General features: G+C 37.2%; 16 protein-coding genes and 1 long non-coding RNA gene across 24 annotated transcripts; 7 read left to right on the forward strand and 10 right to left on the reverse strand.

Moving 5' to 3' along the window:
• Positions 1–305: 305 nt before the first annotated feature.
• LOC103445700 (ethylene-responsive transcription factor 8-like) lies at positions 306–1209 on the forward strand. Its single transcript, XM_008384715.4, has one exon. It carries the CDS (start codon positions 415–417, stop codon positions 961–963), a length of 549 nt encoding a protein of 182 aa, XP_008382937.1. The 5' UTR covers positions 306–414; the 3' UTR covers positions 964–1209.
• A 2713-nt stretch (positions 1210–3922) lies between these two features.
• WRKY4 (probable WRKY transcription factor 21) lies at positions 3923–7156 on the reverse strand. Of its 3 annotated transcripts, none has more exons than NM_001294069.1 (4): positions 6662–6970; positions 5518–6316; positions 5267–5392; positions 3923–4404 (listed from the first exon to the last, which is right to left on the reverse strand). In NM_001294069.1, exons 2-4 carry the CDS (start codon positions 6312–6314, stop codon positions 4260–4262), a joined length of 1068 nt encoding a protein of 355 aa, NP_001280998.1. In that variant the 5' UTR covers positions 6315–6316; positions 6662–6970; the 3' UTR covers positions 3923–4259. The 3 variants fall into 3 exon arrangements, with proteins under 3 accessions (NP_001280998.1, XP_008382939.1, XP_017190216.1); XM_008384717.4 differs by having other exon boundaries at positions 3936–4404; positions 5518–6340; positions 6662–7156; XM_017334727.3 differs by having other exon boundaries at positions 3936–4404; positions 5518–6538; positions 6662–7020.
• Positions 7157–13655: 6499 nt separating this feature from the next.
• LOC103445703 (signal recognition particle 9 kDa protein) lies at positions 13656–15849 on the reverse strand. The gene is made up of 4 exons (XM_008384719.4): positions 15691–15849; positions 15338–15406; positions 14216–14309; positions 13656–13951 (listed from the first exon to the last, which is right to left on the reverse strand). The coding sequence occupies exons 1-4, from the start codon at positions 15760–15762 to the stop codon at positions 13875–13877; spliced, it is 312 nt and encodes a 103-aa protein (XP_008382941.1). The 5' UTR covers positions 15763–15849; the 3' UTR covers positions 13656–13874.
• A 924-nt stretch (positions 15850–16773) lies between these two features.
• LOC103445704 (GABA transporter 1-like) lies at positions 16774–19184 on the forward strand. Its single transcript, XM_008384721.4, has 7 exons — positions 16774–17079; positions 17159–17281; positions 17381–17475; positions 17764–17950; positions 18047–18177; positions 18301–18516; positions 18723–19184. The coding sequence occupies exons 1-7, from the start codon at positions 16866–16868 to the stop codon at positions 19128–19130; spliced, it is 1374 nt and encodes a 457-aa protein (XP_008382943.1). The 5' UTR covers positions 16774–16865; the 3' UTR covers positions 19131–19184.
• A 3737-nt stretch (positions 19185–22921) lies between these two features.
• LOC103445706 (E3 ubiquitin protein ligase DRIP2-like) lies at positions 22922–26983 on the reverse strand. Its single transcript, XM_008384727.4, has 8 exons — positions 26744–26983; positions 26382–26621; positions 25495–25594; positions 24688–25015; positions 24119–24561; positions 23953–24003; positions 23669–23741; positions 22922–23464 (listed from the first exon to the last, which is right to left on the reverse strand). The coding sequence occupies exons 2-8, from the start codon at positions 26494–26496 to the stop codon at positions 23291–23293; spliced, it is 1284 nt and encodes a 427-aa protein (XP_008382949.1). The 5' UTR covers positions 26497–26621; positions 26744–26983; the 3' UTR covers positions 22922–23290.
• An 864-nt stretch (positions 26984–27847) lies between these two features.
• On the reverse strand, positions 27848–31047 carry LOC103445707 (magnesium transporter MRS2-I-like). The gene is made up of 11 exons (XM_008384728.4): positions 30471–31047; positions 30325–30354; positions 29862–30015; positions 29518–29639; positions 29290–29364; positions 28809–29039; positions 28682–28726; positions 28562–28606; positions 28404–28433; positions 28199–28318; positions 27848–28107 (listed from the first exon to the last, which is right to left on the reverse strand). The coding sequence occupies exons 1-11, from the start codon at positions 30753–30755 to the stop codon at positions 28021–28023; spliced, it is 1224 nt and encodes a 407-aa protein (XP_008382950.1). The 5' UTR covers positions 30756–31047; the 3' UTR covers positions 27848–28020.
• Positions 31048–39208: 8161 nt separating this feature from the next.
• Positions 39209–43197, forward strand: LOC103445708 (probable galacturonosyltransferase 6). 5 transcript variants are annotated; one of them, XR_011571840.1, is made up of 10 exons: positions 39209–39667; positions 39764–39798; positions 40065–40103; positions 40191–40344; positions 40442–40515; positions 40812–41119; positions 41348–41705; positions 41963–42141; positions 42242–42481; positions 42636–43197. XR_011571840.1 is itself a non-coding variant. In XM_008384730.4 (10 exons), exons 2-10 carry the CDS (start codon positions 39556–39558, stop codon positions 42909–42911), a joined length of 1875 nt encoding a protein of 624 aa, XP_008382952.1. In that variant the 5' UTR covers positions 39209–39355; positions 39467–39555; the 3' UTR covers positions 42912–43197. The 5 variants fall into 5 exon arrangements, 3 of the variants coding, with proteins under 3 accessions (XP_008382952.1, XP_008382951.1, XP_017190784.1); XR_011571841.1 differs by having other exon boundaries at positions 40815–41119; XM_008384730.4 differs by having other exon boundaries at positions 39209–39355; positions 39467–39667; positions 41963–42481.
• Positions 43198–43646: 449 nt separating this feature from the next.
• On the forward strand, positions 43647–44794 carry LOC103445710 (photosystem II reaction center W protein, chloroplastic-like). Its single transcript, XM_008384731.4, has 2 exons — positions 43647–43873; positions 44347–44794. The coding sequence occupies exons 1-2, from the start codon at positions 43777–43779 to the stop codon at positions 44646–44648; spliced, it is 399 nt and encodes a 132-aa protein (XP_008382953.1). The 5' UTR covers positions 43647–43776; the 3' UTR covers positions 44649–44794.
• Positions 44795–61995: 17201 nt separating this feature from the next.
• Positions 61996–66208, forward strand: LOC103456002 (glutathione reductase, chloroplastic-like). Its single transcript, XM_008395622.3, has 11 exons — positions 61996–62605; positions 62735–62960; positions 63068–63346; positions 63446–63622; positions 63871–63924; positions 64068–64216; positions 64368–64431; positions 64507–64677; positions 64925–65062; positions 65283–65367; positions 65908–66208. Exons 1-10 carry the CDS (start codon positions 62223–62225, stop codon positions 65322–65324), a joined length of 1683 nt encoding a protein of 560 aa, XP_008393844.1. The 5' UTR covers positions 61996–62222; the 3' UTR covers positions 65325–65367; positions 65908–66208.
• A 41-nt stretch (positions 66209–66249) lies between these two features.
• On the reverse strand, positions 66250–68931 carry LOC103456003 (U3 small nucleolar RNA-associated protein 18 homolog). The gene is made up of 2 exons (XM_008395624.4): positions 68762–68931; positions 66250–68296 (listed from the first exon to the last, which is right to left on the reverse strand). The coding sequence occupies exon 2, from the start codon at positions 68266–68268 to the stop codon at positions 66577–66579; it is 1692 nt and encodes a 563-aa protein (XP_008393846.3). The 5' UTR covers positions 68269–68296; positions 68762–68931; the 3' UTR covers positions 66250–66576.
• Positions 68932–70234: 1303 nt separating this feature from the next.
• LOC103445711 (phospholipase A1-Igamma2, chloroplastic-like) lies at positions 70235–73426 on the reverse strand. Its single transcript, XM_029109999.2, has 2 exons — positions 71999–73426; positions 70235–70624 (listed from the first exon to the last, which is right to left on the reverse strand). Exons 1-2 carry the CDS (start codon positions 73285–73287, stop codon positions 70378–70380), a joined length of 1536 nt encoding a protein of 511 aa, XP_028965832.1. The 5' UTR covers positions 73288–73426; the 3' UTR covers positions 70235–70377.
• Positions 73427–87676: 14250 nt separating this feature from the next.
• Positions 87677–91706, forward strand: LOC103445719 (F-box/LRR-repeat protein 17-like). Its single transcript, XM_008384741.4, has 11 exons — positions 87677–88541; positions 88865–88966; positions 89185–89329; positions 89445–89629; positions 89761–89865; positions 90337–90434; positions 90521–90732; positions 90810–90876; positions 90990–91075; positions 91193–91291; positions 91389–91706. Exons 1-11 carry the CDS (start codon positions 87745–87747, stop codon positions 91452–91454), a joined length of 1962 nt encoding a protein of 653 aa, XP_008382963.2. The 5' UTR covers positions 87677–87744; the 3' UTR covers positions 91455–91706.
• A 2447-nt stretch (positions 91707–94153) lies between these two features.
• Positions 94154–97666, reverse strand: AUX/IAA7.1 (auxin-induced protein AUX28). Its single transcript, XM_008384740.4, has 5 exons — positions 97177–97666; positions 95733–95974; positions 95375–95510; positions 94711–94772; positions 94154–94601 (listed from the first exon to the last, which is right to left on the reverse strand). Exons 1-5 carry the CDS (start codon positions 97470–97472, stop codon positions 94564–94566), a joined length of 774 nt encoding a protein of 257 aa, XP_008382962.1. The 5' UTR covers positions 97473–97666; the 3' UTR covers positions 94154–94563.
• Positions 97667–100074: 2408 nt separating this feature from the next.
• LOC139188429 (uncharacterized) lies at positions 100075–101297 on the reverse strand. Of its 2 annotated transcripts, none has more exons than XR_011571842.1 (4): positions 101025–101297; positions 100861–100938; positions 100709–100777; positions 100075–100409 (listed from the first exon to the last, which is right to left on the reverse strand). It is a non-coding gene; the product is annotated as an uncharacterized lncRNA (long non-coding RNA). The 2 variants fall into 2 exon arrangements; XR_011571843.1 differs by having other exon boundaries at positions 100075–100442.
• An 8580-nt stretch (positions 101298–109877) lies between these two features.
• On the forward strand, positions 109878–110615 carry LOC103445716 (auxin-induced protein 22D-like). Its single transcript, NM_001301119.1, has 3 exons — positions 109878–110065; positions 110172–110429; positions 110540–110615. The coding sequence occupies exons 1-3, from the start codon at positions 109878–109880 to the stop codon at positions 110613–110615; spliced, it is 522 nt and encodes a 173-aa protein (NP_001288048.1).
• A 414-nt stretch (positions 110616–111029) lies between these two features.
• On the reverse strand, positions 111030–113608 carry LOC103445715 (protein OSB1, mitochondrial-like). The gene is made up of 5 exons (XM_008384738.4): positions 113182–113608; positions 112570–112708; positions 112394–112478; positions 112202–112311; positions 111030–111378 (listed from the first exon to the last, which is right to left on the reverse strand). Exons 1-5 carry the CDS (start codon positions 113529–113531, stop codon positions 111190–111192), a joined length of 873 nt encoding a protein of 290 aa, XP_008382960.1. The 5' UTR covers positions 113532–113608; the 3' UTR covers positions 111030–111189.
• Positions 113609–120273: 6665 nt separating this feature from the next.
• LOC103445714 (transcription factor UNE12-like) lies at positions 120274–124521 on the reverse strand. The gene is made up of 6 exons (XM_008384737.4): positions 123968–124521; positions 123066–123185; positions 122854–122919; positions 121744–121809; positions 121097–121174; positions 120274–121014 (listed from the first exon to the last, which is right to left on the reverse strand). Exons 1-6 carry the CDS (start codon positions 124301–124303, stop codon positions 120784–120786), a joined length of 897 nt encoding a protein of 298 aa, XP_008382959.1. The 5' UTR covers positions 124304–124521; the 3' UTR covers positions 120274–120783.
• Between the last annotated feature and the right edge of the window lie 6895 nt (positions 124522–131416).

Consider the following 131416-nt stretch of genomic DNA (forward strand, 5'->3'; position numbering starts at 1 on the left):
GCAAAAAACCAAACGGCGTGCGTTTTAGCTGTCACATAGAAACTGACAATCATAAATGTAGGTCCACAATCCCAATTAGGAATTAACAAAAAATGTTTGGATCGGTGCATAAATGTCAAATACGCCCCACCCAATACCATCTTTACACGCATGCATTCAATGCGTCAAACCTATTTAAATTAAATTCGTTTCCTTATTAAAATACCAAATAAAAAAAATAATACCTTCCAAAGTTTTTTATTAATTTATAAAATAACATTTAACATTTAATATTTTAAATTCAACCCACGGCGAAAGCTGTCGGCGTAAACGAAGACTGTCTCCTCGCCTATAAATACCCTCCAAAATCTCCAACCCTAAACTCTCACTCTTCGGACTCCGCCTCCATTTTTCTCTCTCCGTACGGTCCACCCAATGTCTACTGTAGACGCGCTCCACCTCCGCGACACCGCACTCTCCCTTGCCGTCGAGCCGCCTTCGCCTCCGCCTGGTATACCTCGACCTCAGCCAAAGCACGGTGCGCCCGCCAAAGCCGGCGCAGGCAAGGATCCGCATTTTAGAGGCGTGCGGAAGCGGCCGTGGGGGCGGTTCGCCGCTGAGATTCGCGATCCCTGGAAGAAGACTCGGAAGTGGCTCGGCACCTTCGACACCGCCGAGGAGGCGGCGCGTGCATACGACGAGGCCGCGCTTAGCCTCCGCGGTCCCAAGGCCAAGACCAACTTCGGAAATCTCGCTCTTGTTCCGCCTCACTCGCTTCTCCTCGGCGGCGGCTCTGAGATGTTCTGGCCTCCGCCGCCGATGTACTTTATGTCTGGAGCTCCGGCGGTGGCGCCGATTAGGTCGGAGTATACAGGGTACAAGCTTGAGAAGGTGGACGCCGTGCGGGGCCAGGAGGAGAAGAAGATGAGGAAGAACAAGAAACCGTTCTTGTTCGATCTGAATCTACCGGCGCCGCTGTTCTGAGCAGCCGCCGATGTGGTTTGAGCGTTTACTTGGGTGCCATTCCATTTTTGCCCTTGGCGGTTACTCTTAATTTCTACCTTACATGTGTACAGTTATTGTAAAAACGGGAATAGTAAGCTAAGGGCGAGATTAAAGGTTAATTAACGATTGTTAATTCTGTTTGCACTCAGCTTTATCTGAGTCAGATATTTGTCGCAATTTGTTGCCCTTTATTTATTTATTTTAGCATGAACAAATTATCATTAATTCGTTTCTTAGCCTAATACTAACAAATTAACAATGCCATAATCGTGTTTATCTCATCTTTTCTTTTCTCTAAATTGAATGGTGATTCTGTAATGATATGGACATGAAATCTCTTTCCCTTTAATATGTATGCAGTTATGATGTAAATCCGTTATGTTTTGGGTTGGACAGTGATTTTCACGTTTTCGTTTTTTTAGCACACTTACGGAGTGTTTGTTGCGTCGGACTATCTCGGACTGGACTAGCTTCAAAGACTAAGCTGGACTGGCTTAGACTAGATTAAGCTGAACTAACTTAGTGAAGCGTTTGGTGCAGTGTTGGACTAAGAAGATGGATAATAACAAATTTTAATATTATATTATTTAATATATAAATTATTAATATTTTACTATGATCTAGGTGACCGGAGATGACGAGGACGAGGACGAGAGAGGATAATCTTAGCTAGTCTCATGATTATTGGGAGGTCTCGCTAAGACCTCTTAGTGAAGGATTTTGTCCATGCTAGTCCCCTTTAATCTCATTAATGTTAGTCCCAGCATGGAACAAACGCAGTATTGGACTAACAGCTAGTCCAGTCCCACTTAATGAGGGCAAACATACGTCCCCTTATTCTCTAATTATTATTTTTTATTCTCTTTGTATATAACTGCTACAAAAAATGTAGTACTACGAACAATATAATCACTTCGAGACCTAGTTATTATAGCTAGCCTATCTGAGCTGTTGGTTTTTCTTATTAAAAAAAAAAAAAAAAAAAACTGTTTATTTGGGACGAGCGCAAAATGACTATTTTCGTGTTCATTTGGGATGAGTGCAAAATGATTATCACCAATATGTGAACCCATATTGATATTGGGCTGGTCCATTCAACATCCTAGACAGCAAAATCTCATTCTAAACAAAGTTATGGGTTGGGCTTACAACTAAAGCCCAAAATGAAACAAAGACCAGGCTGTAGGCCCATCTATGATTGAAGGGGATGCAAACATTTTCTTCTCATTTCTCCCTTAAACTAAAACGATTGAGAAACCCTACACCCACTGGTTGCTTGATTGTCAAGAATCAAGAATATTAATACCAGAAATTAATATTTAATTAACTAATTATGGATTGCGTATGGTATCTTGACTGCCTTTCTCTGGTTGGTTAGGGACTAGTTAATCAGAGATTTAGAAAAAGTTGCAACAACCGTAATCACTAATTAAACATTCTTAATCTTCTTCTTGACATAAAAACACGCCATTGACCTTCAAGAAAACGATTTTCTAATATAACCTTATTTGATTTTGACAAGAAAATAAATTCAAACTTGAGCGCAATAAGATTACTCTACACGGTTGACATACTCAATTTTGAATATATTAAAAGCAGAAGCTGATTGCTCCAGTGTATGACACACACTAGATCAATAACGTGTTGAATGTGCAACAACCAATAATCCAACAAACAAAAATCTAACGATCACAAATGTAGAAATACTTTATACACTAGTGCATGGTAAAAAAAACCTCAAAAGAATGAGGTCACTTATATTTAACTTTCTCTGTAGATTGCATTACCCAACTCTCACAAGCAAAATAGTAGAAGACAACAGGTTTTAGCTTCAGCAACAATCATTTCATTTGTGCCTGTTAGTTGTGCTACATCTTTTTTATTCTGTTTTTCTTTTGGGTGGCGTACTTAGCCATATCACTTCTTTACTGCAAAGGTCCCAAGGATTCACCAACTAAAGAATGAATATTTACTACTACAAAAATTAACTTGGGTAGCACGTACCCACCACGTTTTTCGCACAACACTTTTTACAAAAGCACGAGAATTTTTTTGTATTTTTGATCTTCTTCATGCAGTTGCACGTTGGTCTGGTCTCTCACCGCAACTGCATGTGAGAGCTGTCATGGTAGAATAACACGGCCAAAATATCTTCATCAGGAGATCAAAGAATTGAGCATTGCCAAAGATAAATTCCCAAAAACTGTATGCTTACTATGTAGACAATTATATCTTCACGTCGCGTAATGAATGGTATAAGAGCATGGACACATGGGCTAATGTGAAGAATGCTCTAAGCAAACAGAATATATGCCCGTCTGCATGCAATAATCGTCCCCATTACCAGCGCGAGGCCAAAGAATTTTTCCTTTTTTTAGCTGAAAAAGATGTTTGGAATTGGACCCAAAAATGACATTTTGGTTTTATTCTGGTGAAGGAATAATAACAAGATATCTTATCTTGGTCCCCCTCAGTAGTCACACCCAACTTTTCTTTTTCCTCACACCAATTGAAAGCAATAGTAATTCGGTAAAAAGGATGGATTATCTATGACTTGGCTTCAAATTAAAACTGGCAAAAGTCGTGTTTGTCATGTTCATGTCGTTTTCGTTACATATCGTATCTTAACGGGTTTTTAATAAGTGATCCCATAATAACTCGTTTTGTTAACGGATTGTATTGTTTTATGTCAGGTTAACGGGTTATGCAATAAATTGTTATGTATGATGCCTAGAAATGACAAATGATATCTTATCTGATTCCTACCATGTGAGTCACCTGATAAAAATCTAACTCGTTAAAAGGTTAACCACAAACCTATTATTTTCGTGTTGTGCAGAATTAATGGATCGTGCAATCAATTGTCAGACCTACTTTTAAATCATCCCTTTCATAGTAAACATTTTCATCCAAAAGTATAAACAAAGAAAATAGTAAATGAAAACCAAAAGTACCACATGAAGGGCATTTCATTAATTTCAAAAACCCTAAATTGTTTGAAGCACTGATTGCTAAACAGAACATAAAACATAAAACAGTTCTAATGGGATAATGACCTAATTTTACAGACTTGTTGCACTGATTGCTTCATGCCCGCTTGCCTGAACGCAAAAACGCTCGAAAGAGCCCAACTCCCCAAAGCCGAAATAGCCGCTCCGATTTGTATGTCATGCTTGAACCATCCAAATATATGTACAGGAGCATCTCATGCCGAACACAGAAGGATTTGATAAATTGACTGTTGGGCTTGAGCTCACCGAGGCTCTCCATGAATTTCATGTTGTTGTGGATTGCGATGGTATCCTTGGGTGGTTATGCTCACCTTCGTAGGTAACCATAAGCATGGATGGTTCTTCCAAGCACCTCTCGACATGCTTCCTTGCTGGACAACCTCTCATGCTACTGCATTTATAGTATCCCCTGCACAAGTTAAAGGAGCTTCAATAGTTAATTAAGTTCACGAGAAGTTTAAACTTAAAAAGTCTGTGATCTTCGACAAGCATAGTAGCATATCGAATAAACTCAAAACTGCACATCAACAAGCATTATCAAATATCAAGTACATGTCGTATTCAACTTTGATTCTTTCTGAGATTTGATTTCCGAGAATATAAAAAATACGAAATTGCATAGAAGTATCGAATAAACTTGAAAGTGCATTCTCCCAAGCCTCATCAAATATCAATCACATGTTGTATTCAAACTTAAATTCTGTGAACAATCTTGACCCTAGATTCGATTGTTAAAAATGGATAGAAATTCGAATGCTGAAAAAAGGAACAAGAATCTTAACTACCATCTTTGGCCAAAAAATGAACTATTTTGGCCACCACCTCTTCTGAGCAACAAATAAACCACGAGAATAACTTTAAAGTAGGCATTAGAATGTTTTTGTATTAAAGGACATAATTAAAATACTCGACGAAATCAATAAAAGTAGGGTATTCCACATTTCCAATGTACCCCACTGGATTACATCTCATCAAGCGGCACAATCCAGTGACATGAATTTGCAGAATATAAACAACAGGACAACACACGAGATCTCTAGATTTTTACCAAGATACTGCAATGTGCAATCCTATAGTGGTTCGTCACACTAACTGATTTTTAGTTCACGGAACGCACACCTCTATCATATAAGTAAAAAATTCTTAGAAAAGAGTTAAACACTAAAACTCACTACAAATCAATATTCAACCATGTACATAAAGCACTAGCAAAAGATTTTGCGCATCAAATAAAATCAATTTCTCATTCGAAATGCAGAAACATATTGTACCTAGGGTGAGGGGAACCCTTGATTGGCTTCTGGCCATATTTCCGCCATGAATAATCATCAGGAGGGATATCTGCAAGCTTGTTACTGATAGCAGGCACCTTAATTGACCTTTTAACCCTATGCTTCCTGCCAGCAGAACATAATTAACAAAAAATAGTTAAAAAGCAAGTATAATAGTTGTCCACCATGACAGGACACAGAAGCATTGCAAGCTATTATTGAATCAAGTAGAGCATAAGGAAAAATTCAACCTCTTCTTTGAGCAGTGACATCTACCACTGCTACCACCGCATTTTACACTCCCATCGTCTCCCCTAGCAGAACACTTCCTCTTATGTTGTGAATTCTGATCCGAAGAGAGAGGAGCCCCGATCAAATGAAAGGAATTACCATCGAAGTTAGCCACACTTCCATCTATGCTCAAGGAAGAAATGAAGGATCTTGTAGATGACATTGTAGGTGTGCAGCTAGAGCTATCAAAATTCAGATTTATGCCACTATTGCTCCTACGATACATCATTTCCGTTTGCTGCTTCATCTGGTGCTGCTGAAGTAACATCCTCTGCTGCAGTTGCTGTTGTTGTTGATGTTGCTGGTGCTGCCGTTGTTGCTGAAGCAAGTGATATTGAGCGGGCGGCACTTGTTGGGCAGGGTGAATTGGGGTTTTTCCATTAGTACTCAATTCCAACGATGGATTCCCCAAACACAACGCACTTTTAACATCTAAACTCAAATCTTGAGTTGGGTTTTCAGGGAAGCTAGATTGAAGAAAGTGGGGAGTTTTGGATGGACGGTCCGCAATCGATATAGGATTATCCAAAAGGATTCTTTCAGGAAAAGGGATTTGAAGCTTCTTAAGCTTTCTAACTCTGGCATGACCTAAACCAGTATTGAGAATGGAAACAACTTTCTTAAACCTAGACACAGCCTTTCCAGTTTCCACCGTTAGATTCCTATACTGAACTTGTTCCTGTGGCTGAGACAATAGGCTAAGAACTCTATGGCAGCTCTCAACAGCTGTTTTGTTAGCTTCTTCAACTTCCTCCATATCTACAACAACAACCAACCACTATCCTAAATCCAGAAACGGTAAACAATTTACACAAAACACACCAGAAGTGCCAAAAACTCAGCAACCCAACACAATTTATAGGATGTTCAGCAATCCACAGCAGATAAAACAACTACCCAGGTAACCAAAACCCCAATTATTTTACCCAACAAAGCTATGAACTTTCTAATGAGATTTCAACCAGGAGAACAGAAAACCAACTGGGTTTATGAAATTTGACAGATTAGAGGAAACCCCAGATGGAAATCAAGACATTACAGCATAGAAATTTGGTAAAATTGTGAGTTGGGAGAGTGGAGAAAAAGAGAAGCAAAAGAACAGACCTTGTTGGAGTTGGTGCTGTCAAACCCTAGATTCTCAATTCATGCTTTTGAGATTGAAAGGTGTGAAGGAGAAGACTTTTGCTTTGCTCTTGATAGAATTCACACTGCCGCAAGAATACAAAGCCCCCATCTTTGTTTAATATATAAATTTCCCATTTTTTCTAGAGGGAGAAACCCAAAGAATTCAACTCCATCTTTGTTTAATATATAAATTTCCCATTTTTTCTAGAGGGAGAAACCCAAAGAATTCAACACAGGAGAGAGAGAGAGAGTGAGAGAGTGAGGGAGAGAGAGGAGATTTAAATAAACAGGTAGTGAAAGAAGCAGGGAAACTAAGAAGGAAAGAAAGCTCAGGAAATAAAATGAAACTGCCGTCTGTGTCACAGATTTGAAGGGGCAGGCCCCACTCTGAAGACCTTTGCTATTCTCTTTTCGGAAATGGCCTTCCTCTTCTCCACACAGACGTCCGTCCGCTAAATGTTAAAGTGAGCCCTCGATTTTACGGTTTACACGAAGTTTTCTTTTTATTTTTTCCCCTTCACTTTTTCTTTGTTTTCTTTTAAGATTTGATTTCCTTTTTTTTTCCCTTTTTTTCGTCTTCCTCACCCCACACACCACCCCCCCCCCCAAAAAAAAAATCAATTTTCAAGTTTTTAAAATTGGGTATTTCTTTTCCTCCTTCATGAGAGTGCAAAGACCATTAAGTCCATCTTTACTTTTGTAACCTAAATGAAAAACTTTACGCTCTGACGAGATCTGCTGTGTAACCGGCGGTGTATTTGTCCATTTTTTTATCTCTTTGATTATGTATCGGTTACAAAATTGAGTCTCTCGTGTGCTTGGTGAGTTGTCAAATGGTGGTAGAGTTGGATTTTGCTTGGCCTCTTTGCATGTTGTGCAATCTCTGCTAATTTGGATTGGGCGTGGTAAATGAGGACATAGACGGTTTCGTATCCTCAAACGTCTGCGATTTAGTTCATTCATTGACTGTCTGCATGTCTTTCTTTTTCTGTGTAAAATGACACTTGTTTGAACGTACTCACATGCATAAACACCCGTTAAGTCAATTACATTGGGCAGTGTGCTTGTTTTCTTGCACTCAAGTTTGAATTTTCACACATATGGATTAGTCATTAGAACATAGTACCTATTAAAATATTATTTTGTCAAAATAAGAAAAACTCAATCGCACAATGTTCTAATATATGGTACAGTTTGTTCAGGGGTTATACTCGGTCAATGTCCAAGTTCAACTTGAAGGAGATGCGAGCTTAGTATTGGCTGCTATTAAGGGCCAAGGTGAGGATAGGTCTAATTTTGGACCCATTATTAATGATTTGCGATGTTTCTGTTTGGAGTGGTCGAAGTCAACGGTAAATCATGTGCAATGGGAAGGAAATTCGGCGGCTCATCGGCTTGCTCGGCTAGGGCTTACTTGTACTGAGGAGATTGTGTGGTTCGAGGAACCTCCGGATTTAATTCATGATATTTTGTTGGGAGGAAGGATTGTAAGTTTGATTGTTCATTTGAGGATAGGTCTATTGTTGTGCGGGACACTCTTTTCCTTCGACCGGGTTGAAATCCCCAGCAAGGTTTTTATCGAGGCTCATTTTGCACACTATCCTCAGTTTGTATGAATTTTGTTTTGTTTAATGAATATCGTACCTTTGTTTCAAAAAAAAAAAAATTATTCACCAACGATCGTTGATAAGATCTGAATTCACCACTCACAAAATGAAGATTGAAGTGGCATTAGATTAAATGATTATTGATACTCTACTACTGTTTGACAACTTGAAGTCTTGAACTTTGTCATAACAAAGATTAGATGACAATGATCTTTCGTTGCTTAATCTTCAGTGTTTTGATAGAAAAGAAAATGGGTAAGTTGTTTTTGTCAAATTATATCAATTCTTATAACATTTTACTTACGAAATTGAAATCATGACTTGCTATACTAAAGTGGAGACATGTCATTAGGCTAAATAGTTAAGCGTGGTCATTGTTATATGAGAACTTTTTTGAAATGTAATATGAACTTATGAATCATTTCCACTCTGTCATATCAATTTTTCGAAATCATTAATTTTTCATCTCATCATAAGCCCGTTAAGCTTTTTATCCAAAATAAGTCATGTGGCTTGCACATTACATGTTTTTAAGGTTATTTAGAACATTTCAACTCAATTTTTTTTATCAACATGATTGACCACGTTGAATTCTCAAGGATTACAAATAGCTAAATTCCATGCTAATGAGCTTAATATACTTTTTTAGTAGTTGACTATAAGCTTTTGAAATGAACACAACATGTTTTTTACTAGCCAAAAGTCCTAGGTTCGTACCCTAGAGAACTTGTGAAACAAAAGTTAAAAGTTTGAAACCAATTCATCACCTTACCCAATGCTAACATATGTTCGTATAAAAAAAGAAAATTAACTTGAAAAAAGAGATCAAAAGTCCAAAATGACCCAGAATACAACTTATTTGGATGAAAAACTTAACGAAATTAGAATGATATGACAAATTAATGATTTTCAAAAATTAATATGACAAATCACTTTAAATTTAATGTTAATGGTGGTGATCATGATATTTTTTAGAAGATGCATTACATAGTAAATTGTGATATCTATAAACAAAATATTGTCAATATGGTGGACACCTTAAATCAAGATAGTGATTGAAAAATCAACCTTAAATTGACTTAATTGGTGCAAAACTAACTTTATCATCATTTATTGGATCTAATCTTCTACGGTCTAGTGGTATTCTTCTTTACTTTTACGTGAGATGTCTTAAGTTTTATTCACGCTAAAGACAAATTTAAACCATATTATTATTAGCATATTGTGAAGCTAAGCCTATACTTTCTATTTTAATATTGATAATATCGTTTGTTAAAAAAAAATTAATTAATCTTGATCAGTAATAAAATTAATATTATCAATGAAGGGGAAAAAGAAGGTGACATAAACTTTGAGACTTTGCTTTCAAGTCTTTTACACCCTCTGCTGCGCGGATTATCCCAACTTCTGTTCAAGAGTGGGGCCCAAGGCCCAGTCCAGCACTGGAGAGCATCCAATATAGCCGTTGCCAACGACGCCTAATCATTTTTCAACACGTGTAAAATTATCTCTAAAGTCTGACACACAAACCGATGTGCTGTTCATACGTACTAATATTACCGCATTTTTCATACCGCACTTAACCGATCCGTTGTTTAACAATTAAAATGTGGTACGATACATATGAAAACGTAGTAAGTGTAGCATTACTCTTTCTATTTGGAACCGGGGAGATTCTGTTACTTCGGTGACTGACACGGCATGGGTTCCCACCGGTCCTACCTCCGTTGACTTTACTCCTCTCCTTTGCGTAATCAGCTCACTTTCAATTAAAAATTAATTCACTTAATTATTATGTAATAATTCCTAATTACAGATCTTACATGATCATTATATAGGCCTCGTGAAATTGTCCAACTTTTACATAACCAGTATATAATTTTCAACAACTATATTATGATCCTTAAGGAAAGACTTAACATTATGTTATGATTGTAGTACCAAGGGGACTGAAATTTAGGAGGCTAGAAATGTTTATTTGATCGATGTTTCGCGTGTATTGTTTTTTTTTGTCTTTTCAACATCGGTTGTGTAAAAGAAAAATTATTATGTTAATTAATACTCATAAGATTGACCGTATACCACACAGTACGTTCTTGAGTTCGATTTATGACACTGGTGAGTCGCACGATAGTGGTCAGGGGAGGCTGAAATGCCTTTGTGAGTCTTCTTAGCCCCAAAATTGGCGTGACAAAGCTACTAGCTGGTCCCTTTATAAAAATAAAAAAAGAAGGAAAAATAAAGTGAGATGTTCTTAGTGCATTTTAATTAGTTAAATGGACAGAAGAAAAAGTAAGTAGGAGTAGGACACATACAAGTTTTTTTTCGATGCGAAACAATAGTGTTTTATTGATAATCAAACATTACAATTTTCTAAAGAAACGTCATCCAGATGTTCTTGAAATAAAAATGATTCACGTCCAAAGAACAAAGCCAGCTTGGACAACTTGTAGAGAGTCGCATTCGAGGAGAAGTTGGTTGGCTTGAAGTTGGACGGCTCTACAACTACAAGCACCTTCTCTGGCAGCAAGAAACTCAATCAAAGCTAATACAAGTTAATTGACATCAAGAACTTCACTTTCATTGTGTTTCTAATTGTACTTTAAAACTCTAACCTCAATTAGCAATCGTGTTTTCTTTCTTAATTTGGTCGAAACTTGCAACTGTTTTAATGGATTGGTGTGAAGCAACTTTTGCCTTTTATTTTGGAACGAAAATTTCGAGTATACATAATTGGAATTTTACATTCGAAAATTAAAAGTGGACACAAAACTAGAAGAAAACAGCTATTCCGAACATTTTTGGACTGAAATTGGGGTCACCTGATTGTGATCTGGCCACTTATATGCGTACTACTTAAGGCTCATGAACATTAGTTCAAAAACTGAAGCAATTCCAACACTTTCACCGTGCATGAATTTGGGAAGTCAAAACATTCAGTAACATAAATTTAACACAATCATATAGCACTCAAGCACCTCGAAGAGCAAGTCGTCGCTCACTCAAATGAATGAGTGCAAAACCACTTTGGTGGTTTGGCTTTTGCACCACCTCGTCCTACCCTTCTGATTGTATTTTGTCCACTTGCTTTGTTGGTATCAAAATTCTTCAGTTGTTGGTCCTCGGGTGGTGGACATGGTTGCTGGGTTTGGTTGTTTCTTTCGTTGGCTGAGTGTTTTGGAGAAATTTAATATGTTGTTTGTGGATCTTAGATGTTGCGAAATTAGAGATTTGTTTTGTTTTTTTATTTGGGGCTGCTTTGTATTTGTGTTTTTGTTTTGTGACCTTTGGTTTTTGTTGGTGTTGACAGTGAATCCGTTGACTTGAGCGATGGAATGGCGACATGCACGGTGGTCATGGAGGTGACGACTTGTGTCAATGGACTGAATTTGATTGGGCCATCATGTGTTTTTCTTGGGCTTTTTTTTGTACTTTTGACCTACTTGCAGCTTGTTTTTATGTTTATCTCCTGTAATATTTCTTTTGTCAATGAAATTTATGTTCGTCAACAAAAAAAAAAATTATAATAGGGTGATCATAAGGTTAAATTTTCATGACCAGAAAAGGAGGAAACAGAATAAAAACATAATTATGAGTAATAAAAAGTAGAAAAAAGAAAAGGCGGATTAAAGCATGGTTTTTCCTATACAAAGTGCACGAATTCATACTTTACAACGTCTAACTCGGGAACAATTCAGATCTTGTGGATCAAAAGCTTAACTTTATCCAAAATGTAGAGCCATGAAAACACCAATACTCTACTTTTTCTCCCTTCTATCCTTTATCTGTAGTTTTATTTGCGAGGTGTATAGAGTTGTCCTAAATCGGGAAGTTAACAAACGTTATAAGGCTTACAAGGAGTTAGGTTACTACTCCTACTAACGGGTTCAACGGTAAAACCCCATTCCTTTGTAGAACCTGAGAATGTTGGTTTACGTGCGAAGTTCAAAAGTCACGCGTGCTCCACATCCTCAATATGCATTGCTTACTTGTGTAGGTGAAGAGAAGAATTATTCCGAATTCAAAAGTTAAGGAAGCTTGCATTGCTTCTCTCTCACTCTTCTACAAACTAATGATTTCATTCTTGTTGCTGGATTAAAGAATCAACCCCCTCCAGCTCACGTCTGCATGAGAATCGGGCTCCTTGAAAACCGACGTTCAATCCATGAACTTGTAACGGTACTGGAACACGTCATGCGGTACAATCAATTTACTTATTATAATGTGGTAGACAATGCAAGTGTTTATGCTTCACAGTACAACATTAAGAACCAAATTGCACATATAACATAACTAAATAGATTATACAATACGACGGTATTTCATATTTATGCGTTAAAATAATTTATGAAGAGAATTAACCAAAACACTTTATCCTCCAAGACATTCTGTCCCAGCGTCCATCTGGTCTGTCTCTTTTAACTTTGAAGAATATTTGCTTGCCCAAAGCCCCCAATTGCTTTGGTTTGTTCTCTCTGATTACTAACACACCATCTGTGTTTTGGGGCCAATGAGAGGCGCGGAGAGAGAGAGAGCATGCATGGATTCAGTTTACACCTTTACCTTTTTCTTCATGGCCAAAAAATAAAGTAAAAAGAAGGAAAGACGGCCAAAGAGTGCATTGGGATCTGGTAACGCACTGTACGGGTATCATTAGATTGGCAAAGTGGAAAACACATTATCTTTTGTTTTGATCTACTACGCTGTAGACCTCTTCCTCAATTCTCATGCCTCCTCAAATTCATTTTTCATACAAGCCACCGCACAGAAGGCAGGGAGGGATAATCGAATTTAGGGTCTCGTATGCAATGATAAATGTTCTTAATAACTTTAGTATTTTAATGGCTTGACATGTTATGGGGGGTTTGTAAACCCTGTTGGATCTCATTGGATCAAACGCGAGCGGGTGCGCCCCATTCTACCATCGTGATTATATCAAAGAAAACTTAGTACTTTTTTTTATTTTTTTATTATCAAATGATGGATTTTGTTAGATTAGGCGTTAGATTAGTCATCAACAGGATGCCGTCATGCAAGGGCGCAACGACTTTCCACCACTGTGGTCAAAAGCCACTTGCAAGAAAACTCAATACTTGAACAGGTATCTCTCGACCAAAATAGAACAATTATCCCAAGACAAATCTTACGGGATGTGAGTGACAGATCGATTGGTTGCAATTCGCCAATCGACCAGGTAGTTACATCTCATAACTATTCCACAAAGATGGATCTTAGGTCTATCAGATCGATCTTCACTGCAGTTGAGGGCAGTTAAGAACTTATAATTGGGTCAGTTATTTAACTCTTGAAACATAACTAGGAGTCATTGATACCATTCCACTAGATGTCGGGCAAGACAAAACCAGTTAAAGTCGTCAAGATCCTTTATATATAGAATGAAATCGAAAGCGAAAATCGGGGAAGTAGAGAACCACAATCTTCTGTAACCATTTAGAAAATATCAAGACAATTTTTGTAGTTACACAAAAAATAACTGTTTCAGAGTTGTAGGATATTCATTCCGAGTAGTAATCCATGGTTCCCTGTAAGACAGTCGTAAAAACAACCTAATTACGCCGACACGACTATTGTTTTCTTCCCCGTCCTTTCTTGGTTGGCTGTGCGTCCATCTGGTCTTTCCCAGTAACTTCTGATGGATCCGCTGTTCAAAAGGCAAAAAAGACGAAAGGTGAATTAGTTTTACTCACATCAAGGCCAAACTGGAAACAAATTTAAGAAAGGGAATTTCATTGCATTTGGAACATGTTTTTGAACATCCAGAAAACTCCCTTGTAATTAGTGAAAGGAACCTTCGGTAAAAGGCAGCTACCCCACCGTTTCGTGTTCAAACACATTGGGACCTACAGTTGTACCAAAACCTTTTCGTATTTTTTTTTTTAAATTTAGGCTTGAATAAAGATACTACCTTCAGGACCTCGGGACATCAAAGTGAAGAATATGTTGTTGAGTTTCTCCATCTTCTTAGCGTCTTGTGCCTGGTCTGTTTTGAATTTCAGACACTGCCAATGCAAAAGGATCCATCACATGAGTAAATCAGACAAATGCATGTTATCGGTGATGATGTAAATGATATGCACCCATTTTCTTGAATCTGAAAATTTGAGTTTTAATGACAATATCCCAAGTTTCTAGTAAGCCATAAAAGATAAATTTCAGTCCAAGTTTTCATTGCAGGACATGAAGATTTTATAGTCTGCTCTACCTATTAAGTAACGCATAGTGATTTTTTGTAGTCCAAAAATGCATTAAAGACGACCTTAATCAAGTCAAATTTCAGCCGGGACTTATGCAATTAGGATTTCTCCACCAACAAAATGAAGGTGACAAAAGGTAAGACAGCAGAAAAAGGAAAGATATTGCCATGCACTATCGCGATAAAACGCCCAAGACTTCAAGTAACAACATTCCCAAGTTCAATTTGGGAACAATATGGCATGAAAAGGGTTCCTAGAAGTACTTTTTTAAATTATGTTCAGAAAAGTTGTCCCAGATGAAACCCTATGAATATCACTCTATGTATGACAGAACAGTTTGAGATGGATTAGGTGACATTTGCAGATTTGTGTAATCTACAACAGAGGCGAAGGAAGCTGATCTAGGTATTTCTGCCACAACTGGAAGGCTACCTAAGTTCCCAAAGAAGAAGCCCCAACGCAACCACACTAGTCTAAACAAAAAAACAAGTTTGTGCACCTACAATCTCACAGAAATCTAATTTCTCTAAGGCCTTACAAACAACACCCGGAACACATAAAATAATCTAAGCCTTTACATTGTTCAAAATGGTACAAAACAAGCTACAAAGATGATGTATGAAGAACTCCTTCGAAGACTAAACACCTCGATAAGTTAAGTAGAAGCAGGCATATTAAAACAACCAATGAAAAATCATAATCCAAAGTTCTACGCACAGACTACAGATCTCTAAACGCATAACACCAAATGCTTAGAACTACTTGATGTTCTTAAACACAACAAGTACAATGAGCAAAAGATTGACCACCACATGATATAATCAAATCAGTACCTCTTTATTATCGGTGACTTTGAGAACCAATTTCCCCTCGCAATGCCGGTACTTCATCACGTAACGAGTCTGCATCAACAAACAGATCCATCACAAGTGTTAGAAACACTTAAACATCAGTCTAACAAAACAATTCAGACCACCTAATTCTTGTTCGCAAAACGTAATTAAAACAGCAATAATTGAAATTAGAAGAACATAATCTGGTTTTGCGAAGAAAATTACGACGAGAAAAAACAATTATACTATTGAAGACTAGGGTTATCATGCACTGGAATAACTTCACTCGAATTTCTTGAATTTTCTCGGAAGCCAAACATAAAACAAGAGAAAAAGGAAATCGAGTAACGTACAGATTCGGGATCGGCGCGGAAAAGCTGGACGGATCGCTCGACGAACTCGTCCCAGGAAGTTATGTAAACCATTTCTTCGGGGATTGGGGTTCTGAGATTAACGCGAATTCTATGTGAAGAAGAGGAAGTGCAGCGGAGGAGGCGGGTGTTTGCTTATAGGAAATGGGCCTTTGGGGATTTTTGAAAGTCCGTTAGGGGGGCAATTTGGGCCTGTTGGATTGGTACTGCCCATCCCGCTTTTGAGCCCGTGACTAGGGAAGCAGCCGGGTCGGGCCGGGTATGTCATTGTTGGGTTTATTGCATTTTGAACCCTCCGTGTTTCTAGTGATTAGCAAAATGAGTCACGAAATTTTATTCTCTTATTGTACCTTAAGGGTATTGACGTTGTATCGATTTGTGTCTTCGGTCTGGTTGATTGTATGAAAAATTCATTAAATTGATGAGGTGGTGAGTTTGAGACTCTATTATGAGTTCACGTGTAAGTCACACTTGCACAACATTAACAAGCAAAAAACTTGGTAATTTATTGATGATTAGACGTTTAAAGAAACAAAAGGTGTGAGTTGGTACAATTTTGAATTTCAGGGTTCAATGTGAAAAAATGGGAACCGCGTGATCTATTTTAAAAATCACCTCAAATTTGAAGGGTGTAAAATATAGTTAATCTAATTTATGAAGAATTAGATCACAAATAAATAAAATTTCATAAAATAAACATCAGTAAATAAAAAGAAAATTGAAAAACAAATGCCAATTCAAGCAATGATTAATTGGATATTTATTGATGTCACTTGTACTGAGATGTTTTAAATTTAACTTTTGTAAATGACAAACTCGATCTTACATTATTATATTAACTCATCGTTTGGCTTAACTAAATTTTTTATATTTATATCGATGTATTTAAAGTTGAATTTTAGTCCAGAGTTTTCTTTCAAATGAGTAATGGGTACCCCACAACATTTGTCCTAATGGTAATTTTCAAAGAGATGCAATAATCTAATCCCAAATATTCCATGCGTCCACATCCTACAACCCCAACAAGGAAAAGTCAAAAGCAGCTTATTTAGACATTTAACTAAACTGAAGGTGCCTTTGCAAATCAGCAATCACACACAACAAATCAGAGACCGATGAAGGCAGAAGAGGCCTTCAAACTCTGAAGCCACCCAAAAATGTCACTTCCACTACCGGATCCAACAGCAGAAGCACCAAAAGATGAACAAGTGGAGGTGGATCATGAAGGGCAAGTAGCACAAGAAGAAGAAGAAGCAAAACATGGTCAAGGCACGTGGAGGCACGCCGCTTTCCACGTGGCCACCACGATTGCTACCCCTGCCGCCTATGCTCCCCTGCCTTTCGCTTTGGCCTCTCTCGGCTGGCCTCTTGGTAGTTTACAATATTGTCAGACTGTGAATCTCGACGGTTCGAAAATTCTCAAGTGATTGATTATTGTTGTAACTTGCAGGGGTGAGCAGTTTGGTGGGAGCAACACTAGCCACGTGGTATTCAAGCTTTCTCGTTGCATCTCTGTGGAAATGGGATGGGAAGAAACACGTCACCTATCGCCACCTGGCAAAAAGCATTTTTGGTACCACTTAAGCACTTTTTAATCCCTCAATATCCTAATTTTGTTATGGAAATTACAATTCAATTTCATAATTTATTTGTTTATTTATTTTTGTTGAAGGGTTCTGGGGTTATTGGTCAATTGCATTTTTTCAACAGGTGGCCTCTATAGGCAATAATATAGCCATTCAGATTGCAGCTGGAAGCAGCCTTAAGGTTTGAGATTACTCAACCCAACCCAACCCATCCATTCCCAGTTGTTGTAGTTCTTTCGAGTTGTGTGGCTCGGTCTGAACTGGACTATTTCAATTAATTGAACTACCGTCCTGAGTAAATTGAACTACAGTCGAACATATTGTGTCTTACAAGTCTTCTCCTGATGAGTGATGAGACTCCGTCAGAACGACTCTAACTCAATTTCAGTCCCCTTCAGTCCCAACCACCGGACGAGCCAACCCAAGACTCGAGGGAATTGCATATAACATTGCTTATTCTTTCATGCAGGCTGTATACAAATATTATCACAGTGAAGGTAGCTTAACCCTGCAGCACTTCATCATTTTCTTTGGGGCATTTGAACTCTTGCTTTCTCAGCTGCCAGATATCCACTCACTGAGATGGGTAAATGCCCTGTGCACTTTCAGCACCATTGGCTTTGCTGGCACAACAATTGGTGTCACAATTTATAACGGTAGTAGCCTACTACTGCACAACATAAATATCATCTGTCAAGTTTGGATTTCTTTGGGAATTTGAGTTTAGTAATTTCTTTTTCCTTGCTTGTTAGGGAAAAAGATTGACAGAAAATCAGTCAGTTATAGTTTGGATGGAAGCTCATCTTCTAAGGCCTTCAGAGCCTTTAACGCTCTTGGCGCAATTGCCTTTTCCTTTGGAGATGCAATGCTTCCGGAGATCCAGGTCAATCTGTTGTTCAGTTTCCGTCTATTGTCTATTTAGTGTCGCTCTAGTTCTACGTTTAACTAAAAGTTCGTAATTGGTTATACTATCAATTTGAAAAGTTTGAATTATGTTGTGATACAGAATACAGTGAGAGAACCTGCAAAGAAGAACATGTATAAAGGTGTATCAGCAGCATATGGTGTCATTGTGTTGAGTTACTGGCAGTTGGCCTTCACTGGGTACTGGGCTTTTGGCTCACAAGTGCAACCTTACATCTTGTCTTCTCTAACTGTTCCCCAATGGACCATTGTCATGGCCAATCTTTTTGCTGTCATACAAATTTCAGGATGTTTTCAGGTACCCTTAATATTACGTGTCATATGTTCTAACCTTGCGCTCGGACGAGGAAATTCAAGAGTTAAAAGTTTCTTAACCCGGGTTTTTCTTTGTCCAAATTCCAAGTTTATTTCCTCCTTGTCCGGGCGCAGCGTAAATCCCCAACCCACCATTTTCCACAACTTGGGATTCTCTTCTGATGCAGTTTTTGCATTTCATGTTGTTAGATATATTGCAGGCCAACATATGCCTACTTTGAGGAGGGACTCCTGTCACACAAAACCACCAGCACCAGTCATTTCTGGCTCCGAAAAACCCTAATTCGGCTTGCTTTCACCTCGATTTATATGGTTCTGATCACTCTTGTTGCAGCAGCCATGCCTTTCTTTGGGGACTTTGTGTCAATCTGTGGAGCAATTGGGTTCACACCTTTGGACTTTGTGTTCCCTGCTTTGGCATATTTAAAAGCTAGAAGAAGAAGGCAGACCCAAAACACCAAAATGTACCTTTCTTTGCTGCTTCTCAACTTTGCATTGGTTGCTTGGTTCTCTGTTGTGGCAGTTTTGGGCTGCATTGGTGCTTTCAAGTTTATAGTGGAAGATGTCAAGACTTACCAATTCTTTCATGATATGTAACAAATATTTCATGACATCTATAAGCGCACAAACACAACTCTAAAGTTACGTATACTTACACCATTCGCTCTTTCTTTGGTATAGCTCTGTACATAACATTGAGTTACTCATTTTTTGCTTCTATGAAGGCCATATTGATGACATGTAAATGAAAGGATGTCATTTAAGCAACAAATAAGAATGTTAATAACTTGTGACTGTTCTTTAGCCGAAGGCCCTAAGTCTATTAGAGGTCTTGATTTCAAAACTAATGAATGACGAATTAAACAATAATTTATTATAATTAATCGTTGTGTGATTTAGATCAAATCTTTTGCTACTAGGCCACGAAAGTTTAATGTGCGGCCAAAAAATTCAACAATTAGTAATTTAACCGACAATCTTATTTTGACATACTAAAAAATTTCTCGTATAATATAGATCAATGTAGACTGAAAAATTTCTTATATCCATCCAATCCTTTTTTTGACAAATCACAATTTTTTTCTTTAATGCCAAAAAACTTATAAATCTTCTCATGTCGGTCAAAAAGTTATGCAGACCAGTTGTCTGTTTGCGCTTGTCCAGGCCACCTGTTTCACCAATAAAGCCTATATAGTATATAGACCACTCCACAAACGGTTGTAACCAAAGCCGAGGCTCCACCACGTCCACCTAGTCCCAAGATACACCTTCCATCAAATCACGCATTTCTTGTGCACAATGACCTCACAACTTTTTTACGGAATTGGATAAAAAGGAACTGCACTCAAGAATCAAATGATCCGAATTATTCAAATTTGATTCAATGATTATAATTATTATAATTTTAGAGGATTTTCTGTTTGTATCAATTTGATCAAATTTTAATGATTCGAATCATTTGATGAGTAGGTTCAGTTCCTTTAAGTCCGGAAAGAATCCGGTTCATTTTTTCATCACACGTGAATTCGACACGAAGAACCTATTAACAAGTTGGATAATTATCGAAATATCTATTAAAAATCAATATGATAATTTCTTGCGTAATCTATTTATTTAACACAATCACTTGAAATAACGAATATAACACAAAATCGGCATAAACACGGATTTGGCAGGCCCACCTTCCCCAAAGCACAAACTATCAGACCACCACAACAGTCTCACACAGAGAATTACAGAAACCTCCCTCCCACTGTTCCGATCACCATTTTCTCACTCCTAGGGTTTCAGTTCAGCTCAGATAGCTCCATCTTCAACCTCCAGTGCTCCACAAAGCTCAATTCTTCCAGCTCCAAATGTCTTTAGATTCGCCACCGCACTACGGCACACATCCTTCCACTACCGCCTCGCCCGAACCCTTCTCACGCGCCAGAACCACGACCCAGTCCTTCTTCGCAACGCGCCGCCCATGGCTCGAGCTCGTCTATCCCCTCTCCAGCTTCACGCGCCCCTACACCTTCGGCGAAGCCACCGTCCGAATCAAGCGCAACCTCGGCCACTTCAGCGTAAACTACACGATGCTCGTCCTCTTTGTCCTCTTCCTCAGCCTCCTCTGGCACCCAGTCTCCCTCATTGTCTTCCTCCTCGTCTTCATCGCCTGGTTCTTCCTCTACTTCTTCCGCGACGAACCGCTCGTAATTTTCCACCGAATCGTCGACGACCGCGTCATTTTGGGGATTCTCGCCGTCGTCACCGTCGTGGCTCTGGTTTTCACGCACGTGTGGCTGAACGTGCTGGTGTCGATTCTGATTGGGGTCGCGATTGTTGGGTTGCACGCGGCGTTTAGGGGAACGGAGGATTTGTATGCCGACGAGCAGGAAGCTGCCGAAGGTGGGTTGCTCTCGGTTGTGGGCAGTCCCCCGCGGACTCGGTACAGCGGCATTTAGCCAATTAGAAGATGCTGGGTGCCATTGGATCCTTGCTGGGTAGAAGAAAGTTTCTCCCTTTAGATCTGCTTTTAGGTAACATTTCATTCAATCTTGAGCTGAATTCTTCGCTTTTAGCTTTCGAATTCGGCTGCTTATTTTTGTTGGATTTCATTTTTGTAAATGTAGTGTGAATTGATGACCCTATAGAGGTTTTCTTTTATACTTTACTTAAGCACGTATCAGAATCTGATTCCTCTGGTTTCTGCCAATATATAGTCTGGATTTCAAGTGTGGTTGTTGAATGAATGGAAACATTGTTATCTTGTTGAGTTATTGGAGTAAGGCCGTTAATCTTTTCGAGATTATAAGTTTGCTTACTGTTTATGTGCATGTTATGTGCTGGATTCCGTTTGCGTATGTATGTGCCAAGCAGTGTTCTTTGTGGCATATTACTTGTAAGTTTCGATCTTGTAGGTTTCTTGCATTTGAATGTGTTGCCGCCATTTGCATTTGAGTGTTGATAGCTCGATGAGTTTTTGGTAAGTTTCTTCCATTGCCATCGGCTTTTGCCATTGGCGCATTTGACTGTCGCTTGCTCAACATTTTCATTCATCACAGTCTAACTTTGTACCATCTCAAGTTCTGAAAGCTATTTTAGCTGAACCACATAAGCCACAGTTGAGAGGTTTTGATATGATTGTTCTCACTCCTCAGTTTAATGGCAATGTCTACCCAATATATGTTGCTACTCAATTTACCTTGTGTTAATAGATACTTGAGACTGCCATAGGACCTGTGTGATGGATGTTGAAGGCCGGACGGGGAGCTAAGCATCTTCTTCCGGTATGAACCGGCATACCATCCTTGGCAACTCTCTGGATTTGGGATGATACAGATGCAATGCCTTAATTTGGCCCACGCGACGATAAAAGTTTTCGAATTGGTTATTCGAGAAGGGAAAGGGGAGAATTATAGCCTCCATGATGTATGCAAAGCCAATGTCTTTTAATACATTATTGTGGAATTGTTTTTGTAAGATAAGATTATTGTTTTGTCTTCCCTTTTACGCACGAGAGATTCTTACATGTAACTGGGTGTGAGTGAGATGGAGAGACGCGGACAAGTCCCGGTTATACTAATATTTTTTCTTCTCTTTATTAGTAAAATGGGTAGAGCAAGAGTTTACTTTTACATAAGATAACTCTATTCTATGACAAAAACAATTGAATTATTAATGTATCAAATGTGAAAACTCTTATCATATGGAAATTCTGCGGTAGTTAAAAATGTGAAATTATATCATTCGCCAGTGTACAGAATGCACTCGGGAATGGAGGGTCAAGATCCACCATGTTTTCTATTTAGTAAAGAAGTAAAAAAATTAACGGTTTAAAATTCTGCTGCATATGTTACTTGGTACCACGGTTTAATGTTATTTCTCTTACTTGTAAGTGAAGGTTTTAGATTTGATTATCTTCAAAGGTGATTCAATCCAAATTATTATAATAATTATAATCATTGAATCAAAATCTAATGCTTATGTTGTTCGATCAGTAGGATTGACATTGCCTCGCAGAGGATCAAATTCCATATAAAACAATGTGGATGTATGTTGCTTTATAGTTGTTTGGCTGCCGTCTCGGGAGTTGGGACTCAGGACCCAGTTATGATCAAGGCAGAAAAAGGTTGCAGCCTTTACAGCATGAATAGAGAAAGCCTAAAAATAGTACAAACCAGGTGTTCAGAGCTAAGCTGGAAAGTCACGTGCCCACGTGACGGTGCCATGTAAGCAAAGTAACCGAAAACCTAAAGTAATGAATTTTTAGTTCGGAGACCAAATTTAAACTTGAGTTAAAATTCGGGAACGGATTCTCTAGTTTACTCAAAAATAACCAACGAAGTCTAGTGACTTTTCTTCCAAACGAAAAAAATGCTGTTTCTTGATGACAAAAGAAAAAAAACGAGGAAAAAAAAATTAGTATATTGGTACTTTGCATTGTGTTACAGACAAGCAAACTGCGCCCTGAGACTTTTTCTGCATTACATAACGCGAACCAAAAATTTGAACAAGAAGAAAATTGGATCAGGTATAATACATACATTGCAATGGCCATTCGCCAAGAACAACATGCCACACCAGCGTACGGGGAAGATTTGCGAGCGTTTCTTCAGTAGTCCATTCATCCCCCTTAACCCTGCTGTGGGCAGCTGCAGTTGACAACGTGGTGATTGCAAGTTTGCAACACACACTCTTAAGATACATGCCGGATCAGAAACTGCCTCTTGATCATCTCACAAATTCTAAGGGAAACAAAGATGATTCAACTGTTAGGAGTTTGAGACCTTTCGGGAATAAGCCAGCACCATCACAAAATCTTTCGCAGAGGACCCGATGGGTGCTGTAATTCGTTCTGAAGGTGATGCCGTTTGCAGCCACAGATCAACTAAATTATACATCTCTAATGTGGGAACCACTGGTTGCCCCATACATTTGATCTCAACCTAAAAGAAATGTTAACTGAATCGTTACCAATGGAAGCAAGCAATATAGAGTGAAAAATTTAATATATTTCGAATATTTTTAAGAAAATCACATAATTTGGGTGCTTGAGATGTATTAAGTAGCAGCTGCTATGAACTCTAGAGCATTTAAGGAATGATATTCCAGTAGTCTTTTCAAACTAAACCAAAAATGGATTCACTTACATCGGCTTCGCTAGTGAGATCTAGTTTCCTCATTAGGTATTTGTGGATGAACGAGACTGGCACACTTCCATCTCTGTGACAGAGGAACCAAAAATGAGACAAACGAGACTAGTCAAAGAATTCTCCCCATAAGAGAATCATTCTCGCTTCTTTAAAATCTCATCAAAATCTTAAGAAAACAAGAGTTTATAAATGTATAGATAGCACTGCAGAATTGAAAACTTCAGCATGTTATGATGAGTGACGCATTCAGATATGCATTAAAGCCATAGAGAAGAACTCACTTTATTCTTAAGTAACTCGTCGGAATTTGAGGCAAGGGTTCATCTCCTTCCCTGAAACCGTTAATGTAAAGATTCAGTATATAAACAGAAGAACAACTTGTCAAGCAAATTTTTTTAAATAATCCAAATAGAGAGAGAATCTTTCAAAGCTAAAGTTGTTTCTCACTGATCTTCAGAAGCTACGAGTGAGAACCAGATTGGACCAGCCCTTCTTTCATGTTTGCCAATGGCTGCATCCAGAACAGCTTGGGGTGAAATGCTTGATTCTCCAAAGGATTCCCTCTTTCGTCGAATCCTACGCAGCTTTTTAGGTTTTACTGTTTCTGGAGAGGCAGGATAATTACTATTCTTTTCCCCCTCTACTTTCGATTTGTGTTTGTTTTCCTTATTTTTGGACTTGCGAACCTGAGGTTCACTGGCAATTACATGCCCCGGTTCTACTTTATTTTCAGACCCTTGGGAGTTGGATTTGAAAGACTTGGTCCTATTCGCAACTTCAACCAAACAATTTAATGGTTTCCAGAGATCCAATTTCCCTTCCCATGGTTCACCGCCGTTCTCAGTTTCTTTATTGGATACAGGTTGGCTAGGCTCAGCAGAAAAAGAACTCTGGGGCACCAAATTTGAGAGCAATAAATGCATTAGTATAAATATCAAGAAATAGAACCTCGTTGGCAGTTTTAATGAATGTATATAAGGTAAGCTAGATAAGACAGAATGCGGCCATCACTTTACCTGCTTGTTATTTTGACCAGACTTATTTGAGACCTCAGGTGAGCTGCTGCTCTCAGGGTGATCTTCCGCGGAACCTTCCTCTTTCATAATAGGCCTCTCAACCAAAAAACTGGATGCCTGTAAAGCCTTTCTCGCAACAGCTTTTGTTCTCCTTCCCGTCATGGTAGCTTGTGTTGAAACTCTGGGAGTGCTGACCACCAACGACGAGAGAGATCTCTCCTTTCTCCTTGCTGGTAATGTAACTGAAGGCATAACTTCAGGTGCACTAACCTTTCTTCTTTTAAAAGGGAAAATCTTAGCCCTTACATCTTGCAAGCTGTGATCTGGCCTGATAACCAAGGTAAACTAAAAACATCAATATATTATGATTAAATGAATGCATAATGGATGTGCATGCTTGCTCAATAAGTACAATTTACGGTTGCATGACAAGGGCACAAGGACTGAAGAATTACAAAACATCTGCAACTAAATCAAGAACGTTGAGCAGTTGCAAATGCGACTGCGTGCACACAAACAGAAGATCCTAAATAATTACGAGGAATATCATGTGTAGTACCATCCTCCTATTTGGTCATCATCCCACAATAAATCACTTATCAAATGACAGTTATTTGCCAATAAATGAATACGGGGAGGTTGTATGTTGATGGCATAAACCACAGCATTCTGATTAAAAATGCAAACTGAATGGTTCTGGTCGAAAAAGATGAAGGAAAACTAACTTCTCCAAAAATTGCATTAAATATTATAATCCGTATAAGTAGTTATTTTGCTTAATACGATGGTAAGTGAAGAAATAGGAACCTTAATTTCTCCAGTGGAACACAACCCAGGTCTATGTTGCATATTGGACAGACTTCTAGTTCCTCGTCTGAAATCTTATTATATATGCACTTCCTGCAAACTGGAGAAGTTCAAACACTAAATCAATCATAATTATTCTCTACACTGTAGACTGAAGAAACTTACGATAAAATGAAAAGGAGGGTGGAGGAGCACTCCGGGAGAAAAACATCACACCGAAATTAATTTGATAAGCAACAGAAAACCCAGCATGAAGTACACTAAATCCTTAATCAATGGAAAGAAAAGACAGCTAATGAGCTAAAATTAATTTGAACACAATTGCTTGTTTGTAATTCTACCTGCAAGAACACATGACACTAACTCTATACATTTATTACACAGTCTTAGGATTCCATTCTATGAACTTGTACTAATGCAATGCGGTTATGCAACTTAGGCCACTGCAAGCAGAGACCTTCCAAGAGAGACGTCGGAATTATACCCCTTTTAGTCAATCAAGCATTCGAAGTTATCAACAAGCATGTCAATTTGACCTTTGTCAACGAAAGAAGATTCTGCTTGTTCATCAAATGGGTGGCCAATCCAACAGGCAAAGCTCCCCTCAGATCTCCGAGTCGTATAACGAAAACAGAAAGAGAGAACGAGGAAGGAAACAGTGTCTTGGAAAGCATGGAATCCCAAAAACCCACATCCCAAAACCAGCAAAACACTCAAAACCAAGCCAAACCCCGATACCAAAAAATGCAAAATACCAACAACCCATATCACCAAAAACACCAAAACGCCATAAAAATCACAGCTTCATACTTCAAATTTCCAGAATCAATTTTTGGAAGAAACAGGAAAAACGAAGAGTCTGTCACCAGGGAGGAAAGAGAACTCACACGTGTGAAGGCATTCAGATATGGTGGTGGCGTCTCTGAAGAGCTTATCGCAGAGAGGACAAGTCATGCATGCTGCAATCGTCTCCCTCCTCACTCTCACCACTGGATTCGCCATCTCCGACCCAACAAAACCTCCGACTCCTCCCAATCTATAAATTCCAAAATTCCGAACTCTCCCACGTATTCAAACACTGCATGTTGCCGCACGCACAAAATTTACGTCCATTTCTGTAAATCCACCTGCATTAGACCCAAAAATCACGAAAATCAGGACATCAACGGGACAAAAGAGCAGGCGAAAAAGATGAGGAAAATCCAGCAAAATCCAAGGGAGAAGAAAGCAAGAAATAGATTGTTAATACCTCCGCTTGAAGCTGCGAGGAAGATTGAGCTTGCTTGGTTGGTGGGAAAGTGAGATTTGCGAGATGGGGTTCGATCGATTTCTGAGGATTCGACGTGGGTTTTGATGGATTCGAACAGAAGGTCAAGGATTACTGATCTGAATCGGAGGCTCGCCCTTCGTCATAAAAGAGCATGAAGTTTCTTTCCCTTTTTTTGTTTTTTATTTTTATCTGCTTTGATTTAATTTTATTTTCTTATTCGGAAAGCAATAAAAAAAATTGAATTTAAAGACCGGGTTCAATTTCCAGATGGGGGGGCCAGGCTAATGTACGCCGGTGGGTGCGTACTGGGTTAAAGTGCGCCCGACGGCGAATCTTGCAGAAGTGTGTGAGTCTTATTTTGTGTCCACATGTGCACCATGGCAGGCGCCCGCATTTAACTCATTTTCGTCTTTTTATTTATTTTTGTTTATTTGGATTTTAATTTATGAAATAAAAATATAAAATAAAATAACAAAGATTTTCACGTACGGAACGAACTGATTCAAAGTTACTTCAAACTCAGACTTTGTTCCCACGTTCCAACTTCCAATCGCATTTTTCACCCCTTAACTCTTACTTTTTACTTTTTACCGCGTAGTGAAATTAATGCGCAAAGGTATAAAAGCAATTCTCTCAATCCGTACGTGGAATATATAACAAGTCAAAAAGAAATGCCAGGTGGAATCTCTTGGGCTCTTTAGAAAGCCATTAAAATTATACTGTAGGACCATTTCTACGGTAGCCATACAACTCTTTGTTACTATTTCTCTAAGAGATCGTGTTATCCACGCATCTATTTCTAAGTACACAGTTCAACGAGTACTTATTCAAATGGGAATGAAATGCCACCTGTATAGGCAGCACAACATTAGTTGAAGAACATGTAAAACATGTTAGTCACGTGCGGCATGCTCCTCCTACTCCTAGTATTGAACATGAAAAAGATATTTATATATAAGCAATACTGAACGAGAGAGAATTGAACAAATGACTCGGAGTACAAAACTAAACTATGCTTTTAACCAGTCCAGTTACAAGGCTCTTACAATCTCATACATGTTATCGACATTTTGACAATCTGAATGATGCCAACAGAATCACAACATTAAATTTTATTCAGTCTTTTGAATTGATAACTACAAGTAATTAAACCCTTGAACCAATGTTGCCTATATTTGTACATAACAATACATGATAATTGTTGCAAAGCTCTACTATGTAGACATCTTTCCCCAACAGACCAAACGGTATGAGTATCAAGATCCAACGAGACCTTTGTGCTGAGCATACGACATTATCAACAAGAAAAGGGAGGCGCAAACCATCCCCGTGACGATGATCACCTAAGTTAGGTTAAGGAAATGGAGTGAGAAAAGAAAATGAATCCAGAAAGTGAAGAAAAATTATGTGGAGTGTGGGGGTATTTGTACGTACCCATTTGAATACGTATTCATGACCATCGTTCCAAGTATACGGGATGTTCATGCCAAAAATTGCGGCCACCAAAGAACACATAGACAAACAAACAGTTCCAGAACTTAGGAACAGCTCTAGCTGTCACCGGAAACTCATGTTAACTATCAAAATATGTACTTATAGAACATCGGCATAGTATCTGTTTCAGTCCAAAAGACATTACCTGAATTAGCTGATTCCGATGATTGTCAAGCTGCAATGAAAGAGGCATTAATAGATCACACATGGTAGTTCTGTGCATTTAGTTAAAGAAACTACACAGCATGGGTGAAGATCAAAATCAGTGTGTCAGGGTTTCAATATCATGTTACCAACCATTACCTGGATATTAATGTAATCCTCTGTGTCATCGATGTATTCGCGCAGCTGGTAAAGAGATAAGGAATCACATATTATATAGGTAGAAAGCTAGGATGCTGCAATACTAGTAGTAGCACATACCGTTGTCAATTTATTCAATGTACCATCAATTTGCATAAAGTAAGCCTGCAAAAGATAATAGGATTCAACTCAGACTCCAGATTTGGTTTGGCCGTACGACAGTACAAGACTTATGCTGAATTATAACCTCGAGCAACATTTCAAGTTCCTCGACATCATTCTCCTCTTCAACCGTTGTTGCTGCACTCGCCCTGCTTGTTCTGGATACCTTTGACCCTATAGTTATAGTAGGTGAGGCGAGAGACCAATTTGGAGCACCAGAGTCGCTGATAGGTGAAGTCCCGACCATCTTTCTTGATAAGTAAAGGTCTGCCATGTCATCATCGTCATCAAGAAGTTGTTCGAGTTCATCTCTTACCTAGAATGCAGTATTCCATAAAAGAAATAAGTTCATATTTGTGAGCGGAAATTAAAAAATATATATAATTGCCAATTTTAGCAACTTCTTCAACCTTTATGGCAACAAAAACAATACAACATTGTTAAGGGAATTGATTGCAGAACTAAATCAAGAAATAAATCCCCTGCATCGCTGAGCATAATAGGTATGTAGTTAAGTTATCAGCATATGAGCCCTGTTTTCAGCATAATATCGTTAACCAGTATACCTTTTGAACCCTATTCGTCAACCTGGTCATTGCACTCTTCAACTTACGCACACGATCCAAATTACGACTGCTAATCTGCAAATATTTCCAAGTGTTCGGACAAAGAAGAACAATCTAAACATGTTTTCCTTCTATCATGGAATACGAAATAATGTAACTCAGAGGCTTTTGACACTACGGTTATGCATTGGGGATTTAGAAAAAATGAAATTCAAAAAAATCCTTTACCTTTGAGGTCAGCTCATCTAAAGCCGGATAAGCAGCAGCCTCAAGTTGTCTAGTCTGCGCATCAAGAAAACTACAAATACCTTCTAGTGCAACTTCTAAAGCTCGGAATTCGAATGGGAATTCTAAATCATGACATGAACATAACAACCAGGACATTGAGTCAAAGAACAGATAGACAACAAGCACAAAAACTTTGGTACCAAAATTGAATTATGCTAAAGCAACTAGGAACACAAAACTGAACTTAAACTTCCTGAGTAATATTATCAATCTTAAGCCTGCGTAACAGAACCCCGATAAGGGCGAAGTTCTGAAGAGCATCAATCACATTCACTGAATCATACCATTTTCGTCATCGATTTCGCCATCTTTTTGTACCCCAGAAGCATCTTCTTCTTCTCCTTGGCCATTGAAATTGGCGCTTGATGGAGGCAAGCGTCTTTGAAGTTCCTCAACAATAGGTAGTACATTATCATCAAGTGGGTCTCTAAGCAATACCTACACCAAAAACAAACCTTAATCATTTGCCTAAAATATATTTTATTTCATTAACCAACCCACTTTACTAATTCTGATTATTTTTATCAAGCAATATTCTGATCTAATGTAAACTATATTGCACGGAGGAGAACTTGAATTTCGACGTAGAACGGGACTTCACTACTCGAGCTAACTTGGTCACGCTCAGTTCTGCTAAATTGTGATTAGTTGCAAGTTTAGTGCTTCTTATATTATAACAAACAGTAGTTAGAGTAGAGACAAAAGCCAAAGGCAAAGCAAACGGTACTAAAACACTAATCAAATTACCTCATCCGCTGTGATTATTGCTTTGATGTGCTGGAACCCAAATTTCAAAAAGGCATACAAAACAAGCACAGTGTTTAGTACAAGAAACAAAAAAAGCCAAAAGCAGAATCAGAACGAAAAGCACTTATGGAAATCTCACAACCGACCTCCAAATTAAGAACAATGACTTTCTCTCTGCCCAAGATTGTAGACGGATACGATAACAATGGATCGAGAAGCCGAAGATCTCGAGCGTGAATCTGAACTCGGCGGATAATGGCGTGCTTGTCCAAATCCAAAACAGTTCCCTGCCCGTCGTGGTCCAGCGAAATCCAGCTTCTCAAAGATGTAGTCTTCTTCTTGGCAGCGGCAGAGGCTTGAGCTTGCGTCTGAGCAGTCTCCGCCGCCGCCGGGACCAGCAGCCCATCTCGGGCCATTTCCAGAGCGCACATATCTACGATTGGGAAAAGCTGCTTATTGGAAAAGCAGATTAATCAATGTGGGGAAGTGGGAAAGTTTTCAAGTTTTTGTGAATCAATCAACTGGGTTTGTCGGTGAATTGGGAAATTTGGAGGACTCATGGATTTTGGGGGATTTGGGATTGGGGAGGTGGGTTTTGGAGGAAAAGGGGTTTGGAGGTAAAACAATGGTGAAAACTTGGAGCTCTAGAATTTGGTGGGGATATTTGCATGGCTTGGTGGCTGCAAGTGGAAGTGTAAGAGTGCAAGTTAAATTTTGAGAGGGGAGAAAAGTATGTCGGAATCAATTTTTACAAGCATTTAATGGCGCGTGGGCTCACAATCCCTCTCATCAACTATTTACAAAAAAAAAAAAAAAAAAAAAAAAAAAAAAAACTATTTGCCGGAAAGCTGGTTTTTAATAAAAGGATGTACTTCCACTAAATTTTTTGATATTTGAGTGACTAATTTCAGACTAAGCATTTGTTTAAAATGTCCGCGCTTGTAAATGGGTATGAAATTCATATAACGGATATCTCGTTAGAGTGCATGGGAACACTGAATTGTCAAATTGTCAAAGTCGAATAATCAACCTTGCATGTACGACTCCCTTAATCGTATTGGGATGACGTTAATTACGTTTTGACTTTGGTTTATATGAAAGTGGGAAAAGTTAAATGATATGCCGACGTTATGGAATAGTTAACTTTTAAATGATAATCGAAAAATATATGTTATTCAGCAAAAAAAAAAATATTACTATTAGACCAAGTACTTGTTGTTTATTTAGTTTGCCATTTTCATTTCATGAAATAAGTATTTGAAATATTTCTTACATCCTCGTATCGTGTCATGTTATTAATAATGGTTTTCATATAAAGAGTTGTTAAAGAAGCTCTAAAAATCATTGTAAACTTCAAACACATAGAAATATAAATGAGAAAATGAGTGTAGCATGGCTTGCTCGGAGTGTTTTGGCAACACCGTTATGTGTTGAAATCTTGAATGCCATTCCAAATATTTCAGATTAGTTGGAAAAGAATCATTGATCCTCGTTATCCTTGAATAAGAAGGATAATAACATTCATAACAAACTCATTACGCGAAATAAACACGATTAAGAACGAGAATAACATCCATAACAAACTCATTATGCAAATAGCATTTTACAACAGTGGCGGAAAGCAATCATACATATTCAAATGCTGGTTCGACCTCCACTAACTCCCCTCCCCTAACAACTAACTGTCTAACCTAGTAACGTTGTCACTCAACTAAAAACTCATATAATTTATAAATTATCATTTTTTTTTTGTCAAAATAGTAGAATTTATTAGATTCTAATAGGCATGGTTATATCTTCCGCTAAAATATTAAAGAGAAACTCTGGGCCAATAACATCCTACATGAAAGCGCTATCGAAAGAAATGGCATGTGAAGCAACCGCGTGAGCATCCATATTATTACTCCGCTAACAAACAGAAACTTCACCTCTCGTAGTTGAGATGCTAAGAGCCTAATGATATCATAAATAGAACTATCTAGAGAAGCATCAATGACCTCCTCTCCATTAATCATCTTCACCAAAGCTTGAGCGTCGGTATGATTTTCATTTGAAGCAAGTTAATACGGTTGGTAAGATATTAAGGAGGGGGAATCAAGGAGGGAGTGGTTGGAGTGGAGTGTACCACAAGGAATTAGTTAGACAAGGAACAACTTGGTCTTTTTGTCAAAAACCAAGATGCTTGAAATACAATTGTTAATGTCTTAATGACATACACGTTAAGGATTAAGAAATGCGTAAAATGGTTGTCCTCTCACAGTTACGATATGATCTTACACTTGCATGTGACTTGCTCTATGTTTTTAGCGCGTCGAATGAAATAAATTATTTTCTTGATTTTAACTGTAAGATTTCATTGATGAATAGATATGGGTACACATATTTTAGTGATCTTAATCCACTAACAAAAGATTGAACCTTAGTAGAATAATTAGAGAGACGGACTAAATGCCTACTTTCAACAATATTGATATTGTCTTCAACTTGATAATTATTACATGCACAATCCGTCGGGTGTGGAGTTTTATAACAAAACGTTTTGGTATTAGTTGAAGTGAGGTTATAATATTTAAACTCTTCTTTTCTTAGAGATATGATCGATATGGGATATTTCATCACCATCTCCCAAACAAGCATATACCCAAATATAATCAGGCAACGTAATCGACTAACAATTTCTTTTTCTTTTTTTTTTTTTTTTTTTTGGTTTTTCAAACCTTCAATAACAATTAGGAAAATATACCAACTTATAAAAAATGAATCACAATTCTCTATTTTCTTTCAAATTTCAATCCCTCTATTTCATTGGAAGTGAAAATCAAATCTCACAATATCTAGAAGATTGCGATTTCAAGTAGTCAAATAGAAACTATGAAATTAATGTGTTTTTCAATAATTTATTATTTAAATATTGGATTTTTTATAAACAATTTTATATGTGATTTTTTAAGTCTTGAATCATTTAAGGCATATTATAAAAATAAATTACCAAAGAAAACAACATATATGAATGTGCAACATTTTAGATTGCCTAAGAACTCAATGGTCATGTCACCTTTGTGTAAACCCTTCACAATTAATGAGAACTCATCTACTCTGTGGACGTAGCCAATCTGGGTGAACCACGTACATCTTGTGTTTGCTTCCTTGTCTCTATCCATTTGCATACTTATCCACACTAGTGACCGGAGCAATCTAGCGAATGTCACAAACTTGACACTTTCTGTTGTACCAAAGTCCTCACTGATTTTGTGCATCAACATTTGGCATCGTCTGTGGGAACCGACACGAAAAGCTATGTCGGTTCTCTTTCATTTTTTCACCTCCGCCGTGAATCTGCAGAAACCCAGAACCTCCCTTCTTGGGCTGTTTCAAAAAAAAAAAACCTTCGCATATTTCTCTCTCTCTATGTTGCTTGTTTAATCTTCTCACTCTAACACTACAGTAATTTCCCTTAGAAAACTTTGAGGCTTTTTCCACTCCCAAACCAAAGTCCCCCAAACTGAAAAACAGAGTGAGAGTAGTGAGTGAGCTTTGAAAAGAAACGGCAACAATGGCGACCTCTGCAACTGCAACAATTTCGTTATGCTCTTCATTCGCAACCCATTGCAAAATCTCGCAAAACCTTCAAACTCTGGCAACCCATTTCAACTATCTGTCTCTCTCCTGAGTGACCTCGCTCCCAAAAAAAAAAACACACAACAAAGCTGTCAGAAAAATGGAGGCAAAGACGGAGAAGCAGAGCACGAAGAGGAAAAAGCAAAAGCACGGAAGCTTCTGAACATGGCTGGCGGCGTCAGTTTTATTCAAGCTCGTCCTCATCTACTTCCCCAAGAATCTCAACCTCTCCTCCCTCCCCGAAGTCTCCACTCCTCTCACCAGCCTCCGCTGCCTGGCTGAAGGTTACTGGTTGAAGCAATCGTCAATGTCTCCATATGCAGGATCTATGTACCATGGATCTCCTTTGTTACTCTTATTTCTCGGGCCACTCACCGTCAAACGAATTGCTAGGTTTCTTATGCAACTTCTGTCTGAGGAAGTTTTACAGCTCATGGGAAGCCATCAAAACGCACGTAAGAGAGAGAGGGAAGCTGCCAAAAGGTATCACTCTCACAAAATGATGATGTCAGCCCTGATCGAGCCAGCTATTTACGAGTCTGTACGTACCTTGTAAACGGGGCCAAAGCCTCCGTGCCCGAGTTTGTTGAGGTCGGAGAAGAAACTGGTGGTGATTTGCAGCGCGTGGAGGTCGAAGAAGAGATCGAAAGACTCGATTTCGTCCTCGGCGTTGTCGGCTCCAGCTGCGGCGGACCGTCCGCCGGCTTTCAGCTTATCCAAGCAGGCCCAAAAATCGGAGAAGATGCAGCACCCCATGATAACATAAAATCGGCGGCCCAGCAAGTTACTGTCGGTTGGCAGTGGGTAATCAGATTCAGCCGCTGCTTTCACTCGACCATACAATGCAACACCGAGTTTGGCGACGACCGTGCAATCCGTATAAATGATATGATGACTCAAAAGCCGATAATTTGCGTGTTAACCGGGGGTCCAATGTTGAAGTTTCTTAGGTAAGTATGCATGTGGAGGCCAGCGAGGAGAATCATTTGAACGGGATGGAGAATCATGGGGGAACACATGGGGGGACAACGTAAAAGAAAAAGAAAAAGAAAAGGGAGACCACCAGTAAAGCTACAGGAAAAGAAACAAAAGCAGAAAAGAGAAAGTAAAAGCAAAAGAAAGCAGAAAAGGAAAAGCCGAAAAGAAGATGCTTCACTATTCCACTATTCCATTATCCCACGGGATAACGTGATTAAAGATAAGAAGATGCCCACCAAGGTTCCCCGTCTCCACTTTCTGTTGGACCAGAAGATGCCCATCAACATGCTGAAAATATGTAATTTATTTTTCTTATCTTTCGGATAAATCTGTATAACCCCACCAGAGGGTAATCACAAAAAAAAAAAAAAAAAAAAAAAAAAAAAAAAACCAAAGTCAAGCCTAAAATAATGGGCTGGAATGTTATGTGGAGGGCCAAGACCCATATACCCAAAAGAGCCAAGCCATATGGCTCCAAAATTATTCGGCAACATGCCGCTATTATCACAAACCAGGTGATCAAAAGTACGCCCAGTACTCCAAAATTATTCGGCAACCTGCCGCTATTATCACTAACCAGGTGATCAAAAGTACACCCAGTACTCCAAAATTATTCGACAACCTGCCGCTATTATCACCAACAAGGTGATCAAAGTTACGCCCAGTACTCCAAAATTATTCGGCAGCCTGCCGCTATTATCACCCACTAGGTGTTCAAAAGTACGTCCAGTACTCTAAAATTATACATGAGCATCACTCATGTCATTCATACATAAAACATTCATAAGCATCACTCATGACAATCATACATAAACATTCATGGCCATCATTCATGAGCATCACTCATGTTAAACATTCATGAGCATCACTCATGTTAAACATTCATGAGCATCACTCATGTCAACATCCATGAGCATCACTCATGTCAATCCACATAAACATTCATGAGCATCACTCATGTCAATCTAGCTTCAAAAGCTTCATTTACAAAGCTCTAGCTTCGAAAGCTTCATTTACAGAGTTCTAGCTTCGAAAGCTTTATTTACAGATCTCCAGCTTCAAAAGCTTCATTTACAAAAGCTCCAGCTTCAAATACCGCCTCCGAACAACCGCCACTTCGGCCCATACATGGATTTAATTTGAAGTCTCCAGTCAACAGACTCTATTGACCGAAGACTTGGGAGACTACATTATGTACCATATATTGGGCCTCATGAAAAATACTTGGGGGACTTAGCCCATTATTTATGTACTGAGGAGCGATCCCTTATTCTATAAAAGGGACTCTTTCACTTTCATTAGAGAGCATCCATTATTTATGTATTGAGGAGCGAGCCCTTATTCTATAAAAGGAACTTCCTCACCTTCATTAGAGAGCATCGCCGCCAACTGAGCAACCGCCTCGCCGCGAGCATTACTCCGAACCCATCACTTATGTATTGAGGAGCAAGCCCTTATTCTATAAAATGGACTCCCTCACCATCATTAGAGAGCATCGCCGCCAGCTGAGCAACCGCCTCGCCGCGAGCATCAACTCTAGCCCATCATTTATGTATTGAAGAGCGACCATTTATTCTATAAAAGGGACTCCCTCACCTTTAACGCTATAAGCCGAGCTAACCAAGGCAACATAAGCCACAAGCAAAGCAGCCTCGCAACATGTGCTACTTCGAGTTGAGCATCATTTCAGATTGGGCACCGCCTCATATCGAGTATCAGTTCTATACGACATCTAGTTACTTCGGGCCACACATGGACTGAATTTCAAGTCTCCAGCCAAAAGACTTTCTTGACTGAAGACTTGGGGGACTACTGTTTGTACCATACTTAGGGCCTCCGTATTTAGATCTCGTATAAATACTTGGGGGACTCAAATGTAATTATGTAATAAAGGAAGGGGCAAATATGTAATAAGTGAGGAGCCCTTATTCTATAAAATGACTCCTCACTCTCCTCATTAGGAGATGCCAATTCTTAGGCCATAGGAAAGAGCTCTCTCACCCTCAGAAGCTCTCTCTCCCTCACAATCCTCTCAGAGAAATACAATATCAATGTGGACGTAGCCCAAACATTGGGGTGAACCACGATACATCTTGTGTTATTTACTTTCTTGCAGATTCACGGTCGGATTTACGTTGTTTCAAGACCCCTCCGGTTTTGTGCATCAACAATTATATTTGTCCTATATGATATACTACAGTGTGCATGTCATATGTACATATATATATATATACACACACACACACATATAATGTATTAAATTATTTGTCACATGTTTTTATTTATTTTTATAAAATATTCTGTATTAAATTATTTGTCACAGAATCCAATTTCTTGTCTACCTTCACATGCAATTACCATCACTATCAGGTATGAATGTAGTTGGTGACTCAAGATCAGGAAATGAAAAAAAAAACAAAAAAAAAATTCATTAGACAGTAATACCATTTTTAAATAAAAAATTTGAGTGGGAAGCTCACATACATTTTTAATAAAACTCCCTTCTACCAACTGCGATGAGATTTACTTTGTAAACTACTTTAATTTACCAGAAAAAAAATTAAAATTTAAGTGCAAGAAGGGCAACGTTTATCTCTTACCCAACTAGCCTAATTGAAATCCACAACGGAATTAATGAAATTACTATAAAATTACATCGAAATTAAGACCCATTTTGACCAACAAAATTCAAAAGGGTCAAAGGTTAGTTTCACTATAATTTCCACCCTTAAACACGGATCAGTCTCTTTATTATTGCTTAAGTTTTAGGGAACATTTAAATGTTAGATGTTAGCTTTTGACTTGAAATTGTTTAGACTATTGGGAGCTTGGAAAGCTAGGTTGGAGTTGGATCACCTACAACAATACATAGGACGACAAAGACAAACTAGTCCACACGATGGTTGATTTTTTTATTTTTTATTTTTTTAAAGTCAACTGTTGACGAACCACGGTCATTTACCTTTTTAGAGTCTAGAATCAGGTAATTGGAATTGTACCATATCCGTGGCCACAATCAAGCAACTTCAAAGTTTACAAAATATCAAACTATGACCTTCTATTTTTTCTTTTAATGAGTTATTATTCGCACTTTTTTATTGGATCATTTATCTTGATGATTGATGAATAAGTTTTCATCATTTCAACATGTTGACCTCTTAAAGTTATTTAATGCATTCCATGTGTTCATGAATTAGGTAGTGTTGTGAATAAATTTAATATGTAAATCTCATTATGCTACCGTAACTTCATTCTAAGTGATAAGAAGTTATAGACTCAATTCACATGGACAAGCCTGGGAAAAAGTCATGAGTTCAAATTTCCTTTCCAATAAAACTAGAATAAACAAATGTGCCAAACGAAGAAAAAATATTTATGGAAGTAGTAAATTGCACTAAACAAGGCTAGTTTTAAAACCGTTTTTGTGAAAATGTTTTCAGAACTAATTTTTAATAAACATACGAGTAAATGCTTTTAGAATCTAAAAATATTTTATCTAACAACGCTTCCAGTCATTTTAAAATCAGTTTCAAACAAACCTACTTTTTGAGTTCATACCCTCCCTCATTTTGTATAAATGATCCTATCATTTTTAAAGTTTTTGCTAAATCTCACAATGACTAGCAATAATGTGGTTTAAATGAGAACCGAACCTAAGACCTATCACTTATAAGTGAAGAGAAATACCAGTAGACCGTAGTACTAAATGACTTATCATTTTTAAAGTTAAAAAAAAAAACAAAAATAATTTTGCAAAAATCACAGTTTTGAAAAATATCTTTGAAAATATCTAATGCAACTTTTGATAAAAAAAAAAAAAAACACAATCATGACGGTCATTTTCAAAAATCAATTTAAGCCTTTCTATTTTAGTTTTAAATATTTTTTTTTATTTCAGTTACAAGAATTTAAGCTATATTTACTAACATAATCAACGCCGAGAAAACATATAAACCCAATTTTTCAACAAACAAATGATTAACCAAATTTCATAACGATTGTCAGCAGCACTCCTCGTTGTTATCACCAAGTACCTGCAACAGAATTTAACGTGCCACCATGTAACTCTTACAAGTGTCCCATAGTCCGACTGCGACCAAATAGTCAGACTAATCAACGATAAGTAGCTAGCGTCCGCATCATCCACCGTGGACCCGACCGCACCGTCACCGTATTCGTCGACATCCAACCGCCCCAATCCCGCGTAACAATAACAAGCAACCAATCAGAAAAGAAAAGAAAAAAAAAAATATATATATATATATATATCCGATTTTCCTTTTTTTTTATAACAAAATCTAATAAATATTATGCATTCCAAAAAAGGAGGAAAAAAGAAAAACTACCTCCCTCGCTGAACAAGAAGATGGCCGAACAAGCTATTTCATAAACACGCACACTCTCTCTCCTCTCTTTCTCTCTCTAAGATCGCAAAGTACGAAAAGGGACTGATTCAAAACCCTAGAGTTTGTCAATCTCTTCTTTTCTCGCTTCTTCGTACTGTTTTTATTTTTTTTTAATTCCGGGTGTTTTCTTGTAATTGAAGCATCGGATTCAATTGCTTTTGGTTGTGATCTGAGAAAAAGCTGTGAAATGTGCTGTTGTTGGAGTGGAAAGAAACCCTAACCGCCATTGATGAAGCTGTTTCGTCGATGCCAGAGGATCCTCATCCTCGCTCTGCTCTGCGTCTCTGTTTTCGCGCCCATCGTCTTCGTCTCCCAGAGACTAAAAAATGTCATGCCTACTGGTAAATATGAAATTCTGACGTAGCGGCACATTCGCAAATATTTGTTTGGTTGTTCAGATATGGAGACTGACTGATTCGTGAACTGTGGGTTTGCAGGGCGGGAGGAGTTCATAGAGGATTTGTCGAATATTGTATGAATCCTTCTTCTCAAATCTCGGTTTTTGTTTTTGTAATTTTGTTATGTTGCGTTTGGTTGCTGAGAAAGTGAGAGAAATTGAACTTTTGAATGTTAAGGGTCTATGTTGTTTGATGCCTGAAGGTTTAGTCAAACTTTGAAAAATTGTTTCTTTATGGCTGTTCAAGATTAAAGATTGTAAACGTATACGTTTCTGAAGTTCAAGATTAAAGATTGTTAACCAATTGGAGATTGAAGGTGGGTTTTGTTTTGTTGGTGCAGAAATACCGGACTGATAGTGTGAAGCTTAGCGTCGAGCAGGTATTGAAGGATTAGTTGATCCGAAATGGATTCAATGTGAATTTTATCAGTTGTGGTTTTGATTTTGGATATGCTTTTGTGATTTAGGAATCGAGTGAAAGCTTGAAAGAGCCGAGAAAAGTTTTATACGAAGATGCAGATTTGCTTTCCACAGTTAATTATACTCGTAAAGAGATTAATGTTGATAAGGAATCCGGAAATGTTAGGGACGCTACTGATATGTTGGAAAGAACTGGAGACGGTTAGTGTATTTTGACTGGTATTTGTATTCGTTTCTTTCTAAAATGCTTTCTTAATCTCACATTGTTTACTGTGCATCTGCCTAATACAAATATCAGGAATCAAATATGGGAGCAACAAAGGAGATAAGCAACTTCAGCTGAGAGAAATATTAACCATGTCTGGGGAAAAGGTATGTTTTACGCCTGTATAATACGACCACCAGATTAAGTTTGCTTTATAATCTGGTATAAGTTTGCTGTTGCAAGTCGAACATCGGAGTATGTAGTTTTTTGGTCAAGTTTGTGCATTTCAGGAATTAATAAGAAGCCCAAAGTTTGTGCCTTTTATATAATGGTGATATTGTACGCAATTTCAGAATGTGTTGTGAAAAATCAGGGTGGCAACCGTACATAGTTTTTGTCTGAATTGAAAAGTATGTTTTACCTTCTGTATTCTGTATATTGATTTATATGGTTTTGGTCACAGAAGCAATTGAACAAACAGGATCAGAATGTACACTCTCAGTCAGGGGAAGTAATAGATGAGAGAATAAGACAGATGAAAGACGTAAAACCTAATCGTGCAGTTCAACACGATCAGAATGCACATTTAAATTTAAAGAAAGTTACAGAGAAGATAAATGAGATGAAAGATCAAGTGATTAGAGCTAAAGCATACTTGAGTTTTGCACCACCAGGCAGTAAGTCAAGTTTAGTGAAGGAGTTGAAACTGCGAATTAAAGAGGTAGAACGAGCAATTGGTGGAGCCACCAAGGATTCAGATTTATCAAGGAGGTAAAACGATTCATGTCTTTTATTTTCCCCTTGTCTATTAGTTTCCAAACATGTTAAACACGCTACATAAAGAAAAGTCAATAAGATGTTGAAAACAAAAAAATAATCTGAAAATGGGATCCATTGTTCTTATAAAAGGAAGTAATAAGTTATGTCAATAGACGTCTTAGGCTGAGGAACACCATCTTGAGCTCTCATTAATTTTCTCTAAAACCGAGTAAATTGCAGTGCCTTGCAGAGAATGAGAAACATGGAGTCTTCACTATCTAAAGCCAGCCATACATACCCAGATTGCTCTTCCATGTCCACAAAGCTCCGTGCTATGACTCAAAATGCTGAAGAGCAAGTTCAGTCGCAGAAGAAGCAAGTCTCTTTTCTGTTCAACCTCGCTGCAAGCACAGCCCCGAAAGGTCTACATTGTCTTTCTATGCAGCTGACTGCAGAATACTTTGCTCTGGATTCCAAGGAGAGGCAGTTTCCTAACCAGAAAAAGTTGCATGATTCAAAGCTCTATCATTATGCTGTTTTCTCCAACAATGTTCTGGCATGTACAGTGGTTGTGAACTCCACTGTTTCCACTGCCTTGGTAATTTTACTTGGCCTTTTCAGTATTCTGTGTTAAACTTCAAATTGATTTCCGAATCCCCATGATTTTTCTTTTGGCTAAAGTGGAGAATCAAAAGATCCACTTAGCTTAAGCAAAAACCATGACAGTTAATCCCGCCCTTAATTTTCACGTTCTCTTTTAATGTTGCACACGAACAAACGGACACACTATATTATTAGTATGGCATGAAAGCTTGTTGACATGGTTTTTTTTCCCTTTGGTGTAATGATGTGCAGAAACCAGAGAAGATTGTTTTCCATGTGGTGACTGATGCACTCAATTTTCCAGCAATCTCAATGTGGTTCTTATTAAATCCTCCTGGAAAAGCCACAATCCAAGTCCAGAGCATAGATAGTTTCAAATGGTTGTCGACCAAGTACAATACAAGATTTAGGCAAAACTCCAGTGACCCTAGGTATACTTCCGAACTCAACCACCTCCGTTTCTATCTGCCATATATCTTCCCGGCATTGAAAAAGATTGTGCTGTTTGACCATGATGTGGTGGTGCAAAAGGATCTAAGTAGATTATGGAGTGTTGATATGAAGGGAAAAGTAAATGGAGCAGTTGAAAATTGTCAGGAGAGTGAAACTTCCTTCCTTCGGATGGATACATACATCAACTTCTCAGATCCATTTGTGGCAAAGAAGTTTGATGCCAATGCATGCACGTGGGCATTTGGGATGAATTTGTTTGACCTTCAAGAGTGGAGGAGAAAAGATCTGACTAAACTCTACCACAAATACTTGAAAATGGTACCATCTGAACTTCTACTTTACGATTCTTAACTTATTTCCTTTTCGGGTTTTAACATTTGGCATGATACATACACCTCCGCTTGTAGATATTTGAATATGCTGTTATGCAATCATAACCTAATGCTTTGATTTACTCCGTTTTTGGTTGCAGGGTTATAGAAGGCCATTGTGGGTGGCTGGGAGTTTGCCCTTAGGTTGGGTCACCTTCTATAACCAGACGGTAGCTTTGGACAGGCGGTGGCACATCCTTGGGCTGGGTTACGACTCAGATGTGGTTCATGCTGACATTGATCGAGCGGCAGTAATACACTATGATGGAATCATGAAGCCATGGTTAGACATCGCGATTGCGAGGTACAAGGATTATTGGAGAAAATATGTCAACTATGACGACTCTCATCTGCAACAGTGCAACATTCATGCGTAGAGTAGAGGAAAGGCACATGTACCACATGATTAGTTGCTTGTTGCTCGTGGACGATGGAACTGCAATGATTCACAGAATTCTTTCTTTAACGATTCTTCAATGTAAAATTCGGCTCAATTTTTTCCCAAATTTTTCGGGGCATAATCTTTCTAGGATCCGAGTCAAAAGATATAGAAATCATTGGAATTAATAAGTTTCCTTGTGAGATTTTGTATTGCTGGTCCGTATTTCGTGTACATAACTTGTTACGATCCATTAGCTACACAATTCAAACCATCTTTCAACATTGACAGACTCACTTTGTTATTTGCTTCTGTACAAGGTATAAAACCCTCTTATCTGAACTTTGTCTATTGTTCCAAGATACATTTATGCCAGAAACCAAGTTAAGCTACCTGAGTAACTTACATAATACAAATACATCGTAATTGTGGTGTTCCATATCAATGATTCATTGTCATGCGTAAACTTTTTTACATCGTATCATGTCATTGGCACGAAAATACCTAACTGCATTGTACTCGTGCCATGAAAGTCATTCGTCGTTCTCGAACTTTTGAAGTACAAAGCTGGATGATATGATTCGATTTTACAATTATTCCTTAAGCAAGGGGCATTTGGACTTCAGAGGGATTGTGTGACACGTGGAGAAAAATGGTTGGTTGGTTGTAGATAGGGGATATCTAATGAGGGGCTACCAAATGCCAATCTATCCATCTTGTGTGATGCACGGGGCAGACGTTGGCTCAATCATATTAATCTGTGAATTGCTCACAACCCCTGTAAACTGCAACTTGTTGTCATAGACTCGGTTCCACTGCAGATTGCCCCTAAGCTTCTTTGAGTTTTCCAAAACTAAACAGAAATGGCAACCATTACTGCTAGCACTGCAGCCTCGTCTGTCGTTAGGGCAAGCCTTGTGCACAAGCCATCTGCTGGGGCTCCATCCTCAACTGTTTTGGGTATGACTCTTGCTTTCTTCACTTCTTGATGATGAGAGAAACTTATTTACACCTCGGATATACGTCTTTGGAGGTATCCCAACTCTAGCGTACTATCGTACATTTAAATTTTCTTACATGAAAACGGTTTAATTCTCGTCTTAGGGAAGTTCTTCTCTTTAATTGCCATTTTATGAGATTTGGTGGCTTTTGATTTTACGTCTTTCTTCTTTCTTCTAGTTGGTCTTTAATATGATTCCAGCTTAATTATGATTGTTATGTGAGAAACTTATTTACAACATAGATGTTATTTTGGTGGTATTTCAAGTCAATCTCGTAGTGTTATATGACTTAACTTTTGCATATACAATTGTGAGTAGCATGAGTTACTAGCACGGTGATATTCCCGTCTTATAAGACGCAAACTGTCGTGAGTTACATCGGATACCGTCACAGTAGCATCTTGCTAATTGGTCTTTTTAATATGATTCCAGCTTTGCCGTCACTTGCGAGAAAGGGAAGAGTGAGCTGCTCTATGGAAGGAAAGAAGGAGAGCAACTCAAACATGGCCAAGGGTGGATCTTTGGCGGCAGCAGCTATGGCGGCGACCATGTCAAGCCCCGCTATGGCTTTGGTGGACGACAGATTGAGCACCGAGGGAACAGGGCTTCCGTTCGGATTGAGCAACAACCTTCTTGGTTGGATCCTCTTTGGGGTGTTTGGTCTCATCTGGGCACTCTACTTTATCTATACTTCCTCCCTTGAAGAGGATGAAGAGTCGGGACTGTCCCTCTAAGCCAAACACCAGTGTTCCTCAAATGATGGAGGAATGTAAAGATTTCTAGTTCATGTTTTGTAGTGAAAGCTTCCCATTTATGGATCAAACCCTTGTACTTGTGTTATCAACTATTTTTAAGTCATCATACGAGTCTCTTCCTTATATATCAATGCTTGATTAATTGATTTTTTTTTAATTCGTGATAAACTGGACTCAAGTTTCATACAATTCTTATTTTATTTTTTATTAAATTGTCGATTTACCCCCTGAATTTTCACTTAACTTTCGATTTCCTCCCTGAACTTTTCTATTGGAAAATTAAGGACTCAAACTAATTTTTTTAGCCGATTTGCCCCCTACCGTTAGTTTTTCATATATTCCATCCATATTTCTGTTGAAAGAGACCATGTGCACAACATGTGAGGGTAGTTAAGTCATTTCACTATTAAAAATGATTAAAAAATTGAAAATAAATAAAAAAACAAAACTTTCCCTTTATTTTTTCCCGCCAATTCCTATCCTCAATTTTATTTTTCCCCATGATAAATGACATATGGTGTTATTGTCTTCATAAGTAGCTAAGTTAGTCTTTTTCTTGAAGCATGTACTACCATTTTTATTTTCTCTAACAAATTAATAATTTGACAAATGCTCATGGTGTTATTATCTCTAAAGCAATGCATTAATATAAGAAACATGCTCATAATACTCATAAAAAATGCTCAAGATGATTACAATCTTTCATAATGTCATAATAATCCCAATACAATTCCACAAAATGATCCTTAAGAAGTTGGAAAACGTAAGAGATTTTACCATCCATAAGGTATATAACCCATAGAATCTTGATTACAAAATATGGGCATTCCAACTGATCAAACACAAGCAAAATAAGGTTTTAGTTATCAAAACAAGAGCACAAACATTCTGCTCGAAACGCACATGCCACGTGGAGATCAACTACACTTTCCATGACCTTCCTCGTTTGGTTTGTATCTTGTACCTAAATCTATTTTCATTTCTGATGGTTGAGTAAGGTTGAGGGTGTTATGTTTTCCAACTTCTTAAGGATCATTTTGTGGAATTGTATTGGGATTATTATGACATTATGAAAAATATGTAATTATCTTGAGCATTTTTTTTTTAGTATTATGAACATGTTTCTTATATTAATGCGCACTGTTTTGGAGACAATAACACCATGAGCATTTGTCAAATTATTAATTTGTTAGAGAAAATAAAAATGGTAGTACATGCTTCAAGAAAAAGACTAACTTAGCTACTTATGAAGACAATAACATCACATTTCTCATGCATAGGAATGAAGGGGAAAAATAAAATTGAGGATAGGAATTAGCGGGAAAAAATAGAGGGAAAATTTTGTTTTATTTATTTATTTTCAGTTTTTAAATCATTTTTAATAGTGAAATGACTTAACTACCCTCACATGTTGTGCACATATTCTCACTTAACATAAATATGGATGGAATATATGAAAAACTAACGGTAGGGGGCAAATCGGCTAAAAAAATTAGTTTGAGTCCTTAATTTTCCAATAGAAAAGTTCACTGGGGAAAACGAAAACTAGATGAACGTTCAGGGGGTAAATCGACAGTTTACTCTTTATTTTTATTTTTTAATTTGGAATGCAAAATGATCAGATTTATTGATAGTGATCTATTTGAAAGTGCTTTTCAAATAACGAAAAGTAATTTCAGACAACTATAAGTGCTAACGTTAGTATGTTACAGTTCAATCTATTTAGGGTGCGTTTGTTGCACCGGACTGTCTCGGACTGGACTAGCTTCAGGGACTAAGCTGGACTGGCTTAGACTAGACTAAACTGGACTAACTTAGTGAAGCGTTTGGTGCAGTGTCGGACTAAGAAGCAGGATAATGAAAACAGTACTGTCACCAGTTTGATGTTTGCTCAGACTAGGACTACATTATTGTTCTATTTTAATTACTTTTTTATTAAAGATATTATTAAAATTAATAATATTTGATGAGAGTGAGACTCAATAAAAATATAGATCATGTAAAAGAGACCTTAATCGGGCATCAAAATTTGATACAACAGCTACTTTAACACCTGCTTTCCTCAGAGCTTCAACCACCTTCTCAGCATCAGGATCACAGAGATGCCAAGCCTATGAGAAAACAAAGAAAAATATTATAACCCACTTCACACCTCTATATTGCTATACAGAAAATGGTACTTAAATATCACCCAACCTTGTCAGTCGTATAGTAGTTATAAAGTTCTTCAAAGCACCGAGAATCGGAACAGCCAGTGGAAGAACTGACTATATATTGCCAGAAGGGTCTCCCATCATTTACATATCTACAATGAAAAAAGAGAAAATGCTCACCTTAAAGATAAAAGAGAAAATCAGAGAATTCACTCCAAACATGGCATAATACTGCTAAACTTCTGCATTAACTAATTGAGATTAAGGGGGACACTGAAAAGAAACAGAAAGAAAGGATTCACTTCTACTTGACCAATCCCATTGAAAACACGATGGCTAGACGGGAGAAAATTCTACGCTAGACTTTAGGGGACTGTCAATATATTTCCAAAATACAAGGAACCACAAGACCATTCCTACGTCTTCACATTTCCTTATCCAGTAGCCCTCCGCTCCCCCATCACCACACTCGGGAGATTTATCTACTACAACTAGTAGTCGATCCCATGATCTATTAGGTAGAAAATGCAAAAGGTTCAAGGTAGAACGAGAATCGTTCGATAACTTCCTCACTCCCTCCCACTGAAGCACAAATTTAATTGAAAGTCTGAAACAGTTCAATCTTTGCCATGTTCAACGGTCAAGCCAGAACGAGACGGGTGATGAAATCACAAAAACTTATGTATTCATATGGGCAGTAAGAATGGAAACTTTGAGCCATCATAAGGGATTAGATCACAGTAATCCTTTTCACTGTTCCAGTCCATGTAAATGGTTATAACCTGGATCTCAAAGCCCTTGCGCAATTTCCCAACATCATCTGGCAGACTTACTACAAATTCTATCAACAATCAAGAGCGAACCCTAAATCAAACATTTGTGTCAAGCCATGGATTATATGAGATCCCAAACAAAAAGCTAAGAGCATCTACTGCACCAAAATCTGATAAATACTTTAATCCACCCCCCCCCAACACACACAAAAAGTAGAAATTCTCACTTCGGATTACAAAGTAATTGAACAGCAGAAACTGACAAATATGTGAAAGAAAGAAATTTCGCATCAAAATTGACAGAACATTGAAAGAAAGCAAGGATTTTTAGCAAAAAATTGAATTAATTCGAGATGGGTTGAAAGAATTACAGTGAATTTTGTGACAGAGACGAAGCAGAAGAGCGACGGCGGCCAAGGCGTTCGTTTAGGGCAGGCGGGGAGCAAAGAAAATTGAGAGGGTAACCTTGAGTAGAAGTTAGGCTGGACTGGGGAAAGAGAGCTTGTTCTTTGCCGTCGATCGAGCAAGGCGAGGAGTCGAGTGAGATGACGCGAGAGAGAGGTAGTCTTAGCAGTCCGCTCAGATTTGGGGGTCTCGCTAGGACCACCTAACGAAGGAGTTAGTGAAAGCGAGTCCCACTTAATACCATTAAACTTAGTCCTGGTAGCCAACAAACAGAGGATTACACTAAAAATTAGTCCAGTCCAGTCCAGTCCAGGTTAGTGAAGCCAAACAAACGTGCCCTTATGGGTTAAAAAAATGCGTTAAGTGCTTTTCAGTGAAGCATTTGCATTTTTACAAAAATTATTAATGTGCTTATAATAAAAGTGCTTTTAAATATAAGTGCTTTTAAATATAAGTGCTTTTTATCTCATGAATATGGGTGATGAGTGATCACCTTCACGTTATTTGTTTCATCCTTCTTTTTGTTTTGACTGCATACTTATATTTATGATGGTTGTGGTCACATTTATATCATGGTCATATGAAATAAAGAATAGGATGACCCGAAGACATATATATATTTAGTTTCTTTAAAAGAACCAAAAATAAATGAAGTTATGTGCTTATAATTTTATTGTAATAATCCACAAATACTTCGTTGCAATTGCAATAAATTAGGGTATTGGAAGAAACTAATATTGCCATCAGTATACCATAACATATTCCGTATGCGAGGGCACTTGAAGGTTTCAGGCGAGACAATGTTGCAATCTCATCGTCTTCATTTTCGTTCTTTTCCATTGTTCCCTATATATGTTCCAATGGAGCTCTTAAAACATGTTGAATATAGCTACAATGCTTGACCAAGCTATTGGTATATATAAAAATTAAGAAGAAAAAAAAAGGCATTGTCATTACGCGGAGTGAGTTCGGTTTTAAACGGTTCAGTTTTTTGTCAAATAAAAAACCAAATCGAAGTCATTGTTCGGTTCAGTTTAGTTCAGTTTCTCTTTCAATTTTTCTGATTTAGTTTAACTTCAACCTGATTTTATCGATTCCATTCAGTTCGGTTTGCTTCACAAATCAAGTATTGGAGTCTTCTGAGTTGTTAACCTATTGATGAACAAAAAGGCAACAAACTTCAGTTTGTTGGAAAATATTAGTATTTAGGTATTATTTTGTTTGAGTTTTCTTATAAGTTTAATTTGGGCCTAGCATGTTAGCATTAGGGTTAGAGTTAGTTTATTATAAATAGAGTGCTTTGTTATTCATTAGAGTAAAAATCATTCACAATGTAGTGTCTTAGGGTTTTGTAGTCATTCCGGCATTCTCGTTTGTTTAATAATATTCCTATTATTTTGTTAGTCTTGTTCGTTGCGCACTCTAATATTCAACTAGGTATCAAAGCATGTTTGATCCTTCGAGATTTAATCTGCCCTTGATTCGTATCAGTTTGTTTGTCCGTCTTGTTTGTTGTTTAGGTTGTCATTGGTTTAGTTGAAAAAAAAAATATTCAGTTGGAAGTCTGAAGTCGGAGTATTCAGTTGGAAGTCTAAAGTCGGAGTCGCGCCGAGCCACCAGCCGCTGTCCCTGCTGTTGCCCACCGTTGTGTTTGTTCCTGTTCCCTCTGCAAAGATGAACCCACCAACCCGTATTGCACCTGCATCAGATCTGCCACACCTGTTCAGTTATACCATACTCGCATCGCATCGTCTTGACGCTGTACCACTGCAAACTGCAACCTAGATCCATCCCCCCATCGCACACCCGTCTGCCCGCTGCTCACGCCCATATCAGACCTGCTACGCACCACCACCATCCTCACGATCTGCGTCTCTTGCTGCTACAACCAAACTACAACCGCTGCTGCCTATTTCTTCTGTTGCTGCTAATTTTTCTTGCTGCCAAGTTGCATCTGCTGTGCCTTGTTGATCTGATTATTGGTATGGTGTTTTTTGTTCGATTAGTTAGGGACCATGAAGTAAACGAAGAGAAAATAAGGAGCAAGGAAAGGACAGGGAAAAAAAGGCAAAAAGAGAAAGGAAAGAAAAAAAAAATTTGTTTGCTGTTGCTTTAGGCCCACACGGGCAAAGGGAAAAAATGGTTAAGTTTGTTTTTAGGTACACACATGGTGTTGGCTTGTTTAGAATTGTTTTGTGACTGTTATTCGAGTACTTGGAATTGTGACTACTCAAGTGATAGTATTTGTATTTGTTTGTTCGTTGCTACAATTGAGATATGGAAATCTCGTCCGTTTAGTGATGGGTTATTTCCATACTCTCAACTCTAGCCAGTTTGCCAGTCAAGTCAAGTCAAGAATCAAGTCAAGTCAAGTTTGCATGCCTGCCAGTCCGCCTAACGGAGTCATTCCGCATCTGCTTGTTTGCAAACCCATGTCGTATACCGTCATGAGTTTGACGGGGGTGTTGGAAAATATTAGTATTTAGGTATTATTTTGTTTGAGTTTTCTTATAAGTTTAGTTTGGGCCTAACCTATTAGCATTAGGGTTAGGGTTAATTTATTATAAAGAGAGTGCTTTGTTATTCATTAGAAAACAAGCTAGTCACAAGTCTCTTAGGGTTTTGTAGTCATTCCGGCGTTCTCGTTTGTTTAATAATATTCCTATTATTTTGTTAGTCTTGTTCGTTGCACACTCTGATATTCAACTCAGTTAAGACATGAAAAAACTCTGCAAACCATAATATCAAAGACGCAATAAATGACAGTTTCGAAAAAGGAAATATAACTAATCGTGATCGTGAATTTAGTAGTAGAATGATAATTAGGGTTTTGCCATATATGAAAGATACCATGAAATAATTAAACAGAGAACAAACCTCTAAATCTTTGAAGTCTAAGAACACAAAAATCTCAGTTTCGTACTTACACTAAACATGGACCTTGCTATTGAATCAATTCAGACACCTACTTATTTATACTTCGGATATACGTCTTTGGCGGTATCCTAATTTTAGCGTATTGTCCTATATTTAAATTTTCTTACATACCAGTGCATAAGGGAATTGTTATTGACATCCAAACTTATTATAATTAGAAAGAATAATATACTTATGAGGAGTGTAGAATGAGATTTTTTGGAGTGTTTATAACAATTCTCTTGCATAAAGGGTTTAATTGTCGTCTTAGGGAAGTTCTTGTCTTTAATTGCCATCTTATGAGATTTGGTGGCTTTTGATTTTACATGTTTTTCTTTTTTCTTCTAATTGGTCTTTAATATAATTCCAGCTTAATTATGATTGTTTTGAGAAAAACTTATTTACAATGGAGATGTTATTTTGGTGGTCATTCCAGTCAATCTCATAGTGTTATATGATTTAACTTTCCCACGTACCATCGTAAGTAGCACGAGATACCATCACAGTGACATCTCCATCTTATTAGACTTATCCTTTCTAGCGAACTGTCTTGTACATTGGATACTGTCCCAGCGGCATCATTGGCTTATGAGACTATTAGGCTTTTGATTTTACATTTCCTCTTTTTCCAAAAATGTGATTCCGCCTTTGCCGTCACTTGCAAGAAAGGGAAGAGTGAGCTGCTCTATGGAAGGAAAAAAGGAGAGCAACTCAAACATGGCCAAGGGTGCATCTTTGGCGTGGCAGCCATGGCGGTGTTGCTTTGGTGGACGAGAGATTGAGCACAGAGGGGATAGGGCATTCGTTCGGATTGAGCAACAAACTTCTTGGTTGGATCCCCTTTGGGGTGTTTGGTCTCCTCTGGACATTCTACTTTATCTATACTTCCTCCCTTGAAGAGGATGAAGAGTCGGGACTGTCCCTCTAAAGCCAAACACCAGTGTTCCTCAAATGATGGAGGAATGTAAAGATTTCTAGTTCATTTTCTGTAGTAAAAGCTTCCCATTTATGGATCAAACCTTTGTACTTGTGGTATCAACTATTGTTTTAAGTCATCATCTGAGTCTCTTCCTTAAACATATATGCTTGATTACTTGATGTTTTTATTAAATCATGATAAACTGAACTCAAGTTTTCATACTTCTTTTCTTTTTATTTTTTTTAATTTGGAATGCAATATGATTAGATTTATCGATGACGTACTTGAAAGTATTTTTAAAATAACTAAAAGTGGTGATGTTACAATATTTGTGAGTTAAAAAAAGCATATTAAGTGCTTTTCAATGAAGCATTTACATTTTTATTAAAATTATTATTGTGCTTCTAATAAAAGTACTGTTAAATATAAGTGTATTTTAAAACAGAAAGGGATACTCTCTGGATCCCTTCATCCTAATCCACAAAATCAGGAGATCCGGACCATTGAAATTTGATTCAACGGCTGAAGTTATTACAACCTTTAAAGTTGACCTCTGTTGTAGCCGTTAGATCAAATTTCAATGACACGGATTCCTTGATTTTGTGGATTAGGAGGAAGGGATCCGAAGAGGATCCCTTTCCTTTTAAAAGAAATATTTTTGGCTTTTTAGCTAAAATTGTTCATGAGATTGACATAACTCCTCACTTTGGTCTCTGAGATTTAAAAACCGATATAAGTGGTCTCTGAATTTGTCAACCGTCAAATCATTTTGGTCATTTCGTAAAAATCTCGTTAAATAAGACCAAAATGACAAAAATACCCTCAAAATTTATATATTTGTTTTGACATGTTATTTATTAAATTAAGAATATTTTTTTATCTTTTTTTGTCCTTATTTAATAGAGATTTTGTATGGAATGACCAAAATGATTGATTGCGTACAAATTCAGGTATCATTTCTATTGATTTCAAATCTCAAGTACCAAAATGAAGAGTTATGTCAATCTTAAAAACCATTTTCAAACCGGTTTGCATCCTTTTATTTATTATGTAGCAAGAGATGATAAACCTACCAGATTACAACTAAAAACGGAATTGAGTGTGAAGAATATTCTATGCATTTTTATTTGATTAACATATTAAATAATTTAAAAAAAAAGTGTATTGCAGGTGCATATCTGTTAATCTTTTGGCTTTTGCGGTCAATGAAGGTATAGTAGCATGAATTTGGGAATGAGTCATCACCTTCACATTATTTGTTTCATCGATCTATTTTGCGTGACTTGCTCTACTAAACTAATGTAAAATAATTAAGGATATTCGTTTTGAATACGTGATTATTTGTATGATGGTTGTGGTCACGTTTCCATGATGGTCATATAAAAGAAAGAATAGGATGATCCTCCTGAGACATATATTTAGTTTCTTTCAAATAACCAAAAATAAAGCAGAAGTTATGTGTTTATGATTTTATCGTAATAATCCACAAATATTTCGTTGCACTTACAACAAATTAGGGTATTGGAGGAAAGTAATATGGCCATCAGCACTTGAAGGTTTCAGGCAAGGCAATGTTGTGATCTCATCGTCGTCTTCTTCGTCCTCTTCAAATTTTTCTTGTATACATTCCAACGAAGCTCTTAAATCTGTTCCAATGTAGCTACAATGCTTGATCAAGCTATTGATGAAAAAAAAAAAAGACATTGTGATTGCGCTATTGCATCATGCCACATCGTCACCAAACTTACCAAAATGTAGTACGTGTTTGGCCTTCTTCAAAGATGTGAAGCCAAGACTCGACAAACGAGGCCTGGCAATTCCTGACACGACCCGATAACCCGACACGACACGACACGAAATTAACAGGTGTTCGGGTCGACACGATAACGAATCGGGTTGTTATCGGGTAACCCGATAAGCACCTGTTAAGATAACGGGTTGATTCAGGTATACACGTGGGTAACACGATACACGATAAGCAGAATATTAATTTTATAATTTTATAACCCTAAAAAAATATTGTAATAATTATATATATATTAATTTAACAATTTTATACCCCTAAAAACTATAATAAATATATATATATATATATTAAATTAACTATAATTATTATAATTATTATATATACTATAATAATTATACCCCAAAATATTAACTATCTATAATAATTATATATATATAGATTAAATTTTGAATTATAAAAACTATAATAATTATGAATTAATATGTATGCATCCATTGATTTGAATTTTGATTCCATAATTGATCCATTCCATTCCCTGCTGCAGTGCCGCCCTTTTTGAAGAAAAAGGGAGGGAAAATGAAAATGATAAGAAAAGTTGAAAATGAAACAAAAAAGAGAGGGAATTAGGGAAAGATGGATGGATAGGGTGGAGGGAAAAGTGAAAATTATATGAAAAGTTGAAAAGGAAACAAAAAAGAGAGGGAAAAATGAAAATTAATAGAAATGCAATGGTGAGAATATTTTTTTTTTTAAGTTATTAACTTTTTATCGCACATGATATATCCCACTATTTTTATAATGACATGTGATGTACTACTATGTGTACCGGTCAATTATACATACAAAATAAATAGATTTAAATCTACTTAATATATATATACACATACACCATTGAACTTGATGGGATACGAATTCTTCGAAACAAATTTCAACGATCACAACCGTCAAACTTGTTTGTATATGCTTCGAGATCACATCACCAAAAAATCACAAAAAACAAACATTCAGAGATCAAGTAACGGGACAAAACTTTTCGACGGTTATAAACGAAAAATCATGATTTAACGGTTATTTTAACTCCGATTTTGATGATTTTTTACATCTACACTCCTTGACCCTATATGAATACAAAGAATGAATTCGATCTTCAATTTAAAATATTTACATAAGTGGATAACACAAAATCTTATGTTATACTTAATGAAAGTATAAATAAACTCTAAGTGTTAGTCAATCTATTATTTTGATGGGATACGAATTCTCCGAAACTAATTTCAACGATCTCAACCGTTAAACTTGTTTGTATATGCTTCGAGATCACATAAGCAAAAAATCACAAAAAACAAACATTCAGAGATCAAGTAACGGGACAAACTTTTCGACGGTTATAAACAAAAAATCACGATTTAACGGTTATTTTAACTCCGATTTTGATGATTTTTTACAGCTACAGTCCTTGACCATATATGAATACAAAGAATAAATTCGATCTTCAATTTAAAATATTTACACTAGTGGATGTGGATATCACAAAATCTTATGTTATATACTTAACAAAAGTATGAATCAACTATAATAATTATATATATTAATTTAACAATTTTATACCCCTAAAAACTATAGTAATTATATATATTAAATTAAATTTTAAAAATTGATGACCATTTGGATCGGCTGAGATTTAATCTTTTGAGAAAGACTTACAACCTTGAAAACAAAAACTCTTTCATTTTGCATATCATTGCACATTTAATATTTGTAATAGATTAGTAGTGTATGTATTATTTTTTTATTAGGCTCTTATTTTTTTAGTGTAGTTATAGTACTTAAATGACAAATGTTTTAATGTTTTGAAGTAATATTTATGTGGCAATATGTGGTATGTGCAAATTTAAAAAATATATATATTTTTCTTAACGGGTCATAACGGGTCAGGTCACTTTACCCGTTGGGTAAAGTGACACGACCTGTTAAGGACCCGTTAAGATAACAGGTGTGACACGACACGACCCGTTAAGATAACATGTGTTACACGAAAACGACACGAACACGACAAACACGACCCGTTTGCCAGGTTACATACATGATATGATGTACATTCAGTTGTTGGACAAGTACTTTTTAGCATAAATTATTTTATTAATGTCATATAATTAACTAATGATATTTGCTTGAATGCATAATTATATATGATGTTGTGTTCACACATTTATATTATGGTCATGTGAAAGAATGATTCGGATGACCCTTGGACATATATATGTGTGGCTGCTGCCCTTTAGCCACTGTTAAAAGGGTGTCAAAACAGAATTCGGATTCTCGCCGGATCCTCTTTGTGATGATCCCAGAAATCTATTAATCGTGTCCGTTCATGATAAAATTAAACACAAGCAGTACTTTACAAAAACTGATCACACGATATATAATAAACAGACACGATTCATGGATCCGAAGAGGATCCTGTTAGGTCAAAACAGAATAAGAATTAGGTATCCCAAATAGAAACTGTAGAACAAATTCAGCTGGGTCCCAACCAATATTCTATAATTCATTTGGGCACAATTAGTAATTAAATAAGACTGGAAAGTTAGTATAACTCTAATTATTGCTAGAACGTAGAAAGGTTACATCTATTTATTTATCACAATAAAATTGAAGAAAAAAATTAAGTTTATAAATACGTATCATTATTTAGGACACAGAAAGGTCACATGTATTTTGGATGAACAAGATTTTATTTCGTAGTGAGTGTCCAATATGCTAACTTGCTTTGCTTATGTGGCCCACTAAATTGAAGACACTTGGTATTCTAAGAATTCTTTTTAAAACACAACTAAAAACCTCCTTGCTTCCTCCCTGCAACTTTTTGACCTTTTTCCTTTATCTTCCTTCGCCTACACCAATCACCATAGTTGTAAATAATAAAAAAAATTGAATTCCCTCCAAGATGAACAAAATCGGACCCATATGGGACGGGAGCCGCCGTCTTCAATGTCTTTTGCACCTTCGCAACCGTCTTCACCCACCACCACCGCCAGCAGCCACCGTCCTTCATCCGTCTTCCAAAAGATGATTAACTATTGGCTCGTTTGAATGTGTTTTTAAAATGACTGAAAGCGTTTTTAGAGAAAATGTTTTTTGGTTCCAAAAACACTTAAAGTATTTTCTGTAAGAAGCACCAGTTATGTGCTTCTTCCACAAGGCATTTTAAGTGTTTTTCCAGAATTTACTTTCATTTTTACTAAGGATTGGTTCCAAAAATATTTTCACCAAAAGTGCTTTCAGTCATTTTAAAAGCACATCCAAACGAGCTCATTATCTTGTGAAAATATATGGTTTGATTGTTGAGTGATCAAATTCATGGCACATGTAAAAATTGTTTTTTGTTGATGCACTAGTTTGGTCAAATTTTCAAATGAAGGTGATAGTTTGGTCGGATTTGCAGAGGAAGAACGATGACGGAGGTGAGAGGTTGGAGGAATGAGAGCGGGATTGACGGAGCCGCTGGCATAGGGAAGGGAAGAAGAACATAGGCATTTGGTTATCAAGATAGCAATGATTTAGGTGTGAGTTTTAAAGACAAGTGTTGCATAATTATTGAGCCACCTAATAAGTTGTTAATACCCAAGTATTATTCTAATAAATCATGAGCTGGTAGTCCAGTAGTAAATGGTGGATTACAAGGCTTCCTTAAAACTAAAAATTGGGAGGTCTCGGGTTCGAAACCTGCTGCTAGTCTGGAAGCCAGACTTGTGGCCAGAGGGAGGCTGAAAATTGGGAGGTCTTGGGTTTGAAACCTGCTACTAGTGTAGAAGCCAGACTTGTAATCGTGACTTGCCACCAATTGTTCCTTTAAAAAAAAAGTATTATCCTAATAAAAATACACATTCGGGCACGCTTCGTTACAAGAATAATAATAATATATATATAATAAAAAAATATAAATTAAAAAAAAAAACTACATGAGGCATACTTTAGGGTGTGCAATTCTCATGGTTAGCACCTTTTAGGAAAATGGTGCCTCTTGAAGCAAAGGGCACGCTAAAACCAAACGTGTAGAAAAAAGAGTGCCCTATGCCAAGAATTCTAGTAGTGATATATTTGGTTATATATATATATATATATGTATGTATGTATATAGAGGATTAGGATACACTTTCATGACACATGTTTTTGTGGGTCTTTTTTCGTAATGTATTTCAACGATCTAACTATTTATCTTTTATGTCTTAATTCAAAAATCATGTCTACCATAAATACACAAATCTGAAATCATATGATCGTTGTATTAAATTTAGTGTTTCTTTATAGAACCGTATACGTCTATTTTCATCAAGTGAATATCTTGTGCTTTTGGATTTGTCTAATTTTTTTTGTAAGGATGATGTATAAATGATGTACTAAAAAATAGATTGTTAAATCGTTGAAATACATTACGACGTGAGCCCTACAAAGAAACACTAAATTTAATCCAATACCTCTATGGTTTAGGATTTAAGTGATTTTGGGTAGACATGATATTTAAGGTAGGATATAAAAGACATACGATTAAATCGTTGAAATATGCAGAACTGAAAATGTACCCACCTAGATAGCTCATGCAACTCAAAGTGATGTCAACAACAGCAGATAGATAGATGCATCGGTTGTGACTTTACATCCTAGGACAGTGGAAGGCACTCTCAATAACATGAGAGATTTTTCAATGTAACCGGTACACGAGATGGTACATCATATGTCACTAAATAAATGATGGGATGTGTGTGTTAAAAATTTAATAACTTAAAAAATAAAATTTCTTACCACTTACATAAAAACACGTGGTGTACTATCTGTGTTCCGGTCACAATGAAAATATTCCCCAATAACATGATCAAACAATCTTCATGAGTGCAAGAAATTTTTAATTGTGACGGGAACACAAGTGGTACACCACGTGTTTTAATAGGAATGATGAAAATTTTTATTTTTTAAGTTATTAACTTTTTAGCACACATATCTCATCATTTGTATAGTTACACGTTGTAACGACCCATTTCCAATTTTACAGTTTTTTTTATTTATAATTTTAATAAGTGAATGTACGAAAATGCCCTTTAAGGCAAATGCGTTGATTTTGTTTGACCGCCTTCTCGTGTCATGTAAAATCTATTTTCTTGACGTATCTTCATAGTATTCGTCGTTACGAACGCGTGGGCGCAATCAGAACGTAATTTGGAGTTATAACAAATGAGATATTAACGTTTAAAGTCATGGATATTTTGGTAATTTTAACCTTCTTTAGAAGGCTCCAGAAAATCTAAAGCCATGTGAAATGCCATGTGTGTGGCTGGGATGAATGGAAAAGAAAATGGAAGGAAGATATGGACGGCTAGGATGAGAAGGAGAGAAGAGAAATGAGAGAAAGGAAGGAGGGAACCGGCCAATCAGGAGGAAAAGAAAGAAGGGGAAATGAGGGAGAAAGGAAAGAGAGAATCGGACCCTCCCCTTAACCCGTGACTTGACCCGTTTCTGGGAGATTTTTCAACAGTAAATCGTCCATTTTTCCGGCAAATTTCATCAAACCACCATTTGGAAAACCCTTCATGACCTCTCCCTTCCTATTACACCCCTAAAATCAAGGGATTTGGCCTTGAAATTTGGAGAACCCGCACGGTGGGGTGTGGCAGTTTTGGGTTCGAATCACCAAAATTTAAAGCTAATCCCGTCAACCACCACCACTAATAGACTCCCCTCAACCCCAGGAACAAATCCCAAGCAATGGTTGAGGCGTCATAGCTTGTTTGGAGTCGAATCAAGAACACCCATTTCAAGTGTTTCCGGAGGATCGAGGTGGATTTCAGGTGTTTCCTGGCCAAATTGGAATTGGCCACAGGTATGAAAATTGTTCCCCTTACTAAGATCTACTTGTTTATAAAATTTGGTAATTTTTGGAAATAGTAAATTTTTCCCGCGAGTCGAGGAGGCCAACTGCCAATTGCCACCTGCGGCAGCGCGTGGGCCGAGACATCTCATGACCTTCCTAGGCTAAATTTTAATACCCTAATTCCATTTGTGAAGTCCAATTGACGAATTTCTGTCATTTGAACCTAGTTCCATTAAGGTTTGCCACTTGATTAGAATAGTAATCGACGATCCGACCGTTGGATCATCACCAAACTTTAATATATAATAGTACGTAATATTTGAGAACCATAGGAATTTACAGATCAGGAATCCGACATACAGGTCTTTCCGAATTGGATTTGTAAGTTCATAAAATAAAACGTCGGCCGCCACTTGGTTTTGGCAATTGGAAGAGATCCAACCGTTGGATCGTAATGAAACTCTAGTATGATGTTTTAGAAGCATAATGTGGATATTTGGAAGTTACGGATCGAAAATCCAGGTATGGATCTTCCAAATCTAGTTACGTAGGGTTGTAGACCCTACCGTTAATCTTTGACTGATGGTTGACTTTTGGTCAATGGTCTCAAATCATTCTAGAACATCATTGGGGATGTGTTTTATGTAAGTTATGTGTTCTAAGGATTCCGAGATGTGGTTTGATAATTGTTTTAGGCGCCGATCGTTCGTGATACCTCAATGTTTGTGCTAGGGAGTTGTAGCGTGGACTCCAGGTGAGTGGATCTTCTTCCTTTTTATAGTATATATATATATATATGCTTTACGGCTTCCAGAAACATTTTTATATGATTTATGCTTTAAATGCCATGTCGAAAATGAGTTTCATATGTCGAAAATGAGTTTCATTTTAAGTATTGCATTATTATAAATCATGAATTATATCGTTTGATGTTGCGGAGGCTCAGGTAAGCTTCAGGTGAGTATATTGTGATGGTATTGGTTTCATGGCATATTGTTATGCATAAAATCATTTAGAGCTCATCATTGTTGCACCCCGGTGTTAGTGCTCCCGCCCGAGGCCAGGGCACAGTTCTTCATGTGATGTTCACATTCCGCATCGCACGCTCACCTTGGATCCAAGTTTGTGCTAGCCCTGTTGTACAGGCCACAATAGGTGGTTCCGACTCATAAGTGACCCGTAATTATTCGCACAGTCTTCACGTGATCGTAGCACTTGAGCGTACATATTTACACCCAGCCTTGTTGTACAGACCACAACAGGTGGTTCCGACTCGTGTGCTAGCGTATATTGATGAGTTATAGGTCTAGTCGTACATGTCACATTAGGTGACTCCGACTGGCATATTATTTTATATTGATTTCACTTGGCTTACATCTTTTAGTGCAGAAACGTTATGACATGGCATACTTAGTTTTTATTGTCTTTGTGCATTGTTTTACGTAAATACGTAATATTATTTTCTGGAAATTATACGGGTTTTACAGCGAGGGGTTATAACGTTTTCAAAAGGTTTTTATTAAAACTTTATTTTTAGGCCCGCTCACCCTTGTTTTTCGCCCCTCCAGGTTTTAGCTGCTGAAAAGTTCGTATGGACGAGGATTCTTGGCGAATCTCAGTATAGGTGGCTACCTCTGAGGGTATCATCATTACCCACACTACTGTACTTTACTTATGCTATGACATTGCATGTGAAATGAGTTCATTCCCGCTCACAACGCACTCTTGTCTTTAGGCACTTTTAGGTTTAAATTTATTCATATTTTCCACACCACTATATTTTATGGCTTCGTCACCTTCCAGGTGTCGGCCAGCACAGCTTGATTCGGAGTCCTAGTAGACATTCTGGGTCGGAGTGTGTCACACGTGGTGTACAACCCCATGTACCGGTCACATTAAAAAATCTCTCCATGAGTGCATAGATCCTAAATCGGGCATCTAACGTGTCTCCAATTTGGATGGACAATTAGTTAGTTTATTAAAACGCTAAAGCAACGTTCAGTATCCTTCCAAGAAAGGTTAATAATTTTGCAAAGCAACAGCCGGACCGCTGACAATTGAAAGAAGCCATGCGATGCAAGAGAGTGAACAGGGCACGAGTTCGGGTGGGGGAACTTTAGCAAATGCAAAATCGAAAAACCCAAAAAAATTGTAGTAAATGCATACTAGATAATCAAGTCATCTTTGATTCTGACGCATGTGTTGTAAGCTATTAGTCGTAACTTTTAGTGGAATTTAAATTGTTTCGGCCATAAATAAAAAATAAGGCTTCCTATCGGGCTTATCCATTTTTATTTACGCAGAAGTCATACAACTTTGGCTCATGAACTTTGAAGCCCAAAACCACGACTCGAACATCCATCTCACTTTACTTTAATTTGTCTGAGGGCTTGGATTGGTTTCTCTTTGAAATCGTGTTTGCCACGCACGTGACCACTACCCAAGAATATCTCACATCCTTAAGTGCCTATGTACATATCATTCGACACGCTGATGTCACTATCACAATCGTGCGAAGTGCCATAAGATACAGTTGAGGATCATCTACCGAAAATTACAATCGAGTCAAATAATCAATCTACTTGTATTCCAACTCAGCGATATGATTGAAGTTGCTCGTTTTCCGCTCTATAGATGCAAACTTTGGCGTTATATTTTTCAAAGATAAAAAGGAAAAAGGCGAAGCAATTTCATTGCTAAACTGAATTTATCGGTGTATCGACCGAGTTTAGGCTAAAGCTAGCCAAACCAAAAGCTTGAGGCGTGACGTCATCATGATGGCCACCTCTCTCTCCACCCCAAAGCTCACCACCACCATGTCCTCCTCCCCAGCCCTCCACAACCTCTTCTCCAAAAAGCTCCCTTCCCCGCTCTCTCTTCCCAAAACCCTATCCTCTCTCTCCCACCTCCGCCGCACCTCTACCTCTCACCCCCACCACCACCTCCACTCCCGCCGTCGTTTCTCCGTTAGCGCCGTCGATTCCGGAAACGGCGCCGACTCCGCTCGCCACTACGACTTCGACCTCTTCACTATTGGTGCCGGCAGTGGCGGCGTCCGCGCCTCCCGCTTTGCCGCCAATTTCGGAGCTTCAGTCGCTGTCTGCGAGCTCCCCTTCTCCACGATCTCTTCCGATACCGCCGGAGGCGTCGGCGGCACGTACGTCTTTAACTTTTATAGCCCAATTGGGTGTTTGGGAATTGAATTATTCAGCTTTTCCAACAATTATGGAATTCTGGGTTCTCTTGTTTTCTTTTTGCTGAGGTTTGTGTGTTTTGGTTAACAAAGGTGTGTGCTTCGTGGATGTGTACCGAAAAAACTACTAGTTTACGCTTCGAAATTTGCTCATGAGTTTGAAGAGAGTAATGGGTTTGGATGGAGATATGAGATTGAGCCAAAGCATGATTGGAGCACATTGATAGCTAACAAGAATGCTGAGTTAAAGCGGCTCACCGGAATTTACAAGAATGTTCTTAGCAATGCAAATGTCACTTTGATCGAAGGCCGTGGAAAGGTGTGGCAGTGGAAAAACTCTATATCTATTAAGTATGCAAAGCTATAGATATACATATACTTAGGAATGTTGTTCTTAATGTTGTATTTTTGTCACAAATACCACAGATAGTGGACCCACACACGGTTGATGTAGACGGGAAGCTGTATTCTGCGCGACATATATTAGTTTCAGTTGGGGGGCGACCCTTCATTCCTGAAATTCCCGGAAGTGAATATGCAATAGACTCTGATGCTGCCCTTGATTTGCCTACCAAGCCTGAGAAAATAGCAATAGTTGGTGGTGGTTACATCGCTGTGGAGTTTGCTGGCATCTTCAACGGTTTGACGAGTGACGTTCATGTATTTATAAGGCAGAAGAAAGTTTTAAGGGGTTTTGATGAAGAGGTGAGGAACCATGCATATTGCTAGTGTTAGTTTGGTTAACACGTTTTCATGGTAGAAGCCTCTTTCGGAGGTGTAATATGTGTTTTCATATTCATGCAGGTCAGAGATTTTGTTCAAGAGCAGATGGCTCTGCGAGGAATCGAGTTCCATGCAGAGGAGTCCCCTCAGGCTATCGTAAAGGCAGCTGATGGTTCATTGTCCCTGAAGACCAATAAAGGAACAATTGAAGGTTTCTCACACATTATGTTTGCAACAGGACGTAGGCCTAATACAAAGGTTTGAACCGGGAAATTTCTATTTTTGTGATTAGCTTCTCCCTGGTCTTCATGTCCATTGGCACAAGTCAAAGATTATCACCATCAGGGCATAGGTGTGACAGTCCACCAAATGAAAGACGGTTGTCTAGAAATATTTGATTGGGACTTCATGCCTTGATGTGCCACTTTGCAAGTATAATAATGACAGTTCAATGATTAAGATGTATTGTTTATGGGTTAATAATTCGAACTTGTGCTGCAATGCAGAATTTGGGATTGGAGGCAGTAGGTGTGAAACTGTCCAAGAATGGAGCAATGGAGGTAGTGTTCCTGGATATGTTCAAGTTTTTCTTTGTTTCCTGCTTTCTTTTTTAGATACTTTCAAGGTAAAAGTGACCAAAAGCTGGGCGATAGATAGATATAGAGTTATGTTCTGAATTTTTTTAGTTGGTTTTGGTTCTCAGGTTGATAAATTCTCCCGTACAGCAGTTCCTTCAATTTGGGCTGTTGGAGATGTTACAGACAGAGTAAATCTGACTCCCATTGCTTTGATGGAGGGAGGGGCAATAGCAAAAACACTCTTTCTGAATGAGCCAACAATGCCTGATTACAGGTATCCATGCTACCTTGCTAGTCAGTTGATAAGAGTTGGATTATTATTATGCTGATTTATAACTTTGGAAGTACTCCATAAAATCTATGCAAGTAGGGTAAAAATGTGTGAATTGTGTATATTCTAATGATATTTTTTTTGCTTTGAGTAGAGCTGTTCCTTCTGCTGTGTTTTCCCAGCCACCAATTGGTCAAGTTGGTCTTTCCGAAGAACAGGTGCGGAGGTTATATTTGTGTATCTGCAATTGTGGGAAATTGGCTTCTTGTCTTAAACTGCTGTTACTTTTGCAGGCTGTAGAACAGTATGGTGATGTTGACATCTACACATCAAACTTCAGGCCCTTAAAGGCTACTCTTTCGGGACTGCCAGATAGAACCTTCATGAAACTCATGGTCTGTGCAAAGACAAACAAGGTTCTGGGGTTACACATGTGTGGAGAAGATTCACCCGAAATTGTGCAGGTTAATGCATTTTACTTTAATATTTTTTTTTAAATCAGAATTTTAGTCTCTGGAGCTTAGGTGGCAGTAAAAAAGGCGACCCCAAGCCAACAAGGCACGACTCGAACCTGTGACCTACGGTCACAAAGGAGCAACCTTTACGTTGCGCCAAGGCTCGCCCACAAAGGAGCAACTTTTATTTGTTTTCTTTTTAAAATCAGAATTTAGTTTATGGAGCTTAGGTGGCAGTACATGTGTTAAATTACAGGGATTTGCAGTTGCTGTGAAAGCCGGCCTGACAAAGGCAGACTTGGATTCCACAATTGGTATTCACCCGACAGCCGCAGAAGAGTTTGTGACAATGAGGACTCCCACTCGGAAGATACGAAAAGACCCTCCATCTCAGGTTTGTTGTGGACATATAAGGAGTTGCCTTTATTTCCATTTTATGATAAATCTGGTCCTTTAAAATTCCATCATGTATAACGAGCTTTGTGACCTAAGTTGGTTAGAGACTCCCCACCTCTTTTACGGCCCAAGAAGTGCGGAAACTTTTCAATGTTTATTACTCTGAACTTGTAAACCGAGTAGTCTGTAGATCACTTATCATTTTTTTCACATTCCAGGGGAAGATAGACTCCGATGTTAAAGCTGCCAAAGGTGTTTGATCAGGGTTGACCAATCTGCTGCATGAGATAGCTGATTCCAAAGGTGAGAGTTAACAGTAAGATAAATTGTTCTTATGAATGTAGAATATTATGGATTTAGTTCTAAAGTGTTGAGTTGTCGATTTTATATGACCAGGCTCATTGATTTGGTTATAAGGTAATGATGCAAAGACTCTGTAACTTACTGTAGATTAAGAGCTTCTCGGTCTTTCTTCCATACTCCGTATCATAAATGATACGGGTAGCTGACAGTCTAGATTGGAAGACCTGATTCGAGGACTTCAATCTAATGACATTAAAGTTGTATCATTTAATGGTATGGGGTATGGAAGTCGGACCCGAGTTTCTCTTAAAACCTCCCCAAGTTTGAAGGTGAAATTTATAAACTACAATTATCTCGATGAGGTTTTGGGTAATTATACTTGACTTGTCTCAAAAGGAGTCGATAATGTTGATTTCTTTTCTTCTTGGTTAAAGCGTATTCAGTTGCAGAGTTATGGCGATTTAGATCATGATAATCTGAAAAAATAGGTATATGATAAATGCTTTGTATGACTGATTTGTGTATTAAACTACTGCGCAGGTTGTGGCTCCTGAAATTTGTACATGACAATCCTTGTGGAAGAGTTGCTGGTATTGGAGTATTCGGCATGACGGCAGCTGAGTTTCCGGAGAGCACAGATGCAGCATGTTTCCTCTTGAGGCCGGTGACGAACTTGAGCACAAGCACTTCATCAGGAATCTTTTTACTGTAAATTGGTAGCGGGTTTTTGCTAAGTATTGAAATGAATCAAATTGCTGTATGAGCTGTTATCTGGCTCCACTTCAACATATTTTTACTGCAGATCGATGAATAAATGCATGTTTTTGACTTCGAATCAGAATATATGTGCACAGATTTCTGAGTTGTATCGCTACTTCAATATCGCGAAAGATATGTGTTTTATTTGGTTGACAGAGAGGTCCAAAACAACTAAGATGGACATAAATAAATGACTCAAAATTTTCAACATAACAGTTTGGTGAACACATTCGTCGAACAAATATAAAAGGTCAAAAACTGCAGAAACATTTCTGCATCAAGAAAGCCATGAAAGCACCTGTAGACTACCTTTCTAGACTAATTGCCACCCACGACTCCATTGATACAACGGATAACACAATCAGATTGTCGTTGAACAGGCAAATGATTCTTCTGAAACGAAGGAAACAAGATCACGGTGACCAGATACTGGTCTTCTTAGCATTTGTTCTATGCGTGATGGTAGTGATGCAACTTGTACAACAACACTTTTCCAGCAGCATTTCCTACAGCCATGAAACCTCCACCGGGACTGAAATCCAAACAGCGGGGATAATGTATGGACCTTCTCGGTGGAGGCCAGTTGGAGAAAACAGTAAATGATGGAACATGTATCAACTTCAAGCTATCCTTCTTCATGCTAGAACAAATGGCCAGTATTTGAGCATCACCGTTGAACTTGAGAAAGTCCACTTTCGTTGTAAGATTCTCGATGGTCTTGATGGGTTTTCTCTTGCCCCCCAAAAAATCCTCTCTATTGTAAATGTTGACAATCCCGCTGTCTGAACCAGCAGCAAACAATGTTCCAGTTGGAGATGTACAAAGAGATGTTCCATTTATGCAACCTTCATCAACAGCCTTATGGATGCAAGCCCCAGTTCTCAGATCCCAGTGGTAGACCTGTCCATCTCCGCCAGAGCTCAACAGTTGCTTCCCATCATTGGTAAAAGCTAAAGAACGAACAGTTCCATTCATCTTTAGTGTTCGGATCAATTCCTTCGTTTTAGAGGAAACCAACAGGATATAGCCTTCATTGCCCACAAAAGCAATTGTACTAGAGTCAGGGGAAACTTCAAAAAATTCCAAGCTTTTCTCCTCTCTACCAACCAGGGGTCCAATTTTATCTACTTTCGCCTTCACTAAGTCAAAGCTGTAAAAGAAGTTCCTCCTTCCAGCTATAATAACCTGAGACCCATCAGGCAAAAAAGACGCCTTTCGAATGGGACAGTCATCAAGGAAGATGCTTTCTATTTTAGTATTCCGCTTGCCATCAATTTGAAAAAACCTAAGCCTTCGATCCAACCCAGCAGCAAGAAGCAACTGCCCGTTTCTATGGAACTGCACTGAGTTTATCGGACCATTAGAAGGTTCCTCTGCATTTGCATTTAGAAGTGCTGAATATTCAAGAAGTCCAGGCAACAACTTTGAACTGCTCTTCACAACAAGTTCCTCATTCGTTCGAAGGAGATCATCAACAGATTCTACACCCTTGTAGCCACGGGCCACTCCTACCCGATTCTCTTCATCCGACGATTCATCATCAGAATAACTACTCTCCTGCAAGTGCCGATCAAGTTGAGCCCATTCTGTGCCTGGGTTCAGCTTAGCATGCTGAGCCCTCAATCTCGACACGTAATCTGAACCCGAAATCAAACTCTCCTCCTCCTCCTTCCTCAGCTTCCTTAACCTATTAACTTTAGCAATATTTATTTTAGCCTTCTCCTCTTCCTCATCCACCCACACAGGTTTTCTTTCCTGAGTTTCCTCTTCCGATAACTCTCCATCCTCTTCATCAACTGAAAGCACACCACTGGCAGAACGATCCACAAAGAACAAATCCGCTCCATCTCCAACTTCTTCCTCATCCCCCTTTCCAAACTCAAGTGGGGAATTAATGGCTCCAAACAATGAGTCCTCCAGCTGCTCCTTTTCTTTTTGCTCCACTGCCACTTTCTCATCATCTTCCTTACGGGCTTTCTTTCTTTTCTTCGTCCTCACAATATCCAAATCAGTCACTTCTTCATCCCCATTGATTTCGTTTCCTTGCAGAAGCAAAGGCGGCTCGTCAGTAACACCATCATCATCCCTTTTAGTCTTGCTGGCTTTAAAAGCCGACGGAACATTCTGCGATATTAAACTCATCTTTCACAACAACAATGCGTCTCTGCTTCTGCACAATCAGCGAAACTCCGGTCACATTATATACTAGTAGCAACCAAAACAGCTTCCAAACCATCACTGAGTTAATAATAATTCTTCCTTTAAATGACCAAACTGTTCAAAATCTCATCTTGGGCAACTACAAGTAGTTCCGAAACTACGATTACCGAGGGAGCGGAGTTCGAACAGAACTTCGGGTGAAGGTTTACAAAACCCTTTCCCCAAAATTATTTTTTAACATAAAACAGTAAATTCCTGAAGTTGTAAGCAAATAAGCGGGAAAATAAATAAATAAAGTTCAGAAAATCTATGCATATAAACATTCAAATGTACAAATTGCAAAAGGAAATACAAAAACGTTTAAGAAATCAAACAAAACCAAAATAAAATAAAATGAAAAATAGCAACAAAAAAAAAAGGAATTTCAGCCATGAAAAGAACCGAGCATAAACAGCCAAGAGGAAAAACAAATTACCACGATGATGAGGTTTCTTGAACGACGGCGAGCTCCCCCGGCGCAAACGGTAGAGAACGGCGGATACAGAGAACAGAGCTAAAGCTTTCGAGTGAAACGAGAGAGAAAAGGGGGGCGTTCAGGCGTTGTGTTTGGAGTTGGAGGCAAGGGTTATAAGCCAAACGAAGTCGTTTCGCAGTGTGCTTGAATTTCAAAAGAAAAGTAAAAATTAAATAGTGTTAGGTTTCAGCTAGTAGAAATTTGGGCTTTTTAAACTTGTAGCCTCAACTGTAGACCCACCCAACCCAATAACAAAAGTTTTTTTTTTTTTTTTAGATGTGATCGTTAAATTGTCATACAGGATTACCAATTCAGTTGTATCATAATAAGTAAATTTACTTAGGCTTTTTAGTCAAAATGGTTCTTAAAATTGGCATAACTCTGTACTTTGATCTTTGAGATTTTAAATCGATAGCACTGGCCCCTGAGTTTATTCACAATCAATCATTTTTATACCCTCAATTATTATCAAATCATTGCGGGTCACTTGATTAAATTTAGGGTATTTTAGTCATTTTATTATTATTTCACAGAGATTTTGATATTGATGGTGGACAAATTCAAAGTGAGGAGTTATGCCACTTTCAATGACTATTTTGACTAAAATGCTATTTATTTATTGATCTTTTATCCTAAGTCTGTGAGAGCATAATTATTTTTTCTTTTTATAAAAGCAGTAATGGAGTTGGAGAATAGGGGAATCTAAACGAAATCGAGGATGCATGAATAATTGCTCTAAACGACTCTCAGCTCCGTTACGTAGTGTTTTACTTCTTAAGCTAGTTGAAATATTATGTACAACAGAAAAAAGGAAAAAGCTATATTACTATTCCGTAACAATGTTATCAAATAGTACTATTATTATATGGACAAAATATTGCGATGATATCGATATAATGTAAATATTTGTTGCCATAATGGTATTATTCGCACTACATGAATCGAATTAATATTGGCAGAAATACTTGCCTCTAAAATTCACTGATAGGAGCAAATACATTGAAAAATTGCCCCTAATAAAAAGGAGTAGCAGAAAGTAGATTCGCTTCTAAAATAACCATTACAATTGTTATTAAAAGCGAAAAATGTCATATATCCACCCCTATTGTTTATTGTTGCCAGACATCATTACAGGTAGAAACATCCTCCCTTTTATTTCCGCATCTAATATAATGCTCCTAATACTCACTTTTCTTGTAGTGTCGATATCTTTCAAAAAAAAAAAAAAAAAAAAACTAGTAACAAGCCACGGTTATCCATCCCTTCCAATCCCGGAGAGGTTATGGAGAATTTCATCTTACATGTGACCACGGTCAAGCAGAGCTCAGAGTATTGAACACAGGACCTCCCACATTTATTTATTTATTGGGAAGCCACAGTTTACGCCCTTACCACTAGGCCACTTGATGTGGTTCTTTTTTCTATTGGAGCTAGTTGATGAAACGGTATGTACATTGAAATTTCGTGCATTGTCACACAGCACTCTTCGTTTTATTACATTTTTCGCAAACATCAACATTAACAATCCTTCACATAAACCCTACTATATATACCGTTGAAGAAGATTGTAATGCTAATTAGTGATCAGAAGCAAGGCCTAGTTGCTTGAGATGGTGGTGTATGTCTTCGGGGTGATGATCGTCGAGTTTCGGCCGTTCGGCCTGGATCCACCGGCCGTCCTTGCACCTCACCATGCCCTTGTTATGATCTTGCCTCCAGTAAGGTGGAACCAAGTAATGGTCTTTCAAAAAATCCGAGGCTTTGTTCACCAGTGCTGGGTCTCTTCCACTGGCTAGCACAAATCTGTGGCCTTTTCCATGGTACCTGCATGAAATATTTTGAAATCAAACACAAGTTTATTTTAGGAAAAATTAGTATCTGGTCCCTAGTTTTTAGGGTTTATTGACTAAGACCTTATTAGTTCTCAAATTTTAATTCAAGTCCCTAGCATTAATGTGATAATGAATTTACATGTTTATTATATAATTTTTTAATATAAAAATTATTAATTAATTTAGGTTTTAATACTCACACCTCTATTAAACTTCTAATTAATTTTCAATTCAAACATTTCCAAAATAATAAAAAATTAAATTAAATTAAGTTTGTACCTATTAGTTTTTTTTTATATATAAAAAGATTCTCAATTTTTTAATCTTAAATGTACCCATTCATAAAAATTTTCAATTTTTTTAATCTTAAATGTACCCATTCTCAAATATATCAATTTGTTATATGTAAAATGTACCCTTTTTTTAATATAAAATCCATTCAAAATTTTTAATCCATGTTTAAACTTATATGGGTACATTCTTTTTCGTTGATTTGAGAATGTATCCATGTTTTGGTACAATAACTTTTTTTGTTAATTTTGGTTAATGTACCCATACATATATGTATATACACACACACACACACAATATAATAGAGAGTATAATTTATATTTTATTATTTTTAATCCTATAAATTATGGGTTTTATTTAAAATCTCATTAATATAAACAATTACAAATTTCAATTTTTAATTTTTAATTAAAAAAATATAGTAACTTACATTATTACATTAATGTCAGGGACCTCAATCAAAAACTAAAAACTAACAAAGTTTCAATCATAGAATATTGATAGCCAGGAACCGCATCCAAAGTGTCCCTTTATTTTATTTTATTTTTCAAAGACTTGTTAATTAATTACTATTTATGGCATTCACTAAACATGCATATATAAAGTGTGTTAGCTGGAAATCTTTCTTTCCTGCTCAAACCATATAATATTTAAACTAGTTGATAAAATATTTACTTACAAGTATAATTATATAGATATATGGAGCACATGACCTTATTAATTTATTTGAAACTTACATCCAACCAAATTATACTCGAAACACGAAAAATATCTCGATACTCATATCTTGTAATTTAATTTTGTAGGGGGTCCTAAAATTGAATAATGCAAAAAGAAACCCTAATTCTACAACTAGTGACGGGTTTTTTTTTTTTTTTTTGTCAATGTTAGAATAAACTCATAGATTAAAAGACAACAACGGTAAGAGGATTTCTGATTTATTTTCCACAATTTCCTGTTTCTAGTTATTTCATTTAAAATTTTAAATCTTGATGCAATGTAAATTAGTAATTTATCGTCCGAGAAATAATGTGTTCATATTTATTGATGGTATTGTTAATTAAGTTTTACTAACCCGTCGAGCAAATGCAAGTGAGCCTCCAAATTATGGGCGCAACCAGGGTCATTCGTCGGCTTCAAAAAGGGCGAGTTTTTGTGATCCAACTCAAGTTGTACTCCGACATGCGAGTAGCTCCACGGCAGGCCCTCCGCTAACTTCATGAGCCTCGGCGCTACGTGTTCGTTAAAGAACAGCCCGGGCGACTTGGGGACCACATCGTGAACGTTCACCACTCTCAACACTTTAACACCCAACGACTCGAGCCGCTCCTTAAACCGCACGTTCCCAACCCGAGGACCCGAATACGACAATACGGATACGGGCACGACCCGCCCGTCCGACATCACGTTCAAACCCGTTTCGGTTATGTCGTACGCGCTCAAAATTGCCAACGCGCTCCCGAGGCTGTGCCCAGTAATCGTGATGCTCAATTCCTCGTCCGAGTATTTCTCCACCAACCGTTTAATCTCCGTCAAAATCTGCTCCCTCGCCGAGAATTGGCAAAATCGGCACGTCGCGTCTTTATCGGTGTAGAGATCCAGAAACCCGGATTCGACTTTTACAGTCTGATCCGGGCACGGGATTCGATTCGCGGAAACCGGCTTTAGAAAGTCCATTAAGTCGACTATCCACTCGAGGCGGGTGACGGTGCCGCGCCACGCAATACTGATGTCTCGGCGGCCCAAACGCGCCGACGTATCGTCGTCCGAAACGGCGACATATCCAATCCAGTTGGCGTTTTTGCTCCAGACCTTGGGCCAGCGGGACTTCTTGAAGAAGTTTGGGAGGTTGATATTGGACGTGGCGAAGAGGTAGCGCGACACGTGGTAGCCGTTCTGGGCCATGCCCAGGGACTCGAAGAAGGCGTGGCGCGTGAAGCGGCAGCTGCCACAGTACTTGGAGAAGGGATCGAAGTCGAAGGCGTCGTAGCAGGCCTGGGCCATCTCGCCATAGCGGATGAGCTCAGATCGGAGGAGGGGGTCCATCGGGTCGAGTAACCCGACCCAGTCATCTTGACCGTGGAGTTCCCGCCAAACATCGGACAAACGACGCTCGTTTTCGTGAGTGGTAGTGTTGGTCTCTCGTTCATTTTGGTCGTCCTCTTCTTTGCTGTGGGCTCTTTCTTTTTCAAGCTCGGTGATGATGGAGGGTAAGGAGTCAGTGGTTTTTGAGTGGAGGACTTTGGCGGCGACGGTGGAGGTTGAAACGGTGAGTTTCGAGGTTCCAAAGGGGTGTGATTTGTAGGCTGATAAGTTGAGTTTTGTGAAGGGAAGAACGGTACAGGATAAAGAAATGGCCGCCATTGGAGACGATGATGAAAGAGGTGATGAGCAACTCAGCGGTGAATGACGCAGAGAGCAATGTTTTGTATGTAAAAGAAAGTGGATGACGCAGAGACCAATGTTAACAGTTAAGTTATAAAAGAAAACAGTAATGTTATTTTTACTATGATTTTATACTATATTTATATATGTGGCATCTGCAGACAACTACATCATTTAAATTCATTAGAATTTAATTTAAATTAAAAATCATTTAATAAACTAATAATTAAAAAAAACTGAAATTAAATAGTGATTTTAGTATACGATGAGTCTTCTCTTTTCTTTCCCGTTTCTTCTTCGACACCAGTTTTTTCACTCTATTTTTTCATGTCTGTCAAATCCACCGCAATCTAAATTAAATCTGATACGGCAAGGTTCATGCGCTGCCCTATTTGGATTATTGGTACGCAACTATGGATGCCTCCACTGTAAGTTTCTTGACATCCATCAATCCGCATATTATTTTCCTTTCAGCCTTTGTTAAACTGGAGTGGATTGTCTACCCTTCTATTTTCATACTCTTCTCATCCCTTCATGTTAAACTAAGATGCTCTTGGAGACACGGGAACTAATCATTACTCAAATCTCAGAAACATGACAAGACAACTCCAGTGAGAAGCAAAAAGCATGACAAAGTAAAATCAAAAGAATAAATAAACCTAGTGGACATGGCTTAGGGCTGGTTTGGTATTACTGTGCTTTGAAAAAAAGCTGCTATGAGAATAAGCGGCTGTGTTGTGAGAATAAGCGGCTGTGAAATAAATCAGCAGAGTGTTTGGTAAACTTTTTTGTAAAAGTACTTTTGGAAAAAAAAACAGTCAGATAGTGGGTATTTTCATTAAAGGAGCACTGTAGCTCCGTGTGCTTTGAAAAAAAAACCAATTTTCCAAAGCTGCAAATAGCAGTTTCAGTTTTTTCCTTTGATTTCAGCTTATTCTCACAGCAACTTTCAAAATAAGCCTTTTTTTTTTAATTTACCAAACACCTAAAACCCTCACAACTTTTTTTCATGAATGTTTTTTTTTTAAGCACCTCGCACCAAACCACCCCTTAACTTAAACGCATCGTGAATTGGCCTTGCTGACTCGGGAATTGATTGTGACAACTCTACGAAACTACTGAGGTTAAGATTTGGGTCATGTGCAATTTCCGCAGGATACCCATCAACCAGTCTGCCAACACTCGACAACGTAAAAGTATCAATCCCTTTTTAGTTTAGATTGTGACTTGAAAAAATGGCGTGAAAGACTGCAGTGGAAGAAGAAACGGGAGAAGAAGTTGAACGTCAAAGGAAGGAAAACTTCTCAAATGCTATAATCATCATTTAATTTCAATTTTTCTTAATTATTGGTTTATTAAATGATTTTTAATTTAAATTAAATTCTGATTAATTTAAATAAAGTGGTTGTCCATATCATATGTCACATAAGATGATATCTAAATATGATATAAAAATATGGTAAAAATAGAAAAAGAAAATTATTGGTAATTGCATGTAAAATATCCATAATATCTAGATATTTCCATCGAAATTTCCGTGTTTTTGAACTACCGATATTTTTTTGAACTACCGATATTTTTTTGGACTACCGATATCATCGATATTTTAGACATTGCTAAGTCACGCATGTATCTTATCATGCAATGTATAAAGTGTAAAATATTGTATTAATTCATTATATATAAATGATTATGGTGTGTTTAAACTTCTTTCATTAATTACTACATATTTTCTACACTCACAATGTTTGTCAGCTTGCTATATAATCAACTTAAATCAGTTATATCTATCATGCAATGCATTTCCTTCCAATTTTTTGTGATAAACTAATAGATAATTGACTAAATAAACATCCTGCAAAGTTTCAATAAAAATTTCCAAGTTTTTCTTACAATTTCCATGGTTTTTATTCAATTTTTATCTATATCGATAATATCCCGATATTTCCATCTAAATTTTCGTGTTTTTGAACTACAGATATTTTCGATATCATCGATATTTAATACATTGCATTATATTAGTTAATGGCAAGTACGTGTTTGATGAATATTTTAGTAGCCACATGTGGTTCACGAGGAGGGTCGATCTTAATTGGTCAAGGAAGCCCACGCTGACCAGTCACCATACAATTTCCTCATTACCTCTCACACAAGTCAATCATCACCCACGCTTTGATTCACATTCATTGCTAAGGAGAATTGAGATTGAGTGCAACTAACGTTAATTGTTAGTCTGTTAATATAATATTTGCGTAATTTATAAAATTAACTAATTTGACAGGGTTTTAAGGGGTGGCGTTTTATTTGTTTTGAATTTTGTTTATTTTTTAACGATATGGTATTGTATATGAGGTTTTTAGGTTTAGCATATATATCGAATGTGAGTAACAATTCTCTCATATTATCATCGTATACGTCATGTAACAACTATAATAGAGTAGCACTTTTAATAGTTCTTGTATTATTGCCAAAAGCTGTGTTATGTAATTACACATATAGCTAGTTGTAGGTCCTCGTCCAGCACATGTCTTCTTGTCATTTTGTTTAGAATGCTGAGATTTAGTAAGTGTGCTTAAGCTGGACAAATCTTGGATATAGAAAATAAATCACCTCATGTTTATAAATTGTAAGGAACTATATATATATATATATATATATATATATATTGTTTTCTTTAGTCGAAGAGCTATATATAATATATGGTATATAAGATATTCTTATCGATTTTCGTTTTTTTTTATGCCAACGAAATCCATGCATCCAAGATATTCAAGAACCAAACCTAGTTTTGAATTGTTGTAATATGTTTACCAAATAATCCCTATGAAATGTTTGGAAATTTATCTGTTAGTATTATCTGAAATTTAACTCTATTTGTGTAAGTTTATATTACGTTGTCAGTTCCAAGTCACAACAAATGAAGAGATAGAGGGCGTCAGGCAGTGACGGATCCAGAATTTTAAACTCGAGGAGTCCCAATAATAAAAGTCAAAAAATTTATAGACAAAATAACATTGAAAAGTTAAATATAATACATTTCATTCAAAAATCATACGCAAAACAACATTACAAGCTATAAAATCATAATTCAAGCGTCCACGACGAGATTTCATAGTCTGAAAATGTTTCATGATAACTTCATTACCAATACATGAAAACACATATTTCTCAATATAAACAACTAAGCTATCACTCAACCATTGACCTCCCATTTTGTTGCAAAGTTGACCTTTAATGATATTCATAGCGGAAAATGTCCTCTCTACTGAAACGGTTGCAACCGGTAAAACCAAAGTCAACTGAACAAACAAATATACATATGCAAATGTTTGATGCAACCCTTTCTCCACAAAACATATACCAATTAACCAATAAACAAAAATTTCATCTAAATTCCAATGATAAAATGAGTGTACAAACATGAAACATATCAACAATCATATCAATAATACACTAAAAATCTCCATCAATATCTAATATAATTTAATTGAGATTAGATTAGAATTCCAAAAAACTTACTTGAATTTTGAACCAAATAATGGTGGAGTGTAGAATTGAAACAAGTGGAGGTATGATATTGGACTTATGTAATTAGGTCACGGGTGGGATTAGAAATTTAGGGTTTTGAAATTGGGGGGGGGGGGGGGGGTGGGTGGGGAAAGAGGGAACCAAATAATGGGGAATTGGGGGAAAAGCAGCGGGGCAAAGAGAACATTGGGGAAATATGTGGGGCTCAGGGGCTGGGCTTTAAAATTAAAAAAATATGGAGTAATTAGTCATGGACAAACGACAGCGTTTTGTCTTTTTCTATTTTTTTTTTTAAACCTTAAAACAATTGGCCAAAATTGTGCCGTTTTGGATCAATTGTTAAAAGTCCTATTTTATTTCTTCTCCCCGTTGTCTTCTTCTCCGTAGCTCTGTCGCAACCTGCACAGTAGCACAAACCTCGTGTTCGAGGGGTTCTCCCGAAAATTTCTAGCAGCTATTTAGGGTCGTCAAGGGGTCCTAGGACCTCCCAAGTCCTTTTGTAGATCTGCCACTAGCGTCAGGTAGTCCACAACCGCCATTTCGCTTTTCATGTCAAATTTATAGGATAATGAATCTTAAACGAAATTGCACTAAAATTAGGTTGTCACCCAAAAATGACGCAATGTGTAGCCTGAACACAATAATAAATGAAGCCGACTCCGCTTAACGTGACAAAACTTAATTAGTGACGCATTGTATGTGATGCTATCATATTCATGCTAGAAAGTAGAAAGGAAAGAGTAGTTATCATGTCTACTCGTCTATTGGTGATGGTGGTGGACTTCACCAGGATGTAATTAATTAACGGAAATTAGTAATAAACAACTTAAATTAAAAGTTTAAACTCACGATGATTTGACCGTTTACTGGCTAATTGCATTACTAATTAGCAGCAAAAAGTAAGACCAGCTAAGCAAAATAATTAAGGGTCAATATCCAAACGACTCAACTTGTCAATTTTTTACCGAAGTGGCGTTATTTTTCGGTAAGCTAATTCTTAATGTAATCTATCCACTTTATTTTATAAAATTTCTCTACCTTCTGATAAAAAAAATATAAAAAAAACCTTGTCAATTTTTGAAATTGGGAATATTGTTGGGAAAGATTTGTAATGATAACTTTATGCATGCTTGAGAATAAAACGTGGAGAGTTTTTGTTGGTGGAGAATTGAAGGGTGTGTTTGGTATTTTACTTGAATCCAAATTTTTTAACTAAAAAATAATTTTCAAGTTTTAGGCTTTAAAAACTTGTTTGGTAGGACTATTTTCAAAAATTAAAATCAAGACTAACTCAAAAATATAATTTATTATCTAAAAACATAAAAAATGAGTTTTTAAACTTAAACTCTCTCATTTCTTTTCTTTCACTCCAAATCTATCTCTCTCTTTTTTCTTTGTTCTATCTCCACAATTTTTTTTTTTTTGAACTTTAAGGAAAAACTCTCGGTATTGTTCACTTTAACGAAAAACCACATTTTTACACTAAAAAGTCAATCATGGTACTATTCACTTTACCATTTATTTTGTTCTTATCGTTAAAACTCAAAGTTTTCAAGCCATTTTCATTAGTTTTCCTTTTTTTTTTTTTACTTTTTTCGTCTCTCATCTAATTCGCTATCTTCATTCTCTCGGTTCTTTCTCACTCCTCTTTCTCTCTATCTCATCTGATCCTCTCCCTTTTTTCTCTTTCATTCAATCATCTCTTACTTTCTTTTATCCTCTCTCCTCTTTCTTCCTCTCTTGCGACCCCATCTTTTTAGATCTTTTTATCTAGTTTAAGTCGTAAGATTTAAAATTTTTAAATCGCAAACCAAATCAAGTTTTTGAGTCTTAAAGAAAATTATTTTCGAGAAATATTCTTAAGAAATGTTTTGAGAAATGATTAAAATTTTCAAATAGGATACCAAACAACCTCGAAATAATTCAAAGCAGCGAGAGGCGTGAGAGGTGGAGGACCCAATTTTATGATATCTAGCGTACCAAGATATATACTACTAGTCTTCAAATGTCACTCAAAGAATCTTAAATGAAATTGCGTCAAAGTTAGGTCGTTAGTCAGAAGTGACGCACTATATAGCCCGGGCACAATTATATGTGAAGGCGACCCTGCTTAATGGGACAAAGCTTGGTTATTGTTGTTTTATCATTATCTAAAATTTAATATAGATCAATTGCCTTCGCCTTCATAACTTTTGGATCAAATATTGAACACAGGCTGGTGTGCACTGACTATTTCTTAAGCTAAATATAGTATCTCTCCAAACGACCATTCTTCTCTTTCATCTTCTTGAATTGTCTCGACACTTTCTCACATTCTAAACGCCTTTTCTTCTTATAGTTTTCTTTATTCTCAGTAAATTTTCTCCGAATCTCTTCAATTTCCAAACAACTTTATTATATATAAAGGATTAATGAATGAATGGAAATTAGTTATAAACAACTTAAACTAAATGTACGTTTAAACTCACGAAGATTTGACCGTTTACTAGCTAATTTCAGTCCTAACTAGCAGCAAAAAGTAAGATCAGCTTGGCAAAAATAATCAAGGGTCAATATCCAAACGACTAACCTGTCAATCTATGAAATTGGGAATAAATATCGTAGGGAAAGATTTGATAACTTTATGCATGCTTGAGAATAAATATCTATGAAGTGATGACTTTATGCATGCTTGAGAATAAGACATGGAGAGTTTTTGTTGGTGGTGGGTTGAAATAATTCGAAGCGGTAGTGGAGAGTTGAGAGGCGTGAGAGGTGGAGGACCCAATTTTATGGTAGCTAGTGTACCAAGATATGTACTACTAGTTTTCAAATGTCACTAAAAGTTAAATCATCTCCCCCACCAAGATAATTATTTATTTTCTTTCACTATTTTGAGAAGCCATACAAAAAAGATTATTTGTTTTCTTCTCTTTGTCGAAACACCTATTTATAGAGATACAAAAGAAAATAATAACTCATAATCTTTTGTTTTCGCCAAATTTTCAAGTTTTACATAATGTCTTAATTAATTTGACTTTTTAACCAAAATAGTTTATGAGATTGTTATAATTTTTTATTTTGATTTCTGAAATTTAAAATCGATATAAATGATCTCTAAAATTGTCCGCGTTAATTATTTTGATGATTTCGTAAAAAAATTCTGTTAAATTGAAGAAATCACTTGTCCAAATGAAGAGTTTTCAAATGTCACTTAAAGCATCTCCCACCAAGCTAATTATTTATTTTCTTTCACTATTTTGAGAAGCCATAAAAGATTATGAAGTTCTAGTAGACTTTGAAAGCAGAGTGGGCCAAACTTTTTAGCCAGTTTCTCTTTCATTAATTCTGGCCCATTGTATATGTCATTATCTAAGTTTGGGTCGTCTTCATTTGGGAAGGGTCGGAAACATGCTCTATTATCATATTAGGATAAAAAAATTGGAATTTTTTTAAGGAAAAGGGCTTGAAAACTTTGAGTTTTAATGATAATGACAAAATAAAGGGTAAAGTAAATAGTACCAGGATTGACTTTTTAGTGTAAAAATATGGTTTTTCGTTAAAGTGAACAGTACCGGGAGCTTTTCGTTAAAGTTCCCAATTTTTTATTTGTATTCTTCCTTTTGTGGAAACACTTATTTATAGAGATACAAAGAAAATAATAACTCGTCACTTAGTACTACAGTCTAGTAGTATTTTTCTTCACTTGTAAGTGAGAGGTCTTAGATTCGATTCTCGCCAAAGACGAATTTGAATTACATTATTGCTAGCTCATTGTGAGGCTTAGCCCATCCCCTCCCTCTTAGTGTAGATAATATCGTTTATTAAAAAAATGAAAAAAAAAAAAACAGTAACTCATTACCTATGAGTGGTGTTATACCCACCCCATCGTCTTATCTCCCCACCCACTTTATCTTCTCACCCTTCATAAAAAGTGAAAAAACATGTAAACTCTTTCCCTCCCCACCAATATTCCCAAAATAATCCTACATATTTTTTTGTTAGATTTAAAACAGTTATATAATTTTAAAAAGCAATTATTATTAAGACCTTAGTTAGTTACAACAATGGAGGATGGGTGCCATTCTCACTGACTTGAATTTATTCTCATCATCTCTTTACACCCCAAAGAAAACTGCCATCGACACCCCCAAACCCTCAACCCAACCACACCAACCCCCCCCCCCCCCAAAAAAAAAATCCCATCTCAAACGTACCAAACCCCTCAAAACCACACCACACCAACACCTAGTTCGCCACCTCGGTCGCCAACCATCGCAATACCACCATGCCTCAAAACCGCTATGGTGCAGAATCTCTATCATTATCCACTTTAACATAAATCTTCTATAAAATCTTCCATGAAATCCTCGTGAGGAGAATTCTAACAACTCACTCAATATTGTGTTTCACCTTCCTCAACTTTGGTTCATTCGCAACCAAAGAATATGAAACCAGTAAATGGAAGGATGGGAAACCCAAAACCACCATATCCTTCGATGCAAATACAAATACTGACAAGGATTTTTCATTGTATTGGAATGTTCATTAAGGCTAAAGCAATCGCCAACGTCTCACTATGATGTTTTAGGTTTCAAAACTTTAAAGTATATAACTAATAATTATGTGGCAAAACTTGATTGGTTGGTTTTTAGATATTTGAAGGTCATTTTATACAGGGATAAATTTGTCAATAAAATTATTATTTCCAAGTCGGTGAGAAAATAAAACAATGGAGTGGGCTTAGTAGCATTTTTATCTATTTACAATAAATCATAATCTTTTATTTTCGTGATATTTTCAAGTTTTACATAACGTTTTAATCAATTTTGTAAAGAATGAAGGATTGAAGAATTAAAGGAATACAAATGACGGGTTTTTTGGAACAAGGGTAAATTCAATTACCAACAGAAAACTTACACAACAAAGTCTCAAACCAAATGTTTCCCCAAAAAAAAAAAAAAAAAGTCTCAAACCAAATACACAAGAGAAAAGTGGACCTTACAAACAATAAAAGCACACCAAACAAACCTAGCCTTCTGCTACTACCATTGCTGCAGCACCACAGAAGCATCACAAACCATGGAGCCCAACGAACCCCAGAAATCGGACCAAATAACGCCTCAGATATGGGAGGAAGGAAGACTCCATGATCCATCAAAGAAACCCTCTCTGAACACAAAGAAGAAAATAAAGAAGCTTGTGAGATTCCCACAAGCGACACTACCAACAAAGACAGACCGAGAGAAGGTGGTGGTGCATACACCCAAACCGATATGCATACCGGGACTCTACACACCTTTTGGATGGACCACTACAGATCACGATCAAAAGTGACCGCATATCGAATTTGGGAAGAAATTGGTGAAGGACGGAGCCAAGTTGAAGATAAAGGAGATCAGAATTGCGCAGGATGGATGAGGGACACGAAGATGGAGGGATGGATCTGAGGACATAATTTAGTTGGAACGATGGCTATTGGGGTGGATAGATCACACTGTCAAAAAAGGACTACCATCGACCCTGATCATAGCTAGGGTCGACAACCGAGCGGAAAATCGAGACGGGAAACCTCACACAAGAGGAGATAAAGAATCTCACCGACACGAAGAGAAAATGAAGTTTAACCCCAACTGATAATATAAATGAAGGGTTTATAAGAGAATGAAGTTTGAATAAGTTTGAATTGTTAGGATTAATTTAAGAAAGATGGGAAAAGTAATGGTAGAGAGAAATGCAGCTAGACTGGTAGAGTTGATCTAGTTTCTTTTTAATTCCTTATGTGCATGTGTATCATGCAACTTTTGATGGAGAAAATGGCTGCCTTTTAATTCAAGAAAGTTGCCAACTTAATTGGCTAATCAAAGCGTGTGATGAAATAGCAAATAGAAGTAGCAAAAGTTGCTCCGTGTCCGACTCGCGGCTGCAGTTTGCTTTCGACTGTTGGTTTTCAGTTTTCAGGGGTGGTGAATTTTTCTCCATTTACTCTAAACTAATTTTTACCATCCGAACATCACAAACGAAATCGTTCATTCTCTATATCATCATTTAAAGATCAAATCTGTAAAAAATCATTCAATTTTGAGATTGTTTAGTTACTCATGCATTTCCTTGAAACCAATTCGTTATCTATAAAGGATGAAAATAAAACAAAAAATTATGAGTTAATTGTAAATAGATTATGAGTTACTGTTTCTTGATCTGCAAGGGTAGTCCCAAGGGTAGTATAGGGATGGGCAATGGTTATGCGGGCGGGTAACCGCGGTTAATTTATCCATAACTGTTTATGCTCATACCCGCATAACCGTTTACCCGTTGGGTAATTGCCTAAACGGTTATACACATATCCATAACCGTTTATAAACGGTTAACCATACCCATAACCGCATACCCATTTAACCGTAACCGTTTAATACTCGTTTACCCATTTATCCTTTTTAACCCGTTTATCTTTTTTTTTTTTTTTACCATTACCCTTTTTTTACCCGTCTACATGTTTTTTAACAACTTGAAAATTTAAAAAAAAAAATTGTCATAATTTTTCAAGGACTTTTATTGCTGCTGCATTGTTGAATACATTAAGATGATGCGGTAAACCGGAGAGGGAGTCATCAGCTTATGGATGTGTTAACACATCCAGTGTGTTGTAATCTTTTCACTACTTAAACATGTTAATAATCTATTCAACTTAATGTATTCATAATTGTGTTGAATTTATTCAACTTAAATGTGTTTTATTCATCCGATTACGCCTAAAACAGCTGGTTCCCACAGTAACGCTCGGGCATAATTTCTAGTCATTCATGTAGTAGTGTTATTGAGAGAATGACCGATGAATTCCTTGCTAATTTATTGGGTGCTAAGTATTATTGGATCGAGAACATGATTTGTGTTAGTTTTACATATATAAAATAAATGGGTAAACGGTTACCCGTTTATAACCGTGGTTAATACCCATAACCGCCCATTTAAATTTCGCGGGTAAACGGTTATACCCATAACCGTTTATTTATCTAAACGGTTACCCATAACCGTAACCATTTAATTTAAATGGACGGGTAACCACGGTTACCCATAACCAATGGCTATTTGCCCATCCCTAGGGTAGTATCCCTACTTGAATATGATCCTAGTCACCAAACAAGTCAGGTAAGATGAGGCCAGAGAAAACAAGATCCAAACGGGCCATGCTAGTGGTGAAACAATAGGCCCACAGTGGGTCGTTCCATTTTTATTTTATTTTATTTTATTTTATATCAAAATTTCTTCATTTTTTTTCTTAAATTAGAGAATACAGGTAGGGTTGAAAGATTTGCATTTGCCAAAAGTCACGTGACAGCTTGGCTTTTGTTCTTCAGCCGCAGTATTCGCGCTGCTTTTGCCTATCACGTTGCATATTGATCATCAATTTTAATAAATGGCCTAGTGGTAAAGGCGCAGATTACGGTTCTCTAATAATAAAAAAAAATATGAAAAGTTTTGGGTTCACTGTTTCAAGTTGGTGAGTCTGCTTAATTGTGACTGCAGGTAAGGTAAAATTTTCTATACCTCTCCGGGCTCGGAAATAGTGAATAACCGCGGCTTGTCACTAGTTGTCCCTCTCTGTCTGATCGAACGAATTAAAAACGATTAATGAACAAAAATTAGGACAATGCTAGTAAAACTTTTAAACCAAATTATGTGTCACCAATAAAAAATAAGCACGTTAACTAACACGTGAGAAATAATTTAATCATCATATCCACATCATTTAGTTTACAAATTTTGATTTAAAATTTTGATTTAAAATTTTGATTTTCCTAGCATTACCCTAAAAATTAACTTAAATATATTGTACATTACATTGTATGAAAATATTTTGTATTTCAATTCCTTGAACTTAAAACTCAAATCTATCAACCTATGATCTTGTGTTGTGCGTTGTTCATGTAATGAAGCCGCACACTTAGTTACCTTATTTCTCTATTGAACTAGAAGGTTCGTAGTTGAGATCTATTTGAGTTGAGTTACCTTTTCGATACATTATTTGTATATGTGCAACTCAAAGTAACAAAAATCTATGGTTTGACTAGCAACATCAAATCTTGACAATCTAGTTCATAAGATCATGTATAAGGCGTGTGCTACCTGCATATGTTTGTGTACTTTGAAAATACTTCCCCTTTTTTGTAACAAAAAAAATATGTTTCCGTTTTCAATACTTTTCTCAGTTATACAAAAGATGCGTGTTTTCTAACCATACTTATCAAAACACTATAAAATAGCCGAAACTTTTCGCCGTTATTTTTTAAACAATTTGACTGAATAACATTGGTGTATACTATATCATGAAATATAAATAATTCAAATTTAGGAACAAAATTCCAAATTTAGGGTCATATGGAAAATTATCTATCATACAAAATCTAGTCAATTTGAATTTTGAATGCATTTTGCTCGCCTCCTAAAGTGAATGTGACATTTATGCCTCCATTGATTGCCTTTAGATTTATTTAAATTTTGTAATTCGTGCATAGATCAAATAAACCAAACTACTTTAACGGTAACTAAGGAGATGAATGTAACATCCCACATCGTCCAGGGGAGTGTATCTGTAAGCCTTATATGTATATTCCCATCTTTACCTAGCACGAGGCATTTTGGGAACTCGCTTAATTTTGGGTTAACATCCCACATCGCCCTGGAAGCCTTATATGTATATTCCCATATTTACCTAGCACGAGGCCTTTTGGGGACTCGTTGGCTTCGGGTTCCATCGGAACTCCAAAGTTAAGCAAGTTTAGGCGAGAGCATTCCTAGGATGAGTGACTTACTGAGAAGTTCTCGTGTGAGTTCCCAAAAACAAAATCGTGAGGGCATGGTCGGGGCTCAAAGGGAACAATATTGTGCTAAGGTGGAGTCGAGCTAGGGATGTGGTGGGGGCCCGGGCTGGGATGTGACAATTTGGTATCAGAGTCAATCCCTAGCCGGAAGTGTGTCGACGAGGACGTCGGGCCTCTAAGGGGGGCGGATTGTAACATCCCACATCGTTTAGGGGAGTGGATCATGAAAGCCTTATATGTATATTTCCATCTTTACCTAACACAAGGCTTTTTGGGAACTCATTGGCTTTGGGTTCCATCGGAACTCCGAAGTTAAGCGAGTTCGGTCGAGAGCATTCCTATGATGGGTGACTCACTGAGAAGTTCTCGTGTGAGTTCCCATAAACAAAACCATGAGGGCATGGTCGGGGCCAGGGCCGACCCTGAGGGTAGCCCAAGTAGTAGGGCCCCCAATTTTTTTTTATATCCTGTAATTAACATATAAATACAAAACAAAAGTAAAATATATCATAATTCATTTGTTAGTGCAGTGGAAATGTTGGCTTTTTTTTTTATTTGGGGTGTTGAGTTGGAAACACGAAGCTGCATTTTAGTCACTAGATTTTTTTTATTTTTCTTGTTTTTCAAATTTACTGCCAATCCATCTGTCCAACTCACAATCCATCTATCCAAATTCATATAAAGTTATAAAACTCAAGTCTCTTTGCAATCTTTTTTCTTTCAACTTCTCATTCTCTCCATTCCTATCGAATGTTTAAACCAACTTCTCATTATTTCCATGTCTATTGAATGTTTAAACCAACTATCATATGGTCTTAAAGATTGTACTTTAAGGTAATCAAAACTTTGAATTTATATTTTTCTTTTCAATAACTTTTTATTCAATGGATTATTTTAATATTCAATTTGTTAGTGTGATGTTGATTTTAGAAAAAAAAACATAAGAGAAACAATTGGCGTTGAATTTATTATACTCATTAATCAAGTTTTATTGGTCATTACTCTCTTCATCATCAATTTTTATTGTTCTTCACTCTCAATCTTAGACACTTGACTGTAAACATTTAGTACATTTGTGTCTAAAAACGTGAATTGTGTAATGTTTAAATAATATTTGTATATTTATCTTATTTTGATATTTATTTTTAATGATATTTGATGTGAAAATATAACTTTTTATGTACTTAGCGAATTCTTTTTTATACAAATCAATATATAAAGAACCGGAGATCAGAGAATTTTAGGGCCCCACTTCGAAGGCTCGCCTAGGGCCCCCAAATTCTCAGGGCCGGCCCTGGTCGGAGCTCAAAGCGAATAATATCGTGCTAAGGTGGAGTTGAGTCCAAGATGTGATGGGGGCCTGGGTCGGGATATGACATGAATCACCCTCACTTTGTAGGGGTGAGCAAAGGTGAAATCCTAACAATTCGTCAAAATCATTATTGATATCTGATTTCTTATTCATTTGCTACAAACTTCCAAATAAGTATATATGTGACACGTATTATTAGCATTTTAGTCGTATAAAAATACGGTTATCCAAAATCATGCTTACAATAAAAAGAAAAATAATTCACAAAATTAAATGCTGGAAAATCTGATTCTTGAATCGCCATTAATTAAGCATCAATATTTTGGAGGGATTTGTGTTCTAGTTATAAGATTAAAGATAACAGTGTATATTTTTCTTTTATGCCTCGTTTTTTATATTGTTTTCAGGTATCATGTTTGGATTTTGTATTTGTTAACTTATGAATAACATTATTTCCAATTTAAAAAACATAAATTATATTTTACCACATTTGTTTAAAAGACGAGATTTGAAATTATTATGCGGTTGAAAATTAAGGTTGTATATTAAATATTATTTTTATTATCTATTTGTATTATCTCTTTAATAATATGAGAATCACATGCTTTGAAAAAATAATATAAATATATAATATATGTAACATTTGTCGGTGGTAAAATATAATTTACCATAAAAAAAACATGCAGAAATTTTTTTCCAGCAATAGCCGCATTTTCCACCCACCGTCAGCGCCATTTTCGCCATTTGAAACCTTTACGTCAGGCGAAGACAGGCTCTCTCCTTTGCATTATTTTAATGTTTCAAAACCGGCGCGCGAAATCCCGCTTTTATCTCCCGCGCCTTTCCGACCCCCCCACGCGCCTTCTCCCTCTCTCTATATTTCTCACCTCACTCTCTCTCTCAACCTCCTCTCTCTCTCTCTCTACACATCTCAAATCTCCAAAATCCAAAACCATGCAGCAGCGCCACCATCATTACTCAAACCAACCCCATTTCTCCGCCGCCTCGGGTCCCGCCACTCCGTTCGGGTCCCATGTCATCGTCCCCTCCGCCGGATCCGAGTCCAAGCGCGGAAAGAGGCGCGGCAGTTACACCTGCGGCCGATGCGGCCAGCCGAAGAAGGGCCACAAGTGCCACCTCCCTGCCAACTCCACCGCCGATGACGCGTTCGTCGATGAGGCGCCCTCCCCTTCTCTCTCGGACATCCGCCCCCCTCCGTCGCCACGTCAGCCGCCCTACTCCAACCTCCGCCGAGCGCTATCGTTCGATGACGATGTGGATAGTTCTGGAGGCGGCGGTTTTGACTCTCCGGACCTTGAAGAGTTCGGAGACTCCGGGGACGATATAGATTTGGCTACGGGTTTGGGCGGTCTGCCGGCGAGCTGTCTTTGGGAGATTTTGAAGAGGTTGCCGCCGCCGGGGCTGTTGTCGGCGGCGATGGTGTGCAAGGGGTGGAGGGAGACGACGAGGAGATTGTGGAAGGCGGCGGAGATGCTTAGGATTAGGGTTCCGACGAGGGCTCAGGTCGGTTTTGTTGGATCGGTATTGCAGAAATGCCCGGGCCTCGTGAACCTATCTCTTAGAATGGAAAGGTATTAGTGCTCTATGTTTCAGATCTATGGTTTCACCTAACAGATCTGCTTACAGCGATGAGCTTTGAAGATAAAGCAATCTAAACGGAAAAAAATGAACTCGATGTGGACTAAAACTGAAATAAAAGAAAAAAATTAAAGGCTAAAACGAAATGGGGTTTTGATGGAATGCAATAGGTAGAATTATACTGAATTGATTTGATCTATAAGGATTTGATCTGATGCAGCGTTGTTTTCGAAATCAGCGAGCTACATTGTAAATTCTTGTATTCTAAATAATGCATCGTGCTTTGGTAATTAATTTGATAAATTTTCTGTTGCAGTGATGTGGATGCAACATTGCTGGCGTGGATTACATTTTCATGCCCAAATCTTGAGTTCTTGGAGATAAATACCGCCGGAAGCGCTATCAATAGGATCACGGGGTATGCTTCCTCTTCTTTTTTAGCTTCTATGTTCCGTTCTTCGCAGGTTTAATCGTTTATCTGTTGTCTTAAATTGAGCTGCTGTTTTATTGGGCATTTAGATTGATATGGTTGGCTATTTTCTGTTCGCTACTCTTTGTTGTGTGGTGTGCATTTGATAAAACAGTGCTTGTGTTGGCTGATTAATTCAACCCCTTCCATGATTTTTAAAACTACAGGGATGAACTGGGTCGTTTCGTTGTTGATAGACGATTCCTGAAAAGCCTTAAGATGGAAGGTTGTTCTAACTTATGTGGATTTTCTCTCTGTTCATCAAGTCTTTCTACAATTTGGCTTTCGGGTCTTTACTCCCTCTCTAAGATGGTGATTATTTTTCTCTTTCCTCTTTGTCTGTCGTGCAGTTGCCGATTTCCCTTTTTTGTTTTCAATTTATTGTTAAAAGACTTCTCTTTTACTCATTCACATTCCCTTTTCACAGGTTTTCAATTGTCCCAATCTAAAAGAGATATCTGTAGACTTTTCTCACGAAGAAAATGATAATACTGATCTTGTTACCATGGCTGATGTGCTGGGAAGGAATTGCCCAAGGTTACAAAACATACACATTGCATCAATCCGGCTTTCCAACGCTGTTGTGCTTGCCCTTACAGCAGCAAAGCTAAGGTTTGCCACTAAATCTGTTTTGAGGCTAATCTTATCATATGAATAGGCTGCTGCAATGATGTTTAGTGAACGAACTCTCTTCGATCAATGCACAATTAGTCTCATGAAGATTGTTTGACCATGTCATCCAGGGGGTTGAGAATGCTTTCTCTTGTCCTTGGGTCTGAAATCACTGATGCATCTGTTGCTGCCATTGCTTCGAGTTACCAGAACTTAGAATTACTTGATCTGAGCGGGTATGTTTTCAGTCATATGGTTCAATTGCAATAGTCTTTGTAGTTAACCTTTGATTGTCTGATATTTTCAATGTTTGATTATAGTGAGTTATTGCTTTGCAAAACAGATCCTCGAAATTTATCATCCTAGGTCCAGGAAGGTTGCGATTCTGTTTAGAATAAATGGGAATTCCATCCCTTTATGGAATGACTCATGTTTTAAACCTTTCCACCAGAACTGTTAACAGATTAGTAGTCAGATGAGTTGCAATGATCTTTCAAATTGTTACAATGAACCATGAGATGCAATGACTTTTATTGTTGCCTAAATTTTTTTCCTTGAATAAACATTTTTGCTGACTCTAAACTTTCAACTGCAGGCTTTCTAATGAAAGCAGAAAACAAATTTGTTTCACGAATAGTTGAAAATGTTTGCTTCTCTATCCATTCATTCTTTGAGATGTAACGTTTGGCTCTCCATTTTGATTACAGATCTAGCATCAGTGATAGTGGCATTGGAATTATTTGCAATGTGTTCCCTGATACTCTATCGAGACTACTTGTTGCTCTTTGCCCCAACATCAGTTCAAGTAATCACCTAGACCATGGACTAAAACTAGTAATTGATTAGTTACACATAAACTTTAGTTGACAAACTATTGCATGTACTATTCAGGTTTCATTCAATTTGCTACAGCGCAGCTGCCCCTGCTTGAACTCCTGGACTGTGGCATGACCATATGCGATCCTAATTCTCCCTCTGATGAAACCAATGTCCGTGAACTCCCTCAAGCATCCAATGATAAAGTACACAACAGTTACCAGAAGCTGATTATCAAACATGCCCGGTTGAAAAAACTGAGCTTGTGGGGTTGTTCTGGCTTAGATGTGAGTTCCTGAACCGAATACTTAATTTTGTTCTGGTATAGTTTCTTTTCTGGTTCTTAATTTTCAATCTAATGCAGGCTCTGTATTTAAACTGCCGAGAACTCAATGATCTGAACTTGAATTATTGCAAAAATTTGTACCCAGGTATCCCATTTGCTCTCCTCCTCATTTTAGCTAAGGTTTCTATCAATTCTTTATATGGTGAAAATTTTGGTGAATTTATTCGTATAGTTTAGTGATTGTTTGTATTTATGCAGAGAGATTGGTGCTTCAGTGCCCCAATTTAGAAAATGTGCATGCATCAGGTTGTCAAGAATTGTTGATTGGGGCCATTCAGAGCCAGGTAATCATCAGTACCCTCTCTATTTGGCATACACCCTTTGATTGGTTTTTCTAATATCAAATGAATCCCGCGTAAAGAAAGCGATCTGATCTAGCATTTTGATGTGTTGGATTGTAGGTTGATAACAATGCTGCCGCGGATAACCTATTACCATGTAAGCGCCTAGCTGATGGCTCGAAGAGGGTTGGGGTGCCTCATTTTCTCAGTGCTGAACAGGTAATGCCTAAACTCTCCAGTTTCTCATTCTATGATAGTTCAGAATCATGCCTATACGTTTCTGTAAATTTTGTTTGTTTGTTTGTTTTCGGTGCAGCCATCTGAGGATCATAAGAAGCGAAGAAAGATCGAGAGGCGGAAGTGCAATGTGCTTGTGTTGTGAGCAACCTCGTTGGATGCCATGTTGGTTTCACAAGGCTCTCTGTACTATTACCCTGTCAACATTATGTTTTATTATCCTTAATCACAATAGGGTAGGGTTGGGGGCTGTTGCCTTGTAGAATTATTATTTGCCTTTTCTTTCAAGAAAACTAAATGTTGTTTTTAGCTTTTGGCTTCAGAACTAATTAGTCCATTTCCAAATTGGAGACATTGGATTTCATAAACCTCAATTAAATAAGGGGTTGTTTTATTACATTTATGTTTTATTTTTAGGTTGTATCTTAATTCTACTTTTCTAACAATAAACATGTTTTGATGTTGTTTGTTACATGAACCAGCATTATTTCTATACCAAAAACATGTTGTGGAGGGTTTCTTTTCTAACAATAAGCATGTATTTTAGATTTTAGCTTTTTAGAACCTTGTTTAGAATAGATTGTATGTATATTGAATACTTGCACCACAAGTAACTAAATTTCTTTTATAAAGGATTGTGCCAATTTTTTGCTCAAGTTTGATTCCTTTTAATGCCTTGTTTGTTAGGGATTTTAATTGTTTTTTTTTTATGTTGGACAAGAGACTATTGAGATGTGGTTAAATATAAATTGATTATATTCTAGCGCACCACTTTAGTCATTCACAACATAAAGTAAATACAAGAAGTGATAAAAACAGTAAGTGTGTAACTAAAATTGATATTAATATTGCTGAATATCACAAAACAAAGTACATATACATATATATATATACATACATACATACATACATACACATATATATATGAACTTAGAACGATCAATAAAGCTCTTGTCGGATTGGATGTGAGACCATCAGATTGGGTTAAAGATGCTTCCTTGTAAAGGTTACAACCAAAGAGACTAATTGTCTTAAGGTTGGTAAATCGATACTAAGCAAAAGAGATGGTAGTTAAGCAAATTCTAATTGGTTTTAGAGTCGAAGGGGAGGTTTTCTAAAGTTCTAAGGTCTTGGTTTTAAGTAGTCTTTTGATAAGGCAAAATGAATGAAAAAAGGTAGGGAGCTTTTGGTTTGAAAGCTTATAATCTATTTTGTTGAATGATCTGAGTGTCCTGTACTTTGAGTCATTCACTTGTATTTATAGACCTTTCACTTCTTCCTTCATTGCTTCCTATGTTTCCATTTGAAGACGACCTAGTATTACTTTCCAGAAAGTAATGCACCAATAAAAAAGTAATCCAAAATATATGGATGATAAATGTAGATTAGCATAACTAAGACGGTGGTTTTGCCTAAATCCTTGATCACCTTCTCACCAAAACACCGAAGTGCTTTGCATTTAGTGCTGTTTGCAATCAAGATGAAAGACCGAGATTTTGGTATCTTTGACAAGTAAAAAATAATCGTAGGCATGCACTGTTTATTTAGAATAAATTAAAGGCATAACTGCATAAGTTCTATTTCCTTGAAATTATCATATTAGGCCAAACCAAGGCCCAATAATATATTATTTTGTGTAAACAGACGCTTTCTTTCCATCAGTATTGCATCATCGCATGCATGCAAACTCAAGGCCTATCTTCATTTTCCTTGGAAGATATGAACTGGGAAGTAATTTATGCACTCTAAAATTTGCTTTCACACTCCATATTCACTCATGAGGGTAAGAAGTTTACTTTTGGAATGCAAAGAACATATCCCACTAGAAACATTAGGATTAATCATTCAAGGCTGTTAAAACACCTCCTATTTCCTCCTGATTTGGATTCCCCCAATGAGTTTGCACTTTGCATGGATACAAGATTTATGATAAACTTACACTAAGGGATGACATAGTGGATTAAGCCTCACAACAGGGTAGCCAGAATAATTCGGTTCAAATTTGTCTTTGGCAATAATCAAATTTACTTACAAGTGAATATTAATATCACTATACCACAGTACTAAGTGGCTGCCACACATTGTGTTGTTTAGTTTCATTTAACTATTACTTATTTTGCTATAACATGAGAAAGTCTAGCAAACATTAAATGAGATTAGAAATAACAATTCATTTCCAAAGTCTAAGACCATCTCCAACCCTTGGGTTAAAACCTAAAATTTTTAACCCAGAAAATTTAGGTTTTAACTCATAAACAATTTTTCTCTTCCAACCCTTATGGGTTAAATTTTTAGCCCGAGATTATTAAAGAATGAATTTAGGATAATTTTTTTTCTTAAAGTAACTTTAAAAGAAAAATATTATGTTTTTAGATTCTGATAAATATTGAAAAATTACTAAAGTGACACTGTGAAACTCGTGGAACACTATAACATAATATGAAACACATAAAATATTTTTTTTAGCTTTTGGATTTCAATTTGGGCCGTTAGAGCTTTTTTTTACTGTTGGATTTGATCATATTAGATCTTAGATGTTGGAGTCAATGAATTCAAAGGTTGGAGCAAATTAAAGTAAGTTTAGAACTTAAAATTTGAGTTTTACACCAAAAGATTGAAGTAGGTCTAAGGTAATAAATATAGAAAAGAAAAAAAGAATGGTCATGCATATATTAATGCCTAATTAACATGCACATGCTCCTGTTCCCTTCATCAACTACGTCCTCGAAGCATTCCCAATTAATATCTTCTTCACTACCACTTTTTTATGCACACTGAAAAAAAAAACCCATAAAATTCAAGGACTCGATGTTCTAACCAACTTAACGTACATTAAGAAGAATATTTACCAAAAATAGAAAGTATATTGGATTAAAATAAAAACACACAAATAATTAAATACAACAAATTAACCACATAATTAACTGGTGCATTACATTATTATGCTTAAGCAAGCCAATTATTAATACTAAACAAGCAAACACCAAGCCGTCCTTGAGCGTACTTAAGACAGATCGTTCGATCGAGTTTAAATGGTTCTGTCCATGATAAAAACTCAAATTTTAAGTATCTCACTTTATATAATTACACATATAATGATCAAACCATAACATTAATATTACAAACAAACGTATCCAATCAGTCGAACAACCTGCTCAATCCATCTGCGCGTTTCCGGTGGTTTTCGATTTGATTTGCCGTGACCGCGACGAGATCAAAGGAGCAGGCTGTGATGATCATTCGTTACTAGTACTTCAGCTCCTGTTCTTGCATTTCTCCATGGCCCTTGGTGCTGAAATATTCATATTTCAACATGTTTTAGTAAGCTAGTTGATTAAAGAAAGTTTAAAGGATAATCGTGATGAATGGTGGTTGATTAATGATTGAAGATAGATACTAACCTAGTCCAACAGCCTCCTTGCTCTTCATTATGCGCAATCTCTTGCATGATTCAACAAACATCCTGCTTGCACAAGAGAACATGTTTAACTAAAATAAATAAACTTGAAGTTGAATGTTTAGGGGGTTCTTGATAAACATTTTGTTTCTAATTTTTAATTTTTAGAAAGCTAAAAACTTGTTTGATAACCAATTACAAATTTCAGAAGAATGACAACTGATTTTAAAATGGAGCCAAATTTCAAAAACTTTTAAAAATATTTTTCTGATTTTTCAGTTTTCAAGAAAATAAAATGATAACAATTACTAAATAACTTTTCACGTATTTAAATTGTAACTAAAACTAAAATACTTATCAAAAGACTTCTTGAACTATCTTAGCTAGGGTTGGAATTAATGAGCTCCAAACACACTTTCTATCCACCTCCTACGATAGGAATTCTCGTAGAATCTCTTAAATTTAGACAGTGAGAAAGAAGATCCTAACCGTAGTTACTAATATTTTAAATAAAACTTTATTCCTATTGGTCTACAGTCATTATCACTCCATGAATTAGAGAGTATGATTGAAATAATTTATTTTTGTCAGAGAGCTAAATAACTTTTTAGTCTTTTTAGTAAAAAATTAACCGAAAAAATAAAAAGTATGATTAGAGATGTTCTTACTCCCATGGCACATCGCCAACCAGCATCCAATCACCATCCTTGTCTTCGTATGTTGGAATGTAATCAGAACCGTTGAGAACATCCATCAGCTTTCTCTCATTCATGAAGTCCTTCATTCCTTGGGATCCACAATTTCCTTCAATGATTGAAAATTTTATACCATTACTCCAAGTATCATAATAATTGAAAATTTAACAGACAAATAATGCATTAACTTGTTCCAAAAATATAAGAGAGGTGACTCCGCACACCCTTTTTTCTCCTTACGTACTCTTATTTATTTTTAGCAGTTAGAGAGATAAAAATTAACAAAATTGTGCATAAATCATCTTTTGAAAATATAGATAAAAGTAGTTACCAATGGTGAAGGAGCTGAACATTTTGGCTAGGGCATCAGAGAGCTCAGGGTAACTCTTGTACATCTTCAAGTCGACCTTGCGAAGGTATGGTGCACCATCCATGCTAACCTTCACCAAAACTGCATTATTATTGCTGCCCTTGTTCATCTGCTCACTTTCTCCATCATTCGTGCTCTTTTGCACCGCCGTGAACATGTTCTTTCGAAAAGATCGCACCGGTGGCCAACCCACAACTTGTGCCCTATTAATTAATAGTAACATTAGTTTGTTTTTTTTTTCTCTGGACAGAAATGATAGAGAATTTCATTGATTAGAACAAACACATACAACCAAGCATTACAATGAGTTGCTAGATGGGTACATTTCTCCATTGATCAAACATCTTGATCTGGAGATAAATCCTCACAAATTGGCATACAAGGAAAACCCCTACTAGGCAGCCACAACACAACAACAAGAACCATTAGCCACGGGTAAAGATCTGCCATAAAGACGGTAAATGTAACAGACCTTGCACCGGAACCACAAAAGTCATCACAAGAACGAGACCAAAAAAGCCATCACAAGGATGAGCCCACAAACAACTCGCTAAAGTGATAAAACGCAGCCCACTAAGCAGGACAAAACAACACAAAATGGAAAACTACCTATCCGAGAATGAAACCATCAATCAGCAAGTTTATAGCTAATTACTTTTCTGTTTTCGTTAAACCGATTATATTTAACATGATTATTTGTAAGCTCAAGTTATTAAGAGTACGTAATAAATTTTATAAAATTCTATTTAAGTTCAATTCTCTTCTCTCCAGCATCGGTTGACTCAAAGAAAAAAAAATATATTCAGAATTTAGTGCTACTAATTAACTAGCTATAAGTTATATAAAAACTAATTTTTGCAATATATAATTTCTTAATTTCATTTCAAATTATATTTCTCCTTAAAATAGGAAGATCCGGAAGCCAAGTCATCCAATACAGTCAACAATTTAAGTCCAGTTATTAAGTAATTTGTTTACACACAATACATATGAATTAAGTAATCAAATTTGATCAATCTCAGTTTTTATTCATTTTTTCTTTCATTTTATGATGAAAAAATGTCCCGGGGGAAAGGAAACAACCATGCATGTATCCAAAACTAGAAGAACTTTCAGAGAAGAAAATCTTAATTTTTCAAAAGTAGAAATCTATGAGATGCATGGAGCAAAAATTAATTGGATTAGTTCTTGTAATAACTAATTAAATTGACTAGAGATATACATGGCTAGCGGAAAAAGTCATGAGTCAGGACTCAGGAACATGCCAACATACATTATATGGCATCAATTATATATTATTAATTAGGGCCATCATATCAATTATTGAATGGCAAAAACATGAAGCACACACATGTTCATAATTATCAATAATGATCATATCGTGATTATATCATCATCAACTTACTTGGCGGCAGGAGGCTTTGCTGGATCGGAAGCCCGAAAATCAAGGTTGTTGTTCTTCTCCTTGTTGGTCTTGGACTTTTCAGCACTGCCATCTTTCCCACCAGTACTATTTGTCTCCTTAGAATTATTAGAAAGATTAAGCTTCAAATCCACACAAGTACTAGCATCAGTACTAATATCACTCTCAGTTTCAGAAAACCCTCTCTTCCTCATCACGATCACCTGATCTCCATCACGGACGCCGCCGCCACCACCACCCGGCAACCCTAGCCTCAGCTCTGTCTCTTCGAACCCCATCTGATGATTAACTTCTCTCTCACTCTCTCACTCTCTAAACTCTTTCTTTCTGTAATATTGCTAGCTAGCTTGGCTTTTGGTGTTTCTTTGCGTTGATGTTTGATATTTGATCTTTTTGGAAAAAATAATAGTGTGGGGAAGGATTAGGAAGGAGGGGACTGCTTGGGCTGGCGTCGGTATTAATATGCGAATGGGTGCACTGTATACCCGGAAATGGTTCTTGACACGTGGCATACTGCATGAGCTGGCTTTTACAACCCTGCTGGGCTACGTGACGACACCACTGTTGATGTTATCTATCCTACAATTGTTGTGTGGGTGGATGGTGTGGATCGTGGAATCTCCACTGTGGACAGCGATATATACCTTATTACTATATTACTAATTATTCAATATTCACGTAATAGACTAATTATACAACGTGACTGTGTTTCAGTTCAATGCGACATAAATTCCTAACTTGCTAAGGGAAAGCTGATGATAATATGAGGCATGAGCAATGAGCTACGTAAAAGGGGCATATAAGTCAAGATTTTGGTTATAAATTATTTAGATATACAGGACCACTGCAAGTGCAAGCATTGGATCAATAAGTTTCAGAGCTCAAAAAATTAACCCACTTACCAATTGATCGTCTTTTCCACTTTGTTGGGAAGGGGGGAGAGCCAGCCAGCTAGCTATGTGTATTACTAACTTCTTTATTCCCACTTTTTAGGGCCAACTCTGGGGAAGAAAGTACACAGACAACAAATTCTCTAATCCCGAACGCCCCTCTAGCCAAAATTTGAGGACTCGCTTTATCCCTTTTCAATTCCATTTTAACAATTTTTGTTCGAGAAAATTATACTCTCTTTATAAGTTTTTAAGTAAAGAAAATTCACCGCTTGTTCTCTTAATAGATTCGACACATGCATGTTTTGGTCAAGTAAATCTTACACTTGTGTCTGTCAAAGTTCGACTTAATTAGTACGCTTTAATTTATAGATCGTCTCACAATTATTCTTTACTATTAGATTGTCCATGCATATGCTTGTTTGCTCTAATTACTTTACTGATTATCTTCTTTCTTGACTGCTAACTCTTTCTTCTTTCATTCTTTTTTCCTCTTCAACCATGATATTTATAAGATATATATGCCGGAAATGCTGGAAGGTGTTCCTTTCTTTATATCTAGCAAGATGTGCATATATCTTAGCTATGCGGTCGGTTGGTTTTAATTTCTTTTTGTGTTATTATACTCGTTACATACATATGGCTGGCAATCGTTTAAACATCACGAAATTCATAAGAATTGATAAGTGACAATTTGGTAAAATTAATTAATATCCTTCTTTCGCGGTCCCTTATTGGAACAATCAATCAATGAAATTATTCTAAAATTCTGGCTAGAAGGACTTATCAAACTTAATATGAAGAATTATTTAGAAGTAGACATCTCACTCATTCATGCTTAATTTATTCCTCAAAACCCTTAAAGTTGACAATCAATATATGCGTCTTAAGAATATTCAAAAATATTATTGGTGAAGCGGTTAAAAAACTTCAAATGGAAATGATTTCCGACGTTGTTTACGTTTGTATGTTGATTATATTTTGATTTATGCAATTTTACGGTCATTATGTGCAAAGAAAAAAGAGTGTGAAAACGTCACTTCGCCATAATGTGTATATATATGTACCACCATGCTTTGGTATTTTATATACGTCCACCATACAATGTTAGTGAAACATGCAAAAAGTAAATGTTGGGTTGTACCCTTTTATCGCTTCACCAAAATAAATTGTTGGAAGAAAAAAGCAGAAAGTGGTGCAATAATATGACAGGCACTCTCAACTGTTCGTCGTTGTTAGGGCATGCTCACAGTACGTGTGGTGTTCATCATCTGTCTGATGCTATATGTATGCACCCTTTGGTGGCCACGAATTAAATTTTACTTTTGTTGCACAAATGGCTTGTCAAATCATAATTCCTCTACAAGCTTGTTTCAGTGAGTCGTTTACATACGCACAAATAATCGAACATCAATAATCACGAATCAATCACGCGTGTATTGTAACTGATGCTAGCATTCTCCTAATCTGTTTGTAAAAAGTGTTTGATGAGCGACCCCTGCTGCAAGTGCACAAATAAATTTAGAACCATTTCTCGCATAGATGCAATACTTCCATACCAACTTAGCTGCACGGACATCACAACCGGGACACCATATATAGGCTAACCCCACTAATATGGGGAGTTGGTAATCGTTTGGTCTTCTAAATTATTTGTAGCTAGTAATTAACCAATGTTTTGTAGAGACACTAATAGATAAAAAGAGCTATCTTCTCGGCTTCCGGAAGGGTGGATTGTCATGACGAAGTCACCTGTTGATCCCCTTTTAAAGAAAAAAAAAAAAAACAGAGCTACACAAAATTGACAAACTTTATAACTGCATATTGTTAGAGCTAAATTTTCTAGAGAATAATGACTTACATGAGATATGTTCACTGCCAACATGACATCTTTGTCCAAGCATACAACACTTAGTGTAAGTTCCACTCCACATGTGATGGAACACTGATTCCATATAAGTTGCGTTCCTATTCTAGGGTTATACGAGAGTGTGAAATTTGTTTGTACAAAATATATAAATAGTTTTTGACAAACAATAAGATAATTACATTAAATGAATCTAAACTACAAAAAGATTGATTCAATTTTAGATACAAATGATGAATCAATTGCATTAGCCAACTTGACTAAAACATTTAAAAACTCTTGTTTTTAGTTGGGTTGTTGGTTGAGTTGAGAAAGGAGTGGGACCCATTAGGCATGCAGCGAGTGAGATTCATTGCCATTGGGTGGGTCGTACAATTGATTTTGGATTTGGGCCCACGGAGGGGAGCATGTGAAGTTGTTGGGTCTGTCACCCGTCAAACCCGATCCCATGTGCGGCACTGCAGGGCATCCCACTAAGGTATGATTTGGTACTGAGATGATTAAAAAAAAAATAGGTATAAAAAAAAGTTGGGAGTATTTTTGTATTTGGTTAAACTTCCAACTTCAAATTTTTGTCACAATTTTGGGTGAAAAAAGCCAAAAAACAAAAGCAGCAAAATGCAGCTTTGAAAAATTGGATTTTCAGCTTCTACGCAAACCTCTTTTTTTAAGAGGCGCTGAGCGCTTTAATGAAACTTTCAAATACCCAAAATAACCTTAAGCAATTAAAACTTCACACAGAGGTTCAGAGATTTACCCAGTCGTCGATTAGGAATGAATTGGTCTTTGATTAGTTGTAATGGCACCAATGATGCTTCGTTGGTTTCTGGGCAGAAAATACAGAACATGCATTAGCTCTAGTCCTTCGAATTTAACCTCAAACTTCACAGATAAAGTCAAGAGAGTTACCCAGAGTTGAGATTTGGCAATTGGTGTAGATTCAGTCTCGAGTTCGCCGGACAAATGACCAAGAAGGTCACCAGATTTCTGGGCATGAACACAAAGAGGGCATTTGGGGTTAAATCCCAAGAATTTCATGCTAAAATTTGATATGCAGGATACAAAAGTTGTACCTGAGATTAAATGAAGGTTGAATTGAGTTTGAAGCACCCGATTTTGTTAAGCCTCAGGTCAACTCGTCAAAGAGTTTTTCACCAAGAGGGAAGGGTTGGCATTCTTCATTTTTTGAGTACTTGATCTTCACATGCAACACCACCATTCGAATCCATAGGTCAAACTACACCTAAAACAGGGAATATTGGTATGGATTTTACTCGAAAATTGGCGGTGATGTGGGTGATTCTCTCGGTAATTAGAGAGAGTGAGAGTATCATAGTTAGAGAAAGAGTTAGAGAGAAAGGAGAGTCTCACGAGAAAAAGGGAAAAACGAGAGAAGAAGAGGGAGACCAAATAAAAGGAGTGGGCCCCTTAAGGCAGACTAAATAAGACCAAACCATTTTTGGTCATTTCATACAGTCACAACTGTTTTACATAAAAGTTTACCAAATACTATAATACCGTTTTTTTTTCCAAAATCACTTTTACAAAAAAGTTTATCAAACATTCTGCTGCTTTATTTCACAACTGCTTATTCTCACAGCACAACAGAAGCAGTTTTTTTTTTCAAAGCACAGTAATACCAAACCAGCCCTGACCTTCACATTTCCTTCTTCATTTAATTATTCTTCTTATTCTTCCTTTTTTTTTAATTTTTGATTTTTGATTATATTTAATTTAACTCTATAAATTATAATGTCATGACCAAAATTGACCCGTTGACCAATGGACTCGATGTACCAAAAAAGTCGAAGAGAAGAACCTTCATAATTTTCAACTCTTGCTCACAGACTCATCAAGCAAGATGCTTAGAGGTCAGATAGATCTTCTGATATCCAGTCAAGATAGTGTTACATATACGATATCATATAACAAAAAAAAATATTCCGCTCTTTACATTTAATGAATAATTTTTTTTGTTAAGACAAATTATAGTTTGACACATACGTATCAATATCATTTGTATATTCTCTACAAAGCAATACTTTAAGTTACTTTATCGTATATAAGGGGAGAAAGATTTATATTCGAGTGTAATGGAGCAGGTTGGCGCACTATCATTCACTAGCAAACTTGTCAAACCCTCACATACATTCGTGATTTTTCTTTTTAGTTATTTTAATAAATTAATTCTGCATACGTATCAAATTGTAATTTATAATAAAAGAGAAACGACTTATCATATGTAAATAATAATAAAGTCATATATAATATAATTCATGAGATATATCTTTCTTGTATAAAAATTTCGAGACTTTGATTTATATATGGTTGTATCATGGCATCATATGCCAATGTACCACATAATTAACAAGAAAAGGTATAATGCAATACCCATCTGCCAAACTGCTCGATCATGATCAGTAATCATTGTAATTTAATCATAACATATTTCTCTTGTTAATAATTTTAATTTTTGTTCGTACGTAAACAATAATTATTCAATGATTAAAATCATATATATAGGTAACTCTAGTTTATTCCCTTCTATTAATTTTCCCTTCCTCCTTTCACCACAACTAGATTAATTATTCATTGGACGGTGTTCTGTAAGAATCATGCATGTTAAAAATAGATTAAAGTCAAATCGTTTCGGGATTAGGGTTTGAAGCAAAGAAGGGGCCGGTCAGTCAAACCAACAATATTTTGTTCTCCAATTCTCTATGCATGGAATCTTTTTATTCCCTTAATACATACATACATATACATATACATATATATATACACACACACATATAATCCCCCATTAAATCTTTATGAACATGTCAAGTAGCTACTTGCAAGACAATATATATATATATATATATATATATATATATATATATATTTATATATAGTAGCTTCTGCTTGCTGTAGCTGTATAGCTCATGCATGCAACATATGCTATATACTATATGGCACATATATGATAGATCCACCGATTAGCAGTTTTATGTTTGTTAATATAACTCTATATAAAAGATTATCAAATCAAGGTTTAACATGACATGAATATTTCTGTGTTACTACTTGTTCATTTGGCAACATATGTATGCTTACATGCCTTGTAACTAGACCCTTTTGTATTATAGAAATATTTATTTATAAGGTGCCACAATTCATATCTAAAGTACAAACTGCAGTGTGAACGCATTGCATTATGCTTCCATTGGCATCAGTGGCGGATCCAGGAAATAATATTAGGAGGGTTAGTAAGAATAGTGTGCGTAGCGCATTTTTTTTTTACCAGAAATAGCATGCATATCACCATTTCATGGAGTCTTGGTAGGCCTAAAGTCATTTGGAAAGGCATATTGCACACCTGTTAATGTATGCAAGGGGCAGTACCTAAGGTATCTATGGATATTCACCGAGTCTTGGTAGGCATGAAGTCAGTTGGAGGGCATGTATGAAGCCAACTCTAATCTTCAAAAGGGCAGCACCCAAGGTATCCATTGATATTTACCAAAGTTTGGGGGGGGGGGGGGTAAGCTGACCCCCCTGCTCCTCAATGCATCCGCCACTGATTGGCATTAATGTTGTGTAACTAGTTGGTGCCTTCCTGATTCAGGTCGGGGGTGGTCTCACTTCTTTCCCTTGCTTTGAAGAAAGATTTATAGGGCACGGGTATACTGTTGTTTCATGTCAACTATGAAATGACAAGTGTTAGCTCCTCTCCACATAACAGTATATGATCGGCACTGAACACCACGAAAGCAATGTACTAACTGTGAGGCTGTGAATGTAAAAGAGTCACATATTGGTGAAAGGAGAAACTTTGCAAGGACTTACAAGAGGTTATGCTACTCCTGATATTGCCAATTGATTTTATGGTGAAACCACAACTTTCTTCACTAACTAGTTTCTTGTAAGTTATTCTTCTTGCTCATAGTCGATCCTTTCCTAACCTACCTAATGGAATAGGTATGTATATATAATTTGTGATATTACATAAAGTTGTTCTTACATTTATGAATAACCGTTAGCCGTTGATACAAGTAAGTAGTCTTACAAAACATCACCGACTGACATCCACCCAAGACTGGGCAACTGTTGCCAGCATGTAGTTCATAATTGAGTGATGATGATACACACACACACACACACACTGTACGTACAATGTATGAGTGTGACAAGCTTCACGAAGAGACGCGACATGAAATATGGGTATGCATGGCATGTTATGGCGGCATGCATGATGGGCAAGAACCAGTATATATATTTAGGACCACTCTTCCTTCAAAAACTGGGACGCTCTTCCTTCTGAAAAAGGGACAAGCTCTTCGGGTAATGGGCCTCCTTAGCTTCTTCAAAACCCTAAAACTCCAAAAACTTCAAACTTTTGCATTGCATACGTGTGGATTAAGACCCACATGATCTCGACATCGATCAATCTTATCATGTCACACGTGTGTACGTACATTGGTCTTCCAATTTGCCCTATCTCATCTATTATTAATTACGGTGGCCAAAATGCATGGACATGATAAGAGGGAAGTAGCGAAGGCAGAGGCAGACGCGAAGAAATCAATGCCCTGAGAGTCCCTGGCCCAATCTATTTAGGAAGATGATGAAGATTGAAGGTGGTAGACCCGATCATCAACTCGTCTTGTCTGCAGTCCTTGTCGAGCGGGAACTGATTCAAGACTCCGAGTGTGAAAACATATGCTTTTAAATATTTGAACTACAAACTCGTTGTATATTTCTTACCGTACTAAATTTAGCTAACCCTAGCTTGCTGGTTGACACAAAAGAGTGTTCAACGTTGAATGGCTTAATCGTGACACTTTTCTTTGTCCTTTGCCCCTCCTTTTTGCATGCTTATCAGTTCTGAGTTGTTCCTTGATGTGTTCATGTACATATCCCTGTCGAAAACTCAGAATTTGGCTGTCCGAGTCCAGAAGTTGCTTCGAACCAGCTGCTTCGAACCATCTAGCTAGGTCGTGTCGGTGGCCGTTCTTCAACTTCTTCTTCTTCTCCTATTTATTTATTTATTTTTTTTAAATTGCTTATTTTGTGAATCCTTGATAAAGCATGCATGGTCTTTACCCAAAAATTGATGGAGAAAAACTCGAATATGTAAAACCTTTTGGTGGAATGGTAATTATAGTAGTAGGAAACCGTTAAGGGAAGGGATTCCTATATATATATATATATATATATATATATATATATAGATATATTTTTTATTTATTTATAAAAATGGGGATTAGTTGTGGAGTTCACACCACATCAAACTTTAATGATATGAACCGTCTATTTTTTAAGTTGCACCTCATAGATAATCCTTGCAAAGTATTAGCCAAATCGGAAATGTTTAAGACATCTAATTGAGTTCAAAGAAATTAACGAATACTTTGTTATATAAGAAACAATGAAATTTTATTTTGATAATTAAATAGGCAAATGGTTTCGGATTGAATTAAATTTTTGTAAGGATGATCTATGAAACGAGACTTACAAAATAAACAGTTCGGATCGTTGAAGTTCGATGTGGAGTAGGCCTCACACCTGATCCCCATTTTTTTTTTTCAAAAAATTAGGGATCCCTTAGTAGTATATATATGTATATGTATATGTATGTATGTATGTATGTATGTGTGTGTGTGTGTGTGTATTGGATATGGGACGTTTGCTTTTGACACACATTTTTGTATGGCCCACTTCGTAATGTATTTTAACAATTAACCGTCTATCTTTTATTTCTTATCTCAAGATCATATTTACCAAAAATACCCAAATCCGAAACCATATGATTGATGGATTAAGTTTATGCCTCGTTTGGCAGCTCGGACCGTACTGACTATTTCTGTCGGATAGGATAAATAGTCACCGGATAGTACTAACTAAATTAGTCGAGCGTTTGGTACAGTATCAGACTAATGATCGTATTATTTATACGGTGTTTGGTATTGAACCGGATAGGACAAGGAAATAAAAAAAATGACAAATCTTTGTTTGTTTAATGAAATCTATCTGTTCCCCTGTTTAAATCAAATTACTAAACAAAAAAAAAAAATGAAATCTATCTCTTCCCCAGATCTTTCTGCCGCACCGTGCCCCACAAACAACCTCACTCCCTTCTCCTTACCTGTTATTGGCCCAAAGAGGTTTGAAATACACCCTCAAGCAGATGAAATCTTTAAAACCCAGTAATTAAAGAAATTAAAAACCCAGAAATTAAAGAAATTATAAACCCAGATGAAATCTTTCCGAATCAAATAAAACCCAGATGTAATCTTTCTGAATTTTCAAATCCTATCATCTATTCCCAGTCAAGGCTCTAAAACCCAGATGAATCTTTTCGAATTTGTGCCGTGGTGGTGCCAGTGGTCTCTCACGTCTCCAATTATTAGACAACAAAGGTGAGGGAGGATAGAGCTGGCGAGAGGAGACGGGGAGAACAAAGCTTGCCGGAGGAGATGGGGAGAACATAGCCGGCGAGAGAAGGAGACGGAGAGAACATCGGGGATGGCGAGGGAAGGCGAGAGAGAGAGCGCGCTCATTTCGCGCGAGAGAGAAGAAAGGGACCCGACTAATCTATACGCCCCTTTTGGACTGGTTTAATAAGAGGGTATATGCCGTATAAAATAAGTGGATCAGATTAAATTAGTCCGGTCCAATTTAATACGAAAGCACACCAAACACTCAGCTCCGTATTAATAGTCCTATCCGATGCTATATACGGCGTACCAAACAAGGCCTTAGTGTTTATTAATTGTAGAATCTTATTCGTCCATTTTCTTTACCACAAAGAAATATTGTAGTGGTTTTAGATTTGTCTAATTGTTTGCAATGATGATCCATGAACGATGTAGTAAAATATAGACGGTTCGAATCTTTGAAATACATTACAAAATAGTCCCTAAAAATGAATTTCAAAACGTGTGTCAAAAGCATGAATCCCAAAATCCCAACTCTCTTTTAGGGCAATGCTAGGTAGACTAAATTTGCAAACTAAATGATGTGTCACCAATAAAAAATAAATACGTTAATCAACATTTAAGTAATAATCGAATCATCAACCTTCATGTGATTTAATTTAGTCTCCCTAATATTACCCCTCTATACATCTATATATCAGTCATTGTGCAACCCCTAAAAAAACTGATATATCCAATAGATTCAACATTGGGAATAAGTAGCTAGCTATGGGAAAAAGATGATGAAGTTAAAATTAAACAACTTCGCAAATCAAATATCCATGTAAAATTTGTTGCTTCAGATACAAGACAAAGTTCTACTTTCTAATACATTTTTGTCATAAAATTAATTAGAATCATGCGTTAGTTCTAGTTCTTGGAACTGTGCGAATAATTATATGCACGAATGTGGTCATTTTCATCATCTTATATTATATTTTCGTCTTCTTAAAAAGGCTCAAATTGGATGATTAGAGAAGTGTTCAAAATTCACACCCATGCATATTGGGATCACATCTCATTTATTTCCTAAGGGTATAGATGTTATTATAGTGTAAGAATAAAATATACTTTTGTGTGTGGACTTGAACATAGCTAAATTTTTTGTGTCAAACAAACAAAACATAGCTATATTGTTTAAAGTGTTATATCTTCTTTATTTGAGCTCAAATTTCCTTCATCTTAGATTAGATTACTTAACAAATCGTTCCAATAAAAATATGATACATATTTCGTTAGAAAAGTTAACCATGTGTTTGTAATGTATTATATTGTGAATCAAAAAAACAATGATGTGTTTACACCGTTGTATTCAATTATGAGTTTAAAATATTTAAAAGAGTTTACAAATTTAAGTATTCAGTCAAAGATTTTAAATAAATCCATGGAAGTCCATGGGTATTGAATCAAAATTCTAAAGAAGTTCATAAAACTGCATAGAAATTGGATATATTCAATCAGAATTTTAAAGTTGTCCATAAAACTCTATGTGTATTTAATTAGGAATTGATTTAAAAGTATTTTGAAAAATTAAGGATTTTGATGGCTTTAGAATAATTTTATAGTGTATTATAAGTTTTAGGAAATCAGGTCCCTCTCTCTAAAATTTTGAATGAATTCACATGAAGTCTGTGAAACTCCACTAGAACTCCATCAAACTTCAAGGACTTATAACTCTTTTAAAGCCTTCAAAACCTCAATTGAGTACACCCCATAATATTGTATTATATTTATGTATTAGTTTATGACAATCTACCATCAGAAATACGCTGGATTAGGAGAGATTTTTTATTGTGCTTAGAACACTGGATGGTACATCACGTGTTACTATATAAGTGGTGAAATACTTGTGTTAAAATATTAATAAATTAAAATTTAAAATTTTCCATCACTTATATAATAACATGTAATGTAACACCTGTGTTCCAGTCAAAAGAAAAATTTTCTCATGGATTAGGAGGTAAAGCAAAGAGTGAAGGGGAAAGGTAAGCTGACCATACCACATGGAACCCCACATGTCATGTAACACAGCCAATTAAATCGGAATTGGATCCTCAGGAGAGGATCTGATCAAGGAACGTGAGTCGTTGAATTTTTATCTAACAGCTATAAACAAGAAGATTTCTTTAAAATTATAATAATTATAGCCGTTCAATAAAAATCCAACGACATGATCCTCTCCTTGGGCTGAGGAGAGGATCCAATTCCAATTAAATCTCCGGTCCCACTTATCTCAGCCCACATGGCCATGCCTACTCAATGCACAACAGCCACGTGGGACCGTATGGTAGTCACATGGGCTGTTTTCTTCCGTTCCATCCTCCTGATCCAAGGGCGCTGTAGGAACAGTCCCAAAGCCTACTCTAACTGCCGATCACAGCCGTCCATTATTAGTCCACGGTCTTCAATAGCATCGGCTATGGTTGTCCCTCCCTTGTCCCCTTCAATCGGGCATCAAACTGCACGGTGTTCCTCATGTGAGTAGCATCCATATCTTCACTTGTCTACCCTAAATCAAGAACTCAATCACACCACCCACAACCAATCGATAAAAGAAATGATTTTGCATATGGAATTTATAATAATATTGAGGAGATATGTTTAGGTCATTTACAAGAAGAGAGAACCTTATAGCAGACATGTTTTAGGTCTCAAATGCATTGATAGTTTATAGTCGAACATTTACGTATAAACAAGTTTATCAAACACTAGTTTTAAAAATAACTCATAAGAACAAACTGAGTAGTATTTCACTAACATTTTCTTCTTCATCACTTATTCTCTTGTTTATATTTTTCGACTCTTTTAATTTAGGAACTTTAACGAAAAACCACATTTTAACATTAAAAGTCAATTTTGGTACTTTTGTCCTTATAGTTAAAGTTCAAAGTTTTCAAGACATTTTCATTAGTTTTCCTTTTAATTTATTTATTCAATCCAATAACTGAAATAAAAAGAGGAGTGAAGAGAGAGCAAAATTTATTCTTCAAATTTCATTTTTATTAGAGATGTTGTCTGCAATTTTATTTACGAAAGTGGTTTGTATAGCATTACAAATCAAGTAATCGACGATAGAGCGCGTAGGCCCCGCTTTGAAATTCCGGTATGTCCAATTGTCCACCTGTGGTAGGTCACTGAACTAACGCGTGGGGGACAAGCATGTGATATTACCATTTATCAAATAATGAGTGAATCTCATGCTGCCATGCACCATGAAAAGATAAAAATCACCAAAGATTTTATATTATCTCTCTCACAATATTCACACAACACATCCTATAGAAGTTTTGAGTGCCATCACATCTTCCACCTCAAGGAAAACGAATCAAACTTCAACTCCACCTGACTGAAACGTTCAAAATCTCTCACAAGAAACCCTTAACACACCTTTCTGTTTATCTATTATCCTTCTGCAAATCAGTCTGCAATCTGCAAAAGCATTAGGGTTTATTTAGCAAAGTGATTAAGATGGAAGACCAGCTAAATTTCAAGGCAACTGAGCTAAGATTAGGGTTGCCTGGAAGCTCTGAAGAGCCTGAGAACAAAAAAGCAGCACCGTCTCCTCCTATGGCTAAGAATAACAAGAGGGCTTCGCCGGATTCAGCGGCTGAGGAGTGCAGTACAAGTTCTGATCCCATAGATGTCCCTCCCACCAAGTAAGCAATGTTCATACATGGACTATGAGTTTTATGTTAATAATTGATTAAGAAGGTTTAGTTAAGTGGTTATGTTGCTAATTTATGATTGAATAAATGTGAGCAGGACACAGGTAGTAGGGTGGCCTCCAATCAGATCTTACAGGAAAAACAGTTTGCAACTGCGAGAGGCGTACGTGAAAGTAAGCGTCGACGGAGCTCCTTATCTGAGGAAGATTGATCTCAAGGTTTACAATAGCTACCCCGAACTCATCAAGGCCTTAGAGAAGATGTTCAACCTAGCCAATATTAATGGATCCGATTTTGCTCCGACATATGAAGACAAAGACGGCGACTGGATGCTTGTTGGAGATGTGCCATGGAAGTAAGTTCACTCTTTTCGATTAAATCTCTATATCTTTTCGGTATTCAGATGATCCGTTCGATCTCTGAAAAAACTCGCATCTAATGACTCTTCTTTTGTTGTGGTTGCAGTATGTTTGTTTCTTCCTGCAAAAGGCTGAGAATCATGAAGGGATCTGAAGCCAGAGGATTGAGCACTTGTTTCTGAAGGCATGCAGTAAGACGGATGAATACATACATTAAGGAGACATTTAAAACTCCTTAAAACTACAGGAAAAGACACAGATACATGTAGCTCAGATAATACATTTTCATTTTTTCGATGTTTGCTTAAAGAACAAGGTACTGGAACAAGAAACTTAGCTGAGATCCAAATTGTACAGAGAGGGTGAAATGTTCCATTTGTCCTAATAATATTAGTTTATATATATATAAAATTGTTTGAGCTCTACTTTTCAGACTATTCGTTAATGGCAATTTTCATTAATTGTTTGAGCTCTACTGTACCGTTCTTCCATCGTTATCGTTAGATCGATGCTTTCTGGTGTTCCTGTAATTAAACTCGTATGATGTCCGATGCCAAAAATCGAAATTGTAATGTTATTGCCAAGTTCCAGAAGGATGAAGAGCAAACAAATCACCAGCATATCATATAAATTGCAAATCTAGGATACAAACTATAGAAACAAAGCCGAATTGTTCAGTATCTCCACCGAAAATTGATAGACTATACAAAAATTAGTCCTTGAACTCTGGTTTCCTACAGCTAGCACCTCAAGCACTTAGAAAGGCGAAAAACTATCACCGGCAAATATATTTGTATGAATGTTATGATCTTGGTCATCAAGGGTTCCCATTCTTGTATCCAGTATAGCCAGTTGGGACTTCACCCACTGCGGATTGTTCCGGCCTTCAATCCACAAGGCTTCTCCAGTATCTTTATGCTTAAAATCCGGATACTTTGGGTTCCTCTGAAAATCATAAACGAAACCGAATGAACATGCGTCTTTTCGTTCGCATATTCTTATCAGAAATCTGAACAAACAGCAGGTGACATAAAATGAAAATTTTACAGGTGCACATATGGCATTCACCAAGCATGAATAACAAATCTAAATGTTCCATTCAATCATTTCTATTTCAACATTGATTCTCGGCATGTCTAGAAACAGTGTATAACATATCATCACATCTCATCCATTGTAGTTTTCTTTCTATTTTGTAGTATAATGCTAGTTTTTAGGCACTGTAATTTCAAATTTTGGTTTGATATTTTAGGTGGGGAAATATCTTCACGCATTTAATGTAGGGCCAAATAAAAAAACACAGTTTCTCCTCATCATTGCAGCACCAGCAGCATTTTTGCATTTGTGCGTGAACAGAGGACCAAGGCCGGCCCTGGATGGTTGCAACCGGAGCTTGCTCTAGGGCACCCAAAAGTTCAGATAGTCTATAATCATATATCTACCAAAATCGTTTATATAGGACCTCAAATCAAGGCTATTTTATAGGGCCTACATATGCATAAGAGGAATCACTTTTATGTTTCCAAGCTTTTGTAATGTTCGTTCTTTGGCTCCTTTATCCCTATTGAAGTTCATATTTATTAACCAAACAAATGGAAAGCCCATAGAGACAAACAAGGAAAGGAATCATCGTTGTTTACATGTACAAGTAAACATATGAAAGTATTTTGTTAACTACTGTCAATTGGAACTACTTATCAGGGCCGGCCTTGCATAGGATGCACACCTACGCTCAAGAATGAAAGAATATAGTGATTGAATAAAGTACCTTGGTCTTCCTATTATCCCACCATTCAACTGGATTAGCAAAGAAGGCTTGCCATAATTCTTGTGTGGTTTCCGTTATGTTCTTTGTGGCATTGTTGCCAAGGTTTCTACCTGGAAGAAAAGAATAACAGTAATAAGAACGAATGCTATCCCTGCTCTTATCAAAACTCATGTTACTGAAGGTACGACTTGCCTGCTGTAAATGAATCAGAGTCGTGATCTTTCAAAGCCGGCGATGAAAAGCCCTTTTCAACAAAATTCAGTTGCTGAACAACTACCTGCATGAGATTTAGGGACAAATTCATTTTCTAAACAAACAAACAAACAGAAGACTTCACTACACCTAGAAAGACCAGAAGCCAAAAAAACCTTATAGTAGGTCTGCTGCTTCCCTTCATCGGTTTCAACAGAATCTGATATCAGACGGCCCGTTACATATATTTGTTGGCCTTTCTCTACATGCTGAAAAGCAACATGTGCTAGCTCATCCCAAAATGTCAGATTAATCCTGAAAGAAAAAGAAACCCAATTTTCATATTTAAATGTCTCCTATACTCCTTATACCCACAGTAGCATTTACAGTTTTACTGAAGTTGGATTACCTGAAAAACTTCGGAACTATGCGAAATTAGAAACGGTTAAAAACTTTACAAACAATAACGGCACGGCACCCCAAAACTGGGGTTTAGATACCATTCATTGTCCGTTTAGTGTCTACCAAGTTTTGTTTTTGTTTAAAACTTTGTAACTAGTTCTATGTGTGCATATTTTGCGAAGAACTTTGTGATGCGAAACAACCATTTAACGTTTCACATTGTCTCTAACAAAAAATATGATTAAATCAGAGCAAAACCACACTAATTGGAAGCACCAGAGTGAAACAACTAAGCATCAATCATCAAAATTTAAAATCTGGAAACGATACCATCAACTGTAAAATATGAATAAACCCGAAAAATTGATAAATTTAAGAATTATTACCAAGAGGTGTCGGGGGCGGACTTCTTAACGGCGAGGCGGGTCCAAGCGAGGACCTTTCCGGAGGGGAGGTGCTTAATTTCGACGGGAAGACCGACGACGCCGATGAGGTGCACCGTATTGCACAGCTCCTTCTTCCACTGAACCTCCACCGGTCTAGGGTACGCTATCGGCACCTGAATGCTGCTCCCGTTGCCGTTGTACTGGTCTCTACTGTACTCCATCGAGCATTTGAGATTGAAACGGCGCCGTGCGAAGGCCAAGTGGTTGGTGGATGGGAAAAAGGCGGGAACTTGGGGGTTTGCGAGGAAGGTTGCGCTTGTTGCCGCCGGAGTTGCTCGCTCCAACGCCATTTGCTCTCGGTGGTTTCTCGGGGGAGGAAAGGCGCCAAACTCCGCCGTTATCGGATAATGCTACTATGACTCGGACTACGTTTTATCTAAACTCTTCAAAGGATTATCGGAAGGTTTTGGGCCGCATGAACTCAAACTCCTCTTGGGCCGGGCCCAAACTAATAACCGAAATGTCATGGGCATAGTGTCCATGATACAATCGTATAGCCTTATATTATTGGTCGTCTGCCGTAGTGCATGTTAGCCCTTCCCCATTAGAATTGGGTCATTGATTTTAAAGAAAACTAATAAAAAATGTTTGAAAACTTTGAATAAAAATTTGTTGTAAATGAATAGTACCAGAATTAACTTTTTAAAATAAAAATATAGTTTTTCGTTAAAGAAAACAGTACCATGAACTTTTCGTTAAAGTTCCCATGATTCTATATGTTAATGAGTTTTAGTTTATCATACCAATATCATGAGAGATTTTTTAATTTGCCACGAACTGGGACGGTGTGTCAAATGTCATTATATAAGTGGAAGGAGTTTTTTTTTTTTTTTTTTTTTTATTTTTTATAAATTATCCCTCCACTTGTATAATAACATTTGTCGTATGTGCCTTATTCCATATATACTGAAAAATCTTGCCATTATCATGCACCCAGTCTTGATGTTGATAAAAAAACGAATATTGATCATGCAGAACTAACCGTTTAGTTTGGTATGACGATTATTTAGCTTTTCCTTACATGTGAAATTCATAGCGTTACAATTAAAAAAAATAAAAAATAAAAAAACCTCAAGTTACATGTAAGGAAAAGCTATTGTGCAGAGAATAGATATAACAGGGACGGTGTGTCATCTTATGCTATATATATAGCCCACATAATATATATATACATGTGATATTCATAGCGTTACGATTTACATGTGAAATTCCTTACATCTGATGCTATTTACATTCTCAAGACGAACAATTGGTCTTGAGTCAGGTCATGGGCCAGAGCATTTTTTGCTTGATGCCTCAAATTGACAATAAGCACTAGTTACAGTCTGGATTACTGCAAAGTATTTAAATTTAAATTTATTTAACGACATTAATGTGGCGGTAAGTAAAAATACTCTCTTCCATCTTGATCTTGATGAATATTTCTTAAGTAGAAATTAGGGTTTTAATCAAATCAAGTGCCATTATAATCCTCAAAATCAAATGTCAGGTCAGCTGATCAAGTTGAAGAACAAATAAAATAAAATAAATCATTCATAAGCAGAAAATTAGAAACTAAAAGAAAATTGTGGTCCGGCCAGTCGATATATACCTACTCTACCACTAGTTAAGGTATGGCTGTGGGCTGCCATGGGAGCGTAAATGGGAAGGTTTTTACTCTCCTGCAGTTAATAACAGCACCAGTTGAACTTGGAGTATTAGTTATCTTTACCGCTCTGTACGAATGTTGCAGTACATGATGAGATTGTATCCCTTCACAGTTAGGTACATGATATCTGCATTATTCGGGCCAAGAGCTAGCAGCTTAATCTCGTACAAGCTCCATCTGCGTAGTACATCACTAATCAATTCATCTTCTGAAGCCAGTTTACCTAGAGGAACCTTGGGATACACTTATGCACTCATTGAATTTGTGGTCCTTTTCTGCTAAAGGAATCAAGCTTAAAAAAATGACAATGCTTGTCGTCCTCAACAATAGTACCTATAGTACTAGAAGTAGTACCAGCGTTGTTGTTGAACAGATCCAACCCAATAAGAAAGCCGGAACTAATCGACCAATACAGCACTCCATTGAAAGCAAAGCCATGAAAAGTATCGTGGAAATTAATGTTTGGCGAGCATGGTACAACTGAATCTTTCCATTCACCAGTTCAGAAAGGGTCTGCACGCGAAAATTGTTGAAGTATAGCTCTGCAGCTGCTTTGAATCGAAGCAAGGATGACTGGAATTCAAGTGGTTCGCGGACATACGTATAATTAGCTTTTGTGCAGAGAATATATAGCCCACATAATATTCTTCTTTTATAAAAAAGAAATACAACATCCAGTTTTGTTTGCTAGCCCTAAAAATTCAACTACTAGGGTTAGGATTATCTACTTCCAGTTTTGTTTGCGTTGGGATTCTTACTTGATTCTTTCCTATTACTTACTGCATATAAAACTTCGGCCAAGCAAACAACGCAGCCCAAATTCCTTTCTTCAATCTTCTCTCCGCAGATTTTGTTTCTGTCACCATGAAGGGTGGCGAATACGCTTGTAAAGTATCAAAATTAGTGTCAAGAATACTATCAGATGCCTTTGATGATCTCCCTGACGTTTGTAAAGAATACCATCAGATGCCTTAATTACGTCACCATGAAGGGTGGCGATTACGCTTGTAAAGAATACCCTTGATGATCTTCCAGACGTTTTACTAGTACTGGTTTAAAGTCTTTGTCTCTTCTCCCTTGGAAATCCTTTGTTCGATGAAAATACACGTCCAAGCATTGGTTGGCATTTCGCTCTCCTCGTCAATAATAATTATCTACATTTCTGAGACCAGAAATTCTGGGCATACTGAAAAATCTCTCGTACTTTAGGATTACAACCAAAACACGGTGTAAAAATGAGTTTTTATCCATGTCTAAGCTTTCAAAATTCGAAGCACACATGTTCTTAAGTTTCCTCCCTTACTTTCAAGCCAAAGAAGTGCCATGATTAATGACTCAAATCCACACAAGAATTACATGAAGAAATTTTTTTAAGGACTGTATTTGGTCTAAACAACTTTTATAATAGAGATAAGACCTCCTTATATTGTGGACCCTACCTCCTACTTCTATTAGATGAGAGGTTCTTGGGTAGACACCCGGATTGAAGTTGGTGTGAGAGGGGGTTGAGACCGAAAATGGACAGGTTAGCATGACAAATAAAGGGTGGGGTAGGTTAGTTGTTTATGTGTCTTGGGCTGAAGAGATGAGCAGGTACGGTATGCGGATTGGAGATAAGATTTTGGATGTGGTCTCCCTTTCACCACCCACGAAACCAACATGCACGATTAAAGTTACGGGTCATTTTTTGGTCATTTACTTATATACCCACTTATTCGAACTTTTTTTTTCCTTATATAATTGAATTTTTGGATTTGGAAAGTACGTAAATTTCTTCATGGGACTACATTTGTGATACATCGTGCACCCACAACCATATTGATGATGAATTCCAATTTTGTGTTTGGTATATGATTTCCAGCCACTGCTTATATTATTACTGAAAATCAACCAATTCCCAGTCACTAACATTTGAAAGAACAAATCAATTCACTAATAACCAAAAAATGGAAAATGAAGAACTCAATTATGTAAACTGAAAACTCAACATTGCTATTACAAGAATTGCAAATCCTTATGTGCTCCACAATATTCTCTTATACCCCAACAATTAAAGAATCTCTCATTTCGCAAAGAATCAATTATTCTTTTTGTAGTAAAGAAAAAACCAAGAGTCAAATTTTAGGAAAAAGTACTAAACTACACACTTCATATCGGCAGAGAAGCCCGGCCGACCCCAATTAATCTACTCCGGAGATGGTATGCTACTCTCTACGTACTTTGTTTTTCTTCTTCAATTTCCTTTTCTTTCTGGTCAGAGTGTGCTCCTCTAGTTTAGGTATGGATGTTGGCAGCCATGGGAGCAAAACTTGGACGGCTTGTGAACTGCTGTTCTACCTAACTATCTCTAACGCTCTTGTACGAGTGTTGAACATGACAAGGTTTCACACGTAGATACAAGACATCCTCATTATTGTTAGGAATGTCGGTACTACAAGATAGAGAATGCACAAGGTAAAGTAGAAAATGGACACCAAGAATTTATGTGGTTCGGCAATTTATGCCTACGTTCACCAAACAAGGATCAATCTTCACTATATGAAAAAGATGAGTACAACAAGAGTAGTCTTACCAAGCCAAAGACAAGGCTTGATGGATACAAGAAAGTATAACACACACTTTCTATCACTCTAAACTTCACTCACACAATGTGTAGTGGAACACTCTCACTCTCACTCTTGGAGTGGAACTCTAGCTTTGGACTTGATCCTTTGCTACTCACGCTTGGTTCTTAATTGGTTACTTCACTACAACATCACACCCATATTTATAGGTGAGGGTTTGACATTCTACTAGTTTCTAGTGTATTCTTCAAACCTCTAGCATAGATAATTCTAGACTAGCCACAAAATTGTAGCTTCTAGATCTTTCTATTTGCAACCAAGGAAACTAGTACTCTCTAGCTTCTTCCATCAACTTAATAACATGTTAGAATTGTCTAGCATGCTCCAGCCACCTCACTTGCTTACTAGAATAATCTAGAACATTCATCATGGGCTGGACCATATACCAACAATTATTTGGGTGGACAGCTACTGGCATAATTCGATTCCCCCAGTGCTGGCTTAGAGATATGGCCAAATCCATTTGGTCGAACAAAATCTTGTGTACCAAACACCATTTGCAATTATCCCCTTTTTCTTTCAAATCCATTTGTAGTAATTACCCGATTGATAAAATCCAATGCAGCACAAAAATAAGTCATCATGCGTCCCTAATATCTCAAACCGGTCTCTTATACTTGAGTGAAAGCCAGGAAGGAAATCCATACGAAGCCTGCGTGTCTTGAATTTGGCAGAATGGTCAGACATGACAAAAGATTCAATTCCCTGCGGCTTAAAATCTTTATTCAAGGTAAGAAACATGAATTCTTCTTCCTGTCTGCTGAGGCATAGAAAAGGATCCCGGATGAGAGTGAACCAACGCTTTGACACACACTTGCATCGACCAGAAGAATCCCGAGGAAGTCGGCGAAAGATTTCAACCAATAAAGTGTCAGGAAGATTGTCAATTGTGAGAGCATGTGATTGGACTCTTGGTGATAATTTTGATATTCGAGTGATGAGACAGATGATCGGATTTGGAGGGTGCTCCAACGGACTGGCATAGTGTGTTGAAGCGAGTTCCTTTAGTAGCAGTATCGCCACCTTTCATGGTGGCAGAAACCGGTTCTGCAGAAAATTACGTATAGCCCGCTGTTATCTAGGGTTTCAATCAATAATTAAAAATAAAAGGAATGAATCGATCACCAACAAATATAATGGATAAGACATTCAAACTGAATCATGAATTTCAGTTAACACTCCAAAAAACGTAACGCAATAGCGGTCTCAAGGAATATCAAAGAATTCTAACACTTGGAATATCAATGCAACCAAAACAGACGAAACAACAAAAACATAATCGACACTAGAAGTAATTAAATAGATGAAGAAACTAAATTTGATTCAACTAGGACACTGGTTAAAACAAATGTGATCACAAACATTAGGTTAGAATTGAATTGAGGAACAAATATTTAACCTAATTTCAACTGCGTATCTCAGATATATATATATATATATATATATATATATATTGTTGAGTATATTGCCATGGATCACTCTTCCTTGAGAGGTACGAGACGGGAACTCTAACCACCTGGACCCACTCTTCCATCGATGGTTGTTTCTCCATAGAATGGACGGTGTTCAAAAGTTTGGGGGCGGGTTTAGCCTCACAATAAGTTAGTAATAATGTGGTTCAAATTTGCATTTGGTGAGAATTTAACTTAAGATCTCTCACTCGTGAGTGAAAAAGAATATCAGTAGACCGTAGTACTAAGTGACGACCTAATACATTATTTGGATCGCCTCTAAATACAAGATTATTTGGATACGTAGCCAATAATCCCGGAGGACCTGCTCTCTACCAATATAATGAGCTTGAATGTCTACTAGTCCTTAATTTCGACCTAACTTGCACCCTAAATTATATTTTCGTGTCCCACTGTAACATCGCGTTTTCAAAGTTTGCCAAATTTTATGTCAAGAAATAGGAATTGGAATCATTTTAATTCTTAAGTTCCTTGCGTTTAATATGGGTAAGGGAATCATTTAGTTCCTTAATTTTTGTTGGCGTTTACTTACACGTAAGGCATCAGAAAAGTACAAAATTTCCCATAGAATCGTTAATAAAATACCAAAAAAAACAAGACAATCGAATCGAGTAAGAGGGACTACCGGTTCTTATTCCCTTTCTTTCTATTTTTAAGCTTTCTGAACAATTTCATCAAAAGTTCTTTCAAACATTTTAAAAGCACTTTCCAAAACGAGATTTAGAGCTCGTTTGGATATGCTTTTAAAATTATTGAAAGAACTTTTGGTGAAAATATTTTTGGAACTAATTCTCAGTAAAAATGCAAATAAATCCTGAAAAAACACTTAAAGTGCTTCATGAAAAAAGCACATAACTAATGCTTCTTGCAAAAAGCACTTGAAAGTGTTTTTCAAACCCATACACACTTTCTCTAAAAACGCTTTCAACCATTTTAAAAGTACATCTAAACGAGACCTTAGACTTCGAAGGCCCTTATTGTGCTGCAATGCCAAACTTTAACAATAATACTTGACTTCGATGGTTTAATTGCAAAAAAAATAATAACTCAGGGCTAGCGTAGGGTTCTCTCTCTCAATGATTATTATCCTCAAATGATGATTCGGAAGAATTGAAAAATAAGTCTAATTACTTTTCTGTTGGACTTGCACAAAAGAAACGCTAAGGTGGCCGTATCTCACACCTTATTATCAAACACGGCACGCTATAAAAATTAAAACACGCATCACATGTTAAGTTCTATATGCTGTCACCTTAACGTTCCTGTTTCACGTGTCTAACACCCAGAATTTTCAAACTAAACAACTATTATTCATTCTTTATCCCAACTCTATATTACATTCCTCTAAACATACATAGGAAGAAATAAAAAACAATACTGTTCATATATACTCCTCTAAATCCTTTTATTAGGTAGGTCCCACAACCCACTAAGCAAAAACAACGAGAGAACCTCCACTACAAAAGGGCTTTCCATCATTTTCCACTACTCCCACCATTGATGCAAAAAAGCAGAGCATATCAAGTGATCTTTGACAATTCCTCTCCTTTTGACTTGAAGCTGGCAAGACATGGAGGGCCAGCTCTATTTTGTTGAGAGCATTGACATCGATCCCTGTTTTGACAAAAGTTGAAAGCAAAAGGCAAAAAGCAACAACTATGGCATCTGACTTTGAATGCAATTTGAAGCTTAAGATATGGCAGGTTGGAAAACGACCAATATGGGAGTGGGACCCCAGAGCATCTAGTGAGTTTTCGGGTGGGACTGCGGGAATGCATACCTACCATTTTCTGGGGTCTTAGGAAGGAGGGTTCATTTCAGGCTTGACAACGCTAGAGGTGTCCGGTGATTGCGTGTGGTAAATTGCTGAGGCCAGTGAGATGGGCATGATGCAGAGAGCCTTTGATTGGAGGAACTGCATTGCAGCCCCAACGTTTTCTTCCATAAGCTTAGCCACTTGTCGTTCTGTGCCATCATTAGACCACTTATCCCACGCCGGTTGGTTTCTACCACCTTCGCCACCTTCTTCCTGCCATTAGATCAGGACCGTGTCTGGTTATAAGAAGATAGAAAACAGACCCTAGGAAATATAAAATGTTATCATCTATTACCTCAACGGAAGATAGTGGAATATCCGTTACAAGTGGTGCCACAGCACCAGCTCCGCCCAATCTACTCATGCTCAAAACCTGTAAAGGATATGACTAAAGCATTAATAAGAAAAGAACAAAAAACCTACACTTCTTTCATTATCATAAGAAGAACTACTTCCACACTATGCCCGCATGCCTAACAAATCAGAATAGTCGTTTGTTTGGGTCTTAAATAATTGGTCAAACAGACCAAAATAAAAAAAAAAATGAAATCTATCCTTTCATTGTGTTGTTCAATATAACAACAATAATTTGATTCGATATCTTACCAAAGAAAACAACACACTTGTATGAACATTAGGAAATCTGAAACCAACTTCCAGTATTTGATTGCACAGCAAATGTCTATGGGAAGTATTCAGTTTTTTTCTTTACTATGCTCAATCATGTGGATTTTCTACCAGTTTATCAGAAAATGTTAATATCAAAGGAAAGTAAGCCTTTATGGAATAACAATCGCTTAAGAATTAATGACCATATTAAGTGCCAAAAAGTTTCAGTAAAAAATTGAATGTAAAACGGACAAAGATGAGAGGATTGAGTAATTAGGAATTCTATCATGTACGTGAAAAAGAAAACATGCATTAAACTTGAAACAACTCTACCTTTACTTGGAGCCTTAGGAACTTCACGTAATCCATTATCTCATCAAGCATGGCAGCTCTATCTGTCTGCACAAAACATAAGCACATAGAACACAGATGATGAGGTCTCAAGAAGCCGTAACAATATGCAAATCCATAAAGCACCAGCATTGAAATTATTTTGCTACAGCATTTGTCAGATAACAATTGGGAGCAGCCTCTTCATAAATGGGAGTAAGGCTAGCCGACATTCACCTCTCCCAGACTCTGCGTAAAGCGGGAGCCTTGTGCACTGGGTACGACCTTTTTTTTATTTGTCAGATAACAACCTTCTGGAATGCCATTAGTATGTTGTTAAAATTTTTATATATAATCACTAAAAAAGTCACAAGAAACCATTGTGTGGATTAACAAGCTCTGTTGAATTCCTTATGAACAGTAACGCTCAATCACCCAAACTATTAGGCAATGAAGCAACTAGTCGTAACATTTTATTGCGGACAACATATTCAATTTCTTAACTTCGTAGTACCTGAGACTAAACTATTTTTACACAAATAAAACTATCCTATGAGTTGGAGGAATCATAATAAAAGGTCAGTTTTGTAAGCACTATTTCCACATACATACCACTCTTTCATTATGTTTTTCTGTACTGCTTCTAACGACAGTCATAACATGTAGTTTATACATCCATAAAATTTCTTCGAATGCATGCAACATTTGCGACAGCTTAGTAAGTTGCAGAAGAAATTATTTTAAGAAAAACTGATAGCGGAAAAAGGTGAATATTTCTATAAACTTAAGAAGGATTCAGTCCCCAATTTTTTCATTCAACACTGCAGAACAACACTTGAGGTAAAGTATATGTCTCTGAACTTTCTGAACAAGACCACCATATTCACTACATCTAAGTTGGATTTATTATCCGGGTTTCCAAAGGGGTATTCTCTTAAATGATTTAACATATTATCAAATTGGTAACAATTCAAGTTTTACTAGGATAGCTTGTGCACAACTTTTATCAACTTGGAGAACAAGGGAATCCTTCCTTCCCTTCATACTACATAAAACAATATGTTTCTAGTGAGCGTGAAATGAAAAACACGACATGAAAGGAGTGTCACTGACCTTGTTGACGCTAGGAACTAGTTCCTGCAATGCTCTGATTCTTTCTGCTATTCTTTCTCGGCGCAACTGCACAGAAAAGGTGCGAATCAAGAATAATTCCACAATAATCATAAAGGAGGGAAAGGAAAATAAAAGGTACAAAATTAAAAATTAAAACATAGTTTCAGAACATTTCCAAGGAATTTTGTGTGTGTAAACTATAGCAAACTTACCCGCTCGGCAATGCTGTGTGGATCGGTGGCTTGTCCTCTTCTAGCTCGCACCCTTGGTCGCATTGCTGGTGGATGTGGTGCTGCAGCAACTGTATTTGAGATAGGTTGGCCATGGAAAACCTGTAAAACGATATAGTTTATATTACTAAGGACAGTTGTAACGAAAGAAAGTGAGCTAGTTCCTCAACAACGCACAACACCGCAAAACCCAAAAGGTAAATTACATCAAACATTTTCAATAAAATAAGCTGGCCTATCCAAGTTCCGAATTTCCATAACCAAACATCATACTTATACATACATAGTTAAAGATTAGTTACGAACTTCTGTTTCCATAATCCAACATCTTCCGAGGAAAGCAGAAATATTATTCTTGGTCTTAAAGTTTCGAAGGCCTGCCGGAATTGTACTCAATTGAGAAACAGAATTACATAAAAGTATAAAACATTTAATCACTACTGTTAGATACTCTCTCTCTCTCTCACACACACACACACACACACACTCTCTCTAAAATCACAAGCAAACCCATCACTTTTCACATGCTTCCATCTTCTCTGACATCAGAATGCTTAAGTATAATTGGTTTTTATGCCAAAAAATTGTGAGTTTTCTGTTTGATTCTGGCCGGCCATTTAGCACCAATTTCTCTCAAGTAACCCAGAAGCATCCTCTTGTAACTTGCTTCTTGTCAGATAGCACTACTTGACTCTCACCCAATCAATCAAAACCCAATTTCTTATAAGTTTCTTGTTTCCATTCCTTTGTCTTCTTGCTTATTAAGCAAACAAATAAAACAGTTAATTAAAAAAATTGATTAACTTTATAATTAAAGCATATGAAGTGTTAAACTTTTGAATTAACAAAAAAAAACAAAAAAAAACCACCCAAACAAAACTTACATTTTTCACAGATGAACCTCGACTATCAACGACGTCGTCTTGGAACCGCTTCCCGCTCCCAGAAGCCTCCTCGTGCTTCAAAAACCCAGCTTTCCCCTGCTCCAAGCTCAACCCCAACGGAAACACCCCTCCATGGAACCCCCCACCGCCGCCGCCTATGTGGCCTGAGCCGTTGCCGGAGTTCAGCTGCAGCATCATTGACGCCTGAGACACTTGACCTCCAGCCAAACCCCCATCGCTTCGCGCCAAATTAGCATCGGCGGAAGCGAAGTTCTGAAGGCCGAGAATTTGCTCGAGGAAATCGTCGGCCTGGGCCTCCGAGGGGTTGTTGGCCATGGGAGGAAAAGGAGGAGGTAGTGAGCGAGTAAGGCCGAGTCGAGGTGAGTCGGTGGGAAGCGAGTTAGGGTTTATGAAGAGAGCAGGTACATGCAACAGAGAGAAATGGAAAAGCAAAGCTTTGAGCTTTGAGCTTTGAGAGAGCTTTTGAATTTTTTGCTTTGAGCTTTTGTTTTTTTGCCTGCCCGGACTCTCTGAGTGAGCGAAGGGACAAAAGAGGGACGAAAGGTGAAGGTGGCTTTATCTGGTTAAAAATGTTGCATTTTTGTAAAAGGGGCTGCTTTTTGCAAAATTTACCTTTCTGCGCCATTTTATTATTTTATCTTTGTGTTTGATTTTGCTGGTTGGGTTTCTTCGTTGGTTCTTGGCGGGCAACTATTTTGCCGCCCAATTGTTAAGTGAAGCCCCATCATCTGCAGGCCCAACCTCTTAGAATTATGGACTGTATTTCTTTGTTAAATTTGATTGTTTCTTGGACCAAATGGTGAAGTAGGGGGAAAACAAAGTTGGGAGGAAGGGAAGTTATCTAGAGGTGTCTCTCTGAGACGTAAAATCAAAATTTCTGCTAGTTCAGATGTTTTAACAGCGGTGGCTGATGGTGATCAGCCCCGCCGGCCACAATGAGTTACCTCAGTTGGAACTGCAGGGGGCTTGGGAACCTTCGTTTAGTTCAAGCGCTACAACGATTAATATCAAGTAAAGATCCCACAATTGTTTTTTGTATGTGACACAAGAAGTAATGTTGCTCAGATAGAAAAACTTAGAAAGAAGTTGAATTTTGATAGAAGCTTTACAATGGCAAGTAGAGGTCGATCAAGTGGGTTATGTGTGCTTTGGAAGGACGATATCGATTTGAATTTACAATCATATTCTCAAAACCATATAGACTTGGATGTGGGTGGAATAGGAGACGTTGATTACTGGCGGATCACATGTTTTTTTGGTTTTCCAGTAGTTTGTGATAGGTACAAATCTTGGCAACTGTTAGATGCGTTGCGGGAAAATGGAGATAAACCTTGGTTATGCTTGGGCAACTTTAATGAGATTCTACAAGCTAGCGAACAGGAATGGGGCAACCCTCGAAGAACATCTCAAACGAAGAGTTTTCAAGATAGTGTGCTGAGATGTAATTTAAATGACCTTGGTTTTGTTGGCAATAAATTTATTTGGTTTACTACTAGGGACGGGCATTAAGGTCAGACCAGATCGGGCAATGGCAAACCAAGTTTGGATGGACTAGTTTTCGAAATTTAAGGTATTTCATTTAAATAAAGCCACATCGGATCATATTCCGATCTTGGTATGTTGGGATGGGCGGGTTTCGGCTAGGAGAAAGAAATTATTCCGTTATGAAAATTGGTGGAGCTCTTAGAAGGGCTGCAAATAGGTTGTCAACCAAGGATGGGCATGTGAGGTGCATGGTGTTTCAATGTTTCAAATTACCAAAAAAATTAAAGTTACTCGCTGTCTCAGTGGGCTAGACAAAATGGGCGACCGGGGCCTAACGAGATTAAGGAGATTGAGGATAAGATTACAAGTCTTCTCGGTCAACCGTTCATAGAGGAAACAATAGGGCAAAATAAAAAGTTGATGGGTAAGCTAAATATGTTACTTGAACAAGAAGAAATGTTTTGGCGGCAATGCTCGAAGGAAAATTGGTTGAAATCTGGTGATCGTAACACGAGATATTTCCATCAAAAGGCTAATCAGAGACAAAGAAAAAACTTTTTGCATGGGCTTCAGGATAGGAACGGTGATTGACATGATGATAAACCATGAATGGAGAAGGTTGTGGTGTATTATTTCTCGAGGTTATTTAATACAAATGGGGGAGAGAATATAGCCGCACTACTTGAGAATATTGCGCCTAAAGTCACACCTGAAATGAATGAGGATCTTATGCAACCTACAACGGATAAGGAATCCTTACGAAGGCTCCAGGTCTGGATGATTTAACACTAATTGGTGTTGACATTTGTAATGGAGTCAGGTCCTTACTGCAGTTAGGGAGGATGCTTAGGAAAGTGAATTTTACACACGACTTTAATTCCGAAGGTTAAAATTTTAAAGAAGATGAGTCATATTCGGCCTATCAGTTTATGCAATGTATTATATAAGATTGTGGCCAAGGTACTTACGAATATATTCAAATGTATTCTTCCTCATATTATATTGCATTCCCAAAGTGCGTTTGTTCCGGGGAGGCTTATTTCCGATAATATTATCGTGGCTGCGGAGATTGCTCATTATATGCATAAACGTATGTCTGGGTGGAATGGAATTATGGCACTAAAACTTGACATTAGTAAGGCGTATGACCGCCTTAAATAAAATTGTTTGGAGGAAATGATGCGAAGATTGGGTTCCTCAGAGGGATGGATTTGGCTGATTATGGTGTTTATCACTTCCGTATCATATTCTTTCAAGATTAATGGAGAGCCGGTGGGCTATGTCCAACCTAAAAGAGGTATTCAACAAGGCGATCCGATTACGCCGTTTCTATTTGTAATTTGCTCGGAGGGTCTATCGGCATTGCTCACAAAAGAAGGTTGTGAGGGGAGGATTAATGGGGTAAGAGTTTGCCGAGATGCACCCATGATTCACTACTTACTCTTTGCTAATGGTAGTTTCTTATTTGCTCGTGGGACACTCGAAGAATGCGGTAATATTAAGCGAGCATTGAAGACGTACGAAATGGTCTTGAGATAAGCACTGAACCTTACCAAAAGCTGTGAGTCTTTTAGCTCCAACCCCACGAACATAAACCAGCAGCTATTAGCCAAATTCTTGGGTATGCAACGAGTGGCCTTCCATGATCCTTATTTGGGTTTGACGATCTTCATTCATAAGTCCAAGAAGAAATGTTTGCTTATGGAAGAGGCTAAATGGATGGCGTGGTGGTTTTCTGAGTAGTGTAGGGAAAGAAGTTTTAATTAAGACTGTTGCCCAGGCTCTAACGTTGTATACGATGCAATGTTTCTTACTTCCAAAAACCTTTTGTGAAGAGCTAAACATGATGATCGCTAAGTATTGGTGGAACGGTGATCCATGGAAGAGGAAAATGCATTGGTTAAATTGATGTATATTATGTAAGCCCAAGATTAAAGGTGGTCTTAGCTTTCGAGATTTTTATGCATTCAATATTGCACTACTATCCAAGCAGGCTTGGAGATTTGTCCAAGGTATGAAGTCTCTTGCATATAGGGTGTTCAAAGCAAAATATTTAACGATAACTAATTTTTTGAATGCTCCTGTTAAAGCTAATGCTTCCTATTGCTGGAAGAGCATTGCGACAACAAGGAATGTTATACACCAAGGTTTGAGATGGCAGCTCAGCTGTGGGAATGAGGTGAAGATTTGGAAAGATAGCTAGATTCCTAGGGAAAACTTCTTTCGCTTTATTACCCCATGCCCAACAACTTGGGGATTAAAGACCATGGTGGATCACCTAATCTGCCCTGTTATGCAATGATGGGTCAAAACTTGCTGAACACCGCATTTAACGCAGAGGAAATGGCGCTAATTCTAAGCATCCCACTTAGCTTTCGATCCACTTGTGATAGACTTATATGACATCATGAGAAAATGACAAATTCTCGATATATACTGCTTATCATGTTGCTTGACAAGATGTGTGTCTGATAGGTGTTGAAGTTGAGCGTTCCCGGGCTAGTAGAGATGAGCAAGTGTTGTGGATGCGGCTATGGGGAGCTCAGGTTCCTGGAAAGGTTCAAATTTGTGTGTGGCGGGGATGTTAGGATAGTCTCCCCACACGTACAAAACTAGTAAGAATATGATTGTTACAAGATATGAAGTGTGTTTTTTGTAGAAGCAACCCGGAAACTATTGACCATATACTGCGAGACTCTGATTTTGTTGCTGTGGTGTGGTTAGCGGGATTGGGGCTACGAGTCCGTGAGGCACTTGTAACTAGTTTCAGAGCATAGATTTTGGGTGTTGCACAAAAATGCCAAAGCAGGCTTTTGACTTATGTCTTATGTTGGTGTCAAGTATTTGGGGTGTAAGGAACGCACTACTTTGGTATGTAAATCTTACTCCCCCAACGAAGATTTTGATCGCGACTGAGAGTAGGCTTCAGGAATATTAGAAATGGCATTCTCCAGATTGATCAAGTAAAGCTCAGACATGATAACGGTGGACTAAACCGAACTCAGGAGGGTTGAAGTGTAATTTTGATGGAGCGTGGCATGAATGGTCACATCGGGGAGGATATGGTGTGGTAATACGTGATTGGGTGGGCATTTTTTCCATTTTAATTCACCTATACAAGCTGAGCTGCTTGCTGCTAGAAGAGCAGCAAAGCTCCTAATGGAATTCCAAAGTGCTAGTTCGAATTCAATTTTGGAGGGAGACTTAAGTGTTTGTGCTTGCAGCCGTGAATCGTTCCGAGGATGCTTGTTCATTATTCGGACCTATAATTAACAACATCAAATGAGTTTTACGCAGCATGGAGGGAACATCGATGAACTTTGTGCATCGGGAAGCAAACAACGTAGCATACAGGCTAGCTCGTGCTGGTTTGGGTGTTTCTAGTGAAGATAGGTGGGTTGAATCTCCCCCAGTTTTTATTTTAGATGCTTTATTAGAAGACAATCAAGTGTAACCATTTACGTTACGGTGATGATAACTATTTGTGCAAGACACTCTTTTTCTCTTAGACCGGGTTGAAATCCCCGACAAGGTTTTTATTGAGGCTCATTTTAGCACCATATCCTCTCTTTGTACGCATTTTTCCATATTAATGAATATTGTACTTTCTTATTAAAAAAAAAAAAAGTCATTGCTACATATATGCTTGGACCATTTTTTTCCTTTTTGTAGAATCATGCTAAAAATTTACAAGGCAACAGACTAGGTGCACCAAACAATTTGATCCATTCCCCTTTTCAAGAAATTACTTTAAAAAAAATATATGTTTGCTCTCCAAAAAACAGAACTTGAAATTAACTCTGAGAACCAGGTGGTTCAGTGATTGTGGATGAATTTCAAGCTTGTATTTCACACGACATATCCTGGGTTCGATTCTTGATGCTCAGGGATCAGTGGCGGATCCAAGAAAAAATGTTTATGGGGTCATAGCGCGCGCAGCGCGAAATTTTTTTTTTAGCCTCGTTTGGTACTTCGGACTATATTGACTATTTCAGTCGGATAAGATAAATAGTCGTCGGATAGTACTAACTCCATTAGTCGGGCGTTTGATGCAGTGTCGAATTAATCTGTGCGTGGAACAATAATAAAGTATAGGGACTGACCCAAGATTCTGGCATAAATCACATCATAATTCGTTTATGTGGATTCATGCAAGTAAGTTTCACTTAAACTTCCTCTTTTATTGTCTTGTTACTGGCGTATCCAAATTTTTGCTTTCCCTGACAGCTTGATGTTTCAAATTAATTTCCGTATCTTCTTAATGTTCTCGTTCTCATATAGCACTCCTCCAACCCCTATCATTTCTTTATCAGAAAGACCAATTAAACTGGATAGAGTTATAAAAAGTAGCATGTATAAATATCATTCACTTGACAAAAACAGGCATGCAACCAAGCACACAACCAAGCTCATTTGACTGGGCTGCTTCTTCTTCCTCTTCCTGCCCAGTTTTCGTTCAGGGCTTTTGTCGAACAGTTGGCGTGCCTCCGACCCCGACGACCCCAGCTCCAAGAGGTCGCATATGGGAGCTTCAAGGTTGTTTCCATGGTTTCCAAGGGGTCGTGCGACCCCGACGACCCCACTGTGGATCCGCCACTGTCAGGGATGGACATAAAAATCATCAAACCGCAAAACCGTATCGAATCATATGAAAAAAAAAAACCGAAAAGAACCGTGTTGATTGAAAAAGTCAACTTTGAGTCAAAACCCGAATCGGACCGTTCAAACCGATTATGGTTCCGGTTTCGAATGAACAAGAACGGGCCGAAACCGAACCGAACCATTTATAAATAATAAATAAATAAATTATATATATACACACATGTCATGGTATAATAGGTTGAAAAATTAGTTTCATCCAGTCGCTAAGTAATGGATCCCATCCCAATTAGGGCTCACTCACCTCACCCTCTCACCTCACTCACTGCCTCACATCCCCATTCCCCTATTTCAGTTTCACATATCTGAACCCACTTGGTTGCACTTTTTTAGTTGTCACTGCCATTTGGAAAAAAAGGAATGTTTGCACTCTATTCTACATAAACCAATATCAGTGGCTACCTTAAATTGACAATGCTCCCAAGAGGTGTGTCATTGATTTGGTTTAGTGTTCTATGAGTAGAGGAAAAGGGTGGTGCGATGCATCTATTGCTATGTTGTCTTGTTGCTAGGATATGTGATCTCATGTTAGTTGAAGAACATTTTGTTTCATCGCTTTTCCTAGGTTTTTTACATAAACTTTGGGGTGTGATATCCACACACTCTTTTTTATTTCTCTCACATCTTTTTGGTTTTTGACCGTCGGATCGGATGAATTAAAAAAGATTAACGAACAGAAATTAATAAGGGGTGTGCGAGAAGTAAAAATGGGTGTGCGGATAACACACCCCTAAACTTTATGCCAATTTCTTGACAAAAGAACAAGAAAAACAAATTATGTGGACTTCAAATTGATGTTGCTTGTGGATCAGTTTGAGGGACAATCCAAATGGAAATTAGGTAGTTATTCTTCTGTTTGGCCAAACCCCTTTATGAAAAGGTACTGTACAATTCTTAAGGATTCGTGCCATAAATAATTTGAATGCATGATGATTTGGTGTTCAAATAATTTAGTATTCGGAACCGTAAACTGGTAAGAACCGAATCGGAACCAGTGTAGACCGAACTGTACGGTTTTAGTAATAAATTTAAGCGGAACCGCACCGAACCGAACCGTTGATATTTTTTGGTTCGTGTTTCGATTTAGGGGTGGAACTGTACCAAAACCCACTGTGCCCATCCGTATCGCACGATGATGGTCAGGATGAGGTTGAAATACCTTTGTAAGTCTTTTCAGTCCCCCAGAAAGGTGGATTTCATGACGAAGCCACCATTTGGTCCCTTTATTTTTTTTTATTTAACACTGAGAACCTAAAATAAAAAAATCACAGGGTCTAGTGATAT

This window comes from Malus domestica, chromosome 10 (genome assembly GCF_042453785.1).
Source record: "Malus domestica chromosome 10, GDT2T_hap1".
NCBI classification, from domain to species: domain Eukaryota; kingdom Viridiplantae; phylum Streptophyta; class Magnoliopsida; order Rosales; family Rosaceae; genus Malus; species Malus domestica.

What these genes read in the sequence shown, in the direction of transcription:
- LOC103456003 (XM_008395624.4), bottom strand. Translation starts at nt 68,268, where the DNA reads ATGAGTTTAATATCGCAGAATGTTCCGTCGGCTTTTAAAGCCAGCAAG.
- LOC103445703 (XM_008384719.4), bottom strand. Translation starts at nt 15,762, where the DNA reads ATGGTTTACATAACTTCCTGGGACGAGTTCGTCGAGCGATCCGTCCAG. An exon ending in TCCGCGCCGATCCCGAATCT is followed by an intron (nt 15,407 to 15,690) that starts GTACGTTACTCG and finishes TTGTTGATGCAG; the next exon opens with ACTCGTTACGTGATGAAGTA. An exon ending in AAGTCACCGATAATAAAGAG is followed by an intron (nt 14,310 to 15,337) that starts GTACTGATTTGA and finishes TTGCATTGGCAG; the next exon opens with TGTCTGAAATTCAAAACAGA.
- LOC103445716 (NM_001301119.1), top strand. Translation starts at nt 109,878, where the DNA reads ATGGAAGACCAGCTAAATTTCAAGGCAACTGAGCTAAGATTAGGGTTG. An exon ending in ATAGATGTCCCTCCCACCAA is followed by an intron (nt 110,066 to 110,171) that starts GTAAGCAATGTT and finishes AAATGTGAGCAG; the next exon opens with GACACAGGTAGTAGGGTGGC. An exon ending in GTTGGAGATGTGCCATGGAA is followed by an intron (nt 110,430 to 110,539) that starts GTAAGTTCACTC and finishes TTGTGGTTGCAG; the next exon opens with TATGTTTGTTTCTTCCTGCA.
- LOC103456002 (XM_008395622.3), top strand. Translation starts at nt 62,223, where the DNA reads ATGATGGCCACCTCTCTCTCCACCCCAAAGCTCACCACCACCATGTCC. An exon ending in TGATCGAAGGCCGTGGAAAG is followed by an intron (nt 62,961 to 63,067) that starts GTGTGGCAGTGG and finishes CAAATACCACAG; the next exon opens with ATAGTGGACCCACACACGGT. An exon ending in ATTCACCCGAAATTGTGCAG is followed by an intron (nt 64,678 to 64,924) that starts GTTAATGCATTT and finishes GTTAAATTACAG; the next exon opens with GGATTTGCAGTTGCTGTGAA.
- LOC103445706 (XM_008384727.4), bottom strand. Translation starts at nt 26,496, where the DNA reads ATGGCGAATCCAGTGGTGAGAGTGAGGAGGGAGACGATTGCAGCATGC. An exon ending in GTTCCACTGGAGAAATTAAG is followed by an intron (nt 25,016 to 25,494) that starts GTTCCTATTTCT and finishes CTTGGTTATCAG; the next exon opens with GCCAGATCACAGCTTGCAAG. An exon ending in ACGAGTTACTTAAGAATAAA is followed by an intron (nt 23,742 to 23,952) that starts GTGAGTTCTTCT and finishes CCTCTGTCACAG; the next exon opens with AGATGGAAGTGTGCCAGTCT.
- LOC103445710 (XM_008384731.4), top strand. Translation starts at nt 43,777, where the DNA reads ATGGCAACCATTACTGCTAGCACTGCAGCCTCGTCTGTCGTTAGGGCA. An exon ending in TCCATCCTCAACTGTTTTGG is followed by an intron (nt 43,874 to 44,346) that starts GTATGACTCTTG and finishes ATATGATTCCAG; the next exon opens with CTTTGCCGTCACTTGCGAGA.
- LOC103445700 (XM_008384715.4), top strand. Translation starts at nt 415, where the DNA reads ATGTCTACTGTAGACGCGCTCCACCTCCGCGACACCGCACTCTCCCTT.
- WRKY4 (NM_001294069.1), bottom strand. Translation starts at nt 6,314, where the DNA reads ATGGAGGAAGTTGAAGAAGCTAACAAAACAGCTGTTGAGAGCTGCCAT. An exon ending in TGTCACTGCTCAAAGAAGAG is followed by an intron (nt 5,393 to 5,517) that starts GTTGAATTTTTC and finishes TTCTGCTGGCAG; the next exon opens with GAAGCATAGGGTTAAAAGGT. An exon ending in AAGGGTTCCCCTCACCCTAG is followed by an intron (nt 4,405 to 5,266) that starts GTACAATATGTT and finishes TAACTTGTGCAG; the next exon opens with GGGATACTATAAATGCAGTA.
- LOC103445708 (XM_008384729.4), top strand. Translation starts at nt 39,556, where the DNA reads ATGAAGCTGTTTCGTCGATGCCAGAGGATCCTCATCCTCGCTCTGCTC. An exon ending in TGAAGCTTAGCGTCGAGCAG is followed by an intron (nt 40,104 to 40,190) that starts GTATTGAAGGAT and finishes TTTGTGATTTAG; the next exon opens with GAATCGAGTGAAAGCTTGAA. An exon ending in GATTCAGATTTATCAAGGAG is followed by an intron (nt 41,120 to 41,347) that starts GTAAAACGATTC and finishes AGTAAATTGCAG; the next exon opens with TGCCTTGCAGAGAATGAGAA.
- LOC103445711 (XM_029109999.2), bottom strand. Translation starts at nt 73,287, where the DNA reads ATGGCGGCCATTTCTTTATCCTGTACCGTTCTTCCCTTCACAAAACTC. An exon ending in CACTTGCATTTGCTCGACGG is followed by an intron (nt 70,625 to 71,998) that starts GTTAGTAAAACT and finishes TATTTCATGCAG; the next exon opens with GTACCATGGAAAAGGCCACA.
- LOC103445707 (XM_008384728.4), bottom strand. Translation starts at nt 30,755, where the DNA reads ATGTGCGCTCTGGAAATGGCCCGAGATGGGCTGCTGGTCCCGGCGGCG. An exon ending in TGACGAATAGGGTTCAAAAG is followed by an intron (nt 29,040 to 29,289) that starts GTATACTGGTTA and finishes ACTGCATTCTAG; the next exon opens with GTAAGAGATGAACTCGAACA. An exon ending in AACTTGAAATGTTGCTCGAG is followed by an intron (nt 28,727 to 28,808) that starts GTTATAATTCAG and finishes TATCTTTTGCAG; the next exon opens with GCTTACTTTATGCAAATTGA.
- LOC103445719 (XM_008384741.4), top strand. Translation starts at nt 87,745, where the DNA reads ATGTTTCAAAACCGGCGCGCGAAATCCCGCTTTTATCTCCCGCGCCTT. An exon ending in TTGCCCCAACATCAGTTCAA is followed by an intron (nt 90,435 to 90,520) that starts GTAATCACCTAG and finishes TGTACTATTCAG; the next exon opens with GTTTCATTCAATTTGCTACA. An exon ending in GGGGTTGTTCTGGCTTAGAT is followed by an intron (nt 90,733 to 90,809) that starts GTGAGTTCCTGA and finishes AATCTAATGCAG; the next exon opens with GCTCTGTATTTAAACTGCCG.
- LOC103445714 (XM_008384737.4), bottom strand. Translation starts at nt 124,303, where the DNA reads ATGGCCAACAACCCCTCGGAGGCCCAGGCCGACGATTTCCTCGAGCAA. An exon ending in GAGGTTCATCTGTGAAAAAT is followed by an intron (nt 123,186 to 123,967) that starts GTAAGTTTTGTT and finishes ATCGTTTTACAG; the next exon opens with GTTTTCCATGGCCAACCTAT. An exon ending in CACACAGCATTGCCGAGCGG is followed by an intron (nt 122,920 to 123,065) that starts GTAAGTTTGCTA and finishes TTTTCTGTGCAG; the next exon opens with TTGCGCCGAGAAAGAATAGC.
- LOC103445715 (XM_008384738.4), bottom strand. Translation starts at nt 113,531, where the DNA reads ATGGCGTTGGAGCGAGCAACTCCGGCGGCAACAAGCGCAACCTTCCTC. An exon ending in CTCTGATTCATTTACAGCAG is followed by an intron (nt 112,312 to 112,393) that starts GCAAGTCGTACC and finishes CTTTTCTTCCAG; the next exon opens with GTAGAAACCTTGGCAACAAT. An exon ending in GGGATAATAGGAAGACCAAG is followed by an intron (nt 111,379 to 112,201) that starts GTACTTTATTCA and finishes TATGATTTTCAG; the next exon opens with AGGAACCCAAAGTATCCGGA.
- LOC103445704 (XM_008384721.4), top strand. Translation starts at nt 16,866, where the DNA reads ATGTCACTTCCACTACCGGATCCAACAGCAGAAGCACCAAAAGATGAA. An exon ending in CAATGCTTCCGGAGATCCAG is followed by an intron (nt 18,178 to 18,300) that starts GTCAATCTGTTG and finishes GTTGTGATACAG; the next exon opens with AATACAGTGAGAGAACCTGC. An exon ending in AAATTTCAGGATGTTTTCAG is followed by an intron (nt 18,517 to 18,722) that starts GTACCCTTAATA and finishes TCATGTTGTTAG; the next exon opens with ATATATTGCAGGCCAACATA.
- AUX/IAA7.1 (XM_008384740.4), bottom strand. Translation starts at nt 97,472, where the DNA reads ATGGGGTTCGAAGAGACAGAGCTGAGGCTAGGGTTGCCGGGTGGTGGT. An exon ending in GTTCAGCTCCTTCACCATTG is followed by an intron (nt 95,511 to 95,732) that starts GTAACTACTTTT and finishes CAATCATTGAAG; the next exon opens with GAAATTGTGGATCCCAAGGA. An exon ending in GTTGGCGATGTGCCATGGGA is followed by an intron (nt 94,773 to 95,374) that starts GTAAGAACATCT and finishes TTGTGCAAGCAG; the next exon opens with GATGTTTGTTGAATCATGCA.